General features: G+C 44.9%; 4 protein-coding genes across 6 annotated transcripts in view; all 4 read right to left on the minus strand.

Moving 5' to 3' along the window:
- The window catches only part of LOC115479150 (histidine-rich glycoprotein-like), a 32,048-nt gene extending 31,139 nt beyond the window's left edge, over positions 1 to 909 (minus strand). The window contains exon 1 of one of the 2 annotated variants that reach the window (XM_030216929.1): positions 665 to 909. In XM_030216929.1, the coding sequence (XP_030072789.1) occupies positions 665 to 812 (148 nt within the window). In that variant the 5' untranslated portion in view covers positions 813 to 909. Of the gene's footprint in view, positions 1 to 614 lie in introns of both variants that reach the window. The other variant, XM_030216928.1, reaches the window with a different exon arrangement.
- An 11,831-nt stretch (positions 910 to 12,740) lies between these two features.
- LOC115478563 (fetuin-B-like) lies at positions 12,741 to 35,791 on the minus strand. The gene is made up of 7 exons (XM_030216005.1): positions 35,502 to 35,791; positions 31,073 to 31,183; positions 28,139 to 28,226; positions 24,272 to 24,438; positions 22,875 to 22,988; positions 14,812 to 14,895; positions 12,741 to 13,218 (listed from the first exon to the last, which is right to left on the minus strand). The coding sequence occupies exons 1-7, from the start codon at positions 35,712 to 35,714 to the stop codon at positions 12,823 to 12,825; spliced, it is 1,173 nt and encodes a 390-aa protein (XP_030071865.1). The 5' UTR covers positions 35,715 to 35,791; the 3' UTR covers positions 12,741 to 12,822.
- Positions 35,792 to 44,706: 8,915 nt separating this feature from the next.
- On the minus strand, positions 44,707 to 77,680 carry LOC115478776 (alpha-2-HS-glycoprotein-like). Its single transcript, XM_030216375.1, has 7 exons — positions 77,393 to 77,680; positions 70,714 to 70,824; positions 67,082 to 67,166; positions 63,302 to 63,456; positions 62,215 to 62,328; positions 56,489 to 56,578; positions 44,707 to 45,238 (listed from the first exon to the last, which is right to left on the minus strand). The coding sequence occupies exons 1-7, from the start codon at positions 77,606 to 77,608 to the stop codon at positions 44,966 to 44,968; spliced, it is 1,044 nt and encodes a 347-aa protein (XP_030072235.1). The 5' UTR covers positions 77,609 to 77,680; the 3' UTR covers positions 44,707 to 44,965.
- Positions 77,681 to 90,881: 13,201 nt separating this feature from the next.
- On the minus strand, positions 90,882 to 117,431 carry LOC115479222 (fetuin-B-like). 2 transcript variants are annotated; one of them, XM_030217052.1, is made up of 7 exons: positions 117,173 to 117,431; positions 111,316 to 111,426; positions 106,115 to 106,211; positions 101,414 to 101,580; positions 96,184 to 96,294; positions 93,621 to 93,696; positions 90,882 to 91,769 (listed from the first exon to the last, which is right to left on the minus strand). In XM_030217052.1, the coding sequence occupies exons 1-7, from the start codon at positions 117,371 to 117,373 to the stop codon at positions 91,273 to 91,275; spliced, it is 1,260 nt and encodes a 419-aa protein (XP_030072912.1). In that variant the 5' UTR covers positions 117,374 to 117,431; the 3' UTR covers positions 90,882 to 91,272. The 2 variants fall into 2 exon arrangements, with proteins under 2 accessions (XP_030072912.1, XP_030072911.1); XM_030217051.1 differs by having other exon boundaries at positions 90,882 to 91,764; positions 93,616 to 93,696.
- Positions 117,432 to 144,179: the final 26,748 nt, after the last annotated feature.

Raw genomic sequence — 144,179 nt, forward strand, 5'->3', positions numbered from 1 at the left:
TTAAGTGAATAAATATAAAACAGTTGGTATCCTCATCCATTCTCCTCACTTTTTTGTTTCATCTTCACGGTCCCCAAACCCCACCAGCTGAAGACTTCGTCCTGCGCTGGTCTGTGGCGGCACTGCCGCACTGCCTGCCCTGCCCCTCATGTCAGGCACGCTCCTTTTAGTGAAACTGAGCATGCTCAGTTTCACTAACAGGAGCGTGCTGGACATGAGGGGAAGAGAGAGCAGGGCAGGCAATGCGGTAGCACCAGAGACCAGCGCTGGATGGCGTCTTCAGTTGGCGGGGGTTGGGGACCCCCGCCAGCCAAGGAATTTGCGGCGGCAGTGCTTCAGCTGGTGGGTTTGGGGACCCCCGCCAGCCAAGATGTTACAGCGGCGGCAGTGGGCGGCGGCGAAGTGCAGAGGGGGCAGCGGCATGCCGGCGACCAAAATGTGCCCCCCCAAACCTTGGGCTCTGGCCCCCTCCCTCCTCAAGTTCTGGCTACGCCCCTGATCTGAGGCATGAAAACTCCAGCCTTACAATGTTCTGCTCGTGGTTGTCATGGGGTTTTTCTCTATGTAAAACTAATGCCGCTAACGTACATCAATCAGAAACCACGTTTACTTACCACCTGTTGCTCATGCGCATCGGCAATGCGGAAGAGACTTAAAATGTAGCCTTCTTCTTGGACTTTATTGATCCAGTCCAGCGCCTTCACTGCTGCAGGAAATACAGCACTGCAGTTTGCGGGCAATACGGATTCCGGGGTCAGAGCACTGGACAAGGAGAAGAACATGGAAGTCAGCAGTGCCGTGAACAGCTTCATTTTTGATTAATGTTTTGGTAGCTGAACCAATGCTGCTTAAGAACTAGTCCCCCGGCTCAACTATTCACCACATGTCCCTGGAAGTTTATACTGCTCTTGTATCATTTGGCAGTCAAGTTGCATCTGACCGAACAAAAGGTAAATAATTAGACAGCGGTATCGGGCAACAGGGTCATCGTCTGCCCTGTCAGTTTGTTTAAAAATGGTCACCTCAGAAATCAGGCTTTAATAAAATGGATCCGTTGATAGCTGCAGCGGCCAGCAGCATGCTGGTTCATGGTAGAGATTTTTTAAAATGCAATTTTGGATTCCACCATCTTCAAAAAATGATTTTGTATTCCAAAAATCTGAAAGGACTATAATATGTTACACCATATAAGGACATGGGAGCTTTGAGTAAAAAAATACAGAAAAGGGGGGGGGGGGGGGGGGAGAAAGAAGGCCATGATTAACCTTTCATAGCCCTGCAGTACCAATCATATATGTTAGTAAGACTTCTAAATTATCCTCAATTTCAAAAGGGATCCACTAGTATTAGAATTTAGGACAATTTTCAAATTACCACCGATTTATCATGAAGAACCACCTCCAAACTTACCCTCTTTAAAGTTTACAAGGAAATGTAATTAATTAGAGGAAAGCTTTCCTTTTTAATTGAGTAGACCACACCACATCAAAGAAGATGTGTATTGGCTGAGCACGAAGGGAAATTTAATATTTTTAAAGTACCCTCTAAGCACTAGGTTCTTTTCAGATTGCAGTTCAAAGGTGACCAATGGAATGGCCCATGTAGATCTCATCTTGAGAACTTTCCTACGCCTGGAATAAACTTCCTGAGCCCCTACGTCTTGCCCCATCCTTGACCATCTTTAAATCTAGATTGAAAGCCCACCTCTTCAACATTGCTTTTGACTCGTAACCACTTGTAACGTCTCGCTTCTACCTACCCTCCTCTCCTCTTTCCTCTACACATTAATTGATTTGATTTATTATTTTTGTCTATTAGATTGTAAGCTCTTTGAGCAGGGACTGTCTTTCTTCTATGTTTGTGCAGCCCTGCGTATGCTTTGTAGCGCTACATAAATGCTAAATAGTAGTAGTAGTAGTAATGCTGACAAGCCTGGGTTATCAGGAGATGTGGTGGTATCCAGTCACCCCCTCATCAATATTAATGTCTAGTTAGAGGAGATGTCTAGTGGTTCGAGCGGCAGACAGAGAACCTGAAAGCCAGGGCTGAAATCCTATTTCTCCCAACAACATTCTTTGTGACCTTGGGCAAGCCATTTCGCTCTCCTTTGTATGTGATACAAAATTTAGATTGTAAGTCCTCTTAAGCAGGGAACTATCTACCGTATCTACTACTACTACTATTTAGCATTTCTATAGCGCTACAAAGCATACGCAGCGCTGCACAAACATAGAAGAAAGACAGTCCCTGCTCAAAGAGCTTACAATCTAATAGACAAAAAATAAATAAAGTAAGCAAATCAATCAATTAATGTGAACGGGAAGGAAGAGAGGAGGGTAGGTGGAGGCGAGTGGTTACGAGTCAAAAGCAATGTTAAAGAGGTGGGCTTTCAGTCTAGATTTAAAGGTGGCCAAGGATGGGGCAAGACGTAGGGGCTCAGGAAGTTTATTCCAGGCGTAGGGTGCAGCGAGATAAAAGGCGCGAAGTCTGGAGTTGGCAGTAGTGGAGAAGGGAACAGATAAGAAGGATTTATCCATGGAGCGGAGTGCACGGGAAGGGGTGTAGGGATGGACGAGTGTGGAGAGATACTGGGGAGCAGCAGAGTGAGTACATTTATAGGTTAGTAGAAGAAGTTTGAACAGGATGCGAAAACGGATAGGGAGCCAGTGAAGGTTCTTGAGGAGAGGGGTAGTATGAGTAAAGCGACCCTGGTGGAAGATGAGACGGGCAGCAGAGTTTTGAACCGACTGGAGAGGGGAGAGGTGACTAAGTGGAAGGCCAGCAAGAAGCAGATTGCAGTAGTCTAAACGAGAGGTGACAAGGGTGTGGATGAGGGTTTTGGTAGAGTGCTCGGAAAGAAAGGGGCGGATTTTACAGATGTTGTAAAGAAAGAAACGACAGGTCTTGGCAATCTGCTGGATATGAGCAGAGAAGGAGAGAGAAGAGTCAAAGATGACCCCAAGGTTTCGAGCTGAGGAGACAGGGAGAATGAGAGAGCGATCAACAGAAATAGAAAACGGGGGGAGCGGGGAGATGGGTTTGGGGGGGAAAATGAGAAGCTCGGTTTTGGTCATATTTAATTTCAGGTGGCGTTGAGACATCCAGACAGCAATGTCAGACAAGCACGCTGAAACTTTGGTTTGGATGCAAGGTGAGATATCAGGGGTCATCAGCATAGAGATGGTAGGAAAAGCCATGGGATGAGATTAATGAACCAAGGGAAGAAGTGTAGATAGAAAAGAGGAGGGGACCAAGAACAGAACCCTGAGGTACGCCGACAGGCAGAGGGATAGAAGTAGAAGAGGATCCACCAGAGTGAACACTAAAGGTGCGGAGGGAGAGGTAGGAAGAGAACCAGGAAAGGACAGAGCCCTGGAATCCAAGTGAGGACAGGGTATCGAGAAGTATGCTGTGATCGACAGTGTCAAAAGCAGCGGAAAGATCAAGAAGAATGAGGATGGAATATTGACCTCTGGATTTAGCCAGTAATAGGTCATTGGAGACTTTAGTAAGCGCAGTTTCGATTGAGTGGAGAGGGCGAAAACCAGATTGTAGTGGGTCAAGAATAGCATGTGAGGAAAGAAAATCAAGGCAGCGGCGGTGAACAGCACGCTCAAGTAATTTGGAGAGAAAAGGAAGGAGGGAGATGGATCGGTAATTAGAGGGACAAGTAGGGTCGAGTGAAGGCTTCTTAAGGAGAGGTGTGACCACAGCATGTTTAAAGGCAGCAGGGACAGTCGCAGTGGAAAGTGAGAGGTTGAGAATGTGACAGATAAAAGGAATAAGAGCAGGAGAGATGGCATTAAGAAGGTGGGTGGGAATGGGATCAGAGGAACATAGCTTGCCTTGACCTCTCCACGAAAGCCCATCACACGCTCCCTTCCTTTGGAGTGTCTTTCCTTTAGACAGGATAGATTTGGAAAAGTGGGTAATCAAATCCAAATGCCAGATGGCACATAAAAATTATTTGATAACCCAGATGTTGGCTACTTAGAAGTTTTCAACACCTGCTTCAATATTTCCTGAAATGTTTTCTGAGGAGCTGAAAACCTTTATTTAAGAAAGTTAATAGAACAGAGATTTCTTACTCTGGATTGATTCTCCAGAATCTTCCTTTTTATTGTTTGGGGCCAAATTACACTTAATCAAGGTCAAACTGGATGTTGTAACCCAGAAACCTGGCTTCCAATAGTGTTTACTGATCTTTCCAGTTTACCCAGTTTCTGATCCTACTCCAAGAATTTAGCAGCTGCTTCATCTGTAAACAGAATTAAAGGTAAGGATCCTTTCAGAACCTCAATGGTCCAGCAAGCGCCTTGTTTCAGGATCATACCATCTTAGTGTAGAGAGGAGGTGTATACTGTTCTGCAGTGTTGGGGACAGTTTCCTCAAATGGGTTAGCTTTGTGAATACCATGACAGGTATCCAATGTGAAGCCTCCCTTGCATTTTAAGTTAATGGATTAGTGTGAAGTGCTTGTGAAAGTCAGAGGTTTTCCCACCCCTTTTTCTGACTGATGAACTGAACTGGGGAACTGGAGTCACAAACCTCAAAGACAGAGGAAGAAACACCACCAGGAGCTTAACATCAGGAGAAGGTATTGTGGGGAGAAGATTCCCATGTGGAAAGAGTCCCTGTGGAAGGGGATCCCAGAAAGAAGGAAATAGCTCTGCGTTCAGTAAGAAGGGAAGAATTTTTTTCCAGTACTGAGGAAACCCCTAACCTCAAACAGATTGGCAATCTTGGAGACTTTAACATACACGCTGATGACCCATCCGACTCCTAAGCTTCTCAGTTCCACACTCTGACATCTTCCTTCAACCTCCAGCTGAGCTCCACCACCCCTACTCACCAAACTGGCTATTGTCTTGACCTCATCCTCTCCTCTACCTGCTCACCCTCCAATTTCTGCGCCTCTGCTCTTCCTCTCTCAGATCATCACCTGATCACCTTCACACTTCATCACCCTCCCCCTCAGTCCCGCCCAACACTAACCACTACTTTCAGGAATCTCCAGGCTGTTGACCCTCCCACCTTATCCTCTTGTATCTCTAATCTCCTCCCTTCCATCGTGTCCTCCGAGTCTGTCGACAAGGCTGTCTCTGCTTACAATGCCACTCTCTCCACTGCTCTGGACACACTTGCACCATCCATCTCCCGTCCCACAAGGCGTACTAATCCCTAGCCCTGGCTGACCCCTTGCATCCGATACCTTCGCTCCTGCGCCCAATCTGCCGAACGCCTCTTGAGGAAATCTCACACCCATACCGACTTCATTCATTACAAATTCATGCTATCCTCCTTCCAGTCCTCCCTATTCCTTGCCAAACAGGACTATTACACCCAATTGACTAATTCTCTCAGCTCCAACCCTCGTTGTCTCTTCGCCACCCTTAACTCCCTCCTCAAAGTGCCTCCCCATCACTCTCTCCTCAATCACTAGCTGACTACTTCCATGACAAGGTGCAGAAGATCAACCTCGAATTCACTACCAAGCCACCTCCTCCTCTTCACCCTTTAACCCACTCCCTCAACCAACCAACCCAGGCCTCCTTCTCCTCTTTTCCTGATATCACCGAAGAGGAAACCGCCCACCTTCTTTCCTCCTCGAAATGCACCACCTGTTCCTCTGTTCCCCACCAACTTACTAAACACCATCTCTCCTACTGTCACCCCCCCCCCCCATCTGTCATATCCTCAACCTCTCTCTTTCCACTGCAACTGTCCCTGACACCTTCAAGCATGCTGTAGTCACACCACTTCTCAAAAAACCATCACTAGACCCTACCTGTCCTTCCAACTACCGCCCCATCTCCCTCCTACCCTTCCTCTCCAAGATACTTGAACACGCCGTTCACAGCCGCTGCCTTGATTTTCTCTCCTCTCATGCCATCCTTGATCCGCTTCAATCCGGTTTTCGCCCTCTATACTCGACAGAAACGGCACTCACTAAAGTCTGTAATGACCTGTTCCTTGCCAGATCCAAAGGTCACTACTCTATCCTCATCCTCCTCGACCTATCCACCGCTTTTGACACTGTTAATCATAAGTTACTTCCTGCTGCACTATCCTCATTTGGGTTCCAGGGCTCTGTCCTCTCCTGGTTCTCCTCTTATCTCTCCCACCGTACCTTCAGAGTACATTCTCATGGATCTTCTTCCACCCCCATCCCCCTCTCTGTTGCAGTTCCTCAGGGATCTGTCCTTGGACCCCTTCTTTTTTCAATCTACACCTCTTCCCTGGGCTCACTGATCTCATCTCATGGTTTCCAATACCATCTTTATGCTGACGACACCCAGCTTTACCTCTCCACACCAGACATCACTGCGGAAACCCAGGCCAAAGTATCAGCCTGCTTATCCGACATTGACTATTTGACTGACTATACTTTTGTCCTTTAGATTGTAAGCTCCTTTGAGCAGGGACTGTCCTTCTATGTTAAATTGTACAGCGCTGCGTAACCCTAGTAGCGCTTTAGAAATGTCAAGTAGTAGTAGTAGTAGTAGTAGTTATCCGACATTGCTGCCTGGATGTCCAACCGCCACCTGAAACTGAACATGACAAGACCGAGCTTATTGTCTTTCCACCCAAACCCACTTCTCCTCTCCCTCCACTCTCTATTTCAGTCGACAACACCCTCATCCTCCCAGTCTCATCTGCCCGCAACCTCGGAGTCATCTTCGACTCCTCCCTCTCCTTCTCTGCGCATATCCAGCAGACAGCCAAGACCTGTCGCTTCTTTCTCTATAACATCAGCAAAATTCGCCCCTTCCTCTCCGAGCACACCACTCGAACTCTCATCCACTCTCTCATCACCTCTCACCTTGACTACTGCAACCACTGGCCTCCCACTTAACCATCTATCCCCCCTTCAATCCGTTCAGAACTCTGCTGCCCGTCTTATCTTCCGCCAAGACCGATATGCTCATATCACCCCTCTCCTCAAGTCACTTCACTGGCTTCCGATCAGGCACCGCATACAGTTCAAGCTTCTCCTACTAACCTACAAATGCACTCAATCTGCAGCCCCTCATTACCTCTCTACCCTCATCTCCCTTTACGCTCCTATCCGTAACCTCCGCTCACAGGACAAATCCCTCCTCTCAGTACCCTTCTCCACCACCGCCAACTCCAGGCTCCGCCCTTTCTGCCTCGCCTCACCCTATGATTGGAATAAACTCCCTGAGCCCATATGCCAAACCCCCTCCCTGCCCATCTTCAAATCCTTGCTCAAAGCCCACTTCTTCAATGTCGCTTTCGGCACCTAACCATTGTACCTCTATCCGGGAAATCTAGACTGCCCCTAATTTGATTGACTGCACTTTTTTGTCCTTTAGATTGTAAGCTCCTTTGAGCAGGGACTGTCCTTCTTTGTTAGATTGTACAGCGCTGCGTAACCCTGGTAGCGCTTTAGAAATGTTAAATAATAGTAGTAGTAGTAGTAGTAGAATAATGAACAATGTAACACTGGGTACAGTTTTTGGAACTATTACCCCTGGGCAGACCAGGTAGGTTCCTCATAACCGCTCCCACAAAAAGATTTTGAATAAAACAGCGCCTATGCAGATCAATCCTTCAGCTTCACACTGATCCCCTGACATCAAAACCCGCTTAGCTTCTGATTGAGAGGGCATAGGAGGAATATGAAAGTAGTAACCTGAGGAAATATTTCTTCAAGGAAAGGGTTGGTGAAATTGTGGAACGGCCTCCCAGTGGAGGAGCTGGAGATGAAAACTGTATATGACAAGTATCTAGATCTCTAAGGGATGGAAAAGGAGAGTAGATGGCATGGATGGGCAGACTGGATAGGCCATATGCAGGTGAATGTTCGAAAGAGAAGGGCGCCATCTTCCGACACAAATCGGGAGATGGGCGTCCTTCTCTCAGGATAGGCCAAATCGGCATAATCAAAAGCCGATTTTGGGCGTCCTCAACTGCTTTCCATCGCGGGGATGACCAAAGTTCATGGGGGCGTGTCGGCACTGTACCGATGGTGGGACTGGGGCATGATTAAGAGATGGGCGTCCTCGGTCGATAATGGCAAAAGAAGAGCGTCCCTGATGAGTACTTGGGCGACTTCACTTGGTCCATTTTTTCTTACGACCAAGCCTCAAAAAGGTGCCTGAACTGACCAGGTGACCACAGAAGGGAATCGGGGATGACCTCCCCTTACTCCCCAGTGGTCACTAACCCCCTCCCACCCTAAAAAAAACTTTTTAAATATTTTTTGCCAGCCTCAAATGTCATACCCAGCTCCCTGACAGCACTATGCAGGTCCTTGGAGCAGTTTTAGTTGGTGCAGTGCACTTCAGGCAGGAGGACCCAGGCCCCCCCCCCCCCCCACTTGCTCCACTTGTGGTGGTAAATGAGAGCCCTCTAAAACCACCCAAAACCCACTGTACCCACATGTAGGTGCCCCCCTTCACTCCTTAGGGCTATGGTAATGGTGTACTGTTGTGGAGAGTGGGTTTTTGGGGGGGCTCAGCACCCAAGATAAGGGAGCTATGCACCTGGGAGCAATTTGTGAAGTCCACTGCAGTGCCCCCCAGGGTGCTCGGTTGGTGTCCTGGCATGTGAGGGGGATCAGTGCACTACGAATGCTGGCTCCTCCCACGACCAAATGGCTTGCATTTGGTCATTTCTGAGATGGGCGTCCTCGGTTTCCATTATCAGTGAAAATCGGGGACAACCATCTCTAAGGACGCCCATCTCTAATGTCGACCTAAATTTCATGATTTGGACGTCCCCGACTGTATTATCAAAACGAAACATGGACGCCCATCTTGTTTCGATAATACAGGTTTCCCCGCCCCTTCACGGGGACGCGAGGACGTCCTCAGGAAAACCTGGGTGCCCCTTTCGATTATGCCCCTCATGGTCTTCATCTGCCTACATTTTTCTGCGTTTCAATGTTACTGCAGTTCAGTTTTGCATATTTTCTGCTTGTTTTTTTTTATAGTATTTCAGTTTTTTATTTCCATACCTCACTTATATACCCCTTTGACTTTTCAGTATATTTGGGCTATGGTGTCAAGAGCTCACATTCCCTCCTTGACCACCCTTTTTCTTCCTCTCATGTTGGTTACCTAACACAGAAATGGGTCTGTTGCTGAGTCACAGTCTGTGGAAGCCTGCACTTGAGAAGACATCACACAGCAAATCAGAGTGTGTGTGTATGTGGTGGTGGGGGTGGGGGTTGCTGTTCCATGATTATTGAGTCCAGTGTTGCCAGGTGGGCGGTTTTACCGCCCAATTGGGCGGTTTTCTGCGACCCACCGCGGGAAATTTTTGCCCGCGGCGGGTTGCGGTTTTTTGGCCTTGTTTTGTGTCTTTTGGGCGGTTTTTTAGGCGGTTTTTTTGGCCGCGGGGGCGGGGTTAGTGACATTTTGGGCGGGGTTAGTGATGTTCTGGGCGGGGCCGATGATGGGGGAGGCGGGGCCGATGACAGCGGGGGGCGGGGTTGATGACACGGGGGTGGGGTGTCAGGGGCGGGGTTTGAGTTTGGGCGGGTTTTGGGCTGGATTTGGGCTCGTTTGGGTGGGAAAAAAATTTTCCACCTGGCAACCCTGATTGAGTCACCTTCACCCACAATAGCTGCTGTGTAATCCCAAGCCATGCCAGTAGCACACGGCACTTTCATTGAGCAGTCAAATGGGCTTCATCACATCTGCTGGAGAGACAACGATTTCAGGGGTGGAGATGTAGATCTGAGAATCGTCTCCATAAAGATGGTATTGAAAGCCGTGGGATGAAATCAGGGTACCAAGGGAAGAGGTATAGATGGAGAAGAGGAGGGTTCCAAGGACAGAACTCTGAGGCACACCAACTGAAAGCGGGATGGAAGTTGAAGAGGAACCGCCAGAATGAACCAAGAAAGAACAGGACCCTAGAATCCAATCGAGGATAGCGTATCTAGGAGTATGGTGTGGTCAACAGTGTCGAAAGCAGCAGATAGGTCAAGAAGGATAAGGATAGAATAGAGACCTCTGGATTTAGCCAGAAGCAGATGGTAAGTGCACTTTGGTAAGTGCAGTTTCAGTAGAGTGAAGAGGGCGGAAACCAGATTGGAGTGGGTCAAGAATAGGTTGAGAAGAAAGAAAGTCAAGACAAGAAGATGTCAGGAAGTATTTTTTCACGGAGAGGGTGGTGGATGCTTGGAATGCTCTCCCACGGGAGGTGGTGGAGATGAAAATGGTAACGGAATTCAAACATGCGTGGGATACGCATAAAGGAATCCTGTGCAGCAGGAATGGATCCTCAGAAGCTTAGCTGAAATTGGGTGGCGGAGCAGGTGGGGGGAAGAGGGGTTGGTGGTTGGGAGGCTAGGATAGGGGAGGGCAGACTTATACGGTCTGTACCAGAGCCGGTGATGGGAGACGGGACTGGTGGTTGGGAGGCGGGAAATACTGCTGGGCAGACTTATACGGTCTGTGCCCTGAAAAAGACAGGTACAAATTCAAGATATGAGTTTATCTTGGGCAGACTAGATGGACCATACAGGTCTTTTTCTGCCGTCATCTACTATGTTACTATGTTACAACGGATATTGTTGGATTAATAAAGAACTGTTTAAATTTTTCATAGAGGTTTTTTCTTTTGGAGGGTTTTCTTTTTTTACAAAGTACATAATAAGGATACCATTTGGGGGTTTATTAATTTTAAAGGTAATAAACAGAAATAAATTAAAATATAGAAAAGAAAATAAGATGTGCAGGACGTCAGACTCACAGAAACAGAAGCCTGCGCGGCCACATTGAGTGGCCTAGTGGTTAGAGTGGTGGACCTTGGTCCTGGGGAACTGAGTTCTATTCCCACTTCAGGCACAGGCAGCTCCTTGTGACTCTGGGCAAGTCACTTAACCCTCCATTGCCCCATGTAAGCCGCATTGAGCCTGCCATGAGTGGGAAAGCGAAGGGTACAAATGTAACAAAAATAAAATAGATACTATTGGAGATTCTACATGGAATGTTGCTATTCCACTAGCAACATTCCATGTAGAAGGCTGCGCAGGCTTCAGTTTCTGTGAGTCTGACGTCCTGCGAGGCCACATTGGTGATCTGCAAGGGCCGACTTCTACATGGAATGTTGCTAGTGGAATAGCAACATTCCATGTAGAATCTCAAATAGTAGCAACAGTGGAGGAGTGGCCTAGTGGTTAGGGTGGTGGACTTTGGTCCTGGGGAACTGAGGAACTGAGTTTGATTCCCACTTCAGGCACAGGCAGCTCCTTGTGACTCTTGGCAAGTCACTTAACCCTCCATTGCCCCAGGTACAAATAAGTACCTGTATATAATATGTAAACCGCATTGAGCCTGCCATGAGTGGGAAAGCACAGGGTACAAATGTAACACAAAAAAAAAAGGCAGTCCAATGGCAGTCTCACAGGAAGAGAGTTGGGTGGGTTAGATGAGAAACAAGGAGAGCTGGGTGGGTGAGAGCCAGGGAGAGAGGGATGTCTGATAATAGAGTGACAAAGCAGTAGAATTTTATGGTTTATAGTGGGATAGAAAGCCCAGATCTTTGTTAAGTCCGGCCTGGTGGATGTCAAAATATTTCATCATTTTGACTTCAAAGCAGGGGCGTATCTGGACTTCGCCGGTAGGGGGGTCCAGAGCCGAGGTGAGGGGGCACATTTTAGCCCCCCCCCCGGTGACCTCCCCCCGGCGTCGCCCCGCCATCCCCCGCTGCCATTGCCGCCACCCGCCGCCAGAACCACCTCCGTGGCCCGCCCGATGACCGTCTCGATCGCTGCCGCCGACCCTCTGCCCACTGTTGCCTACCTTTGCTGGCGGGGGACCCCAACCCCCGCCAACCATAAGACGGCTTCGGCTGGCGGGGGTTGGGGTCCCCCGCCAGCAAAGGTAGGCGACGGCGGGAGGGGGGTTTGCGAGGGTCATCGGTAGGGGGGTCCAGGGCTAAATCTACGGGGGCCCTGGCCCCCGTGGCCCCATAGGAGATATGCCCCTGCTTCAAAGGTCTTACATTTGTGTTAAAATTTCCTTTTAGTATTCTCACCATAAAATCATTGATGCAGTGTTCTGGTTTTGTGAAGTGCAGTCCCACAGAGGTTGGACATCCTGGTTGGCACTGGAATGTTTAATAAGATGTCTATGCAAATTGAGTCTCATTTTTTGCTTGTTTCTCCAATATAGCACCCTTCTTCTCACTTTTTGCATTGAATGATCTATACCACATTTGAAGATGAGCAGGTGAAGGACTCGCTCCTTAGTCTGAATGTTTTTCCCACGTGAGTGACTGTGGGATCCTGTGAGATGTGTTGGCACAGTTTGCAGCTAGGTATGTTGCAGGGATGTGTGCCACTCTTTTCTTTTTGAGTTTCTATCGAAAGCTTGCTTCTCACTAGTCTGTGTTTTAAGTTGGGTGGCTGTTGGAAGGCCAGCACTGGTGGGGCTGGGAATATCTCTTTCAGTAAGTCATCCTCCTAGAGTTGTGGCTGTAGATCTTTTATGATTCTTCTCAATTTTTCTAGCTCTGGATTGTATGTCACTACACGGGGGATTCTCTCTGTGGCTCTCTTCTCTTTGTACTGCTATAGGGTTTCTCTAGGTATTTTAAGGGAAGAAGCAATATTTGGTTGTAGCCTTTCTGGTTGAAGGATTCAGTCAGGACTTTGAGGTGTTTATCTCTGTCCCTTTGATCAGAGCAGATGAGATGGTATTGTGTGGCTTGGCTGTGTATAATGGATGTTTTTTTAATGGCATATTAGTATTCCAGACAAATACTTTTAAATGATTTTATTGCATTTTCATTTACAGAGTTTTCTGCATAATTATAAACTGTTCAGTGATGGCTTATTCTCTGTCAAAGTAAGGGCTCACGAACTACGTATTCTCCTGGGCATTGGTCAGCTTCAGAATGCTTTTCTGGGAAAGGGAGAATTGTTGGCTCTACAAGGAAGGGGGGGAAAAAAGGTAAAGGCATAGGCTTCACTACATCTGCTGTTCCAGGGGAAACGGATTCTGAAGGGGGGCTACTGATAAATATGTCTATCTTGGAGCTCCCAGTTGGATCTACCAGTTGTGCATGGGGGTCATTAGTAGGGTTAGGGTGTTTATGGTTATGGCTACGGCCTTGGTGTTTTCCATGATGATGATGGTGGTGGTGTCCATGTCTTTTATCTCCCTTCTTGTCATGATGATGCTTGTGGTCATCGTCGTCCTCTTTCTGTTGTTGGTTGTCTCCAGGCTCCTGATGCTTCTGTCATCCCATTTCACCGAGAAAAGAAACAAGATGAGAAATTTGTCAGTTCCATTCTCCTGTGCTCATTACTCCATAGCAGAGACTGACCTCATGGACTGCTAACTATTTTATTTTTTATCTTTCTTACATTTGTACCCTGCGCTTTCCTACTCAGAGCTCTGCTGCACGTCTTATATTCCGACTAGACCGATATGCTCATATCACCCCTCTCCTCAAGTCACTTCACTGGCTTCCGATCAGGTACCGCATACAGTTCAAGCTTCTCCTGCTAACCTACAAATGCACTCAAACTGCAGCCCCTCCTTACCTCTCTACCCTCATCTCCCCTTACGTTCCTACCCGTAACCTCCGCTCTCAAGACAAATCGCTCCTTTCAGTACCCTTCTCCATCACCGCCAACTCCAGGCTCCGCCCTTTCTGCCTCGCCTCACCCTATGCGGGGAATAAACTCTCTGAGCCCATACGCCAAGCCCCCTCCCTACCCATCTTCAAATCCTTGCTCAAAGCCCACCTCTTCAATGTCGCTTTCGGCACCTAACCATTGTACCTCTATCCAGGAAATCTAGACTGCCCCCAATTTGCTTGACTGCACTTTTTTGTTTAGATTGTAAGCTCCTTAGAGCAGGGACTGTCCTTCTTTTTTAGATTGTACAGCGCTGCGTAACCCTGGTAGCGCTTTAGAAATGTTAAATAGTAGTACTAGTAGTAGTAGTCATAGCAGGTTCAATGCGGCTTACATATTATATACAGGTACTTATTTGTACCTGGGGCAATGGAGGGTTAAGTGACTTGCCCAGAGTCACAAGGAGCTGCCTGTGCCTAAAGTGGGAATCGAACTCAGTTCCCCAGGACCAAAGTCCACCACTCTAACCACTAGGCTACTCAATGTGGCCGCGCAGGCTTCTGTTTCTGTGAGTCTGACGTCCTGCACGTATGTGCAGGACGTCAGACTCACAGAAACAGAAGCCTGCGCGGCCGCGTTGCTGATCTGCAAGGGCAGGCATCTACATGGAATGTTGCTAGTGGAATAGCAACATTAACACTCCATGTAGAATCTCAAATAGTAGCAACAGAATCTCAATAGTAGCAACATTCCATCTAGAATCTCCAATAGTGGCAACATTCCATATTGTTGTTACATTTGTACCCCGTGCTTTCCCACTCATGGCAGGCTCAATGCGGCTTACATGGGGCAATGGAGGGTTAAGTGACTTGCCCAGAGTCACAAGGAGCTGCCTGTGCCTGCAGTGGGAATCGAACCCAGTTCCCCAGGACCAAAGTCCACCACTCTAACCACTAGGCCACTCCTCCACTCCACTATTAAACAACTGAGAGTCATTTTCAGACTACGGCAAGTTCTGTTACCCATTAACATTTTTCTGACTGAGTTAGTTAAAAACAATTACTCAAAACACTTTTATATAAGTCGTCCGTTAAAGAAAATAGACTACCTTCCCCACGGCTCTTCATTCCAAATCTGTTTTAACTTTCCACTGGCATCCGACTCCCTCCCCCCTGCGTGAGGCTATATAAGATGGTCTCAGTAGAGATTTTGCTCATTGTCTACGTGCAAATGAATGAGAATAATACCTCTGGTTCATAGATTTCACAGGATACAGAGGTGTGTTCCATGATGTCTGACTTCATAACAGACCCTTGGCACAAACCCAAACGCTGCAAGATTTTAAAAAAGCCTCAGATTACAACCTTTTCTGTAAAGTAACATAACATGACAATATCTTATAGTTAACCTCACAGTTCTATGCAGATTATTTGTTTAATCATTTTTATTAATTTTTAAATAACAAAAAGAAAGGAAATTAAGTACCAGAGACTTAATAATAGTTTAACAAGTTTGATTATGTACACTGACTTGTAGAAGAATTATAGACAGTGTTTACATCAACTCTAGGATCCCTGATTCTGTTTCATTACAGGTATTGTATATCTATAGGAATAAGCATATTACTAAATGTTAGCGGTGGAGATAAGAAATTATATATACATATGTAATTAGTACCCATTTATATTTGCATAGATTATAATAATTAATATTAACTGGATGAGTAATCGAGTATAGAAGACCAGGTTTTATTGAATGCTAAAAGGGAGCCGCATTTCTCAGCGGCAGCTTTTTCATATTTAGCGTAAAGACATACTGTATTCCACCACATATCATAAGATAACTTGGTAAAGTCCTTCCAATTTTGACATATCAGTTTTAAAGCAACTTGAATCAATATACGTAATAATTTGGCTATTTGAGGTTGTATTACCGTTTCTAAACCAAATTCTCCCGTGATTATGATTTTGTATGTTAGAGAGATCTTAAAATCTAGAATATGGGAAATAGTGTCCTCTATACGAGACCAATACTCATCCAGTATACGACAATGGTAAATTAAGTGGTCTAAAGTACCTACATGGTTGTTACAAGACCAGCATCTATTTGAGACTTCTTTAGATATATGCAGATTATTACATCAACAGAAATTGGACATTACCAGGAAAATACAGAATCGGAATAAAAACAAATTCTTGAAGAATATACAAATGCCATTTTATGGAGGGAAAATCTGGGTATTCCCAGACGTTACTAAACTAATTCAAACTAGGAGGAAGGATTTCTTAGCACTTCGACCAGAAATTTTGGTCTTTAGGAGCCTCATTCCACTTGAATTATCCGTGTAAATGCAACATAAAATATTTGGGGACGAACTATGTTTTCTTTAATCCTGAACATTTAAAATTATTATAGTACTTGTTGACTTTAAACCGTCTTGTTTGGCTTCAAGATTTAAATAAAGGGCAACATGATATGATTTGGGGGGGTTATAATAATCTGCTAACGCTTTATTGCATCTTGAAATGTGTTTTACTGAATATACTTTCTCCTAAGTTAACGGCTCTTAGCCCCCAGTTGGTGGTCTAATGCAAGTTTTGTAATGGTTTCCTGGATTTTTGTTAATTTGAAGATTTTCTAACTGTTTTTCTTATTCAAGTAGTAATGCTTGTAATAATGTGAAAATGAGAAATAAATAAATAAATAAAAAAAGAATAAAAACAAATAATACAGTCATATTAATCTCATAAATATTATTCCTCTCTAAAATTTAAAACATATTTCTGAAATAGGCATGTCTTAATTTGACCTCTAACGTTCACTTTTATGAGTACTCAGAAGGATCAGGGCTGTACAGCTGTCTAGACCAGGGGCGTATCTGCGTGGGGCCACAGGGGCCTGGGCCCCCGCAGATTTCGCCCTGGCCCCCCTCCCCGCCGTCAACCCTCCCCCGCTGCTTACTTTTGCTGGCGGGGGGCCCCAACCCCCGCCAGCCGAGGTCCGACCCGCAATCTCCATATTTCGTCTTCCGAAGTTCCTCCGTGGCCATGTGCTTCAAGGAAGTAACGCTGCAGTGCTGATTGGTTGAATCCAGATACGCCCCTGGTCTAGACGCAAGGCTTTCAAAAGCTACAGCTATTCTAACCTTCGCCTAAATGTAAGGTACTAAGCAAATCTCTGTTTGGACCTCTGGGGCATCTACACTGGCAAAATTCCAGCCCACAGTTCATTATCCGCCTGACAATCGAAAGTGATGGGCGCCCATATTTCGACCCAAATCGGGAGATGGGCGCCCATCTCGCAAAAGCGCCCAAATCAGTATAATCGAAAGCCGATTTTGGGCGCCTTCAACTGCACTCTGTCGCGGAAACGGCCAAAGTTGACGGGGGCGTGTCAGAGGCATGGTGAAGGCGGGACTGGGGCGTGGTTATCAGCCGAACAGAAATGGGCGGCTTTCACCGTTAATCAAAAAAAAAAAAAATAGGCATTTTTAGCGAGAATTTAGGGCACTTTTTTGGACCCTTTTTTTTCACGAACAAGTCCCAAAAAAGTGCCCTAAATGAACAGATGACCACCGGAGGGAATCGGGGATGACCTCCCCTGACTTCCCCAGTGGTCACTAACCCCCTCCCACCATAAAAAAAGAACTTTCAAAATGTTTGTTTTCCAGCCTCTATGCCAGCCTCAAATGTCAGACCCAGCTCCCTGACAGCAGTATGCAGGTCCCTGGAGCAGTATTTAGTGGGGGCAGGTGGACCAAGGCCCATCCCCCCCCCCACCTGTTACACTTGTGGTGCTTAATGCTGAGCCCTCCAAAATCCCCCAAAACCCACTGTACCCACAAGTAGGTGCCCCCCTTCACCCCTTAGGGCTATGGTAATGGTGTAGACTTGTGGGCAGTGGGTTTTGGGGGGCTCAGCACACAAGGGAAGGGTGCTATGCACCTGGGAGCTCTTTTAAGGTTTTTTTTAATTTGTAAAAGTGCCCCCTAGGGTGCCCAGTTGGTGTCCTGGCATGTGAGGGGAACCAGTGCACTACGAATCCTGGCCCCTCCCATGACCCAATGCCTTGAATTTATTCGTTTTTGAGCTGGGCGCCTTCGGTTTCCATTATCACTGAAAACTGATAGCGCCCAGCGGAAAAATGCCCAAATCCTAGGCATTTGCCCCGCACAACCTGTATTATCGAAAAAAAGATGGGCGCCCATCTTTTTTCGAAAATGTGGTTTGTCCCGCCCACGGAAATAGGCGCCCATGGAAATAGGCGTTCACGTTCGATTATGCCCCTCCACGGGTCCTTGGTTGTGGAACAGGTTATGTTGTGAGCTGCATAGCATTGATAACTTTGCTCATAAAACCTTTAAAAACACAGCTGTTTAGTGATAGCTAAGGCATGTGAAGATAATTTGGCCTATTTAGTCCAAGTTATGAGGGCAATTCTATAAAGGGGCACCTAGAAGCCTATTCTATAAATGAAAGGTGTCTGCTTTCCTTTATAGAATACTAATGGGTGGCAGAGCTGGTGGTTGGGAGGCGGGGCTAGTGCTGGGCAGACTTATACGGTCTGTGCCGGGGCTGGTGGTTGGGCGGCAGGGATAGTGCTGGGCAGACTTATACGGTCTGTGCCGGGGCTGGTGGTTGGGCGGCGGGGATAGTGCTGGGCAGACTTATACGGTCTGTGCCAGAGCTGGTGGTGGGAGGCGGGACTGGTAGTTGGGAGGCGGGGATAGTGCTGGGCAGACTTATAGGGTCTGTGCCAGAGCCAGTGGTGGGAGGCAGGGATAGTGCTGGGCAGACTTATACGGTCTGTGCCGGGGCTGGTGTTTGGGCGGCGGGGATAGTGCCGGGCAGACTTATACGGTCTGTGCCAGAGCCGGTGGTGGGAGGCAGGGATAGTGCTGGGCAGACTTATACGGTCTGTGCCAGAGCCGGTGGTGGGAGGCAGGGATAGTGCTGGGCAGACATATACGGTCTGTGCCAGAGCTGGTGGTTGGGAGGCGGGGGTAGGCTGGCCAGACTTATACGGTCTGTGCCCTGAAGAGGACAGTACAAATAAAAAAGTAGCACATATGAATTTATCTTCTTGGGCAGACTGGATGGACCGTGCAGGTCTTTTTCAGCCGTCATCTACTATATTTTCTATGTTTAACGTAACCAGGTATATATGTTGTCAGGAGGAGGCAAGTAATGAGAAAGCATTTATCCCTGGGAACAGGGGGAAAGGTAGAAATTACCAGTCCCAGCGGCCCTTTGGGGAAAGACACACTAAAAGCCGGGACTACGATTCCCAGCAGCCACTGCAGAAGTTCTATCACAGAGTCCAGGACTCACATACCCAACAGCCCCCAGAGGAGGTTAAGGAGAAGTTCAGGGAGGGTAGTTTGAAATACCCGGCACGGAAGGTCGGGGAATGGAAGGAGAGTGGGAGTAACTCTAATCAGGAGGATGAAGTACAGGTGGGTAAAGGGTGGGGTGAAGAGCCCATGGAATGGAAAGGGGCAGAGGAGGGAGGAGGAGAAAGAGGTGGCGAGCCCATGGATATCGTGGGGCTGGCTAAAGCCAAGAGAAAGGAAATGGGCCACCAAGTAATAGCATGGTGTGAGGGCTGGGCTCGGAGGGGGAGGAGGTGGCTGCTCCAAAGAAGGAGGTGGGGGAGGGAGAGTAAGGGCTGGCTACCACAGGGTCGAAGCGGGCGGTTGTCAGGAGCTATGGCTGATAGGGGAGGGGACCCTGCTACTTCCCCCTGCCTCTTGGAGGAGCTGGATGGGAGAAGTAAGGTGGTGGAGGCCTTGTCTTGAACTGCAATGTTTGAGCTACAGTGATTTAAACTGCAAGTGTTTGAACTGCAAGGTTTTGCGTTGCACTATTTGAGCGGGAGGTTTGACTTCCTAAATTTCATTTGAACTGTTTTTGGCGCTGGTGAAACGGCAGTGCTTTTGAACTGCTGTCTTGTGAGAGAAAGGGGGGTTGGGGTTGAGCTGTGGGTTTGTTTGTTTTTTTTCTTTCCAGGCTCATTGTTTGGGGAGCTAAGAAGTGAGAACTGTTGCTGTTATTAACTGCTTTGTTCTGGCAACCTTCCGAAATGGGAGGGGAACTGCATGAAAGTAAAAAAAAAAAACCTTGGCTTACACAGAGAATTACCATATGTCTGTTTTCTTTTGCTTCTCTTTGTGTGGTCCTTTTTCTCACTCCAGGGGGAGGAGGTCAAATGGGGTATATGCTCCCCGAAGAGGGGGCTGGTGGCCTTACTGGAAGCGGGCTGAAATTCTGGACCAACGCTTACGGGTCCGGAGGGGCCAGAGGCCAGGAAAGCCTCTAACAATGTGCGGGTAAGTGCACGCACTTGTGCCAGCCATACAGCTAAAAGCCGGAAATATGTATTCTGTAAGTTACTTGCACAAGTGGGAGTCCAGCTCATACTCCGCCCAGCCTTTGCCCATGTGAATGTCCACCTATCAAGTGCACGCTATGCAAGATGTGCATATTTACAGGGAAGCACTTTTTTGGCATTTACATGTGTATGTGAACACAAATATGTATTACAAGCATTCTAATCATTTACATGTGCATATGCACGCACACCTATCACCAGTATTCCAATCATTTACATATGTATGTGTTCACAGACATGTATCATCAGAATTCTAATCATTGACATGCATATGTGCTCAGACACGTACGCCAGTACTGTATTCATTTACATGTGTGTGTATGTGTCTGCACACACACACAAGTATCATAAGTATTTTAATCATTTACAAGCATATTTGGCACATAAATGCTGGTGACATTTTAAAGAATTATCCCCAGGTGGTCAATTGACTGTTTTAAATCTGTGTTTTAGTGTAAATTGGATGCTGTTAGATTGATGGGTTTTATTGTTTGTATAGTTTTATTTGATGTATTTTTGTTATTTTTAATTTAAATGACTTAGAGGGGCATAATCGAACGACAATGTCTATCTCCATGGGCGTTTATCTCCGAGAACGGGTCCGTGAAGGGGCGGACTGAACCGTAGTTTCGGAAAAAATAGACGTCCATGTTTTATTCGACAATTTGTGAGCTGGGCGTTTTTGTTTTTCAGTGATAATGGAAAAAAAAGCGCCCAGCTCAAAAACGAATAAATCCAAGGCATTTGTTCGTGGGAGGGGCCAGGATTCGTAGTGCACTGGTCCCCCTCACATGCCAGGACACCAACCGGGCACCCTAGGGGGCACTTTTACAAAAAAAAAAAAAAAAAGGTAAAAGAGCTCCCAGGTGCATAGCACCCTTCCCTTGTGTGTTGAGCCCCCAAAATCCCCCTCAAAACCCATTGCCCACAAGTCTACACCATTACTATAGCCCTAAGGGGTGAAGGGGGGCACCTACATGTGGGTACAGTGGGTTTGGGGGGCGGTGTGGAGGGCTCCCATTTACCAGCACAAGTGTAACAGGTGGGGGGGGGGGATGGGCCTGGGTCTACCTGCCTGACGTCCACTGCACCCCCTAATAACTGCTCCAGTGACCTGCTTACTGCTGCCAGGGAGGTGGGTATGACATTTGAGGGTGAACATAAAAAGTTGTGAAACGGCATATGTTTGTGGTGGGAGGGGGTTTGTGACCACTGGGGGAGTCAGGGGAGGTCATCCCTGACTCCCTCCAGTGGTCATCTTTTCATTTAGGGGACTTTTTGGGGCCCTATTTGTGGAAAAACAGGGTCCAGGAAAAGTGCCCTAAATTCTCGCTAAAAACACATATTTTTTTTCCATTATCGGCGAAAGGCGCCTATCTCTGATCGGCCGATAACCACGCCCCAGTTCCGCCTTCACCACGCCTTCGACATGCCCCCATCAACTTTGTCCGCATCCGCGACGGAGTGCAGTTGAAAACGTCCAAATTTGGCTTTCGATTATACCGCTTTATTCGTTTTTGTGAGATAAACGTCTATCTCCCGATTTGGGTCGTAATATAGGCGTTTTTCTTTTTCAATTATAAGCTGGTTAATATTTTAAGGTAAACCATGCAATGCTATAAAATGAATAAATCAAATCAATCAAATCAAATTCTAACTAGTTCTGAGAATCCTAATTTTCCACCTAACATTCCCTCTATGGGAGTCCGCTGCCCACTGTCCATGTTCTTCCCATTGGGGGTAGCACAGGAATATGGTGATTTCAGTTGCCCAGGGCAGGCAGGCTCTGCAGGACTCCCAAGTAACTTGCCTGCCCTGCCTGATTGAGGCCAGGATGTTCCTGCAGGCAACTCCCAGACAAAGGAATATGAAGATGACGGACTCAAGTGTATGTCGCCTTCTGTTATCAGAAAACATCTACCATAGACTATTTATTCTTTATTAATGATTATACCTGTTTCACTATACATTAACTCATCTTATAATTAATGGCTTTGATTGATTTTTAGTAATGTTTTTAGTGTTTTATATTCATAGATTTTTATGGCATAATGTTGTTGTTTTTGCCATGTAGCCTACTTGGGAAAGATGATCTGTAAATGTGATAAATACATATATTTCATCTTTATAGAATATTATAGTTCTAGTGTACACCAAGTATAATTAATAATATTACCATAACGTATCTGTTTCCAGTATCTTCATTTAACAATTTATACAATACTAGTGAAACATGCCCGTTTCTTGCGCAAATGAAACGGGCGCTAGCATGGTTTCCTTCCGAACCTCCCCCCCCTCCCTACTCACCCCTTTCAGCGTTCTGATGGCACTGGCCGCCATTGTTGCGGACCTCGGCACGCCACCTTCAATCTGCTGCGTCGTTGGTTGTGAAGCCACTGACGCCATTGCTCCGCCCTCTACGTCATCACGTTTGACGCGAGGGCGGGGCCCCAACACTGTGTTTTCAGTGGCTTCACCACCATGAAGGCTTCGAACCGGAAGGAAGTGCCCGGAGGACCTGACAGTGACGTCAGTGTCCTCAGAACGTTGAGGGTGAGTTTTATTATATAGGATATTGTATGAAGGTAGGAAAATTCATTAACTGATTTGTTCACTTGGCTTTCTTAATTCATTTGCTGCTGCTATTCTAATGGTTTTCCTGCAGACAGGATCGATAGAAGACTTTCGCCATGATAGGGTGGCATGTTGCTAACTTAGTGATATTCACTGGCTATCAAAGAGAGCACAGGGTCAGGGATGCCCACCTCCAGCTTCCCTGAGAATTCAAGGATCACACCCAACGCCACCATCCTATTTAACAATGACCTTAAATGCAACTCTGCTACCAAGATTTTTGTCATAGGCATGAAATAGGAGCAATCCTTTCAAAACCAGTCTTTACCTTTAAACAATTACTTACTGCAAATTGTCTTTCCACGCGTTCACACAAATACATTTTTACCACCAGGTGGACCCTGATGCATATAGTTTCGTAAATTGTGTATTCTACAAAGTGTGACGGGCCAACGACCCACTGCCATTTTGATTCAGAGAGAAGAAAAAGAAAGAACGTTAGGTGATAATGTTAAATCCTACAGGAAATGTCAGCACAGTGTACGATTTAGTTAATATTCCAAAGTACGCCCTACTACTGGCTAAGGCTTATAATCTGAATGATGATTGGACAAAGAGCATATGGGGGTCCTTTTACCAAGCTGCAGCCAAAAGAGCCCTGCGCTAGCGGTGGGGGGGGGGGGGGGGGTCGGTTTTGCTGTGCGCTACGGCCCTTTTCACTTCAGCAGGTGAAAAGGCCAAAAAAAACGGCATGGCCATGCAATCAAATAAAAGGGTCATACCTTACCCATGTCTCCCAATATCCTTATACCCCTGTCTTCCCTTCTCCATCTGCCCCACACCATACCCCTCCCATTCTCTTTCCTTTTGCCTATTATACCTTTTTTTTGGTTACATTTGTACCCTGCGCTTTCCCACTCATGGCAGGCTCAATGCGGCTTACATGGGGCAATGGAGGGTTAAGTGACTTGCCCAGAGTCACAAGGAGCTGCCTGTGCCTGAAGTGGGAATCGAACTCAGTTCCCCAGGACCAAAGTCCACCACCCTAACCACTAGGCCACTCCTCCACTCCTTATTTACCTTTCCATGTTCAATTCACATTCTTAAACCTTATCGCAATTTATAATATTCTCCAAACAATACTTTGTATTTCTATTTTCTATCTAAGCCGCATTGAACCCTGCTATGTGTGGGAAAGTGCGGGGTACAAATGTAATAATAATAATAAGATCTCACTTACCGTGGGGCCATGTGGGGGGGGGGGGGAGCACTTAACGTCACCATGGTATTAAGGGCTCCCATGCTAACCTGGTGGTAACCGGATAGCATGCGGCGCTACCCGATTACCACCGGGCTAGAGCTACGCTGGAAAATAGCTAGCTTTTTCCCCTAGTGTGGCGCATGGCGCACACCAGGGCTGGAACTACCGCCGGCATCAGGCCTTGTGCTGGCAACAGTTCCAGATTAGCGTGTGGTAAGCCCGTGCTGGGCTTACCGCCGCCGTGTAAAAGGGTCCCATGGTGCGTAACTAGTTGCAAGAAGCAGCCAGAAGCTGGTAATCCGTCAGATCATACCCTCCCTACTCTGGAACAGAGCAGAGGTTCGCTGCTTTGAGACCGACAATACCCCCCAGATTTGTTGGAGATCAGCACAGCCACACAATTCTTAAACGTCTGAACTATCTTCTCACTTTCTACACCCCCCCCCCCCCCCCCCCCCCCATCGATCTGTTTTCAGCCATACCTGCATTGAGGCTTTTGTGACGTTCAGGATGGTAAAATAATGTGTCTCGTTGCTTTCCTGGTTAAATTTTTGTAAAGTCTTTTCAGCAGTCTCCAAAAATATAGGTGTATCGGGGGAGGACGCGATTGGACAGTCAGGGCACATCATGTTGATCTTCTCTCTTGAAACTGGATAGCAAAGATATAAATAAACAAAAATCTGGTCAAAGATTTTCAGCATTTGACTCCTAAATGATTATTACAATTTCTCTTGTGCATGATGCCAGAGCCGGTGGTGGGAGGCAGGACTGGTGGTTTGGAGGCGGGGATAGTGCTGGGCAGACTTATACAGTCTGTGCCAGAGCCGGTGGTGGGAGGCGGGACTGGTGGTTGGGAGGCGGGGACAGTGCTGGGCAGACTTATACGGTCTGTGCCAGAGCCGGTGGTTGGGAGGAGGGGCTGGTGGTTGGGAGGCGGGGATAGTGCTGGGCAGACTTATACGGTCTGTGCCAGAGCCGGTGGTGGGAGGCGGGACTGGTGGTTGGGAGGCGGGGACGGCGCTGGGCAGACTTATACAGTCTGTGCCAGAGCCGGTGGTGGGAGGCGGGACTGGTGGTTGGGAGGCGGGGACAGTGCTGGGCAGACTTATACGGTCTGTGCCAGAGCTGGTGGTGGGAGGCGGGGCTGGTGGTTGGGAGGCGGGGATAGTGCTGGGCAGACTTATACGGTCTGTGCCAGAGCCGGTGGTGGGAGGCGGGTCTGGTGGTTGGGAGGCGGGGACAGTGCTGGGCAGACTTATACGGTCTGTGCCAGAGCCGGTGGTGGGAGGCAGGACTGGTGGTTGGGAGGCGGGGAGAGTGCTGGGCAGACTTATACGGTCTGTGCCAGAGCCGGTGGTGGGAGGCGGGACTGGTGGTTGGGAGGCGGGGACAGTGCTGGGCAGACTTATACGGTCTGTGCCAGAGCTGGTGGTGGGAGGCGGGGCTGGTGGTTGGGAGGCGGGGATAGTGCTGGGCAGACTTATACGGTCTGTGCCAGAGCCGGTGGTGGGAGGCGGGTCTGGTGGTTGGGAGGCGGGGACAGTGCTGGGCAGACTTATACGGTCTGTGCCAGAGCCGGTGGTGGGAGGCGGGACTGGTGGTTGGGAGGCGGGGACAGTGCTGGGCAGACTTCTATGGTCTGTGCCCTGAAAATGACAGATACAAATCAAGGTAAGGTATACACAAAAAGTAGCACATATGAGTTTATCTTGTTGGGCAGACTGGATGGACCATGCAGGTCTTTTTCTGCCGTCATCTACTATGTATATGTGTTTGGGTTTTGTTTGCAAAAGGGAGTTAAAGAAATGCTCAAGCAATTAGCTAATTTTGGGGCAGAATTTCAAAATTTTACAGAGGTGCCAAGTTGCCCAGTTCCAGGCTGGAAAACTTTTGGCCAGTCCTGGTTTTGAACTTACATCCCAAAGCAGTGTGGGATTTGAAGTGCCTGATCCTGCCCAGTGAAACCAGTGTTGCAAGTCCCATATGGCATCTGGACAGGGTGGTCAAAAATCTAGGACTGCTCAAAATCTCCAGCCTGGAACTGGGTAACTTGGCATCTCTGGTGCCAGCAAGCAAGAACTCCCTGCCAGGATGTACACAGGGGTTAGAAATAAACTTCCCACACAAGGTGGCCCTGGCACCAGGCTTGGTCCCTGCACCACTCCTTTGCCCTGCAGGGAAATGTTTGCACATTGCAGACACTGTATGCACTTTTTTTCCCTTGCTGAGTGATACTGGGGAGAAGAGGGAGGGAAAGATTTGGAAAGAGCTTTCTCTGTAGATAAACACCCATTTATCTCAAGTGAATTTGCTTTGAGGAAAGGCTAAAGCGGCTAGGGCTCTTCAGTTTGGAGAAAAGGCGACCGAGGGGAGATATCATATCGATAGAGGTCTATAAAATAATGAGTGGAGTGGAATGAATAGATGTGAATCGCTTGTCTACTCTTTCCAGAAAATACTAGGACTAGGGGGCATGCGATGAAGCTACAATGTAGTAAATTTAAAACGAATCGGAGAAAATGTTTCTTCACTCAACGTGTAATTAAACTCTGGAATTCGTTGCCAAAGAATGTGGTAAAGGCGGTTAGCTTAGCGGAGTTTTAAAAAGGTTTGGACGGCTTCCTAAAGGAAAAGTCCATAGACCGTTATTAAATGGACTGGGGGAAAATCCACTATTTCTGGGATAAGCAGTATGGAATGTTTTGTACTTTTTTGAGATCTTGCCAGGTATTTGTGACCTGGATTGGCCACTGTTGGAAACAGGATGCTGGGCTCGATGGACCTTTGGTCTTTCCCAGTATGGCAATACTTATGTACTTACTAGTAAAAAAAAGGCCCGTTTCTGTGAGCAATGAAATGGGCGCTAGCAAGGTTTACCTGCGGCAGCGTGGGGAGGGTGCAGGATGGCAGCGTGGGGAGGGTGCAGGTGGGTAGTTTTTTTTTGGAGGGCGGCAGCTTCGGGGTGCTGGCGGATCAGGTGTTCGGACGGCACTCCTCCCCCTGCGTAGCTCGGTGTTTGTCGCTGTGCGTGGGGGGGGGATAGAGGCGCTGCATAGGGCGCTGTTTCTCTGTGTGTGTCGGGGGGGGAGCGTCGGAGGGCGGTGGAACTGGCGATTGGCTGAGTGTCATAGCCCCGCCCTCCACGTTATCACGTTGTGACGCGAGGGCGGGGCAGACACTCATGGGATCTTGCAACTACAAATTTACATTTAGAATGTTGGGGTTGTGAATTATGTGTGGATGGGGCGTGGCTGAGGGCGGGTCTATGAGTGAGAGTGAGAATGAGTGGTGCTGACAGCCTAGAAGACTACAGGGCTTCAGTGTTTCCCTGCCACACAGTGAGGTTCTGAACGTTGGAGGTGAGAATTATTTATATAGATATGTACTTATGCTTTGACAATCGCCTTCTTAAAAATGAAACTCACCATTGAAAAGTGTGATGTTCAGGTTGCTTGCAAATAGCCAGTTTGAAGTTCAGCTCATGTCTATACAACTTATGAGTAGTTTAATATTTCTGTCACTGCACAGAGAGAATGCCACCTGATGTTCAGGATGTGTTCTTTCTGGCAGCAATCTCGTGAAATGCTGGGTTAGTTACTGTCTAGTGATGTCATCAATTTACCTAATGACTGCTAGAAAGAAATTACATCCTCACCGTCATTACCAGGTGATAAAGGGATTTTAACCAATACATTGAGCAGATATGAAAACAGTCTTTTACTCAAAACAGCCTCCGTGAACAGTACCCTACTATTTATCATTTCTGCAGTGCTGAACACATTATCTGTAGGTACTTTTCTCTTTGCCTAATGGACTCACAGTCTAAGTTTTGTACCTGAGGCAATGGAGGGCTACGCAATTTGCCCAGGGTCACAAGGAGCTGTAGTGGGAATTGAACCCATGATCCAGTGGCGTTCCTAGGGTGGCTGACACCCGGGGCGGATAGCCGATGCGCCCCCGCCCCCCCCCCCCCCGGGTGCAGTAACCCCCACCCCCGGTGAAAGGCCCCCCCCCCCCCCCCCCCCCCCCCCGCGGAAAGGACACACCCCCCCCCCACGGCGAAAGGACACCCCCCGGGTGCATTTTTACCTGCTGGGGGGGGTGCCGTGCGCCTGTCTGCTTCGTTCATTCTATGCTCCCTCTGCCCCGGAACAACTTGTTCCGGGGCAGAGGGAGCATGGAACCAACGGAGCAGACAGGCACGCGGCACCCCCCCCCAGCGGCGTGCACCCGGGGCGGACCGCACCCACCGCCCCCCCCTAGGAACGCCACTGCCATGATCTCAGTCCACTGCACTAACCATTAGGCTACTTCTCCATTCAGATCAGTCAGTTTAAAGGATTTCCTACCTGGATGGAAAGCACAATCATAGCTATACAGACGAGCAATTCTTCCCGGTCTGTTGAGATAATAGGTTGCGTTGCAATGCCCATAGACCTGTAGCAGTGTGAACACAATAATGAATTCATGAACCGTCATCTACATATCTCTAAAGCCGCACATCTTGTGTGGTAGCCATCCCTTCTCATTAGGAAACATCCATAGTCGCTGTTACCATGGAATAAATAAAAATAAAACAAAACAGAGAAATAAGATGATACCTTTTTTATTGGACTAACTTAATATATATATATCTACTATAATAAAACTCACCCTCAACGTTCTGAGGACACTGACGTCAGTGAAGCCAAGCCCTGACTTCCTTCAAAAAGGTTCGAAGGTTCGTGGTGGTGAAGCCACCAAAATCGCTCCGGGCCCCGCCCTCGAGGGCGGATCAATGGCAGAACAACGAAGGGGTTGGCAGGGAGGGAGGCAGGGAGGCGGGGGGGGGGGGGGAAATCGCTCTGTGCCCCGCCCTCGCGTCAAACGTCATGACGTTGGGGGCGGAGCAATGGTAGAACAACGAAGGGGTTGGCCAGGGAGGGAGGGGTGTTGGCGACGAAAACCTTGCTAGTGCCCGTTTCATTTGCTCTGAAACGGGCCTCTTTTATTGGTATATATATATTTTATTACTTTTCTAAGGTAACTCTTCTTCTGCAGATCAGAAATGATCAGAAGGGTTACCTTCGAAAACTAATCAAAAAATGTATTGTTAGTCCAATAAGAAAGGTATTTTCTTTTCTATGTTTTGTTTTATTTCTATTTTATTACCTTTAAAAGTGAACTAACCTGACTACCACATCACTCTACTTACTATGGGGGAGGAGTGGCCTAGTGGTTAGGGTGGTGGACTTTGGTCCTGGGGAATTGAGGAACTGAGTTCGATTCCCACTTCAGGCACAGGCAGCTCCTTGTGACTCTGGGCAAGTCACTTAACCCTCCATTGCCCCATGTAAGCTGCATTGAGCCTGCCGTGAGTGGGAAAGCGCAGGGTACAAATGTAACAAAAATAAAATAGATACTATTGGAGATTCTACATGGAATGTTGCTACTATTTGGAGATTCTACATGGAATGTTGCTATTCCACCAGCAACATTCCATGTAGAAGTCTGCCCTTGCAGATCACCAATGTGGCCGCGCAGGCTTCTGCTTCTGTGAGTCTGATGTCCTGCACGTGCAGGACGTCAGACTCACAGAAGCAGAAGCCTGCGCGGCCACATTGGTGATCTGCAAGGGCAGACTTCTACATGGAATGTTGCTGGTGGAATAGCAACATTCCATGTAGAATCTCAAATAGTAGCAACAGTGGAGGAGTGACCTAGTGGTTAGGGTGGTGGACTTTTGTCCTGGGGAACTGAGGAACTGAATTCAATTCCCACTTCAGGCACAGGCAGCTCCTTGTGACTCTGGGTAAGTCACTTAACCCTCCATTGCCCACCGCATTGAGCCTGCCATGAGTGGGAAAGCACAGGGTACAAATGTAACAAAAAAAAAATTTCATCAGTGTATAGAAATCCATTGACACCATTTAACTAAGTTATAAGAATCATGAGGCCTAGGAAAGAAATGTCACCCTTTAGTAGGTGTCGTGACTTCACGTGTCTTTAAAATAGAGATTAAGGACTTGGCTTCCAGTATCAATTGGACTAGTGTTTAAAACTTTGACATTTTACTGTGGTTTACCCGCTATTCCTTTACAGATCTCTTATTCCTTATTCTCCTATCCAGACGCTTCGATCCTCACAACAAAACTTAATGGTTGTCTCTACTCCCCTTAAGATAGGACTGACTTTAATGCAGTCTTATTTATACGGTGATCTTGACCGGTTCAGTGCTGAAGATCAGCAGGTGTAAATCCAAATTTGGGCGCTGAAATCAGCACCCAATGCTATTCTATAACGGGTGTTCATCATTTCTTGTGCAGCGCCGATTTTTGAGTGTCACTTACTGAATCTAGCCCTTCTAGAAATGGTGCTCAAAAATGGATGCCAGAAAAGATTGGCCTTAAGCGCGATTCTATAAAGGGTCCGTGCTTACCCACAATTCCTGTGCCCTAGCTTTGGGTACCACACTTACGCCTGCTGAAACCCAAGTTGGGCATGCTGATTCATTCTTCAGTAACTGCGTGCAACTTTTTGGAACGCCCATACTCCTCTCATGGCTGCAACCTCTTTCATGGTATGTTCTATGGGATGTAGGCACCCAGATGTATCGAACAGTGTGCAGCCAGATGCTGTGTGCAAATCTCAACTGGTGTCAATTAACATCAATAATTGGTTGTTAGAATCCAGTTATTGATGGTTAAAAGCTCATTAGCCAAGTAAGTTGCTCGCACATCTCAGGAGCGTGCCATATATAAAATCTTGAGGATAGTACACTATTATCGGCAAATTACTTTCATTTCAAACGACAGCCCATCCCTATTCTCCACAAGATGTTGAAATTAGATAGAGGTATATAAAATAATGAGTGGGTTGGAACAGGTGGATGTGAAGCGTCTGTTCACGCTTTCCAAAAATACTAGGACTAGGGGGCATGCGGTGAAACTACAGTGTAGTAAATTTGAAACAAATTGGAGAAAATTTTTCTTCACCCAATGTGTAATTAAACTCTGGAATTCGTTGCCGGAGAAAGTGGTGAAGGCGGTTAGCTTAGCAGAGTTTAAAAAGGGGTTGGACGGTTTCCTAAAGGACAAGTCCATAAACCACTACTAAACGGTCTTGGAAAAATCCACAATTCCAGGAATAACATGTATAGAATGTTTGTACATTTGGGAAGCTTGCCAGGTGCCCTTGGCCTGGATTGGCTGCTGTCGTGAACAGGATGCTAGGCTCGATGGACCCTTGGTCTTTTCCCAGTGTGGCTTATGTACTTATGTAGCTGTCATTTCTTCTATACTTACCGATTGATGCAAAGGTCTGTTTTCACAGTCCTTAGCACGTCGCTTGCTCAGCACATGGCATTTAGTTTCTACCAGATCCAGCTGGAGGTAGAAGACTGTGCCTGTGGTCCCCTAAAAAGCAGATGCAGAGACTCAGGTCACAGGGTCATGGAGCACAAAGCAGATTGGTAATCAACGAGTTCCATACGTGAAGCCCATCACTCCCTCGCATCTCACTTATTCTGAAAACGCTGATTACAAAAGTTTAAATTTGGATTGAAGACATTCTTATTTCAGGATGCCTTCTCTTAAAATGGAAAATTATAGTAAGTTTGATAGAGTAAGAAAACAAGAAGGCAACCAGTCTATTACATCCTATGTGAAAACAGAAAAGGAAAGAGGGAACGACCACAAGGTGTGGAGGAACACTCCATCCCTCGTCGATCATGTAAATCTAGGAGCAGGGTAGGCTGGCTCTTCCAAAAACAACAAGGGAGGCGCTAGTTCAGTGTTTGAAATTTTATTGGGAAACACCAAACAACTCGACACAGCTGCCGTGATTCGGCGCAAGTGCATCTGCATAAGGAGTCTTATGATTTGATAGTAAAGTGAGTGATGTTTCCAAAATGATTTGTATATGAAGACAAAATTCAGTCTCAAAAGGAGATTCATCCAACAACCTTTTAACTTTTGGAGACTGAGTTTTGTTTCCAAAATGATTTGTATATGAAGACATCACTCACTTTACTATCAAATCATAACAGTCCTGACGCAGGTGCACTGGCGCCAAAACATGGCAGCTGTTTTGTGTTGCTTGGTGTTTTCCAATAAATTTTCAAACATTGAACTAGTTTCTCCCTTGTTCTCTTCAGAGGATCCAGCCTACCCTACTTCTAGATTTACACGAAACAGAAAAGGAAGCAGACCTTTTGAAGAAAAATTGTCTTTTATTGGTTGTTCAAAGCTCCCAGGACTCAGAAACAAGTGCCTGACATGGTCATGTGTCGGCAGACGTACGGGCTGTGTCAGAGGCAATGAGAAAAGTACAAACGTCACCAACGCTGATTACAGATGTGTCTCTCCTGGGTCCGTAATCAGCGTTGGGTGAAGTTTGTAGTTTTACGCCAACTGGTTGGCATTGTGGAGCAGGCCATGCCATCATTGAATGTAGCAGGGAAACTGCAGAAAGGCTCATGCAGCAGGTCCAAGTAGGTGCCCCTGCTCAGGACCACCTCAGTAAACTTTGCAGTATGGCATAATGACTGATGAGATGCCACTGTGTGAGGAGTTTATGTTTGGATTAGGAATCTCACACCAGGGCTCCTCCCGACCCACCTTAGCATAAAATATGCCTTCAGTTCGGCATTGTGAGGAGCTAGTGAAGAATAAGCTTCAGGCTGAGCTGGGACTGGGCCACATTGCAGTCTCATTTGCAGAATGCCCGGGTGTCCCACTTAGCTGTAGTTCTTAAGAAGGGGCAAGGGAAAGTTCTGGCAGATTTACAATCTCTCTTACCCAGCAGAGGAGTTGGTCAATGACTATCTGCCACCAGAGTTCTGTTCAGTCAAGTATGTCTTGACAGTGCCGTCACTCTGGCAAGGAACTGTGAAGTGGAGGGCCTGGATATACGTCCAGATTTCCCTGTGCATTTCCTCCTTTTCAGGGGACTATCAGGGGCCTGGACAGTTTTTTCCCCCAGCCAGCCCACTTGTCCGGGTTTCTGGGTTGGTGGGTGGGCAGACGGACAGTCTTGCCTTCTGCCCCTCCCCCCCCAGCTTACCTTATCACATCCTGGTGGTCTAGTGGCCTCTTTGGGGAAGGAAATAACCCCACTCTTTCCCGCCCGCTGATGCTGACCTCCCCACTACCGCTGCTTCTTGAAAATGGCTGCCGAGACTTGAAGCGGAGGCCTTGTGAGACTTTGCGGAAGTCTTGCGAGGTCATCGCTTGAAGTCTCGGAAAACAGTTTCACGAAGTGGCAGCAGCGGGGAGATCAGCGGCAGCGGGCAGGAAAGAGTGGGATTATTTCCTTCCCCAAACAGGCCGCTAGACCACCAGGGCTGCAAGGTAGGCCAGGAGGGGAAGGAAGGGGAGGGAGAGAAGTGGGCAAGCTGCTCATGGATGGGAGGGAAGGGAGAGGAGAGGAGGGTCATGCTGTACATGGAGAGAAGGGAAGGGAAAAGGGGAAAAGGGGAAAATGCAGCACGGATAGAAGGGGATGGAGAGCAGAGGGGGACATGCTGCTCATGGATGGCAGGGAAAGGAAATGGGGACAAGCTGCTCGTGGATTATTACTTGTTTGGAAAAGTACATCTTTTCTAATTTTGTATTTAAAAGACTACAGAAGAAAACGCATTTCTATTACTTTAACCAGTATTTTCTTTACTTATAGACTCTGGCTTTCTTGGGGGATCGTGGAGGAGTGGCCTAGTGGTTAGGGTGATGGACTTTGGTCCTGAGGAACTGAGTTCAATTCCAGGCACAGGCAGCTCCTTGTGACTCTGGGCAAGTCACTTAACCCTCCATTGCCCCATGTAAGCTGCAATGAGCCTGCCATGAGTGGGAAAGCGCAGGGTACAAATGTAACAAAAATAAAATAGATACTATTGGAGATTCTACATGGAATGTTGCTACTATTGGAGGTTCTACATGGAATGTTGCTATTACACTAGCAACATTCCATGTAGAAGGCTGCGCAGGCTTCTGTTTCTGTGAGTCTGACGTCCTGCACGTACGACTCACAGAAGCAGAAGCCTGCGCGGCCACATTGGTGATCTGCAAGGGCCGACTTCTACATGGAATGTTGCTAGTGGAATAGCAACATTCCATGTAGAACCTCCAATAGTAGCAACAGTGGAGGAGTGGCCTAGTGGTTAGGGTGGTGGACTTTGGTCCTGGGGAACTGAGGAACTGAGTTTGATTCCCGGCACAGGCAGCTCCTTGTGACTCTGGGCAAGTCACTTAACCCTCCATTGCCCGCTGCATTGAGCCTGCCATGAGTGGGAAAGTGCGGGGTACAAATGTAACAAAAATAAAATAAAAAACTGTGCGGCCAGGGTGGGGCAGGGCAGCATTTTACTTTTTGTGTCCTCTTTTTTGTCTCCACAAGGTAGCCCTAGGTGCATCCAGACAATTACCAGGTTTTATGTTTCAGATACAATACTATTTCAAGAGATGCATGCCGATCTGCTGCTCCATGTCACGTTCAACGCTTTGAAACCTTCAGCTCCTTTGTGCTCTGGGAGAGAACAACTGAAAGGTTGAGTAACCAGAACATCATTCACAAACCTAGAATGATTTCCTATACATGCATCAGAATGTGCTGATCTGCTAAAGGAATTTCAGAGAGTGACAGATGACTTTGGTGAGGGACGAGACAAACGATCCTATCGTGATTCTCATATTCTTAAGCTTAGAGTTCGACACCAATGAAATAGTGTTGCACTTATCAGAAGCCAAGCTGGTGTAGGTGTGAGGCTCATCAAAACAGTCTACCACACAGATGGCCAGACCTACTAAGAAAACGAAATACCAAATTTTGTAAAGTTCCTATCTATTAAAATTGACCTTTAAACTGATGCGTAGATCTACTGTGTGTGTTACAATGCCTATCCCGATGCAACCGGGCAGAGATCATTCTCCGCTGTGACCTATGGTATTATCTCAGTGGAAAATTTCTCCCATTAGGAGATAAGTAAGTTTGACGATAAGAGGTTCTCCTTCCAAAGAGACGAGAACAGGGCAGTTTTTAGGAGAGAGGTGATTTGAAAGTAAAAGAATTGTTTGACTATTTTAAGCAATTTCCATGAATACTGACTGAGTGAGTGTGGGTCTGCGTGGATAATAAATGGGTGTGTGGGGTGTGTGGGTCTGCATGACTGACTGGGTGTGTGAGTATGAGTCTGCATGAATACTTACTGGGTGGGGATGTTAGTGCTGGGGGAGTGTGGTGTGTGTTGGGAAAGAATGGGGGGGGGGGGTATAAGTTAACTGTGTGTGCGTGCAAAGAAGTGTCCCAGACTGAGAGGAGCAGGAAGAAAAGGAGGAGGGAGGAGAAGAGACAGAATGGAAGGGAGGTGAGAGAAGGAAGGGGCAGAAGGGAAGGGGAGAGGAGTAATTTGAGAGGAAAGAGAAGGAAAACGGAGTGAGGAAGTAGCTGATTCACACCCCACACCTCACAGTACTCACACCTGAAACCCCCGTGCACTCACACAGACCTACCCCCACTCTCACACCCCACACCCCTCCATCCTCCTGCACTCACACACAGCCTACTTATAGAGGGCTTAAATGACGAACGAGTCATGGCTGAGTGGATATATTCGGTCTCATGTCCTATGCTAAGAAGCCTACACTGGCAACTTTTACAACTGCAAACTTTGGAGTGCTAGCATATCCTGTAATACAGCTTTAAAAGATGCCCATAAAAGCTGTCAAAAGTTATATTTACCACACGTTGTGTATGTGCATCAGCGATGCGGTTAAGGTTGAACACATAGCCCTCTGTTCGCTTGGAATTGATCTCATCAAGAGCGAGACCTGCAGCCACCTTTACCAAAGTATCATTACAGGAGGCGTCCTGCAGGACGGGCTCAGGCAGTTCTGTGGAAGGAGGAACAGAGCGGCACAGCTGTATACAGGCAAGAAGTAGAAGCAGCTTCATCCTTTGGGGAAGGAAAGATGACAATGTCAGCTGGCGTTGTTATGACAAACCAATGAGTCCAGCCTGATCTGCAAGGATTTCAGCTTCTGCCTCTGTATATATAGAGCAGCACTTGTGAAATTTCACCTGACACACCCTGCACGGTTGTCCATCACCTTTTGACCTTCAAACAGATCAGCAAATACAAAGTAAATCATTAGGAGGCAATGTCATATGTTACTAGCGAATAGAGCTCTGGTCTGTACCTAGTTTTCAAGCAGGGACCACTCTGGATCCAATGGGGCTGGAGCTCAGCCCACACGGGTCCCTGAGCCAATGACGCTGCTAACCAACACAGGCCAGTGACATCCTGCCCCACCAGTATCTCTCTATCTCTCAAATCCACCTTCATAGGCACCAACATTACAGAGAGATTGGAGTGCCAAACACAAAACAAATTACCCCTCCCTGGACTCAGTGAAGGAACTTGCTCAATATTAGGGGCACTTATGATGCACTGGCACCCACAGAGCTGACTCTTATGCCTAAAGCCACTAAACTTTCTCAAACACCCAAATTCTATTTTCACTCTCTAATCCTCTCCCTGATCCAATCAGACCCTCCTGCTCTCTCTCATCAAAAGAGGACATGTCCGGGTAAATCTGGACATATGGAGGCATATTTTCAAAGCACTTTGGGAGGCTAAGTGCTTTGAAAATGAGCTTGATGGTAACCCTATGTTTACCCTATGGTAACCCTATGCTCTCAGGACAAATCCCTCCTTTCAGTACCCTTCTCCACCACTGCCAACTCCAGGCTCCACTCATTCTGCCTTGCCTCACCCTATGCCTGGAACAATCTTCCTCAACCCGTACGCCAAGCCCCCTCCCTACCCATCTTCAAATCTCTGCTTAAAACTCACCTCTTCAATGCTGCTTTCGGCACCTAACCTTCCGAGAAATATAGTATGCCCTATCAGATCGACTCTACACTTGTCTTTTAGATTGTACACTTGTCTTTAGATTGTACACCTGTCTTTTAGATTGTACACCTGTCTTTTAGATTGTAAACTCCTTGAGCAGGGACTGTCCTTCCATGTTAAATTGTACAGCGCTGCGTTACCCTAGTAGCGCTTTAGAAATGTTAAGTAGTAGTAGTATGTGCAGTTGATTTGTTTTCTGACATCCTCGATTATGTTACGGTGGGGAAAATATTCAACCAATGGTGAAGGAGAAGATGGCACACTCATGAGGTCTCCCTAAATTCCGAAGGACTGTCAGATTAAAAAAAGAAAATACATGGCTGACAATGGTTTTATCATTAAAATGAGTGGGAGAAATATAACTCAAAAAGTAGATGAGAGAGGAAATGCCCTATATTAATAATTGGTGCTAGATGGGACATGAATAGTTTTAGAAATACCAATCCATTCATCAAAATCAATATTTTTAGCTTCACCAGATGATTAAAAACATTTTTTTTTAAGAGATACTGAACCATGGTTGAAAGGTGGGCAAAATACGGAAGCATTTTCAGTCTTCTTTCTGCTATGGGCACATGTGATAATGTGGTGTTGGAGCATGAGGGCAGTTGAGGGAACAGCCCTTCAAGAAGCCAGGAATAAAACCCCCACATTGCAAAGCAGTGTTTCTTCCCTTCCAGAAAGCAAAGTTTGGAGGGGGAGGGGAGATTAAGGAAATGCATTTTGCGGGTAAGAGAGGAAATCCCCACTAGACATGTAAGAAACAGAGGGGAACTATATTCCTGTTTACTCTGGGAAGGAGGAGGTGTCACAAGGCAGAGGACCCCTACATCGGCAAGAGGCAGTGCTCCCTTGTTTGATCCAGAAGTTGGCACTGCCTTTGTCCATGTAAACAGGGATTGTCCGGGCAACTCTGGGAGTTCTGGAAACCCAAAAGGAGTCTTGCCCTTTAAGAGGTGTGGGACAGTAGCGTAGCCAGAGTTTAATTTTTAGATGGGCCTGGAGGTGGACTGGGTGGGCACAGGCCTTGCATTTCCTCTCCACCCGCTACCCCCCTCCCGCGACAGCCCCCTGTACATGATCAGTTCTGGTCATTTTTACTGACCTGAAGTGCCGTTCTCCCTCCAGCACCGGCGATTCCCATAGCCAGCCTTCTGCCAGCGTGCGTCGTCGGAACCTCTTCTCAGGCGCATCCAGCCTACTCTGCAACTTCCTGTTTTCCGCAAAGGTGGGACGCAGGAAGTTACAGAGTAGGCGGGACGTGCCTGAGAAGAGGCCCCGACAACGCACGCTGGCAGAAGGCTGGCTAGGGGAATCGCCGGTGCTGGAGGGAGAACGGCGCTTCAGGGCAGTAAAAGTGAGCAGACCACGTGGACGGGGAGAGCGGGCAGAAGAGGCTGGGCGGGTCTGGAGCAAAAGTGGCTGGGCCTGGGCCCGTCCAGGCCCACCTGTGGCTACACCCCTGGTGTGGGAGGGGAGCACACTAGCAGGATCATAAAACTTTAGGAAAGGAAGTTCATTACGCTGCCCACTGACTGCCAGAGACAAGAAAACGTACTCCATTCTGGCACCTAGGCAGCGTAGTAAAATGGCCCCTCAATGAAGGTCAGCTCCTCACTAACCCTTTGCTTAGTTCATAAACAACAGTTGAATTCTTTAAAATGTACTTTACTTCATTGTATGAAATTTGATGTCTTGCTTCACCGGACAGTTCAAAGTGAATTACAATAAAATAATCTACGTACATAATAACCCAATCTCCCAACTTTCCAATTAACCAGTATAATTATTTCATCTATTAATGAAAAACCTCCTGATAGAACCATGTTTATTAAACAGTTCTTAAATCTGAAGATAGGTTCAACTTCTCTTCTATCAAAAGGGATAGAATTCCGTAATGTTGTGGTTATCACGAGAAAACCAAAGAGTAGAGTGAAAAGGTGGAGCTTCTAAAAACACGAGGGAGACTAGATGACCCTTTTTCTCCTGTTTTTTTAAAGGAGTTGTTTCCCACTTCTGTTTTTGCAGTTCACTATATCCTGCTTATTTTCGAAGGAGAAGGGCGGCCATCTTCCGACACAAATCGGGAGATGGCCGGCCTTTTCCTAAGGCCGGCCAAATCGGTATAATCAAAAGCTGATTTTAGCCGGCTTCAACTGCTTTCCATCACAGAGCCGGCCAAAGTTCAAGGGGGCATGTCAGCAGTGTACCAAAGGCGGGACGGGGGTGTGGTTAAGAGATGGCTGGCCTCGGCTGATAATGGAAAAAAGAAGGCTGGCCCTGACGAGCATTTGGCCGACTTTACTTGGTCCCTTTTTGTTCATGACCAAGCGTCGAAAAGGTGCCCGAACTGACCAGATGACCACTGGAGGGAATCGGGGATCACCTCCCCTTACTCCCCCAGTGGTCACCAACCCCCTCCCACCCAAAAAAAAATATTAAAACACATTTCTTTGCCTGCCTCTATCCCAGCCTCAAATGTCATACCCAGCTCCATCACAGCACTATGCAGGTCCCTGGAGCAGTTTTTAGTTTGTTTTTGTTACATTTGTACCCCGCGCTTTCCCACTCATGGCAGGACGTCAGACTCACAGAAACAGAAGCCTGCGCAGCCTTCTACATGGAATGTTGCTAGTGGAATAGCAACATTCCATGTAGAATCTCCAATAGTAGCAACATTCCATGTAGAACCTCCAGTAGTATCTATTTTATTTTTGTTACATTTGTACCCTGCACTTTCCCACTCATGGCAGGCTCAATGCGGCTTACATGGGGCAATGGAGGGTTAAGTGACTTGCCCAGAGTCACAAGGAGCTGCCTGTGCCTGAAGTGGGAATTGAACTCAGTTCCTCAGTTCCACAGGACCAAAGTCCACCACCCTAACCACTAGGCCACTCCTCCACTCCAGTGGGTACTGCACTTCAGGCAGGCAGACCCAGGCCCATCCCCCCCTACCTGTTACACTTGTAGTGGTAAATGGGAGCCCTCCAAAACGCACCCGAAACCCACTGTACCCACATCTAGGTGCCCCCCGTTACCCTTTAAGGGCTATGATACTGTTGTACAGTTGTGGGTAGTGGGTTTTGGGGGGGCTCAGCACCCAAGGTAAGGGAGCCATGCACCTGGGATCAATTTGTGAAGTCCACTGCAGTGCCCCTAGGGTGCCCGGTTGGTGTCCTGGCATATGAGGGGGACCAGTGCACTACAAATGCTGGCTCCTCCCATGACCAAATTGCTTGGATTTGGCCGGGTTTGAGATGGCCGCCAGCAGTAGTTCCCACCCCCCAGCACGTGACACTTCTATTTTTATTTTTGTAGCGCCGGCGTTAACCCGGCGGTAATTAGGCAGCACCATATGCTCGTGTGCTGCCGGGTTAGCGTGGGAGCCCTTACCACCATTTCAATGGGTGACGGTAAGTGTTCCCCCCGAAATAGCCGCACAGCAAGCGGTTCACTTGTCGCACGGCCATTTCTTCATCAAAAAAAGACAGCCTTTTACCCGCTGTGGTAAAAGGGGGCCTCAGCGGGCATCAAAAACAAGTGCTGATACCACTGCAGGCCCCCTTTTACCGCAGCCTGGTAAAAGGACCCCTTAATTTTTAGAGCAGAAGATTGAGAATAGTTTACTGTGTTGTAATTCTGCTCTTCCAATAGTGAGTTCGCTGATCCTTATCTTGTACAGCTCCTGGAGCTGTAATGCACTCTATCCTCCCTGGGGCCATTCCTAGATGGGGGGGGGGGGGTGGTAAGAGTTAGATTCTAGGGCATGTTATGGGATCCAGTCTACCAAGTCCTATCTAGCCACATCAGACAAAATCCACGCAATATGCAATAGGCCTTTACCGATGAAAATAGTGGGAAGAAACAATTTAGCCAATAATGAACCCCTTGATATCTTAACAGCCTGGACAGCTGGACAGCATACTGGACTGGCCAGTTGATTTTTTTTCTACTGTCAATTGTTATGTTACTGTGTGTAAGTTTATCTGTATTATGATGTATTGCAATTCAAATCAATACAATCGAGATCATGTCGGTTTACAACAGTGGCGTAGCCACAGGTGGGCTTGGGTGGGCCAGGGCCCACCCATTTATGGCTCAGGCCCACCCAACAGTAGCACATGTTTAGTGGTAACTGGTGGGAATCCCAAGCTCTGCCAGCTGAAGATTTCCTCCTGATGGTAACGAACATGCTACTCTCCACAACACCGGTACCTGTGCATGCTCAGTTTTCAGTGCATTCTTGCTGCCAAGGTGGAAAGAAGCGTTTTCCCACCAGCTGAGATAAAAAATTTTTGGAGGGGGGGGGGGAACACTTGGTGCCGACCCAATTCTTGCCCAGGCCCACCCAAAATCTGTTGTCTGGCTACGCCCCTGGTTTACAATATTGTCATGCAAGAAGATAACATTTCACAAAACTAGGCAAGCATAACTTGGGGAGGGAATATAACAGGGAGGAAGATGAATAGGAAGACATCATTACCAAAAACATATACCAGAGACAAATACGGGATGGAGAAGGCAAATGCCCTAAATGACTTTCCCAGTATCAGAAGCAGAGATGGCAACACCCTGGTTTGATGAGCAATGGATACCACAAAGATGTGTGTTGTCAAGATGTAGCTGCATACAATCAGTGTGAACTGGCTCCATGTTTTATCAGAAATGTATTTCATCTACTAAATGTAGAGAGGTGTGGTAGCCATGTTAGTCCACTCTTAAAGGTTATCAGTAGAAATCAAACAAAATAAAACATGGAAAAGAAAATAAGATGATACCTTTTTTATTGGACATAACTTAATACATTTCTTGATTAGCTTTCAAAGGTTGCCCTTCTTCCTCAGATCGGAAATAAGCAAATGTGGTAGCAGATAGTATATATGAGAGAAACATCAAAGCATTACTTTGACAGTCTGACAGAGTGGGAGGGTGGGGGTATGCATGGGGACATCAAAGCATTTCATTGATATTCTAACAGAATGGGTGTTGGTAGGTGAGAGGAGGGTAATAAACAGAGAAATAAACAGAGAAATACAGCTTTATGGCTTATAATGGGTTAGAAAACCCAGATCCTTATTAAGTCCTGTTTGTTGGGTGTCAAAATATTCAATCATTCTTATTTCAAAGGTCTTACGTTCCTGTATTGTTTTAAAATTACCTTTCAGTATTCTTACTGTGAAATCACTGGTGCAGTGTTCTGGTCTTGTGAAGGGTTGGCCCACAGGGGTGGGGGCCTGACTGGAACCGGCTATTTTCATGTGATGTCTCTGCAGATTGAACCTTGTCTTAAGCATCTGGCCTGTTTCTCCAATATAGCATCCTTCGTTACATTTTTTACACTGAATGATATATACCACATTGGACTGTCAAAGTAATGCTTTGATGTTTCTCTCATATATACTATCTGCTACCACATTTGCTTATTTCCGATCTGAGGAAGAAGGGCAACCTTCGAAAGCTAATCAAGAAATGTATTAAGTTATGTCCAATAAAAAAGGTATCATCTTATTTTCTTTCCCATGTTTTATTTTGTTTGATTTCTATTGATAATCTACTATATGGAAACTACTGTTTATTTGTTTCTTCTAACTTCATAGTAAAAAAAAAAAGAGAGAGAGAGAGACACACGCACACGTTTAAATTTAACATCCATTTTATTAAGTACAAGAGGAAGGACTTAGCATTTCATGACCACAGCATTTAAATAATCATAGTGATAGATCAATTTCTGCCACATAAAGATAAGCAGATGATTTATCTAGTGGCCATATCTGTATAGGTTTGGAAGCTCTTTGTGTGGAACTAGAAGACGGATAGAAGTATCCAGATAACATTTGACCCCCGACCTCTCATTTTATCATTTTTATTTATTTTATTTATTTATTGCATTTGTATCCCACATTATCCCACCTCTTTGCAGGCTCAATGTGGCTTACAATTCATCATGGATACTGGCAGTAGAAGAGAATATACATTTGGTTCACAGAGGGTTAAGTGTTACATGGTGGTGAAATACATAATACTGTTAAAGCAGCAGACATTGAAAGACAATTCTGGAAGTTTTAAAGATAGTACAGTTACACATGTTGATCTTTGTGATATATCTTGTTGAAGAGATAGGTTTTCAGTAGTTTTCGGAAATTGGTCATATTGGCTGAATATCAAATTGAATTTTTGAATAAAAGTAAACATGGTTAACATAAGCCACTTTTCAATGTCAGCCCCAATGTTGTCTTTTGCAATATTGGGGCTGATCAGATATAGTATTCAGGAGCAGGCAAATGCATTTAATTAATTAATTTATTTATTTATATCCCGCTCTGGTGCAAGGTATGCAAAAACTGAGATTTATCAATGAGATCTTCTTAGGATTTGCAATGGGAAGAATTCAGAGGGAGGGGTAAAACAAGAGCAAAGCTTTGTTAATTCTATCCCACAATCTTGATCATAGATGTAAGACCTCAATGGGTCAACCATTCAACCACTGTCCAGAGATGCTTTTCAGAGGGAATGGAAGAAATCCTTTTGAAAAGAGATTGGCAAAGTCAACCTTTTTCCTGATATGTCAGTGAATAAACTGCTTGTGCAATGATTCTTTCCCTATCTCTAAGTTTGAATTTTCTTAAAGCACACTCAAACACAATCTATGAGTCAATCTGGAGCTCGCTGAAAGTATGAATTTTATAATACAATATACGGCATGAATTGCTTGACCCTTCCCATCCTATGCACACGGAGAGGGCTGTGTATGAGCCTATGGTAATCCTTCTCTCTGCTTACACCCAGAGGGAAGATGATCAGGGACTGCTCTCATTGTACGAAACATCAGCCCACCAGACTAAAGAGAGCTGCCATGAAATTCAGTTCCAGGAGAGAGAGACTTTTGACCAGTTTATGAACCAGGCCCTCTCCTAACAGGTTCTGCTATTTGTAATCTTGCCTCTTGTGTCTGAGATCAGCACTACAGGCATCAAAATGTTGGAGGGCTGGTTGACCAAAAAGAAGTCACATTGGCCAGAAATCTCATCCAGAAACTGGTTCATATAACAGCTTAAAGCTACCGATTAGGTCACTATAGTTTCTGTGGTATTTCAAATCAGGATCAAATCCAGATTCCATTAATCTGATTTCCTGAGGTTCGAAGAGTGTCGGATTAATCCGAAAAAAAAGTTATACCCACCTGTATTTATATAGCATCACCACATCAAAGAGGTTACACAATGATTCATGTGCTCAACACTCACCTTCTCCACTTGGAAGGTGTGAAGGCAGAATCAATGATGCTGGAGTCAACTGCAGGTTTACACACAAAATCCCTCAAATTCTATAAAAATTGCTAAAAAATCACACATCCATATTTGGGCAGGTGCTCAATTTACGCGTGCAATTTAACCGAGTGCTTCTTTTACAAAAGCCGCACTAGCGATTCCCGCGTGGCAAAGGAGAGGAAGCTCATAGGAATTGAATGGGCTTCTTCTCATTTGCCGCACTGGGAATCGGTAGCGCAGCTTTGAAAAAGAAAACCCTGACTATCTAGCCAATTAGCACCAATAATTGAGAACTTAACAAGCAATTATTGGTGCTAATTAGAATTAATTAAAATAAACACCTGTAAATTTTACGCGCGGGTCCGAAAAGGGTGCACGGCCATGGGAAGGGTCATGGCATCCCTTTAATTTGTACGCATTGTTATAGATTAAAGGCGATCTGCGGCTAATTTAGTTGCAGTGGTTTCCACCAAGGTTTCATTGGTGTAAATGGTCCCTCCTAAATGTAGTCATGGCTCCCAGCGCGAAACGCTATTCTATAAACCGTGCCTAACTTTTAGCACCCTTTATAGAATACCACTTATTGCTATTTTATTGGCGCTGATTTTTTAGGCACCGTTTATAGACATTAGTCCAGTATGTGTCAGTGTGACCTTGAACTGTCCTTCAAAATTAATAAGAAATCCCCTGGATAGGACATCATTTGCATGTAATTCCCTTTCGATGCTTTTATTAGATTGTACACCGCTCAGTTCTGCAAATCCAGTATAAGCGGTATGGTAAATTTTATTAAACTACAAACTGTAACTATAGAGGCATTTGGGTGAACTGATCATTTTAATTTGCAGTGACACTGTATTGCGCCTGCTGATTTTAGAATTTATAAGGGTTTTTTTTTTTTTGTCACAGCCTTGTACTTAATAAGTCATTGATTGATTAGTGTTACAGTGTTTCATTGTTTGCAGGATGCCGCCGATTACCTAGGGTACACCATCTCCTGCAAAGAATCCCAGAAGCATCATCTAAAAGAAATACTTTTTCCCGGGACACAGAGGGAGTATATGAGGGAGAGCAGGGTCAACAGCAACAGCCACAGATCTTTTGGCAATGGGATTGATTGCAATTGGTCCAGCTGGAAGAACGACGGGAATTTCAGCCGAGGCAGATTCTGATGACAGTGGGCCCACACCGAGGTCCGAATGCCGAAGATTGTGGTGAGGACCACCCAGCTGGTTGTGGGGTATCGGTGCTCCTGATGGATCCTTATGTGCGGTGTGGGCAAAGCTGGATCCAGGCTGGAGAAAAAAAACAAACAAACAAGATGTCATTGTTTTTTTTTGGTGGGGACGATTTGTTTTTGTTGTTGGATTATTTGTAGTAAATAATTAGCAGATTGTTATACACACAGCTTCAGCTTTAGAAATGTTAATTTCTTTTCTTCATCTCTCTCACATACACCCCAGAATAATTCACTGCTGAGTCACTTTAAAGTTGAAGTAACAAAACATCTGTTTACTCACAGTTTTAGTTAGATTGATATTCAGCAGTCTTATATAACATAATATAATACATTTGGATTATCAGCTCTTTCCATGTGCTTAGATGGTAATGGATGCTCACACCATAGATCCTCAGCTTAGGAGAAACCATTAGAGCTCCATGTGCTGTGCTTAACCCCCACAGGAAGTTGCATGGGTGTGACCTCTCTAGGTAATTCACATCAGAGGTCACAGAGTAATCACAGAGAAAAAAAAAACATTGCTGACAGACAATGCATGTAAAACACAATACATTATTCCAACATTTGTAACGCCATACTGAACACATTATTCAAGAATGACCCCTTAAGTAAGTCTTCTTAGTACAGTTACGATCAGGCCTTGAGTCAGTGGACTCCAGTACATATTTTTATTTTATTGATCTGGTAGTTTTCTCCTTTCTCTTCTAGGGCTCGGATCCTGGTGGCATAAGCCTTCATTCATACCTATCCAGGGATTCCCCCCCCCCCCTCCCATTTTAAAGATCCTCTCCAACCGCCTTCACTGTTTCAAGTCTGTTCATTGGAGCAATAGTCTTGCGGCCCTTCCTGAACCCTTTATCGTAGGGGTCTGAGGGGGAAATTCTATGAGTGGACAGCTCTGTTAAGACGCCCTGATGCTGCATGGTTTAAGTCTGGTCTATAATGGTGTCTGAGCACCTGGATTCTGTTATAGAATACAGTCGTAGCCTGGCATCAGTGCGCCTACATGTATACAGTTGCAATTACAACTGCTGTAACTGTGGCCGCATTAATGTGTCAGGGACGTGCATAAATCTCCGCCTGTGTGAATGCCCCCTTGCACGGATACGCTTTGCCACTTAGATACTGTGTTAAAGAATAACACTTAGTCTCGCTACTGGCAGTAAGTGTACGCTCACTCACGAAAGTGGTAGTTTTCTGTACATTTACTACTACTGCTTATCATTTCTATAGCGCTACTAGACGTACGCAGCGCTGTACACTTGAACATGAAAAGACAGTCCCTGCTCGACAGAGCTTACAATCTAATTAGGACAGACAAACAGGACAAATAAGGTATACGGACAAAAAGTAGCAAGATTCCGGAATCCCAAAGAGTAGCAAGATTCTGGAATCCCAAAGAGTAGCAAAGATTCTGGAATCCCAAAGACTACTACTACTACTACTTATCATTTCTATAGCGCTACTAGACGTACACAGCGCTGTGCACTGGACTTAAAGAGACAGTCCCTGCTCAACAGATCTTACAATCTAATTAGGACAGACAAACAGGACAAACAAGAGATAAGGGAATATTAAAGTGAGGATGATAAAATAAGGGTTCTGATCAAGTGAATAAGGGTTAGGAGTTAAAAGCAGCATCAAAAAGGCGGGCTTTTAGCTTAGATTTGAAGACGGCCAGAGATGGAGCTTGACATACCGGCTCAGGAAGTCTATTCCAGGCATATGGTGCAGCAAGATAAAAGGAACGGAGTCTGGAGTTAGTGGTGGAGGAGAAGGGTGCAGATAAGAGAGATTTACCCAGTGAACGGAGTTCCCGGGGAGGAATGTAGGGAGAGATGAGAGTGGAGAGGTACTGAGGAGCTGCAGAGTGAATGCACTTATAGGTCAAACGGATAGTAAGCCAGTGAGGTGACTTGAGGAGAGGTTCTAATATGAGCATAACGACACTGGCGGAATATTAGTCGTGCAGCAGAATTTTGAACAGATTGAAGAGGAGAGAGATGGCTAAGTGGGAGATCTGTGAGAAGCAAGTTGCATTTACGTGTCAAGTGGAGTGTAAATGCAGGTGCCCAGTTACAGAATCACCCCTTGAACCTGGCTATCAAGTTAATGAGCAAGACCTCCTCCCTCAGGACTGGCAATGTTGGCTCCACCACATCCTCAGCCAGCCTTGGTCATGGAAGGTCTGATCTGGTAACTGAATTGGCAGCATGCAGCATTGTCACTAGACTGGGCTGGATAAATTAACCTTAGGACAGTGCTGGTGCTGGTGCTCTGAGTATTTTTAAACTGTATGATGAACTGGCTTCAGGGCTCTTTTGATACTCAGGATTGCACAGCTGGCCAGCAAGCTTTGAAAACACTGATACTGTGGGCATGATGAAGGCAGGAGGAATGAATAGCAGAAGGGGGAACAGAGAGGATTCCACCTCATCACCCCTGCAAATCAAATGAAATGACAGGAACAAGGTTGGTTCTGTGTGAACTGCAAAGGCAAACCTCCCATCCACCTTCCCCCAAGTAGGATTTTTTTCTGGGACATAATTTATTTGTTTAGATTTTGCTCACACCTTTTTCAGTAGTAGCTGAGGGTGAGTTACATTCAGGTACTCTGGATATTTCTCTGTCCCAGGAGGGCTCACAATCTAAAGTTGTACCTGAGGCAATGGAGGGTTAAGTGACTTAGTCAAGATCACAAGGAGCAGCAGTGGGATTTGAACTGGCCACCTCTGGATTGCGAGACCGGTGCTCTAACCAATAGGCCACTCCTCCACTCCACAGCCATTTCTGTGAGGGGCCTCTTTTATTAAGTGGCAGTAAGCCCACCGTGGGTTTACTGCAAGCCAAACAGGAACTACCAAAATTCTCCCCCCCCCCCCTAGTATGTACCATTTCCGACGCTAGAAAAAAATTTCTATTTTTGTAGTGCTAGTGCTTACCCAACGGTAATCAAGCAGTGCTGCTCGCTGCCTGGTTACCGCTGGGTCAGCGCAGAAGCCCTTACTGCCACCTCGATGGGTGGCAGTAAGTGCCCCCCCTGAAATGGCCGCGCGGTAAGTGGTTCACTCATCACGCGGCCATTTCTTTTCAAGAAAAAGAGACAGACTTTTACCCGCTGCGGTGAAAGGGGGCCTCAGTGCGCATCAAAAACACGAGCTGATGCTTTTTACTACAGCTTAGTAAAGGTGCCCCTGAGTTTACAAATGTAAACATCCAAGGCTCTCTCTCCACAGTCTAAACAAGAAAATCAGTAAGATTAAGCTGCTAAGAACTGTTTCTTAAAACAGCATCTTCCCTCTTTACAAGCCCTCCTACATCCTGTTTTGACCTTATTCCCATGTCTCCCTTCTAGTTTGTACCCAATCATACTTCCTGTATTATATTTTTATACTGTTTTGGAATAAGGAATGAACATGGTTTATTGCGCATTCTTGACTCCTTCCCCACTGCTCTCTGCTGAACATTTCTCTGGGTGGCAATGACAAGATCATAAGAGTAGCCATACTGGGTCAGACCAATGGTCCATCTAGCCAGTATCCTGTTTTCCAAACAGTGGCCAAACCAGGTCACAAGTACCTGGTAGAAACCCAAATCGTGGCAACATTCCATTTAGAACCCCAAAGAATAGCAAGATTCTGGAATCTTAAAGAGTGACAAGATTCCATGCAGAATCTCATAAAGTAGCAACATTCCATGTAGAACCCCAAAGAATATCAAGATTCCATTCAGAATCTCAGAGTAGCAACATGCAATACTACAAATCCCAGGGCAAGCAGTTGCTTCCCATGTCTGTCTCAATAGCAGACTATGGACTTTTCCTCCAGGAATTTGTCCAAACCTTTTTTAAACCCAGATATGCTAACCGCTGTTACCACATCCTCTGGCAAAGAGTTCCAGAACTTAACTATTCGTTGAGTGAAAACTATTTCCTCCTGTTTCTTTTAAAAGTATTTCCATGTAACTTCCTCAAGTGTCCCCTAGTCTTTGTACTTTTGGAACAAGTAAAAAATCGATTTACTTCTACTCGTTCTACACCACTCAGGATTTTGTAGACCTCAATCATATCTCCCCTCGGCCGTCTCTTTTCCAAGCTGAAGAGCCCTAACCTCTTTAGCTTTTCCTCATACGAGAGGAGCTCCATCCCCTTTACCATTTTGGTCGCTCTTCTTTGAACCTTTTCTAATTCCGCTATATCTTTTTTTGAGATATGGCGACCAGAACGGAATGCAATACTCAAGGTGTGGATGCACCATGGAGCGATACAAAGGCATTATAGTATTTTCGGTCTTATTCGCCATCCCTTTCCTAATAATTCCTAGCATCCTGTTTGCTTTTTTTATTATCTACGACACCCAGATCTTTTTCTTGAGCGTTGACCCCCAAGGTGGACCCTAGCATCAGGTAACTATGATTCAGAGGGTGAGCACAGATGTGCCCTGATATATATGGATTCAGAAGGGCAGAAACTTAAAAGCTTCAAGCAGTGATCTTTACTAAGGAGCTGATGCAAACTAGAGAAAACGAAGGATCAGAATACCTATGTGCTTCATTTTGCTGCACAACTGGAATACCTCAGAACCCTTTTGGACTAGTATTATTGTTTGAAGGTAACCAGTAGAGGGCAGTGCAGGCTCCCTGATCTCTGCTCTCACTGAGGATAGATGATAAACATAGGCAATGCATCCTTCGTTCTGGTTCCTTACCTACAGTAACAATCTACATAAGTATATAAGTAATGCCACACTGGGAAAAGACCAAGGGTCCACTGAGCCCAGCATCCTGTCCACGACAGCGGCCAATCCAGGCCAAGGGCACCTGGCGAGCTTCCCAAACGTACAAACATTCTATACATGTTATTCCAGGAATTGTGGATTTTTCCCAAGTCCATTTAGTAGCGGTTTATGGACTTGTCCTTTAGGAAACCGTCTAACCCCCTTTTAAACTCTGCCAAGCTAACCGCCTTCACCACGTTCCTGCAGCGCTTGTGGGGTATTTATTCAGGGCCAAAGAAACTCACAGCCCGGGGTTTCATCAAGTTAGTACATAAGTATTGCCACACTGGGACAGACCAAAGGTCCATCGAGCCCAGCATCCTGTTTCCAACAGTGGCCAATCCAGGTCACAAATACCTGGCAAGATCCCGAAAAAAGTTCAATACATTTTATGCTGCTTATCCCAAGTCATCTCATAAATCTCTCCCTCTCTCTCTTCATATTATGAGGGCCACAATGTTTGCTAGTGATTCTATATTCTATAGTCACAGTTCTGTTTGGCTCCGAAGAAAGAATTGTTAACTTTCAAAAGTGAGTCATTAAGCCCCCGGATTCTGTAAACTTGTGCACAGAAATTTACACTTAGTGCAGAACGTTGAGCATGCAAGATACAGAATATTATCAGTTATTTATGTTAGCAACCAATAATTGCCTTTAATTAGTATTAGCTGGTGCTAATTAGCACTAATTAGCAGTTAAACTGCCATTTGCCAGTATCCTATAAAACATGCATGCAAATTCCATGACAAGCAAATGAAAGGGGTATGGACCTGGGAGGGGGTCAGGGGCCATTCCTAGCACTTACATGCACCTACAATTAGGTGTGAGCATTTACACCGTCACCAGCCATTGAGCTAGCGAACGTGCTAACGCCTAAAGTTAGGCGTGTAAATGCAGGCTTATGCTACTATTCTGACCCCGTTTACATGGAGGAGGTTGTTTGTGGTTTTGTATCTATTAAGCATTGTCTGTAACAGATTACAGTGCCTGTATCTTTAAAATGAATAAAACTATAAAACACTGGTCCCTCTAAGCTGAACTGGAGACGTCCAACTGCATTGCTGCCAGTGGGAGGCGCTGCTTCAATATTGTGTTTTCAATGGCTAGAGACAGGCAGGTTCCCTGGACTCCTGCAGAGCTTGCCTGTCACTCACTTTTGAAATCGGGTAGTTCCCTGTGATAGGCTCTTTCAGAGCACATGTCCCAGATTCCTGTGTCTTAGTAGACTCTTTCTATTGGCTTGCCTGATTCTCTAAGCATGCTGGGCTAGTAGCTCCCTTCTTCCATCTCCAGCAGATCTGTTAATCTGTCTGCAGTATACTACTACTACTACTACTTAACATTTCTAAAGCGCTACCAGGGTTACGCAGCGCTGTACAATTTCACAAAGAGAGACAGTCCCTGCTCAAAGAGCTTACAATCTAATAGACACGTGAATGGTATGCCCCTTTCTATGATCTGTTAATTTGTGTCTGTTCTGTTGCTTGAGCCCTACAAGCAGTGGCGTAGCTAGGTGGTGGCGCCAGAGGAGCGACCGCTCCCCCAAACTAAGTTTGGTCGGCGCCGGTGCCTATTTTACAGCCGGTCCATCACATTTATGCTGTGCGTGCATGCCTACGCAGTGCATGTGCATGCCTACGCAGTGCATGTGCATGCCTCTCCACTCCCCCTGGGGTCACAACCTGGCTACGCTTCTGCCTACAAGCCTTCGTAACTCGTTTAAGTTTTTCACCGCAGTGTAAAAAGTATATACAGTGGGGGAAATAAGTATTTGATCCCTTGCTGATTTTGTAAGTTTGCCCACTGACAAAGACATGAGCAGCCCATAATTGAAGGGTAGGTTATTGGTAACAGTGAGAGATAGCACATCACAAATTAAATCCGGAAAATCACATTGTGGAAAGTATATGAATTTATTTGCATTCTGCAGAGGGAAATAAGTATTTGATCCCCCACCAACCAGTAAGAGATCTGGCCCCTACAGACCAGGTAGATGCTCCAAATCAACTCGTTACCTGCATGACAGACAGCTGTCGGCAATGGTCACCTGTATGAAAGACACCTGTCCACAGACTCAGTGAATCAGTCAGACTCTAACCTCTACAAAATGGCCAAGAGCAAGGAGCTGTCTAAGGATGTCAGGGACAAGATCATACACCTGCACAAGGCTGGAATGGGCTACAAAACCATCAGTAAGACGCTGGGCGAGAAGGAGACAACTGTTGGTGCCATAGTAAGAAAATGGAAGAAGTACAAAATGACTGTCAATCGACAAAGATCTGGGGCTCCACGCAAAATCTCACCTCGTGGGGTATCCTTGATCATGAGGAAGGTTAGAAATCAGCCTACAACTACAAGGGGGGAACTTGTCAATGATCTCAAGGCAGCTGGGACCACTGTCACCACGAAAACCATTGGTAACACATTACGACATAACGGATTGCAATCCTGCAGTGCCCGCAAGGTCCCCCTGCTCCGGAAGGCACATGTGACGGCCCGTCTGAAGTTTGCCAGTGAACACCTGGATGATGCCGAGAGTGATTGGGAGAAGGTGCTGTGGTCAGATGAGACAAAAATTGAGCTCTTTGGCATGAACTCAACTCGCCGTGTTTGGAGGAAGAGAAATGCTGCCTATGACCCAAAGAACACCGTCCCCACTGTCAAGCATGGAGGTGGAAATGTTATGTTTTGGGGGTGTTTCTCTGCTAAGGGCACAGGACTACTTCACCGCATCAATGGGAGAATGGATGGGGCCATGTACCGTACAATTCTGAGTGACAACCTCCTTCCCTCCGCCAGGGCCTTAAAAATGGGTCGTGGCTGGGTCTTCCAGCACGACAATGACCCAAAACATACAGCCAAGGCAACAAAGGAGTGGCTCAGGAAGAAGCACATTAGGGTCATGGAGTGGCCTAGCCAGTCACCAGACCTTAATCCCATTGAAAACTTATGGAGGGAGCTGAAGCTGCGAGTTGCCAAGCGACAGCCCAGAACTCTTAATGATTTAGAGATGATCTGCAAAGAGGAGTGGACCAAAATTCCTCCTGACATGTGTGCAAACCTCATCATCAACTACAGAAGACGTCTGACCGCTGTGCTTGCCAACAAGGGTTTTGCCACCAAGTATTAGGTCTTGTTTGCCAGAGGGATTAAATACTTATTTCCCTCTGCAGAATGCAAATAAATTCATATACTTTCCACAATGTGATTTTCCGGATTTAATTTGTGATGTGCTATCTCTCACTGTTACCAATAACCTACCCTTCAATTATGGGCTGCTCATGTCTTTGTCAGTGGGCAAACTTACAAAATCAGCAAGGGATCAAATACTTATTTCCCCCACTGTACAACATCTCTCTCATCTTGTGGTTGAATTATTCCCAGCTTCTCTCTTGCATGGAGAGAGGGAGCTGGTTGAAAACAGACTGCAGTCTGCAAGGCAAGACTCTTGTCCAGCACATCTGAATTGTAAGTTCCCTTTCTTTGTTTGGTTTCTGCATTAAAGAAGGTTTTGGTTCAAGAGTTCTGAGTCTTATCATAGTGATGTTCTGTACCCTGGTTTAGCTGCACGCCAATCACAGCCAATGAGAGGGCAGAACAGCTACTGAATGCGCAATTGTCGATATAGAATTCATGCGTAGCACACAGCATCCCAGTACCTAACATTAGGTGATTTATAGAGAATTACCCCCCTAAGAAGTTTATAGAATTAAGGGGTAAATGTGTTGTACTTGTCCAATTCTTGTTATTACTATTATTTGCTTCTTAACCTTTATTTCCATGAAGATTGGAAATCAATCTAGGCTTCCGCTGAACCATGGGTCATAGAGCCTGAAGTGGAGTTCCTTGGCAGAAACCCATGTTCTGTGCCCTATCTGGCCAGTGTGTAGTGTCCACTTGGCTTCACTTTCTTATTGCTAATGCTGTGCAATCAGAAGCGGAGCCAGGTTGACAGCGCGGGGGGAGCGAGAGCGGCGCAAGAGCAGACTTCCACCGGCGTTGGCGCACATTTTCTTTTTTTTTATAACTTTATTTATACATTTCACATATACAGTACCAAGAATACCTCTTGTACAATCAAGGAGAACTGTAAGAACATTTTTACACTAAAAAAAAAAAAATCTCCATCAACATACTCTCCCGCCTCCCCTGTTAGTCCACAACTGAGGCCAGGGACCAAGCCACTATTCTGGGAAAAGTAAAACCAAAATTAATCCACTCAAAAGAAAAAGGCACTGTAGGGAGTCATGGAAGGCCATTATAGCTGAGGTGGAGATGTTACCACCGCCCCAGGTGCCGGAGAAGGAGTCCCCCTGCCCCCCCGGGAATCCAGGAATGCCTTTAATTGAACCGGTTCAAAAAACACATATTTTACAGCATTCAGCTTCACCACACATTTACAGGGATAATTGAGCCAAAAAAGGCCCCCCAACTGAAACACAGTGGGGCGCAACTTAAGAAAAGCCTGTCGCCTCCTCTGCGTTACCTTGGTCACATCAGGATACATCCGTACTTGTACATTCAAAAACTTTTCTTTCCGATATTTAAAGAATAACTTCAAAATCCTATCTCTCTCAATCTGTGTAACAAAAGTCACTATAAGGGTAGCTCGCTCCCCTTGCCCCTCTTCCCCCTCCAACTCCCGAATAAAGTCCAAGGTGTCAAACCGCCCAGCAGACTCCTCGCTAGCAGCCCGCTCTCCTTGAACCCCTCTCTTAAAAGGCTGTAAGTAATAAATCTGCGAGATAGGCGGGCATGCCGTCTCAGACACCTTCAACACCTCAAAGAGGTATTTTTTAAAAGTCATTATCGGTGCAATCAACTGTTGTTTGGGAAAATTGATCACTCGCAGAGTATTAGCCCTCTGCCGATTTTCAAGCGCCTCAATCTTCCTGTGCAACCATTTATTATCAGTAATCATAGTAGTCTGTACAGCCTGAACCGATTTAATAGCCAAATCATGGGCCTCCGCTCTTTCTCCCACAGTCTTTATTTGCAAGCCCAATTGAGTAACAGTCTCGGTTGGAAGCTGAGAGGCCTGTGACAATAATAACATTTTCTGGGACAATGAAGTTTCCAAAGTAAGCAATGCATCCCAAATAGTTTCCAGTGTAAAGTTTGGAGGTTTTGGCAAAAGTGAAGACTTACTCAAAACTTCAGCGCTCCTCTGGGATCCCATAGAGAAGCCGGCCTCCTCCTCCGTCTGTTGCCCCCCTGGAGCGCCGCCTCCCTGCACGCTGGAAATCTCCCCTTCCGGGGCCTTCTGTGCTCTCCTGCCGAGAGCAGGTCCTGACTCTGAGCCATCCGCCCCCTCCTCGGAGGCCAGGAAGCCCCGTCCGCTCTCGGCTCTCATCGTCGCCGGCATGGGAGGCGGTTCCCTCACCTCCTGGCTGAGCTCCGTCTCAGGCAGCAGGGACGCTTCGCCTCTCTCCGCCCCTCCCGGCAGCAAGACGCCCGAGTTCAGCTGGCTGCCTCCCACCACCACGAAGCGATCCATCGTGCCTGAAGCGGGTCCCGCGGGCGCCCCAGGACCAGGCACCCGCTTACCCTTCCGCTTCGGCATTCTCCAGGTAAAACGCTATTGCGGGAAAACTCCACGAGCTACTTCGCCGCGCTCCCTTCAGGCCGCCATCTTGGTCCCCCCCGGCGCACATTTTCAATGCAACACATTGAGAGAAAAATAGGCGCCGGAGCTGGCAGAACTCTGTTTGGGAGAGCGGCCGCTCCCCTGGCACCCCCCCCCCCCCCCTGGCTACGCCACTGTGTGCAAGTGTGACATTGATTAGAAGGATGTACAAAAGAGGTTCGTCAACCTACTTTGACAAACTTGCAATTCGGTCTCACAGTTTATTTCAAGTTTAAAATACGGAGCAGTTACTGGAAATATTAATATGCAGGTTCACTCAAAAGCTATTGATTTCTGCAGATCCATAGTCAACAAAAAGATTTCATTTGTATGGCTCATAGACAATCCAAGTTTTTTGTGAAAATGAACCAGGTTGAAATGTACCTACTTTGATTTTACTTTAACCAAGTTTATACACATTTACATTTTTTTAAATGTATTGCCTGGCAGTTTCCCCCTGTTCATTTGAGCTGTCACTTCAACTGGAAACAGCCTCTGTTTGGCTACAGTGTAGTAAGCCCTCACTCACAATCAGTTGGGATTGTTCCCCTCCTCCCCTATTGATATGTCCTCCCATCATAGTTCATGCTGTGGAGCTTAATTTGATGCTCATTTTGGCCATTAGGTGTCACCCTTGAGTGATGCCTCCCTCTAAAACAGTGACAATGAACACTGCCTTGGTGAGCCTCCTCTATACTTGGCCAGGGCATAGAACCCAAGTTCCTCACACAATGGTGCACAGCACTTACCATTGAGTTCACCCCATACAGCTATAATGTTGATGTCACTCACATTTACATCTGCTGGCCAATGAGTGCTTTGGCCTTGGGAAGAGTGGAATTGGATTGATAATAAATTCTGCACAGTAACATGTTAATACATCTAAAAACCAAGCAGATAATACCTGAGTGTCATAGACTGTACAGTTCACATCCACGTGCACTTGTTGATCTACGGCATCATTTATAACTGTTCCTGCACAGAAACCGTACTCCTGTGAAAATGAAAAAAAAAACATATTAAAAAAAAAATCAAAGATACAAAATTAATATGTTTTTACATTTTATACCCTGGATAATGATGTACAATTTTAATTCACATTTGAAACAACTGAATTCTGTTACTTCCGATCAGGTACCGCATACAGTTCAAGCTTCTCCTACTAACCTACAAATGCACTCAATCTGCAGCCCCTCAGTACCTCTCTACCCTCATTTCCCCTTATGCTCCTACCCGTAACCTCTGCTCACAGGACAAATCCCTCCTCTCAGTACCCTTCTCCACCACCGCCAACTCCAGACTCCGCCCTTTCTGCCTCGCCTCACCCTATGCTTGGAATAAACTCCCTGAGCCCATACGCCAAGCCCCCTACCTACCCATCTTCAAATCTTTGCTCAAAGCCAGTGGTGTGCTGGAGCCGGCTCGCACCGGCTCTGCAGAGCCGGTTGTTACTTTTTCAAGAATTTAGCAAGCCGGTTGTTCAGCTGTCAGCTCTCTCCCCATCTCTCCAGTCTCCGAGTCAACGTCACGACACCTACCTCCTCCCAGTGGCTCCTCTCGCTCTCTCTCCGCCTCTCCTGTGTCTCCCAGTCCTGCCCAGCAGCCCATCTGTCGACGTCAGGACGCCGTCCTCCTCCCAGCGGCTCCTCGCGCTCTCTCTCCGCCTCTCTGAGTCCCGCCCTGTCAACGTCATGATGCCCCTGCAGCACCCTGCCCGCCAGTGAGTGCGCGCCCTTCCTGCTTCAGCTCCTGCCTTGTAGCACTATAGAAATGTTAAATAGTAGTAGTAGTGGTAGTAGGTGTTAGTTTGGTTCCTGTCTGTCCCAGGCAGCTCGCATCTGACCGCACTCTTCATTGGCCACGAGGTAGTAGCGCCTTCTGCTGCACTTCCACACACCCCTGCCGCCGGCCACCAGTCCATCGTCGTCCTCCTCGTCAGTAGAAGAATCTTGGATTGGATCACCACTCCATTCCAGCCAGGTAGGCCCCACGGCGCAATCTAATATTTATTTATTAAATTGACATTTTTCATTGCATTTTCTGCTGCTGCTAGTGCGTGAGGATATCCAGTTTCCTGATGGGTTCATGTCTTAACTGTTGTTGTTGTTGTAATCTACCATGGGAAGCCTGGTGTTATAAAGTTTGATGGAATATATTGAAATTAAATGGAAGTAGAATTAAACTCTCCTTTCATTGGGGCACACATGGAATCAGATCTTCATCTGTTTTGTAGACATTTACCTTTTAGATATGCAAATGGATTATTCTGTTTTGAACATGTTTCAGGGGGAAGTGGTTTTACTAGTCAAAATAAATATTTTGTTTGCAGATTTCTTTTGTTTATATAAATGGGCTATATAAGCCCCTAATGCAGCCCATATTGGTTTTCTTATATTTTGTTCTTGTGATAACTTATACTGTGCCAAAACTGAAAACTCTTATCTCTGTCTGGTTGGTAATAAAAGGAGCTCATACCCTAAAAGATTGTTTTGTGGCTTCTATGAAGAATTGTGATATTGAATAAATAAGCATGTGTGTGTGTGTGTGTGTGTCCCTTAAGTATATGTGTGTGTGTGTGTGTGTGTGTCCCTAGTCATGATGCATCCTAAGTTTATATAATCCTTTCAAGAAATCCACCCCTGGGTCTCCCCCACCATCCAAATTGCAGGGCAGGCTATGCCCGCAGAGAGAGCCTGTTGTTAATACTTTACCAGCTAACTCTCTCCCTGGGAATAGCCAACTCTGCAATTTGGGGGGGCGCAGGATGGGGGGCGCAGAGGTGGATGGGGGAGAGAGCCTGTTGTTAAAAATTTACCAGCACACCACTGCTCAAAGCCCACCTCATCAATGTCGCTTTCGGCACCTAACCATGGTACCTCTATCCAGGAAATCTAGACTGCCTCAATCTTGATTGACTGCACTTTTTGTCCTTTAGATTGTAAGCTCCTTTGAGCAGGGACTGTCCTTCTTTGTTAATTGTACAGCGCTGCGCAACCCTGGTAGCGCTTTAGAAATGTTAAATAGTAGTAGTAGTAATACCATCTATTGAAATCCAAGGTAGTCAGTCTTTGTCAAAGAGTTTAGTGCAGCTCCTGAATGCACAAGTATATTATAAACAGACTGAATGTTGGTTTCATTTCATGTTGATTGTGAATACAGTGTATTAAATTGCTCCACTTGCGATATTCATAGCTCTTCATTGCTTTTAACGTCTGCAGCTTAGCCCTGATGCATTTGGCAGACACTAACCATTATTATATAAGTACATAAGTGTTGCCGTACTGGGACAGACCGAAGGTCCATCAAGCCCAGCATTCTGTTTCCAACAGTGGCCAATCCAAGTTACAAGTACCTGGCAAGATCCCAAAACAGTACAATAGATTTTATGCTGCTTATTCTAGAAATAAGCAGTGGATTCTCCCCAAGTCCATTTTAATAATGGTCTATGAACTTTTCCTTTAGGGAAAGGGCAGGGAAATGGGACTTGATATACCACCTTTCTGAGGTTTTTGCAACTACATTATCAATAGAAATCAAACAAAATAAAACATGGAAAAGATGATACCTTTTTTATTGGACATAACTTAATACATTTCTTGATTAGCTTTCGAAGGTTGCCCTTCTTCGTCAGATCGGAAATAAGCAAACGTGCTAGCTGACAGTGTATATAAGTGAAAACATTCAAGCATTACTATGACAGTCTGACAGGGTGGGAGGATGGGGGTGGGTAGGAGGTATGCATGGAGACATCAAAGCATATCATTGATATTCTAACAGGATGGATGTGGATAGGTGAGGGGTGGGGTGATCAACAGAGACATACTACATTTAAAGCGGTTTACATATATTCAGGTACTTGTTTTTGTAGGAAGCCATCCAAACCTTTTTTTATAGCTTGCTAAGTTTACTGTTTATAGTACACTCTCTGGCAATGAATTCCAGAGTTTAATTACACGTTGAGCGAAGAAATCTTTTCTCCGATTCGTTTTAAATTTACTACTTTGTAGATTCATTGCGTACCCCCTAATCCTAGTATTTTTGGATAGAGTAAAACAAGTGAGTCACATCTACCCGTTCAACTCCACTCATTATTTTATAGACCTCTATCATATCTCCCCTCAGCCGTCTTTTCTCCAAGCTGAAGAGCCCTGGTCACTTTAGCCTTTCCTCATAGGGAAGCCGTCCCATCCCCTTTATCATTTTCGTCGCCCTTCTCTGTACCTTTTCTAATTCCACTATATCTTTTTTGAGATGCAGTGATCAGAATTGAACACAATATTCGAGGTACAGTCACATCGTGGAGCGATACAAAGGCATTATAACATTTTCATTTTTGTCTTCCATTCTTTTCCTAAAAATACCTAACTTTCTATTTGCTTTCGTAGCCAACACTGCACACTGAGCAGAGGGTTTCAACGTATCATCAACGACGATGCCTAGAACTCTTTCCCGGTTGATGACTCCTAATGTGGAACCTTGCATCACGTAGCTATAATTTGGATTCCTCTTTCCCACATGCATCACTTTGTACTTGCTCACATTAAACATCATCTGCTTTTTAGATGTCCAGTCTCCTAGTCTTATAAGGCCCACTTGTAATTTTTCACAATCCACTTGTGATTTAACAACTTTGAATAACTTTGTGTCGGCAGCAAATTTAATTGCCTCACTAGTTACTCCCATCTCTAGATCATTTATAAATATGTGAAAAAGCAGTGGTCCCAGCACAGACCGCTGGGGAACCTCACTATGTACCCTTCTCCATTGAGAATACTGACCATTTAACCCTACTCTCTGTTTTCTCTCTTTTAACCAGTTTTTAATCTACAGTAGGACAATACCTGCTATCCCGTGACTTTCAAGTTTCTTCTGGAGTCTTTCATGAGGTACTTTGTCAAATGCCTTTTATACAAAATATTGGCTGACTCATCTTTATCTACATGTTTGTTCACCCATTCAAAGAAATGTAATAGATTGGTGAGGCAAGATTTCCCTTCACTAAATCCATGTCAGCTTTGTCTCATTAATCCATGCTTTTGAATATGCTCTGTAATTTTGTTCTTTATAATAGTCTCTACCATTTTGCTCGACACTGACGTCAGGCTCACCGGTCTATAATTTCCCGGATCTTCTCTGGAAACTTTTTTTTTTTTAAATCGACATTACATTGACCACCCTCCAATCTTCCGGTACCATGCTTGATTTTAAAGATAAATTACATATTACTAACAATAGGGGTGATGAACATGACAGCCAGACAGGCAGCAGGCAAGAGAGTGATCCAGGTACAGGCAGAGTCAGTAGGCAGGCAGCAGGTCAAGAGAGTAATCCAGGTACAGGCAGAGTCAGTAGGCAGGCAGCAGACATAAGAGTAATCCAGGTACAGGCAAGGTCAGGAGGCAGGCAGCAGACACGAGAGTAATCCAGGTACAGGCAGAGTCAGGAGGCAGGCAGCAGACCCGAGAGTAATCCAGGTACATGCAAGGTCAGTTGGCAGGCAGCAGACACAAGAGCAATCCAGGTACAGGCAGAGTCAGTAATGAAGAACAAAGTAGAGGAGAAGCACACTACTGAGCAAGTAACACCTACCAAAGTAGAAGCCAGAAGCCAAAGCAAGGAGTCTAAGGAGAGCTCAGCTGATAAAGTGCTGGCGTCTGACAACAGCAGGGAGAAGGGGCACAGCCATTGGACAGGGGAAGGAGGAACCAGAAGACCAATAGAAGAGAAGCAAGAGAAGCCAGGCAGAGGAAGAGCAAACCCAGGTGAGTGGAAGCAAAGCAATCAAGGAGCCTGGAAGCCAGGCAGAGAGAGAGAGAGAGAGAGAGAGAGAGAGCAGAGCCAGGTACATGGAAGCAAAGCAATCAAGGAGCCTGCAGCCAGAGAAGAAACACACACACATGGCCCAGGTCTGTGCCAGTCAAGTGTGCGTGTCGACGGGACCCTGTGCAGCCCGAGGACGCCACTTGTGTTGAGGTAGGGGACATGACAGGATTGATATACTGCCTTTCTGTAGTACAATCAAAGCACAAGGAAACCAGTGACTGGTAGTGGAAAAGATTGCTGAGGCAAGGAATTGATGGCATATTCAGTCTGCAAAACCTGAAAGAAGAGCAGGACTTTTACCTGCTTCAGAAAAGCCAGACTTTCACCTTCTTCCTGAAACGAAAGTGGAGCCTAGCTGTACCAGGAAAGGGTTTCAGAGAACAGGGAATGTTCCTGTAAAAGCCCACAGCTGAGTTTTAGACCTGCATCCGGTGAACCCAGGATGCAGGTGTTAAATGCAATGTCATGGGTCTGATGAGTCAGAAAACAGAATTTTCCAAGTCTGCCTCTTTCAGCAAAGTATGTGGATGACATCGCCAACGGGTCAATGTCTCCGAATAGGTTCGCTTTGTACGCACCATGACAGAAATGAACCTCACTTCTAGCCAGGGGAGGACTGGTATGACCCCCAGGCTCTCAAATTTACTGCGACTGCTCTTTGTAATACCTGTTCGGTGCCAAGAAAAGCTCGGCGTTGGACGTCTCCAACTGTATAACTTTAAGGGCATTTGCTTCAGATGAAACAGGTCCAAAACGTTTCTAAATTTCAATGAAGATCACAGCTACATTCCTATGCCGTATACTTACAGCTGCATCGTCCATCAAAAGAACACAGCTGTCCAATGCAGTCTTAGCTTCCTGTGTAGAGCAATTGGTGGCTGCAATTGCATATTCGATATGCACAGCTGTACCTCGAACCACCTGGAAAAGACAGGGCTCTGTCATTTGTATGTTTTAAAAGGGCAAAAACAGGCACGTGCAGATTATTAATTTGAGCAAGGTTAACGTAGGGTAACAGGGAAAGACTTTTTAAAAATTCTATACTTGATGATCTTCGGGTAAAGCAAAGGTGGATATGGCAAAGAGGCAAATTAAAAAAGGCTGATGGTGAGGGTGAAGATGTCACACTCATGAGGTCTTCCTAAGGACAGTCAGATTTGAAAAAGAAATGACATGATTGACACTGGTTTTATCATTGACATGAATAGTTTCAGAAATACCAATCCATTCATCAAAATCAACTTTTTATTTTCACCAAATGATTTTAAAGGGAAAGGGAAAAGGGACTTGATATACCGCCTTTCTGAGGTTTTTGCAACTACATTCAAAGCGGTTTACATATATTCAGGTACTTATTTTGTACCAGGGGCAATGGAGGGTTAAGTGACTTGCCCAGAGTCACAAGGAGCTGCAGTGGGAATCAAACCCAGTCCCCCAGGATCAAAGTCCACTGCACTAACCACTAGGCTACTCCTCCACTGAACCATAGTTGAAAGGAGGGCAAAACATGAGAAATTTTTACAGTCTTTTTTTCTGCTATGTAGCATATTAACAATGGAAGATGAAGCATACAATCAAGGAATTGACTTGCTTTCTCCTAACTAGTTTTCTCCATCTTATTTATAAAATCTTAAATATCATGTCCCTGACCCATGACCCTTCTGTACAATCACAATTTCAGTGTATTCATTCAACTAACAGTGTTGTACTGCAGCAACAGATTTATTAAAAACTATCAAATCTGTTGACAGGACACTTAAATGTACCTGGCTGGTGTGCTGAGATTTTGTTTGGCTTAAAAACTGTACAGTGACCTTTGTTTTCTTTCCTGGCTAGAATGGTGGCATCCTACCATTTTCCTACCCTTGAAGGAAGGCATCCGTTTGGTACTTACTTGAGTCTGAGCACGGCCAACCTCAAGAAGCTGATAATATTTTTGGTTCTCGGGGCTGTTAAACTGCGAGAGCGAAACTTCAACAGCCTGTAACACTTGAGTATTATTCAGAGGTGCCAATTTTGGACAGCCTACGCAAGCATCTTCAGCTGAATCTAAAACCCAAAGGAAACTTTGTTATAGGGTATCTCAAACAGTAGATCCATTCCTTGTTACTCACTGGCAGGGATACATGCTGATTACCCAGAATGCATGATATTTAATCAGTAGTGTGATCAATTAAACATGCATTCAGGTGTCTTGGATCCATTGTAAGGTGTTTCTTGGGTGTAGTAGCACCTTTGGACCAACAATAAAACGTGCTTTCATTTAATTTAGACCGCTTGCATTAAAAGGCTGCGTTCTGACCCTCTTAAAGCAGTAGCGAGCATGAGCAGTTAAGCATTGTATCGGGTAATGTTTGGCTGAGTCTCCAGAAGAAGCCGTTGCCAAACGGGTCCCCGTCGGGACCTCATACGTCTCAAGACTAAGAGTTTCATGCTATATAGCTAACGGGAAGTAATGACTTTCGTGCTACACAGCAAATGAAATGTAATTCCATTAATTGAAGATTGGACATTTATACCTTGGCTCCATTAGAGCTACTGCTATGCTTCTAAAGCTAAATATTTGGTTTTCCTACACATATATTGATGAACAGCTGAACAGTTAAAAGAATTTTTTATACATACGTTTGATTGTTCAGTAGATGATACAGTGATTATTAAAGTTTTGTTTATTTTTTGGATCTACACTGCATGATTTTTCCTGGGAGGTTTTTCTTGACCCATGATTACTTTTTGACCAATCACATTCAAAACTGGCTATTATCCAAAAAGAGCCTAAATATTGTCAATTCTGGTGGTTATGAGGTCTTTTCCTCCCAATTTTTGAAACCTCATTTTTGAATAATCATTTATGGTCCTGAAAAATCATTCATGGTCCTGTATTTCCACACTGTATGTTATTACATATATACCATTGTTTGGTTTAGATAACTCTATTTTTAAATGGTATTTTGATTCTTTTTTTTTTTTTTTGGGGGGGGGGGGGTTGAGAACCTCTTAAAGCATACACATGCTATAATATCCAGGCAGTATAAGCTTAGCACATCAGCACACACACAGGAAGTCTGTGCTCTTTTCTGAAATTTACTTTATTGACTAAATATGGCTAATTTACTTACAGTTTGTAGATTCTCAGAAGCTTGTTGCACTTAAGGCAAGAGACTTTGTAGTTCTGAATGCTGCAGCAGTAGGTGGAGGTGTAATTTTGAAGAGAAAATGACACCTGGAAATGGTAGACTTGCCAGGTAGATGAAGGTAGTTTCAGAGGTGTGAGGTGCTGAGTTGTGCAGTATTGGTAAGAAGGCAAGTTTACTCCAGGGGAGCAGAGAAGCATGTGATTCTGAGGCAAGATGGAAGCGTCTGAGCTCGCAGAGACAGACGGACCAAGAAGAACATCCACAAGGCCAGAGGGCGAGGTAAAGGGACCAATAGGGACATAGCCTGAGACCCTGACAGAGGAGGTCATAGAGGGTAGTCGTTGATTGGAGAGATAGATCATACCCTTGCTGACCCATCAGAGCAAAGATAGTAGAGATAATCTGATGCACGCCACTACCTTCTCTTACACGAGCACGCAGTTATGGAATGCATTACCTACAGACTTGAAAGCAATCAACGAAACAACTATCTTTCGAAAATCTCTGAAGACATTCTTCTTCAACAAGGCCTACAATGAGAACCTACAGCCTCACTAAGTCACCTCACCAACCCACTCAATTATGAACGCCCACCTTCTATAACTACCCTAACCACTTCTTCAACAAGGCCTACAATGAGAACCTATAGCTTCACTAAGTCACCTCACCAATCCACTCAATCATGAACGCCCACCTTCTATAACTACTCTAACCACTTCTTCAACAAGGCCTACAATGAGAACCTACAGCCTCACTAAGTCACCTCACCAACCCACTCAATTATGAACGCCCACCTTCTATAACTACCCTAACAACTCTCCTCCTTTTTCCCTCTTCCCTTCCTTAATCGCTACACATTACTAACTGTATCTGATATCCTATAATGACAATGTTAACAAAACTATGTAAGCCACATTGAGCCTGCAAATAGGTGGGGGAATGTGGAAATGCAATAAAATAAAAAATGAAAAAAAAATAGTGGCAGGTAGACAAAGGACTCAAGCTCAGTTGAGAGAAAGAGGAGAACTTTGCAGGAGAAAAGACCACTAGTAGTAAAGTTTGTACAGATAAGCAGGAGTGACTGCAGTATGTACGAGACTACTTTACACCAGTGGCATACCAAGGGGGGGGGGGGGCGGTGGGGGCAGTAACCTGTTCCGGGGCAGAGGGAGCATGGAAACCAATGACGCTGACTGGTGCGCGGCACCCCCCCAGCGGCGTGCACCTGGGGGGGGTTCTTTCGCCGGGGTGGGGGGTGTCCCTTCGCCGGGGGGGGGGGGTCACGCTGCATGGGAGGGGGTCACGCTGCACGGGAGGGGGCAGGGCGCATCAGCGATCCGCCCCGGGTGTCAGCGCCCCTCGGAACGCCCACTGCTTTATACACAATGCATTGCTCACATACCATGGCAGCACTAAAAACTAAAGCACTAAACATCTTAAAAAGTGAGAATAGCATTAAAGCATTTAACAACTGTTAATATGTGTTACAGCTAGACCCCTCCACTGGAATAGTGGTGGGCAGAGCCATAGAGCCTAGGCTGCTAAGAAGCACTGACCAGGCCAGAAAATCTGATAATGACTTGCAACTAGGTACTTGCTGAAGCAGGGCCTAGCTGACAAGCCTAATCAGGATCTGGTGTAATTTCCAAATACAGTTTTAAAGTTTAGATGAAGGATTACATGACTTGAATAGCTAAAAGTTAGGTCAAGTAACCGAATTAGAATGGAGTCCTTTTCACAAGATGGATTCATGTCTTAGCATTTGAGGATAGAAAAAGTAAAGTTGTTTATTACAAAGGATGTAGCAAGAGTTGGGAAATAGGTAGAAGGGGGAGATTTGGGCTTCCGATCTAGCTTGTGGTCAGTAAGTGAAGAAAAATAAGATTTGCATACTAAAATATACAGTATTAATGAGTGAAAAGGGTATTTAAGAAGTGTGGATCTGGGAGGAGTTTGGAGAATTCCCCAACTCTACCCAGAGGGCAGAACTACGGTCGGTTAACCTGAGACGTTGATTGATGAGCGTGTCAGATTGATTGAAGTTGCAATTGGGTAAGAATAAAATCAATATTAACACCTATCTCCCTTGTCTGTATCTATTTCTTGGCTACATACTTATTTCTCCTAATACACCTACACAGATAAATTATCCTCTATAATATCCACATAAGCAAGTAAACTCCTACTCATTAACACGTTATGTGGGAGAGCAGATGCTCTTAGATGTCAGGAGTCAGAAGGCAGAGGTCATATTAAAGAGACTTATTTTGAGCCTTCTGGAACCCTCTCTTCACCCCCGTGGACAAGGGTCCAGCGGGGGTCTAGAGAGGGGTAAGTAAAACACAACTAATCACATTTTAGAGCAATACTATAAAGACCAGTAGAAGGCTGCCGGGGACAGACCAAGCAGATCTCCCAAATATGAGAGTGCCTTTGCTTCACTGGGTATTATTTGAGAATAGTGTTGGATTCAGGACACCCCAGCTGATTAGCATAACATGCTAATCACCTTTATTCAAGAGAACAGTTAGCATTACCTGGCTTTGATTTGCAATTCACATTCAGAACACTGAAGTTACCATTAGTCTTTAGCAGTTTTACATCGCAGTCACCTTCGACAGCCTGCAAGCAAAACCACAAAGTGGATTTTATGGTTTGTTAAGGTAAGAAACAGTGAGTGTCATAACAGAATGATCATGAAAGAGCAGATCTTTGAGTGATGTGGTGGTGTAACAGCGTGTTTCATTCTTGTGTTGTATTCTGGGAGTTCTCAACTCAAGGACCACAAACAGGTCTGATTTTCAGGGTACTCAAGCTATGAAAATTAGCCTTGTTTTTATCACCTCTGTATACAGATAAGGGGCTAACAGAGCTTCTAAAATTGGGCATTTGGCAGGGGCATGTTAGGAGCCTATTCTATAAAGGAACATGGATACCAACATTTCTTATAGAATACTTGCACCTAATGCCAGTCATGGAGCTGGTCTAAGTGCGTTCACCTAAGTGCAGGGCTTTTTTTGAAGGGGTACTTGGGGGTACTGAGTACCAGCACCTTTTCCATTGACCCATGGTCAACAAGTTTTAATGAAAGAGCTCAAGCTCTACACACCAATTCTGCCTTGTCATAGATTCTGTGACTGGTTGCAGGGGGCCTGGCTATTGTGGGGTGGGTCCCTCCGTGATCACCCCACCCCTGAAGGGTGGCCTTGCATTTGAGTACCGGCACCTTTTCCATCGTCTGCTAAAATCGACCCACGGTCCCCAAGTTTTAATGAAAGAGCTCAGGCTCTACACACCAATTCTGCCTTGTCATAGATTCTGTGACTGGTTGTAGGGGGCCTGGCTATTATGGGGCGGGTCCCTCAGTGATCACCCCACCCCTGAAGGGTGGCCTAGCATTTGAGTACTGGCACCTTTTCCATCGTCTGCTAAAATCGACCCACGGTCCCCAAGTTTTAATGAAAGAGCTCAGGCTCTACACACCAATTCTGCCTTGTCATAGATTCTGTGACTGGTTGCAGGGGGCCTGGCTATTGTGGGGTGGGTCCCTCCATGATCACCCCACCCTTGAAGGGTGGCCTCGCATTTGAGTACCAGCACCTTTTCCATTGTCTGCTAAAATCGACCCATGGTCCCCAAGTTTTAATGAAAGAGCTCAGGCTCTACACACCAATTCTGCCTTGTCATAGATTCTGTGACTGGTTGCAGGGGGCCTGGCTATTGTGGGGTGGGTCCCTCAGTGATCACCCCACCCCTGAAGGTTGGCCTCGCATTTGAGTACCGGCACCTTTTCCATCATCTGCTAAAATCGACCCACAGTCCCCAAGTTTTAATGAAAGAGCTCAGGCTCTACACACCAATTCTGCCTTGTCATAGATTCTGTGACTGGCTGCAGGGGACCTGGCTATTGTGGGGCTATTTGCTCTAGTTCATCCCTCAAACAAGTGTCTTTTCCTCTGAAATCTTTTATAAGACTTCCTTAAGCAACATCACTTCCAGTTTGTTAACTGGCTGTGCCTCTCTATGCAGAGAGGTCTCCCTCTGCCCTCCTTTCCCCCCTAAAACAGAATAGTAGAGAGCAATTTAATATTCAGAAATTGGGCTGCAGAGGATTCGTATTTATACAAAGTAGCAGTGAGGGTTTATGACATTTGGGCTCTAGAGGCATGTGACAAAAGTGTAGAAAACAGAATCTGGGATTATCATTTTAATGTTCTGGTTTTCAACTTCCAATTCTATCGTAACTGGCCTACTAGGGTTACGGCACCATGAGTCTTCTTCTGCAGTTATTCTTGGCTTTCTTCCCCCCCCTCCCCCCCCCCCTCCCCAGATGTCTTATATCGGCAGCTTCTGAGAGGAATATTGTGTACTTTGGATTCCGGTACAAGTTCATCCCTGATGGAGCCATTAAGGGGGGAATTTATCAAAGTGTGGTAAAAAGCGATCTTTTACCGCACTTTAATTTCTTGCAGGATTCAGCATCTTCTAGTATCTCAGTCCACAGGTTGCTGAATCTCATTTTATAAGAATAGCGTTGTTTGCGAGCCAGCTCACAAGCAGCAATCTTCCAGCAGCCTGATGCAACCGGGCCAGGAAAGCAGGGTCCCCCCTGGCTTATAGGCCCCCCACCTGAAGCCCATGCCCACCCTCCATTCTTCACCCCTCAAACGGTCCAAGCCCCCCCCCCCTACACACACACACTCCCTTTCCCCCACCCTCCACTTCCCAGATAGCCCTCAACCCCCTCAGTGGGTTACCTTTTCACCACTGGTGGTGTGGGTGACTTAAAGCCCTAACGCAGCTTGATAACTTTCTAATTAAGGGGCCTAGTTATCGATGTTGACTAGCCGTGTGATGCATTATTTTACTACCAACTTATGCTATTTTCGCACAGGTCCATTTTATGCAAAGAGACCTGGCTACTAATAATTGGGGTTAAAAGTACAATAATAACATGTTTTAATGATAGCCCATGTTGATAACTATGACCCGCTGTGCAATAGCAAGGCTCCCCTTCCCCCCCAAGGATAATGAATGCTGCTATCATGGTGTCCCTAGATTTGAACAGCCCAGGAAGCTGAATCCAGTTTCAGGAACTGAACTCAGGTGGTCCCTCACATGGCTTTACATAAGTACATAAGTATTGCCATACTGGGAAAGACCAAAGGTCCATCGAGACCAGCATCCTGTTTCCAACAGTGGCCAAGCTAGGTCACAAATACCCAGCAAGATCCCCAAAATGTACAAAAGATTCTATACTGCTTATCCCAGAAATAGTGGATTTTCCCCAAGTCCATTCAATAACGGTCTATGGACTTTTCCTTTAGGAAGCCTTCCAAACCTTTTTTAAACTCCGCTAAGCTAACCGCTTTTACCACATTCTCTGGCAACGAATTCCAGAGTTTAATTACACGTTGAGTGAAGAAACATTTTCTCCCATTCGTTTTAAATTTACTACATTGTAGCTTCATCGCATGCCCCCTAGTCCTAGTATTTTTGGAAAGTGTGAACAGACGCTTCACATCTACCCGTTCAACTCCACTCATTATTTTATAGACCTCTATCACATCTCCCCTCAGCCGCCTTTTCTCCAAGCTGAAGAGCCCTAGCCGCTTTAGCTTTTTCCTCATAGGGAAGTCGTCCCATCCCCTTTATCATTTTCGTCGCCCTTCTCTGCACCTTTTCTAATTCCACTGGCTTACCAAGCGATAGTACATGGAGGAAGACTTTAGACCAATTCTGTCCTGACGCATTCTGCTATCTGCAGCACTGATTTCAATGGGTAAAATCACATGGCTTTAGGACGCAAGGTCAAAACTAAATCTGACCAAAACATCTGACTCCTGGAATTGGATAACTTCATAGCTCTGAGTATATTTTTTTTTTAAAGAAAAATATAGCAATTGTTTCAAGAAAACACTACAGCAATTCTATAAACTGGTGCCTCAAGGGACATGCTTAGTGCCAGTTCTTGAATGGCTTCGGGGAAGGCCTAAGCCTTTATAGGATGCTAGTGCGAAACCACATTGGTGACATGCCCACGCTCCGCTCCCATGTACGCTCCCCGACAGCTACATTTTATCGGCTGTCCATTTTCCAGACTTCATGCGAGTACTGTGTGTCCGTCTGCTACTTTTGAAGAAGAACAGATAGGATTTCAAAAACTTACATGATCAATCTTTGATCTCACTGGGCAGGTTTCAACGGCTGCAGGACTGGTTACATGGCATTTGGTTTCCAGCAGCTCAAGTTCTAACTTATACACCTCTCCTAATGGGCTCTGAAAAGCAAAACCACAAAAAATTAACTTTTCAAAATACGATACTAACCTTCTGTTTGCGATCTGTACAAAGAAATGGCCTGATGTTCAAACTGATGTAACCGGACAGGAGGGTCTCCTGCCTGGTTCAATCCACAAGATAATACAACATAATACAAGATAATACACGGAGAATCTCCGAACTATATGATAAATCTGGTCGACCTTCCAGCAAGAAACATATCTGTATCCTCACGAAAGTGCCTCAATCTGCACTACCCCCAGCTGTAAAGGTCTCAAGTACAAAACTTATTATGGATCCAATTTCTCCTTCCTGGGCAGCCGTCTATGGAACGCTCTCCCTAGACCCATCCAAGCAATCCATGACCACCTACCATTCAGAAAAGCACTAAAAACCTATCTATTCAAGCAAGCCTACCCAAAAGACCCAGATTAATCTCTTGAACCCATCTACCTTACATATACAAGAGAAAATGACATTGACCCAGACTCTATCTCCCACCTTACCCTCCTCTCTCTATCACCTGTCTCTACCCACCTTACCCTCCTCTCTCTATCACCTGTCTCTACCTACCTACCCATCCATTTACTACCCATCCATCCTTCTATTATGTTATACTTAATTTCCTACTTTACATAACAAAATTCTGTGTTACCTATTACTATGTAAGCCGCATTGAGCCTGCTTTTAGTGGGAAAGTGCGGGATACAAATATAATAAATAAATAAATAAATTTCACTGAGCAGGTCAGGAGGAGATATTCAGAAGAACTTAACTACACGGTGCCACTGAACATTCCCTCTGAATGCCATGGCACTCTCTGGTCAGTACCAGGTGGTCTGGTGGCAGATTTGGGATGCAGTCCAAAGTCATGCCGGCATGCTGGGGTATAGCTATCTTTGAGCTGGCCTGGTAAATTGCTCAGGGCTGCCCAGTAGTATAGGCCAGCTGAAGTTGAACCCTCCACCCTGCAGATCTGGCATCCCTCCCTTCCTCTGCCCCCCCCCCTCGCATGAGTCCAGCATCTCTCCAGCCCCCTCTGTATCTGTACTCCAAACACACAGTGGGTCACTGGTAGAGGCAGCACTGAAAACAGGCTGCCTCCGGCCAGTCCCACCGGGACTTTTCTGCTGTGCCCGGCCTCTCTGAGGTAATTTTCTTTGGGAAGGACATGGCACAGGAAAGGCCCTGACAGGGCCAGCTGGAGACAGCTTATTTTCAGTGCTGCTTCTGCTGGTAATCTGCTGCACGTTTGGAGTACAGGAGCTGGGGGGGAGCTGGAGAGACGCTAGTGGAGAGAAGGCAGAGAGAGAGAGACTGGACCAATGAAGTAGTGGGGGTCAGGGAGATGCAGGAGGAGGAAGGGAAGAGAAGAGAAGCTGGGCATGTGGAGGGACAGGGAGACAGAGGACAGATGCTGGGCATGGAGGAAGCATAGGGACAGAGACACAGAAGGACAATGCTGGACACAAGGGGAGGGATAGGGACACAGAGGGGAGATGCTGAATATGGATGGAGGATAGAGACACTGAGGGGCCCTTTTTACCAATCTGTGGCAAAAGGGGGCCTGTGCTGGCGTCGGTGCATGTTTTTCACGTGCACCGAGGCTCCCTTTTAATACAGTGGGTAAAAGGGAAGTCTCTCTTTCCTGCAGGAAATAGCCGTGCGGCAAGTAAAGCACTTGCCGCATGGCCATTTCGGAAGGGAGCCCTTTCCGCCACCCATTGAGGTGCCGATATGGGCTCCCATGCTAACCTAGCCAGGCAGACTCTGATGCTATAAAAATTAATCTTTGTAGCGCTGGATATGATGGCGTGCTAGGGGTCTGCAGCGGTAGCCCGGCAGTACTTCCTGTTTAGCGAGCAATAAGCCGACATTGGGCTTACCGCCACTTAGTAAAAGGGGCCCTGAAAGAACAGGTGCTGAACATGGGGGGAACATAGAGACAGGGACACAGAGGGGAGATGCTGGACAGGATGGATAAGTCTCAGAGAAAAGATGAATAGTGGACATAGAAAGAGAAGAAATGTAAAAAGGACAGGAAACTCTGGAAAGAGAATTAAGAAAAAAAACAGAGACAAGCAGAAAAAAGACACTGAGATCAAAACAATGCTCAGACAACAAAGGTAGAATAAAGATTTTTTTTTTTCAAATCAGAGGTACACACTTCCCAAAACTGACATATTTTACATTTCATTTTCTATTTCTTGTACTATGACAGGTTTTCTATATAGGTCTGGAATGTGTTTGCTTCACCCTCCCCCCCCCTCCCCCCCGTCCCCACTGTCTGTGTTATAGGGGGCCTATCTTAATTTTTCCACCCAGGGCCCATTCAGTCCTCCTAGCTATGCCAGTGGCCCACATAACTAACCAGACAAGTAGGACCACCTAAACGGAAGTCCTAACGTCGCCTGGTTAGCTATCCATATACAGCACTGAATATTGGCAATACCTGCATAACTTCTGGGCACCGTCAAAGACGGACATTCAGTGTTGATGCCCACATAGGGTCCAGCAATGAGTATCTGAGTCCAATTTAGCTGGCAATAGTCAGTGTTAAAAAAAAAAAACAACCACTGACACACATGGGTCCTAATATGACCTTTTCAAAAATTCATATATATATATATTAGTAACATAGTAACATAGTAGATGACGGCAGAAAAAGACCTGCATGGTCCATCCAGTCTGCCCAACAAGATAAACTCATGTGCCACTTTTTGTGTATACCTTACCTTGATTTGTACCTGTCTTTTTCAGGGCACAGACTGTATAAGTCTGCCTAGCACTATCCCCGCCCCCCAACCACCAGCCATGCCTCCCACCACCGGCTCTGGCACAGACCATATAAGTCTGCCCAGCACTATCTCCGCCTCCCATTACCGGCTCTGCTACTCAATCTCGGCTAAGCTCCTGAGGATCCATTCCTTCTGAACAGGATTCCTTTATGTTTATCCCACGCATGTTTGAATTCCGTTACTGTTTTCGTTTCCACCACCTCCCGCGGGAGGGTATTCCAAGCATCCTCTACTCTTTCCGTGAAAAAATACTTCCTGACATTTTTCTTGAGTCTGCCCCCCTTCAATCTCATTTCACGTCCTCTCGTTCTACTGCCTTCGCATCTCCGGAAAAGGTTCGTTTGCGGATTAATACCTTTCAAATATTTGAACGTCTGTATCATATCACCCCTGTTTCTCCTTTCTTCCAGAGTATACATGTTCAGGTCAACAAGTCTCTCCTCATATATAATAGACATCAAAGCATTTTAGAAAAAGTTTGAATTACATCATGTTACCTGTTACATTATATTAGTACAACATGTGCCCTGATCGTGACTGAATTGATAGGGATGGGCTGGAGTGTAAATTTTAAGGGGCTTCGATGTTAGCTTCAGAACAGTGCTGGGTAGACTTCTATGGTCTGTGCCCTGAGAAAGGCAAGGGCAAGCCAAACTTGGGTATACATATAAAGTATCTTGTTGGGCAGACTGGATGGACCGTACAGGTCTTTATCTGCCGTCATTTACTATATTACTATGTTACTCTTTGGGGTTCTACATGGAATGTTGCTACTAATTGGGATTCCGGAATCTTGTAACTCTTTAGAATTCCAGAATCTTCAGAACTTTTAGTACAAGAACAGTGCTGGGCAGACTTCTACGGTCTGTGCCCTGAGAAAGGCAAGGACAAATCAAACTCGGGTATAAAGTATCACATACCATGTAAAATGAATTTATCTTGTTGGGCAGACTGGATGGACCGTTCAGGTCTTTATCTGCTGTCATTTACTATGTTTCTCTTTGGGGTTCTACATGGAATGTTGCTACTAATTGGGATTCCGGAATCTTGTAACTCTTTAGGATTCCAGAATCTTCAGAACTTTTAGTACAAGAAGAGTGCTGGGCAGACTTCTACGGTCTGTGCCCTGAGAAAGTCAAGGACAAATCAAACTCGGGTATAAAGTATCACATACCATGTAAAATGAATTTATCTTGTTGGGCAGACTGGATGGACCGTTCAGGTCTTTATCTGCCGTCATTTACTATGTTACTATGTTTTACTATGTTACATTTAAAAAAAATTAAAACAGTGCATAACTTACTTAGGGGTCCTTTGACTAAGGTGCACTAACCGATTTAACACATGCTAACACTTAGAATGCGTTAAATGCAACAAACCCCATTTTATCCCTATGGGCTTCTTAGCATTTAGCTCGGACTAATCGTTAGCCCTTGCTAAATTTGTTCCTGCACCTTAGTAAAAGGATTCCTTATTTTGGTAGAACGTTTTTGCCTACAAATTCTATTCACCTTGAAGCCATTCTGTCTTGCTGCACCCTACGCCTGGAATAAACTTCCTGAGCCCCTACGTCTTGCCCAGGGCCGTGCTAACCCGGTAAGCGGGGTAAGCACGGCAGGGGGGCGCCGCATGTTCAAGGGCGCCGCCGCCGCCGCCACCGCCTGCCGAGTCAGTGCTGTGTTTAATAAAATTAAAAAACACATTACAAACCTCTCTCGCGTTGGCGCCTATATGCGCATGCGCTGCTGGCTCGCTCTGGCTTCTGCCTTCCCGTGCGCTGCGTCGTTCATCTGTTTAGGCTGTTAGCACCGCCCCAGCGTGACGCACGGCGTGACGTCATCGCGCCTGGAGCCTCGCAGGCAGTCCGACTCCGAAGGACGACGACGACGACGACGCGTTGAGTGCACTGACTGCTGAGAGAGGAGAGCCGGCGCCACTGCTGGATTACTGGATGATTAGCTGCTGCCTGCTCCTGCAGCGCTCCGCAAGTCTGCCGCATCGGCATTCATTTTGTTTTGATAGTCTGCAGGGGGGGGGGCGCCAACTGATAGGCTGCAGGGGGGCGCCAGAGACCCTAGGCACGGCCCTGGTCTTGCCCCATCCTTGGCCACCTTTAAATCTAGACTGAAAGCCCACCTCTTTAACATTGCTTTTGACTCTTAACCACTTGTAACCACTCGCCTCCACCTACCCTCCTCTCTTCCTTCCCGTTCACATTAATTGATTTGATTTGCTTACTTTATTTATTTTTTGTCTATTAGATTGTAAGCTCTTTGAGCAGGGACTGTCTTTCTTCTATGTTTGTGCAGCGCTGCGTATGCCTTGTAGCGCTATAGAAATGCTAAATAGTAGTAGTAGTAGTAGTGTAACTATCCTGCTCATTAATGCCACGCAAAAAAATACATTGTGGTTTTCTTTGCAAGGTAAATGATTTTAGACTACTTTTTATTTCAGGGAAATCCATATAAAATCTTCATTGAATACCAAGAATCCAGTTTGCATAATGCATTCTGTGAAGTGTCTTTCTCATAAATTATCACCCAAAATTAAGAAATGTTTTTCATTACTCTTATCTATATGTTAACCATCTCCCTGACTTCATGTACAACTTTCTTGAAATTAGTTCCCTTATTCTCTTACTCTCTTACCTATCTATATATTCCATCTTTGCTTATACCTTACACTGTCAATTAAAATGTTCTATTACGTATTGTGTTGACATTGTAATTAGTCTACTGTGCCATACTTTGTATTGTTATTTAAATATTTTTACTGCTGTAATTGTCTATTGCTCATGTTTGATTTATTGTTACTGTACATCACCTTGACTGAATTCCTTCAAAAAGGCGGTAAATAAATCCTAATAAATCAATAAATTAATTAAAGAAGTATGACACACTTATGAGTATACTCCTAGGTGCGTACAGTTAATCATAAAAGGATACTTTATAAGAACCAGACTAACGGGGTATTTTACTAAAGTGCAAAAACGTTTTTAGCTGGCGCTAAACGCTGAGACACCCATTATATTCCTACTAGTAAAAAAGGCCCGTTTCTGACAGAAATGAAACGGGTGCTAGCAAGGTTTTCCTCGGCTCTCCTGCAGCCACCCTTGGCCAGCGACCTTCCTCTCCCCCTGCGTCCACTGCAGCCACCCATGTCCAGCGAACCTTCTCTCTCCCCTGCTCCCTCTCCTGCCACCCATGTCCAGCGGCCCCCTGCCCCCCCTGCAGCCACCCATGTCCAGCGACCCTCCTCTCTCCCCTGCCCCCCATCCAGCCACCCATGTCCCTCCTCTGGAGATGGATCAGCTGTGAGGCATGTTTTTTTTCCCCCGGGTTCTGAAGTTGACCTCATAATGGCTACGGTGATGTCAGCCTGATCTATGGAGCCTAGCAGACCAACTCGGAATGAGCCACGGTCCCAGGCAGCAAGTCAGAACGTTGGAGGTGAGAATTATTATATAGGATGGGCATCTCAGCATTTAGTGCCATCTTGATTTTTAATGCAAGCTAAAAACGCTAGTGCACCTTAGTCAAAGACCCCCCTAAGGAAGGGGGAGTTATCAAATTGGTCTACCGTTAAGATGGACTATTTTACCACGTCGTGCTATTTTAGTACAGGGTACCATCATATGCAATGAGACCCTGTGCTAAAATTGCACCGGTTAGTGGTAAAATAACCTTGTCTTAATGGTAGCCCACATTGATAACTTCTCCCCTAAGCTTGTACTCTCAATGTTCATGACATGATATTAAGTAGGACTTACCTGGGTGGTTTTGGCATCTTCAATTTGATTTAAGGCAAATTTGTATCCGTGGCTATGCTTTCCGTTGATATAGTTCAGGGCTTGGTTAGCTGCTTCTTCAACTTCTGGAGCACTGCAGTCCAGTGGCTGGTAGAGTGTCTTCTGGCTAGTTGGCAAAGCTTTGCAGCTTAAGAGTTGTACAAAAAGCAGCCAAATTGGAACAATAAAAGACTTCATGGCACCCCAGGTTCAGTAATCACCTCCAGAAGCGTCTGAGGGTCAGCTGTAGAAAGGCAGGCTGCAAAAATCTACAAGAAGCAGTGTTTTTTATACACAGAATTCTGCAAAAAGGCAGAAAAAGACTATTTGTTCTGCCCCCATGTATCTGCGAACAGTGAACCACAAAAGTAAATAGTTAAGAAATCGATGTGCATTTTTCTTTCTGCCAAGGTAAATTTGATTATGCTGGACATTGCAATTTCTACTCACATAGGAAGAAACCAGCAATAAACCAGACAGAGAAATTCCACAAGAAAGCTAACCGGCTTATTTTCGAAAGAGAAAGACGCCCATATTTCGACCCAAATCGGGAGATGGGCGCCTTTCTCCTGTGGGCGCCCAAATCGGTATAATCGAAAGCCGATTTTGGGCGCCTCCAACTGCAGTCTGTCGCGGGAACCAACTAAGTTGACGGGGGGGTGTCAGAGGCGTGGTGAAGGCGGGACTGGGGCGTGTTTATCGGCCGAGGAGAGATGGGCGCGCTCGGACGATAATGGAAAGAAGAAGGGCGGCAGAAGCAAGAATTTGGATCACTTTTTTTGGACCCTTTTTTTTCACAAACAAGTCCCCAAAAAGTGCCCCAACTGTCCAGATGACCACTGGAGGGAATCGGGGATGACCTCCCCTGACTCCCCCAGTGGTTACTAACACCCCCCTCCCCCCCCCACACCAGAAAAAAAGAACTTTAAAAAACTTTTTTTTTCCAGCCTGTATGCCAGCCTCAAATGTCATACCCAGCTCCATCACAGCAGTATGCAGGTCCCTGGAGCAGTTGTTAGTAGGTGCAGTGCACTTCGGCAAGGTGGACCTAGGCCCATCCCCCCCAACCTGTTACACTTGTGCTGCTAAATGGGAGCACTACAAACCGCCCCCAAAACCACTGTACCCACATCTAGGTGCCCCCCTTCAGCCATAAGTGCTATGGTAATGGTGTAGAGTTGTGGGCAGTGGGTTTGGGGGGGATTTGGGGGGCTCAGCACCCAAGGGAAGGGAGCTATGGACTTGGGAGATATTTTAATTTTTTTTTTTGTTACAAGTGCCCCCTATGGTGCCCGATTGGTGTCCTGGCATGTGAGGGGGACCAGTGCACTACGCATCCTGGCCCCTCCCACGACCAAATGCCTTGGATTTGTTCATTTTTGAGCTGGGCGCCTTCGATTTCCATTATCACTGAAAACCGATACCGCCCAGCTCAAATCCACCCAAATGCAATGCATTTGCCCGGCACAAACCATATTATCGAAACAAAAGATGGACGCCCATCTTTTTTGAAAATATGGTCTGTCCCGCCCCTTCGCGTACCCGTCCTCGGAGATAGTCGCCCATGGAGATGGGCCGATTATGCCCCTCTAAGTATCTCAATTTCTAGCTGGGACAACCAGCTGAAGGTTTAAGTACACAAGGAAAGCTGATTTCACTTGAAGACATCACTCCACCCAGTTTATCTCTTTCAAATTACTCCAGTTGGGTAATTAGAGGCCCAATATTCAAAGGATTTGTGCTCCTAACTTTGAGAGATATGCTCCTAAATTGACCTCTATGAAAATTTACTAAGGCCGAGGGCCTAAATTGTACTCAAAATGTCACTAAGCTTCTGTGCTGTTTTCCATCTGCTGTGCCCGCGTCTATTATCATCTATCTGGACCACTCTGATGCCAGTTTCCAGCCTTACCTGACCCTGGACTATTGCTGGCTCCGCCCCTCGGGCGATGTCACTCGAGGTCGAGAGTTGAAGAAGGGCAGGCAAATGCTGGAGGGAACTTCTGTGCTCCAGTGCTGTTTCCCATCTGCTGTGCCAGCATCCATTACCACCTATCTGGACTTCTCCGGCGCCTGTTTCCAGCCTTACCTAACCTCAGGCTATCTCTGGCTCTGCCTCCTGTAATTTTAGGGTGTGGAAGGTATGGAGAACTGGTGCCTTCTAAATGGAACCGTCATTATTCTAGGTTAGTGAAAGAAATTGTGTTGCAGCCTAATGTTGTTAAGAGTAACTAGTTCCACCTTGAACATGATGTTAATCAATGCTAGCTAGGTCTGTGAGGAACAAAATTATGTTAATTCATGATTTGCTAGAAGGGTCACCAAAAGGGAGGGTAAAATTCCCCGGGCCCGGCCTCCAATGAGGGCCCGGCGCAGGGTCTGTCTCTTTCCTGCTCCTGTGTGTCGGGACCCGGGTGATTGCGTTAATGTAATAACCCAGGTCCTGGCACATAGGAGCAGGAGAGTGACAGACTGAGGGAGGAGCAAACACAGGAAGGTAAGGAGGCGGCGGCTGCCCGAGTGTGGGGGTGGGGGGTGGCCCGAATGGGGAGGTAGATTGAGGGGGGCAGCAGTCTGAGTGAGGGGGGCAGCGGCCCTGCGTCGGGCCTGGCTCTATCTCTTGGCGGCCCTGTTTGTTAGTAGATGTTCCTCAGGTATGGTTTGTATTACTGAAACTTGGCTGATGCAGGAAGATGTGGCTATATTGAATTAACTACACCCTCCATCATATTCAGTTGTCTCTCAATCTAGGTTATGCAAAGCGGGTGGTAGGGTTATTATTTTGTTTACATATAATTTTACTTTTGTAAAAACATCTTTGCCAGTGATTGATGGACTTGATTTGTTAACTGCTTATGTATTGTACAATTAGCATTTAACTGTGTTACTGTGCGCCTGGACATTTGAAGTCGTATAACTCTCCGTTTATTGAATTATTAGATTTCAATATATCTGTTACTAATACTATTATTTTCGGTGATTTTAATTTACAGGTTGACAACATTTCTCATGATGACGTTGCATTTAATTTTGTCAGTATTCTATATTCTTTAGGTTGGTCTCAATATATAGAAGGGGCAAACTCATATTGGTGGTCATTTATCGGACCTTATTTTTCTGGACAAAATGTTATTCTCCTGACTCTTTTATTATAAATGATGATATGAGGGGTTTTTTTCCATAGTCGGATCATGCCTTTATGTTTGTGCAAACTTCAAACAGCCTTCCCGACACAGAGAGCAGAGAAGGATGATATCAGTTCATATGAATTATCTGCATAGGCGCCCGGTATAAGAGGCTTGGGGAGGCAGGATGGATCAGCTGTTTCTATAGAAATGCTAAATAGTAGTAGTAGTAGTTCTCCTGTGAGTCCAATCTTAAATAGCAGCGGCTGCAGTGAAAGTCGTCTGTAGCCTTTTGTAACCAGTTGTAATTTGATTACCTGCTGGGAGAGCAGAGCAGGGGGGGTTGGCTGGACTTGTCCTGGGTTGCCATGGAGATATTTAACTAGGCTGAATTCCTGCACATGAGCACTTCATACCAAAGAGAGTTGCACTGACCCCTGAAATTTTAAAAGTGCTAAAAGTACGTTTTAAAAATATTTGAAAGATCATTTTATTTTCATTATAGTGTTGGAATATGTCCACTTTGAGAATCAGGTGCTCAACATTAAAAGTTTATATTTATTACTTACTAGTAAACCAAAGGCCCGTTTTTGAGAGCAATGAAATGGGCATGGCTGCATGGCTTGTTGCGGTTTTACCTGGTTCGTGGCGTGCACCGCTGTTGTTTCCATTGTAGCTCTGTATGGGTGGCGGTTTTTGTGCCCCGCCCTCGACGTCATCGTGTTTTGACATGAGGGCGGAGCAGCGCTACAGTGTGGAAATCCGGAGTTTGTGGCCTGAGTAGATCGTTGGAGGTGAGAATCTGCTCCGCCCTCAACGTCATAACGTTTGACGCGAGGGCAGGGCCCAGAGACTGTGATTTTCATGACTTCAGAGCTTCGAACATACGAACCTTGTCTTCAGTGACGTCAGCAGACAATAGAACGTTGAGGGTGAGTTTTATATATATAGATTTGTGGCATTTTATCGCACATTAAACATGAATTAGGGTGTTTTGTGGCTCTACATGAGAATTGTGATATTATGATCCCTTGTTTCATATTGTTGACGGTCTGCATTTTCCGTATGGGTGGTATATTGGTGTATTAGGTCTGTCCAGTGTAATATTTATGGTACAGTAAGGTTCTGAGTGTGTTTTTGCACAAAGTTGTGCATAGTGTTTTGCAGTTGAGCGATTGTGCTTAGAATATGCTTTGAGCAACCACTTTATTCTTTGACATATGATACATATCTAATATCTAAATTTAATAAAGGTATTAATTGTGACTTTTATTTTTATTTCTTTATTTTTTCTGTGTGTTATCAGACAATTATGGATTTAAGCTCCAATCTGGCCCCACCCCTAACCCCACCCCCTTTAGCCTCCCCAAACAGTTGAGCCACCGACCGCCTATGATTATCTGATTTCAGTAAGGTTCTTAGAGCTAAATTACCTACTACCGATGAAACTGTCGTAGATCTGGTCACCCTAATAGAAAATTGGAATGTTAGTTTAGTTGCATCATTGGATTAAATAGCTCCAGTACAGTCTCGAAAAATCTCGCGTTTAAAATATGTGCCTTGGTTTACAAATGAACTAAAAATTAGCACAAACAGGCTGAGAGGGCATGGAGGAGTTGTCCCTGTAGACCCACTTTAGAACATTATAATTTGCAATTGCAACTTTATCAAACTGCAAGAGTTGAGGCGCAAAAATCTTATTTTAATAAAAGAATAGAAGAAGCTCCTTCAGTAAAGGAACTGTTTGCTGCATAGTTTGGAAACTTGTGGTAAGGAATAACACGCAGAAGCATGACATATCTGCTGTTACGCTCTGCTACACTTCTCCAGGATGGGTTGGTTTCTGTTTCCTAACCTAGCAGCCGTCATCCGGGTTGGATCATGGACAGCAGCCATCTTGGCTAGCTCAGGAGGGGGCAGCCATCTTGGAGTAACGAGGTCAGGAAGGAAGCCCATATTTGGATGTAGGCACCTCTGCTGATGGGGGCAGCCATCTTGGAACAGCAGCTCATGGTTGAGCCTAATTCCTGCTATATTTAAAGCCCTGTTTCCAGTCCTTCCATGCTTCGGCTTCTATTCGCTTAGAGGTTGTGGTCTTCATCTGTTCCAGTGTTTTCCTGTGTTCCTGACCTTGGATTGTTTACTGACCATTCGTTGTGTTGCTGCCTGCCCAGACTTTCGGATTGTTGTTTTGCTGCTTCACTGACTCTTTGCTCCTGGACTGTGTCTGCCTGCCTGCCAGCCTGGTCAGCGGTTGTGCAACCCCACCGGTTCCAGAAGTCCTGGTGGCCGCCTGCACCTGGGGGCTCAACTCCCAGGGAACGGTGGTCGCTCCCCAGGTGAAGCTAGGGGTTGTCTGGCTGCCTGATCGAGTGCGGTGCCACTTCATCTTCGCCGTGCTCAGTCGGGGCACAAGGGCTCACATTCACCAGGTCATAACATCTGCAGAGGAATTTGAAAATGTTTTTTGTCTTACAGTACATAATTTAGCTTCATTATTTGATACTAAACCTTTACCCATGGAAACTACATAAACCTTTGAGTGAACTAGATCACTGGTCCGAATTTTCAGTTGTTTTGCCATTTTATGTTTAGCTGGTAAATGAATCACTCAAGGAAGGGGTTATGCCCCATAGCCTAAAAAAGCAACTGTCAGTTAGACCCTTGATAAAGAATGTTAAATTAGGTCATACGGTAGTCGATAATTACCGTCCGATTTCTTTGTTGCCTTTTTTCGCAAAAATGATTGAATGAGTTGTGCTAGGATAACTAGATGACCAACTTCACAAATACGAACTACTGGATCAACATCAATTTGGCTTTCGAAAGGAGCATGACACAGAATTATTCCTAATCTCTCTTCTTGACGATGTCAAAGCCAGTTTTGACCAAGGGAAAAAACATTCTGTTGGTTACTTTAGACATTTCTGCGGCTTTTGACACAATCAACCAAGAGATCTTGATAAATCAGCTACAAGCGATTGGATTGACTGATACTGTGTTATGATGGTTCTTCTCTTTCTTAACTGAAAGGAGCTTCTGTGTATTTGGTGATCCTGATAAATCTAGTGTAGTATCTAGTAAAACGGAGTCCCTCAAAGATCATGCCTCTCTACAGTCCTTTTTAATCTCTTTCTTATAACACTCTGCTCACTGCTTGGGGTGCAGTATAAACTTTTTGCTGATGACATACAATTTCTGATTCCAGTTGAGTTCTCCTTTAATTACAGTTTTGCAAAGTTACAATTATATCTTGCAAGTATTACTCAGTGGATTGAGGAGAATCATTTAAAGCTAAACCTTTCAAAAACTCAAATTCTTTTACTTTCAGGTTCTATTGATGTGGAGGTTCCTAATGCAGTTAAAATTGATTCAGTAGAAATCCCAGTTTTAAAAGAGATTAGGGATTGGGAAATTTGATTCTGTGCTTACAATGAAGAAGCAGGTTCAGAACGTGATACATAAAGTTTTTTTACACGCTTAGAATAATTAGACATATGAAGCAGTGTGTTACAGGTTAAACTTTTGAAAGATAATTCAAACTGTAGTCTGTCCATTAATGGACTATTGTAACGGTCTTCTTATTGGCATCACAAAAAGTTCATTGAAGACACTTCAAGTGACTCAAAATTCTATAGCTAGGGTAATTACAGGTACATCACGCTTTGATCACATCTCTCCTCTTCTTAAAATCCTTGAATTGTCCTTCCATGAAATATCGCGTTGAGGGCCCCTTTTACTAAGCAGTGGTAAACATGGGCTTACTGCTCGCTAAACAGGAAATATTGTTGGGCTACCGCAGCAGGTCAGCGGTACTTTCCACTCCGAGTGCACCATCATATCTGGCACTACAAAAATATATTTATTTTTGTAGCACTGGAGTGTACCCGGTGGTAATCGGGCAGTGCTGTGAACTGCCCAGTTACCAGGGGGTTAGCGTGGGAGCCCTTACCGGTACCTCAATGGGTGGCGGTAAGGGCTCCCCCCCTCCGAAATGGCCACGCGGCAAGTGCTGCAGTAAAAGGGGGCCTGGGCCACAGCTTGGTAAAAAGGGGCCCTGAATTTACAATTTAGTTACTAGTTTTTTAAGTTTTAAATAATTGTGTTTCTCCATTGTTATGCTCTGTTTTGAGACTTTACCAGCCATCACGTTCCCTGCGATTTTCTCAAAAGAATGTGCTTGATGTTTCATCCTTTTGGCAAGTGTATATGGAAGAATACAGATCCTCTATTTTTTACATAATTGGTCCCAAATTTTGGAATGCTCTACCTGCCGGGCTTCTCTCCATACAGAACATTACTCAATTTAAGAAAGAACCGAATCCTCATTTCTTTACTTTGGTATATGGATTACTGGAACAATGAGGATGCTTTTGTTATGTCTTAAGAATTTTTTTCAGTTTATTTTGTTATTTGTTTACACTGCTGTTTGTTTTGATGACATGTTTCATGGTGTATTGCTTGTAATGTATTATTTCAATATATATTTAATTTTGTTCCTTGCTTACAATTATATTACTTGAGATATGTTATAAAACTTACATTGTATTATGTAATATGCAAAATTTATAAATAAAAAGGTTTTTTAAAGAATTTTATAATAATTCAGATTATAAATATATTTTATTATTATTATTATTAAATTTAAGACCATAAAAGGTGGCTAGCAACAGTGGTATATGGGACAGAGAAAAGAAGGTTACGAGCTTAGCACTGATTCTCAGCACTAGGCTCATAAGTGTCAGGGTTAAATTCATAAGTGTAGGCTTCAAAGGGTTAGATATTGGAAGAGTACCATGAGATTGCTGTTAGGAGGCATGATGGTCATTTTGAGGCCGGACCCGTAATGGGCAGAAGCAAGTGGGCATCGCTCTGGACTATACGACCTCCGCTAGACCACCAGGGACATTTGAGGTAGGTGTGGGAGCTTTACAGAGTTGAGGGGGGGGGTTCAGGCTGGTGCTTCAGCTTTCTTTAGGGGGTGAGAGGGAGGGGGGTATTGGGTCCAGGAGTGGAATCTCAGACCAGGGCTTCAGCTTTCTTTGGGGGTAGGAGGGAGGGGAGATCATGACTGGGGGTAGGAGCTTAGACAGGGACTTCAGCTTTTTCAGGGTTGGACAGGTGTAATGGAAGTGAATTTTAAAGATTGTTTTTCAACCCTGTCTGGACCGACCAGTGCACTCGGGATCTGTATTGTTGATTAGAAGTAATTCTGTTTAAAAATGGTTGTTTAACCTTAATTGTGTGAAAACAAGTTGGAATGCAGAAGATAAGACACAGCTCTAATTAATTTGGTATGTGAAGGGGAGAATGGCTTGTTTTTGGAAGTTCAGCTTGGCCACCTGAGCTTGGAAAGCATGTGATCACATTCCCACAGTCCTAAACAGAGAAGCATTCTGTAATTTTCCTTAGAAGCATTCTGTAACTTTCCATAGCTCTGAACATGAGCTCAGAGCCTAATAAAAAGGGAGGGCTTGTCACAGCAGAGTGGGGGCTCATCTGGGAGTAGACGTATTGCGCAGAGGATCTGTTCCTGGTCCAAGAAGCTCCTGGCTCTCACTGTGAACCGGGCCCCCCCAGCTGATGTTAAAAGCCTGGATGATGTAAGGACCAGTGATGTATGTATTATTGCTTCCTTTCCTGGTCTAAGAACTCTTGGCATTGCTTAGATGTTGAGACCAGTGATGTAATGATTGTTTAGCTAATCATTGTGTGTATAGAGCTAATCATTGTATATGTGGTGACCATTGTATATACCTTAATCATTGTAGAATTTATCTCCTCTAATAAAGGTCTCATTTACTCAATACGAATCCAAAAGAATCCACAGAAATTATTGAGTAGTCTGTGTCAGTGAGACAGGTTGTAAATTCATAGCAGTTCAACAGGGACTTCAGCTTTTTCAGGGGGTGGAAGGGAGGTGATCGGGATCAGGGGAGGGAGGGGGGAATTCGAACACTGGCATCTACTTATGCGGGTCCCGGCCAATGTTCAACCAGGGCTGCACAAGTGTCTTATGTGGATCACTGCTGAATGTCGGCCGGGACCCGCATAAGCTCCGGTGACCATGACATGTAGAATTAGCTCTGGATATTCAGTACCAATGCCCGGATGTGGCCCAGCATTGGAAATATGGGTCTAATTCTGCCCCCAGTGGTCAGTGTTTTAAAAAACCCACCGAGGGACCCTTTTACTGAGGGACGTAGGCGCCTTGGCGCATACAATGTGCGTCAAATTAAAACTACCACCGGGCTGGTGCAGTAATTCTAATTCTAATTTTGACATGATCCAAAACGCACGGCAGAAAATAAGTTTCTACTTTCAACTGCGTGGCGCTAACTGGGCAGTAATCAGCAGTGTATGCGTGCTGACGATTACCACCCGGTTAACGTGTGAGACCTTACCGCTTAGTCCATGGGTGGCGGTAAGGTCTCAGGCCCAAAATGGATGCGCGCCAATTTTTATTTTGCCACATTGTCCATTTTCAGACAAAAAAAAAGAGGCCTTTTTTGCAGGCGCGATGAAAAATGGACCTGCGCACGTCCATATACACGCACCTACACCAGCGCAGGCCATTTTTCAGCGTGCCTTAGTAAAAGAGTGCAGCCGGCTGGATATTGACCAGGCAATGTTTCTGTTGTGTTTTAAGGCCACTGAGGGCTTTTCTTCCAACCATATAACCACCAATGTGCCGTTGGTGCTATATTTCTTGACCTAATTTTGGATTTCTTATAAAATTACCCCATGTGTAACAAGCATGTGATATGTCTAGTAGGTGTGTACTTGTACACAACCCAGATGTAGGCGTGTTCTGGGAAAGGAGTCTGGGCCGAGTGCAGGCAGAATCAGGAAGTAGTCACGTGCACCTATATGTATATTTCGGCTGCTCTCAAGCTGGTGTAAATATATATGGCAATGCAGATTTTGCCAAGTTTTATGTTATAAAGATGCATAAATGCATAGCATAGGTTTATAAAATAGCCACAAATAGGCATCTACTTGGCTTCACCACCTAAGCAACCTGTTCTAAATTACACTCTCAGAGGGCAATTCTGCAGCGGGTGCCTCCATTTAGAGGCCCTGAGGATGCGCAGTGGAAGCTTATTCTATAATGGAATCTGGGCATTCAGGTTCCTTTATAGAACATTAGCATATCCTGGTATCAGCGTGCCTAATATTTACACCACCATAGACCTGGTATTACTGTGGGCATGTCAGTGTGACATGGATGTACATAACTTACATTATTCTGTAAGGTATGTGTGGAAGTGGGAGCCCTACCCCTGTATGTGCCCCTTGCGTTTATGCGCTAAGTAAGTTAGGCACCCCGCTGCCAACTCCCACCTTCTCACCTCTTCATCCCTTCTCTCCACAGCACCCTCATCCTTTTCCACTGCCTCTCACCTTCTCTCCGGCTCTCCAGGTGATTCATACCACCTCTCAAGTCCTTCTCACCTTTTTGCCCTCTTCTCTTACCATGGCATAATCTTGTTCTTAGCCTCATCCCACCTAACACACTCCTTCTCATACCCACCCAATTGCCAAGTCCCAGTTGTCGTCCCAAATCCCTGCTCAGCTTCCATATCCCCATGGTCCCCCTTCCCCGAGTCCCTGCTCTGCCCCCCTCCCCCACGTCCCCAAGTTATCAGTGATCCCCAGTCCCAGAGTTCTGGCTGGGGCAGTAGTAACATCCACTGTTTGAATGACAGGCATTTTGTATACATGGAGCCCTGCAAGGTTCAAACCTCAGCTGTTGCATTGCATTGTGCAGAGTGCAGACTCCAACAGCTGATGCCCGACCCATGCAAGGCTGTCAATGAAAGCAGACGTTGGGCTGGGAGTAATAACTGAGCCCTATGTGAAAGCACCACTTGAACAGCCATTTTGTAAGGTGCTGGATGTTTCCATTTCACAAGCCACAGAAGGGAAGAGAGGGAGGAAGCAGCAGAAGCAACAGTTAGGTCATTTAGATGTCATGTCAAAGCCCAAGGAAGGAAGAGGAAGTGGAGAAATTGAGAGGGGTGGGGTAGAGAGAGAGAGAGAGAGAGAGAGAGAGGACTTGGAGGTGTTAAGGAAGGTGGAAATCCTGAAGAGCAAAGGCTCAGGTTGGTGGAAGTGAAGGAGGAGAAGAAGGAGAGAAGGGAAAGAATGGAACTCAGGGTTTAGGGATTGGGAGCTGGTGGAGAACAGAGACTTGGAGATTAGGGAAATGATTGAGTACCATACCCAAGGGGACTTATTTAACAAGTCCAGCCCTTCTCCACTGGACCACCAAGAGCTGAGAACATTTAGAAAACTCGGTAGTTTTGGGCTGCGTTCACTGAACATGGTTGTGAAGGACTTCTATTGTACAGCCACTCTCTGGGCTTTTTAATGATGGTGTGAAGGGTCCATTTCAGGTGCCACCTCCAGATGTCTTCTACTAATAGCAATTTTCTGTCATCAGGCCATGTGGTGGCCAAGCCTGATCTGTAGGAAGAATGGGAAGGAACCACTAAGAGCTAGAAGTGGTTCAAGTGACAGTGGGACTTAAATGGAACACACAAAACTAAGAACCATATTTCCAAAGGAGATTTGCCACACAGAAGCAGGGGCATTTTTCAAAAATAGGTCAGTTCAATAGAAAGAAGAAAAGCAAAGAGGTCATCAGAAGGAATGGATCCTCAGGAGCTTAACCGTGATTGGATAGCAGAGCCGGTAGTGGGAGGCGGGGCTGGAGGTTGGGAGGCGGGGATAGTGCGGGGCAGACTTATACAGTCTTTGCCAGAGCCGGTGGTGGGAGGCGGGGATAGTGCGGGGCAGACTTATACGGTCTGTGCCAGAGCCAGTGGTGGGAGGCGGGACTGGAGGTTGGGAGGCAGGGATAGTGCTGGGCAGACTTATACGGTCTGTGCCAGAGCCGGTGGTTGGGAGGCGGGGCTGGTGGTTGGGAGGCGGGGATAGTGCTGGGCAGACTTATACGGTCTGTGCCCTGAAGAGCATAGGTACAAATCAAAGTAAGGTATACACAAAAAGTAGCACACATGAGTTGTCTTCTTGGGCAGACTGGATGGACCGTGCAGGTCTTTTTCTGCCGTCATCTACTATGTTACTATAAATAATAAATCAGCATCCATAAAATACATTTTATTTCTTTATTATTTTTCCTTTTAACAATAAATATATTTTTCCAACACATCAAAGTAACACTCGTAAGCAAAGATGACTAATTATCAAGGGTTTCTTCCTAAATAGTTGAGGGGGAGGAAGAGAATGTATTATATTGACTCTTGAGAGATTTTGTTGACAATCTCTAGTAGAATTTATAGGAATCAAAACTGCTTTGAAAGGATTTATTTTCTGAATCAGTAAATGACTGCTTTCTATCAAAATTAATCAACTTAACATATATCTTTTTTTTTTTTTAAATTAATTGTGCATTATAAAACAAAATCAAGTTGACGTAGCATAAGGTCATTTTCTATACCAATGCATTGGTAAGTTATTTACTGCGCACAACCTACACATTTTTCTTACATTTCGAAACTTGTTTAACAATTACTATGCAATATCAAAAGTTATAATCAGTAACTTGAGTGATTACCTCTATAAGCAAGTACTCAATATTCTGTTGCCAACGACCAATGCTGGATGAGACTGGTTTGTCTTTCCTCCCGCTAATGCTACAGTTATTCATAAATGTAAAACAGTACATGTCCTCGCAGGAGGTAGAAATCTGGACTCGTGGTTTGGTTTGGGGAATCAAAATAAGAAGCATGCTAGATGGGAAGACCTGAATGAGGTTTGCACATCTTGGAAGTGCATTTTGAATGATGTGTAAGCATAAGACACTGTCCCATATGAAAGAGGAAAAGGGAAAGGAGTGGGATTTGAGGCTAAGGAGGCCAGGGCTTTTCAGCTTGGAGAAGAGACGGCTGAGGGGAGACATGATAGAGGTATATAAAATAATGAGTGGAGTGGAACAGGTGGATGTGAAGCGTCTGTTCACACTTTCCAAAAATACTAGGACTAGGGGACATGCGATGAAACTACAGTGTAGTACATTTAAAACAAATCGGAGAAAATGTTTCTTCACTCAATGCGTAATTAAACTCTGGAATTCGTTGCCGGAGAACGTGGTGAAGGCGGTTAGCTTAGCAGAGTTTAAAAAGGGGTTAGACGGTTTCCTAAAGGACAAGTCCATAAACCACTACTAAATGGACTTGGGAAAAATCCACAATTCTAGGAATAACGTGTATAGAATGTTTGTACGTTTGGGAAGCTTGCCAGGTGCCCTTGGCCTGGATTGGCTGCTGTCGTGGACAGGATGCTGGGCTCGATGGACCTTTGGTCTTTTCCCAGTGTGGCATTACTTATGTACTTATGTACCCCCTTTCTGTGGTTCAATCAAAGTGGTTTACATATTATATACAGGTGCTATTTTTGTACAACATAGAACTGCAATACCTAATCAGTTGTGACTTTCTCCAAGAATACTGTAATAGTAGTTTATGAACATTTTCTCCAGGAACTTACCCAATTTTTTTTTAAACCCAACTGTACTATTTCCTTTTACCACATCTTATGCTAACGAATTCCAAGCTTAACTATGCATTGAGTGAAAAAAAATATTTTCTACAGTTTCTTTCAAGTGCTCTACTTACTGTAGTAACTTCATGGCATATCCCCTACTTTGTACTTTTTGAAAGAGTCAACATGTTTACCCATTCCCCTCATCTCTTGATTCTATTTTATCCCTTATAAAATTAAATGAATGGCTTCACCTGGGCAGGTTTGAACATGAGGAGGCAGATCAGGAAAGGTCTCAAAAAAGACAGGAGTCAGTCCTTCTGCTGGTGGAACGTCCTTGGATTGGGGCGGTTTCTCTGATGGGAGTATGTCTGTTCCTGGAGAAAGGTCCTCTGGTAGGGGCAACTCCTTTGATGGGGGTAAGTCCATTGTTGGGGGAAGGTCCCTTGAAGACTGCATAGTAGGTGGTATAGAAGATAAAGTTGAGAACACTGTTGAATGCTTCTTGGTGCTGGTAACAGCTCTCCCTCTTTCCTCTGAAGAGTTTGATTCAGAGGAATCGTCCTTTTTTCTGTACCTGGGTCGAAGAAATTTCTTCACATTATGGTCACCAGATCTCTTTTTACTCATTCTTTTCCCTCTAATGAGAGCCTTTGAATGTTTTGGAGTTCCATCATGAACGTCAAGACCCAACTCATGTTTCTGAGGTTCTTTTGCCTCCTGTAAAGGTATTTTGCTGTTTAGTTTAACTTTCTGAAATGAACATCCTGTTTGTATGGCTTAGGATTACTTCAGCTTAATTGTTTTCATTTTATGGAGATATCAGCTTGGACGTCATCACTACCACATGCAGTGTAATATGTAAAATATGCACTTTACAAATCTGTTACAGCCCAAGGTACTTATTATCCAAATAACACTGGCAGGAATGTTCCACATAAATACTACATTGATTCATTATACAAAACATTTACTAAGCTTCGGTAGGGAGCGTGGATTGCATGCACCAAATCGACACTATTGCAGGCACCTGGAGGTAATTCTGAAGTTGTTGTGCCCTGTTTCCCACAGTAGAAAATAATTTTCTACCATAGGGGGCATTTCCAGTGGCAATTGGCAGCACAGCCACATTGGCGCTTGCTGCCTGATTACCACACGAGTAGCGCATGAGCCCTTACCGCTAAGTAAATAGGTGGCAGTAAGGGCTCAAGCAGTAAAAAGCCACGTGCAACTTTTAATATTAGCGCATGGCCATTTACTGCCCCAATTTAAAAAAGACCCACCATGGTAAAAAATGGCCCAACGCATGTCAATTTTACATGCCCACACTAGCACAGGCCACTTTTGACCTCAACTTAGTAAAAGGGCCCCCGAACATAGCTCAGCCAAGCTATTTAATGAGTGATGGTTGGAAGACGTACCCACTGCATGAAAGTAAAATGCCAGCTGGGTTTATTAAGTGGAACCCACCAAACCCAGAGGTGTGGCCAAAATGAGGGGCATTTTCGAAAGGGACGTCCAAGTTGCAATTTGGACGTCCTTGCAAAACAGTGAAATCCAGGGGCGAGGAAACCCGTATTTTCGAAACAAGATGGACGTCCATCTTTCATTTCGAAAATACCGTCAGAGACGTCCAAATCCTTAAATTTGGATGTTTCTGACTTTTGGCGATTTTCGAAACCAAAGACGTCCATGTCAAAAACAGCCAAATGCAAGCCATGTGGTCGTGGGAGGAGCCAGCATTTGTAGTGCACTGGTCCCCCTGACATGCCAGGACAGCAACCGAGCACCCTAGGGGCACTGTAGTGGACTTCATGAATTGCTCCCAGGAACATAGCTCCCTTACCTTGTGTGCTGAGCCCCCCCAATCCCCCCCAAACCCACTACCCACAACTGTACACCACTACCATAGCCCTTACGGGTGAAGGGGGGCCCCTATATATGGGTACAGTGGGTTTGTGGTGGGTTTTGGAAAGCTTGCTGTTCCCTCCACAAATGTAACAGGTGGGGGGGGGGGGGGCTATGGGCCTGGGTCCGCCTATCTGAAGTGCACTGCAGTACCCACTAAAACTGCTCCAGGGACCTGCATGCACTGTCATTGACCTGAGTATGACATCTGAGGCTGGCACGACATATTTTGAAAGATGTTTTTTGAGGGTGGGAGGGGGTTAGTGACCACTGGGGGAGTAATGGGAGGTCATCCCCGATTCCCTCCGGTGGTCATCTGGTCATTTCGGGCACCTTTTTGTGCCTTAGTCGTAAGAAAAACAGGTCCGGGTGAAAACGTCCAAGTGTTCGTCAGGGACATCCTTGTTTTTTTCGATTATGGGTCAAAGACGTCCAAGTGTTAGGCATGCCCAAGTCCTGCCTTCGCTATGCCTCCGACACGCCCCCTTGAACTTTGGCCGTCCTTATGACGGAGTGCAGTTGGAGACGTCCTAAATCAGGTTTTGATTATACCAATTTGGACGTCCATCTTCCGATTTATGTCGAAAGATGGACGTCTCTTTCAAAAATTAGTCCAATAATCAGCTACAATAAAAATATTAGTGATTGTTATGAATCTGTTACCTGTGGATCATAGAAGTCGCAGTACATTTCAATAGTAATGCTTATCCCTACGTAAATGCCGGAGACACAGAAACCAGTTTGCTACAAAGGAAAATTATGACGTTAAAAGCAGCCTTCTTCCCTTTAAGCACCTTCTTTGATTACAATTGATACATAATAATCATGATCATATTCAAGGCTTTTAGGACTGGCCTGCCACTTTATCTCTCCTCCCTCACCATTCCGTACTCCCCTTGTTGAAACCTTAATTTACTGAACAACCATTGACTTGTCCTTCCGGGCCCTAAACACACCACTCTAGAATCTACCAGACATCGATGCCTGGAATAGACTTCCTGAGCCAGTACATCAAGCTCCATCTCTGGCCGTCTTCAAATCTAGGCTAAAAGCCCACCTTTTTGATGCTGCTTTTAACTCCTAACCCTTACTCATTTGTTCCGTACCCTTATTTTATCATCCCCACCTTAGTAAATCCCTCATCTATTATTTGTCCTGTTTGTCTGTCCTAATTAGATTGTAAGCTCTGTCAAGTAGGGACTGTCTCTTCATGTTCAGTGTAAAGCACTGTGCATGTCTAGTAGTGCTATAGAAATGATAAGTAGTAGTAGTACTCTTTTGCAGCCCCAGTTCTGTGGAACTCTTCGCCCCTCTCTATTCATTCTGAACTATCCCTCAAAAAATTCAAGACTTTGGTTAAAGCATGGTTCTTCCAACAATTCTTTCCTTCTCCATCAGATTAGGGGCCCTGTTTACTAAGGTGCGTTAGTGTTCGCCTACACTTAGCATGTGTTGTAACCAAGTAGGCGCCTATAGGGATATTGTAGGCACATACATGGTTAATGCGCGTACATGGTTAATGAGTGTTAAAAATGTTAACGCGCCTATAACGCTGCTTAGTAAACAGGACCCCAGGTGTGGTATCATTCTTCGCAGTTTGATTAGCCCTACCCCTTTCTTTTTTCCCTCCCCCTCCACCTACTGTCATTGTAATGCTGGTTCCTATTAGTAATGTGTGTGTGGTCTCTCTTGCTCTTTCCTGTCCATCATTGTAGTTCCTTTCCTTACTTTGATTACTGTGTTTTTATGTGTATTGTACATCGCTTTGAATTGCTCATTATCAGAAGCAGTAGAGCAAGTATAAATAAAGTTCTCTTTATTTAAAAACTTACAAAAATCTAAACAGTTCATGTTGTTATACAGTAACTCTGAAATTCTATAAATGGTGCTTAAAATTGTTTGTACAAATATCACCACAGGAAGTCTTCTGCTGGCGTGGCTTGTGGACCCCTGTCTGCCCAGGTATGTCGGGTGGCGGCAGAGGCGGAAAGCAGCGGAGCGGCAGGGCAAAATGGACCCCCCCCCCCTCATACACACACAATTGAGGTCTGGCTACGCTTCTGATCATAACATTGCAATAAACTAGACATGCTGTAATCGTGGAATAATTTCTAAGCACTGTACAAAAAGCTCAAATGAAAATAATCAAAATGTGGCAGTGCCAGGCAGTGGCGTAGCGAGGGGGGCTGCCACCCGGGGTGGGGCGGTTCGCTGTTGCACCCCTCGGGTGCAGCACGATGACATACCCCTCCTCGGCGCATCGACACCCCCCCTACCCAGTGCCCACCCTCTTCCGTCCAACCATCTCTCTACCTTTAAAAAAATATCGGAATCCGAAGCGAGGCGCAGTGCCTCGCGCCTGCATGTAAAAGAAATGTGCACCATCTCATCGGGCCTTCCCTCACTCTGTCTGTCCCGGCCTCCACTGACGCAACTTCCTATTTCCGCAAGGGCGGGACAGACAGAGTGAGAGAAGGCCCGATGAGACGCTGCACATTTCTTTTACGTGCAGGCACGAGGCGCTGCGCCTTGTTTCGGATTCCGATATTTTTTTAAAGGTAGGGGGAGCTGGTTGGACGGAGGAGGGTGGGCACTGGGGGGGGGGGTGTCGATGCGCCGAGGGGGGGAGCTGGCAGGGAGCACCCCCCAACCGAGCTGACACCCGGGGCGGACCACCCCTCCCGCCCCCCCCCTTGCTACGCCACTGGTGCCAGGGTGTCTTAATATTTAGAAAAATGCAAGGTTCAGGGGTCCTTTTACTAAGGTGCGCTGAAAAATGGCCTGCGGGAGTGTAGGTGCAGGTCTTGGATGCGCGCAGATCCATTTTTCAGCGCGCCTGTAAAAAAATGCCTTTTTCAAAAATTTTTGCCAGAAATGGGCGCGCAGCTAAATAAAAATTGGTGCGCGTCCCTTTTGGGTCTGAGACCTTACCACCAGCCATTGACTTAGCAGTAAGTTCTCACGTATTAACCGGGCGGTAATGACCTACGCATGTAAAATGCCACTTGACACGCATGGCTGACACACGTCAGAAACTAAAAATAATTTTGTGGACACGCGTAGTGGATGTGCGTCAAAAATGAAATTACCACACGGGGCCACACGGTAGCTGGGTGGTAACTCCAAATTGGCGTGCTTAGGTGCCTACACGGCATAGTTATTCTCAGCAAAAGAACCATTTTTAATATTCAGAACTTCCTTACACTTGTGATCGTGGCTTGACATACTCACTGCTGGAGACTTGAATGTGCAGTTCAAAGCCATCGTATCATTTCTTTTGACACAGTCAGTCTCTTTGATGACAAACTCTATGTGATATTCTTGTCCCTTTTGATTTGAATCCTGAAATCCAAGAAATTAATGTCAATGAAATGGCCTTTATTGTCCTGCTGGCTTCAATGGATCAACAGAATGTAAGGTGGGTTTGGACGGAAATAGAATTATGTTTACTAAATACAATATTCCTTGTCATCAAGCAGATGAAGCCATTACGTATAGGAGGATGAGACACAGCCTCGGGCTACGTGTTTCTTCCCGAGCAAAGACGGTGCAAGCTTCAGAATCAGGTCCGTCTGCTCCTGAGGATGCCCCGCCCGCGAGCTTGGGACATTGTCCAGCTGTTGGGATTGATGACGGCCACCTTGGAAGTGGTGCCATGGGCGAGAGCGCACCTGAGACCTCTACAGTATTCTCTACGTCAACGATGGTCTCCAGTATCTCAGGATTATCAGTGCAGACTTTCTTGGCTCCCTGCGGCCCGCCAGTGCACTGGATGAAAAAGAAATATGCCATAAGCCTTGTACAGATATTGTTGCTGCCTGGGATGACAAATTGCCATAAATATACCCCTGAAGCCCTCTGGTTATGTTCTTCAGTCTTTCCTAGTGCTAAAAAAATAAGGATCAGCAGATCATAAAAAGCCAAAATTAGAGAAAGACCATTCCGAATTCAAATTCAGGCCAGAATGTGGCACAGAATTAATTTGAAAGATCCAATATTGCTCTGACTGGGACAGTAGTAACTCCCTACTGCCACTTCTTCTGGTATACACGTGTATTAATAGCAAGGCAAGGTGATAGTTAATGATATTTTGATGTGTTTTATTATGTTGCATTACCATACATTTTGTTTGATAGTCTTCTCTGTATTTTATATGCTATGCAATACAATTTGGGTGGGCGTGTCCTTCTCGTCTGCTGTGTGATATGTAACTTGCCACTTCCCTCATAAAAGAGATAGGGCTGTGTTACACATGCTTTTATTCACCATTGTAAATGATGTATTATTGTTCTTAGGATTAATACCATTTCGGGTAATGGAATAATGCTCAAAACTCGAGGGGAGGATAAATCAGTTTCATTCCAGCTATGTTAGTACATAAGTACATAAGTAATGCCACACTGGGAAAAGACCAAGGGTCCATCGAGCCCAGCATCCTGTCCATGACAGCGGCCAATCCAGGCCAAGGGCACCTGGCAAGCTTCCCAAACACACAAACATTCTATACAATCAAGCCATTGTGACATCACTAATGAGGTTGGCTCTTATTGGTAGAATGAGCCACTATGACATCACAATAGGTTAAATCACTGCTCTATGTAATAAAAGTGAGCCAAGTAGAGGACATAAGTACATAAGTAATGCCACACTGAGAAAAGACCAAGGGTCCATAGAGCCCAGCATCTTGTCCACGACAGCGGCCAATCCAGGCCAAGGGCACCTGGCAAGCTTCCCAAACGTACAAACATTCTATACAATCAAGCCATTGTGACATCACTAATGAGGTTGGCTCTTATTGGTGGAATGAGCCACTATGACATCACAATAGGTTAAATCACTGCTCTATGTAATAAAAGTGAGCCAAGTAGAGGACATAAGTACATAAGTAATGCCATACTGGGAAAAGACCAAGGGTGTCCATCGAGCCCAGCATCCTGTCCACGACAGCGGCCAATCCAGGCCAAGGGCACCTGGCAAGCTTCCCAAACACACAAACATTCTATACATGTTATTCCTGGAATTGTGGATTTTTCCCAAGTCCATTTAGTAGCGGTTTATGGACTTGTCCTTTAGGAAACCGTCTAACCCCTTTTTAAACTCTGCTAAGCTAACCGCCTTCACCATGTTCTCTGGCAACGAATTCCAGAGTTTAATTATGCGTTGGGTGAAGAAAACTTTTCTCCGATTTTGTTTTAAATTTACTACACTGTAGTTTCATCGCGTGCCCCCTAGTCCTAGTATTTTTGGAAAGCGCGAACAGACGCTTCACATCCACCTGTTCCACTCCACTCGTTATTTTATATACCTCTATCATGTCTCCCCTCAGCCGTCTCTTCTCCAAGCTGAAAAGCCCTAGCCTCCTTAGTCTTTCTTCATAGGGAAGTCGTCCCATCCCCGCTATCATTTTAGTCGCCCTTCACTGCACCTTTTCCAATTCTACTATATCTTTCTTGAGATGCGGCGACCAGAATTGAACACAATTCTCAAGGTGCGGTCGCACCATGGAGCGATACAACGGCATTATAACATCCTCACACCTGTTTTCCATACCTTTCCTAATAATGCCCAACATTCTATTCGCTTTCCTAGCCACAGCAGCACACTGAGCAGAAGGTTTCAGTGTATTATCGACGCCGACGCCCAGATCCCTTTCTTGGTCCGTAACTCCTAACGTGGAACCTTGCATGACGTAGCTATAATTCAGGTTCTTTTTTCCCACATGCATCACCTTGCACTTGCTCACATTAAACGTCTTCTGCCATTTAGCCGCCCAGTCTCCCAGTCTCGTAAGGTCCTCTTGTAATTTTTCACAATCCTGTCGCGAGTTAACGACTTTGAATAACTTTGTGTCATCAGCAAATTTAATTACCTCGCTAGTTACTCCCATCTCTAAATCATTTATAAATATATTAAAAAGCAGCGGTCCTAGCACGGACCCCTGAGGAACCCCACTAGCTACCCTTCTCCATTGTGAATACTGACCATTTAACCCCACTCTCTGTTTCCCATCCTTCAACCAGTTTTTAATCCACAATAGGACATTTCCTCCTATCCCATGACCCTCCAATTTCCTCTGTAACCTTTCATGAGGTACCTTGTCAAACGCCTTTTGAAAATCCAGATACACAATATAGTATAGATTCTGTGTTATTCATGCGATGCATCTCCATACCCGACAACATCGATAAAAGGTAGAAAATGTTTCCGATTAAAAAGCCCACCATAGTCTTTAAAACATAGATATCTCAATTAAAAGTAAGAGAAGAGTGTCCCAAAGACCTTTACGTTAAAGAGACTCTTCAAATACTTGACTCAGAACTGGGCACTGAAATGTTTCACATTGGTGTATTCACAAAATATAACCCAGCTCTCAAATTACTTCAATATAGTTCAACCACACTTATATAAGAGGATATAATTCCACTTATTTAGGATCCTTCAGACTTCCTATCACCATCATACAGGCTAATAACGTGAGCCAGGCACTTTCATGATGGGAATAAGTGGAATTATATCCTCTTATATAAGTGTGGTTGAACTATATTGAAGTAATTTGAGAGCTGGGTTATATTTTGTGAATATTAATAAATACCCCCTCTATTAAGTTTGGACTAATAAGGATACCTTTAGAAAGTGTCACATTGGTGTGTAGCATTAAAAGCAGTGAAAATGTAGTAGCATTATTCCTAAGACAAATTTTAATAGTATGGCGGTTTCTCCACCATTGCTAACACTCGAAATTAAAACATTGCTCTACTTACACTATATAAAAAGTTAGAAATGGTTACTGAAGGTCCTTTTTATAAAGGCGCAGGAGGACTAACGCATGGGTAGCGTCAGCCAAATCAGCACTACCATCGGGGTAGAGCGTGTACCTGGTGGTAATTCCAAGTTTGGCGCAGGCTGAATCCCACGGTAGAAAATATTTTTCTATTTTCTACCACGGGGGAGGGGGGCGGGTGTTCTTGGCGGTAACCGGCAGTGCAGCCACATTGGCACTCGCTGCATGGTTACTGCCCGGGTAGCGCGTGAGCCCTTACTGCTAAGTCAATGGCTGGCGGTAAGGGTTCAGGCCGTAAATAGGTGCACACTAGTTTTAATTTTTGCGCGCACTCATTTCCCGGCCCATTTAAAAAAATGACCTTTTTCCCAGCCGCAGTAAAAAGTGGCCCAGCACGCGCCCAAAAGACGCACCCAACACTACCGCAGGCCACTTTGGCTTTGTTGGGGACGTCCAAAATTGGCTTTTGATTATACCGATTTTGACGACCCTGGGAGAAGGACACCCAACTTCCGATTTGTGTCAAAAGATGGGCGTCTTTCTCTTTTGAAAATGAGCCTGCTAGAGATGGGAGTAACTAGTTAGGTAATTAAATTTGCTGATGACACAAAGTTATTCAAAGTCGTTAAATCACAGGAGCATTGTGAAAAATTACGAGACTGGGAGACTGTGCGTCTAAATGGCAGATGACATTTAATGTGAGCAAATGCAAAGTGATGCATGTGGGAAAGAGGAACCCGAATTATAGCTATGTCATCAAGGTTTCACGTCACTTAACCCTCCATTGCCCCAGGTTGAAATAAGTACCTGTATATGTAAGCCGCATTGAGCCTGCCATGAGTGGGAAAGCGCGGGGTACAAATGTAACAAAAATAAAAATAAAATAAAAGGACCCCTGAGGCAATATTATTATTATTATTTATTACATTTGTACTCCGCGCTTTCCCACATACAGCAGGTTCAATGTAGCTTACATAGTAAATAGAATTACAAAGCATTGTAAGGAGAATATTACAAACTGTAATAAACATAGTAATAATAAGGTTTTAAGAATATGTGAATTGAACATGGAAAAGTAAACAAGGTATGATAGGCAAAAGGAAAGAGATGGAGGGGTATGGTATAGGGAAGATGGAGAAGAGAAGACTGGGAGATGAGTATAAGGAGTTTGGGAGACATGGTTTAAGGTATAATCATCTTCAGAGCAGAAGTTGTGTGGGTGGGCTTATAAGGTTAATATGGATTGTGAGGATGATCAAGTAAATATTAATTACATCAAAGGAGTTAATAAGACAAGGGTGAAGGGGTCAATTTCCAAAAACTTCTCAGTACCTACATTATTTCAACGTTGAGCACCAAAATTTAGGCAGATTTTCAACTGAATATAGGATCCTATGTTTTCAGCTGAAAATCCTCCATACTGTAGGAACCTAATAACTAGATTTCTTAATTTTGACTTGTAATTCATTTGCCAAAATGTATAAGGTCATTGTATAACAGCCACACATGTAAACAGTGACAGTTACACTTGTAAATGGCATACATGCATAATGTATAAAATCGATCCCTTAAGCCTTGTAGGGCAATCATGCTGTGCAGTGCAGGGTCATAAATCTTTGCTTCTTGCCTTACTGGTTTTTCTATTTCCCTACTGGTTTTAAAGAAATGGTCATCATATACCAGGCTCGCAGCTCTGAGGACTTGTGCTGGGGCAAAGTAATTGGATTTATTGCTCATCGCATTGAATTCCAACATGGACAATCCAAGAGCATGCGTTGCATCTGAACTGTTCACATCAATAAGTACCAGGCAATCTGGACATATGCTAGTGACGTCTTCCTTTGTATCTGAAACAAAAAAAAAAAAAGCACATATCCAAGAAACACTGGGTAACTATCATCAATACAGCATGTTATTTGACCTGGAGCAGCAAAACATAACATTCAAATAAACAGGATTTTTTTTTATCCTATCTGTGGTTCAGTGTTATGCGTTGCCATGTAGGGCACTTCCAATTCAGATCCCAAGTTGAGTCTTCTTTCCCTGGTTGTTGGGGCAGAGGAATGCATTGCAGGCAGCATTCGGAACCCTGAGGAGGGAGGGGGTTGTGCTTATCACATAAGAGTGACACCTGTCGGCCAAGTAAAGGGCCTATGGCTGCAAGATTCTAGAAGGAAACCTGGTACATGACCATCATTGCAAGGACAACACTAACTCCATGGATGGGGAAGTCATAGAAAATAGGGCGGGGGGGGGGAGGGGAATCCCTGAGTAATTGCAAGTGAAGGCTCCTGGCACCTGGATCCCAGCCCTGGTTCTCACTAAACCAGAGGCCCAAAGGAACAGGAAGAAACTGCCAGGTCATTAAAATGGTACAATGCTCAGCTGCTAATCAATATGTTAGACTTTCGATTTTCCTGCTGCTAGTTTGGTAATAATAAGCTGCTACAGTCCATCTGAAGAATGCACTAGGGGCCTCTTCTACTAAGCCATGCTAGCGATTCCCAGCACGGCAAATGAGAGGAAGCCCATTCAATTCCTATGGCTTCCTCTCATTTGCCATGCAGGAATCTCTAGCATAGCTTTAGTAAAAGAAGCCCAACATTTTTATTTAGGAACTCAATGGCTAAAATCTCCTGAAAATAAAACCCTCAAGATTTTTAGCACCAATGAATGAGCAAACATTTTATGCAATAGCCCCTTTATGCTTAGAGCTATTAAGCAGAAGCAACTAGTTATACTTGTCTGTTGTCTATGAGATGCAAAAGGATTCAGTCAAATGCATGTTCATCAGTTTTAGACATTCATAACCTGGTTTTGTAAAATCAGGATTTGGACGTCTATGCAACATGGATGTCTAAGTGCCAGTTTATAAACATCTAAAACATGAATAGTACCACTGGCCAGGGCCGTGCCAACCCAGTAAGCGGGGTAAGCACTGCAGGGGGGCGCCTGCCTTCAAGGGCGCCGCTGCCGGTCGAGTTCTATTTCAAAATTTAAAAAATAAACCATACCGTACCGCGTTAGCACGTCGGCGCCTATGCGCATGCGCTGCTGCCTTCCTGTGCGCAGCGCTCGGGCTCGGCTCTCCTCCCTCCCTCCCTCCCCATCAGCGCCTAGACATGTCCGCCTGCGAGCTCTACACCCGGGTAAGTGAAGCAGGGAATCTATCTCTTCAGCTGCTCAGCGAGCGGTGGGGTTAGGGGCGCGTTGAGAGAAAGAAGATGCCACACGGGGGGGGGGGGGGGGCACCAACTGATAATCTGCAGGGAGGCGCCAATGACCCTAGGCACGGCCCTGCCACTGGCGCCTATGTGTATTTATAAAAAAGGTACCTTCCCCACCTCCAAACCTAGGTAACCTATGAAATCACCCTCTGTATGATAGACTGCTCTGTAGAGGATAATTCTGAGCTGTCAGGGCCTCCTCTTCTAGGAGGAATAAAATGGCACCTAAACATTCAAAAAAGTAGGCCTATGCTTTTTGTGAATGGATTGTTCCTCCCAGGAGCGTATCTGCGAGGGGCCACAGAGGCCTGGGCCCCCGCACATTTTGGCCTGGACCCCCCTACCGATGACCCTCTCCACCCCCCCCTCCCGCCGCCAACCCGTCGCCGATCTTTGCTGGCGGGAGACCCGTGCAGGACGTCAGACTCAGAAGAACAGGAAGCTTTGCAACTTGCAGCCTGCAACGGAACAGAGGACCTCGGCTGGCGGGGGGGTTGGGGTCCCCCACCAGCAAAGGTAAGCGACGGCAGCGGAGGAGGGTTGGCGGCGGGAGGGAGGTGGAGAGAGTCGTTGGTGGCGGGGGGGGGGTCTGGCAATGGCGGGGGGGATCGGTGGTGGTGGCGGGGGGGGGGCTAAAATGTGCCCCCTCCCTCTGGCTCTGCCCCCCCCCCTACCGCCCGAGTCCAGATACGCCTCTGGTTCCTCCTCACTGTGTATTGCTGCTGATAAAATAACGAGAGCAAGGCGCAAGTGTGTTTAGAAGATTCAGTTATTCTTATTGTTTGCGTGTGTGTGTGGGGGGGGGGGGGTTAGATGTACGCAAGTCTTTCCCGAGGAGGTCTTTTACAAAGCCCAACATGGGCTTACCGCTTACTACAACGGAAGTACCGCCGGGCTAACGCAGAAGCCCAGCAGTACTTCCCATCCCCAGTTCACACCATTTCTGGCGCTACCAAAAATTGTTTATTTTTGTAGTGCTGCTGGTAACTGGGCAGGGCCGCATGCAGTGGCGTAGCAAGGGAGGGGGCGGGAGGGGCGGTCCGGCCCCGGTGTCAGCTCGGGAGGGGGTGCTCCCTGCCAGCTCCTCCCCCCTCAGCGAATCGACCCCCCCCCCTCACCTTTAAAAAGAATACCGGGAGTCGCGCCTGCCCTGCACGTACAAGAAATGTGGACCGTCGGCTCTTCCCTCGCTCTGTCCCGCCCTCCACTGACGCAACTTCCTATTTCCGCAAGGGTGGGACAGAGCGAGAGAAGAGCCGACGGTCCACATTTCTTGTACGTGCAGGGCAGGCGCGACTCCCGGTATTCTTTTTAAAGGTAGGGTGCAGGAGCTGGTCGTCGGGGGGGGGGTCATCGTGCTACACCCGGGGGGGGTGCAACGGCGAACCACCCCGCCCCGGGTGGCAGCCCCCCCCTGCTACGCCACTGGCCGCATGCTGACACCTACAGAAGATGATCTCTCCACAGGAGAAACGAAAGCGAAATGCACGAACAGCGGATGCAAAAATCCTCTCTCAAATGGTGTTTCCTAAACAAGGTCTTTATTCAAATCAATAAAGACAACCCGACATGATTCGTGTTTCGGCCGTAAAGGCCTGCTTCAGTGGTCTATTGATTTTTGATGCAAAGAAACAGGCAAAACAGATGACTCACAGTCAATTGTCTATTAACAGAGATATCGCATGCGATTTCCCACTGCACAAAACTCCATGTCAAACGTGGTATACCGAATGGAATGAAAAAGCACGCTGCCCGGTTACCGCCAGGTTAGCGCAGGCGCTCTTACCGCCACCTCGATGAGTGGCGGTAAGTGCTCCTCCCCAAAAATGGGCGCATTTCAAGCGCTTCACTCGCCACACGGCCATTTCTTTAAAAAAGAAAGACCCGGGTTTTACCTGCTGCAGAAAAAGGAGCCCTAAATCTTCAAGAGCACTCTCCAACTTCTCTCTGCTAATGATAGTGGCTTTTATGTTTTGTTTTTCCGCTTCCTATGGTGTTGGGGTACTTAAGAATTTTTTTGAATACATTTAAATAAGGTAGCTTGGTAAACAAAGCAGGCAAAACATTTTTGGCTGGTCTCATAGTGAGAGCATGTTCAAGGGGGCTTCTTCAACCCTTTTTCAGCTAATAGTAATATCAAACATATGGGGCAGTGGCATAGCCACAAGTGGGTCTACTTAGGGCTCAAGCCCACCCAACAGTAACACATGTTTAGCAGTAGCTGTGGGGATCCCAAGCTCTGCCAGCTGAAGACTCCCCCCTGATGGTAATGAAAATACTGCTCTCCACGATACTGGCACCTGCACATGCTCAGTTTTCAGCGCATGCCTGCTGCAGACTACCAAGGTGGAGAGAAGCATTTTCCTACCAGCTGAGATATTTTTTTGGTGTGGGGGGGGAGAACATTTGGTGCCCACCTGCTTCTTGCCTAGGCCCACCCAAAATCTGCTGTCTGGCTACGCCCCTGGGGGTTGTGTGATATGTGGGCTTTCAGTACTAAGCATGGTTTTTATCATAGGCCTATATAGAAATGTGTGTTCATCAATTATAGATCCACAACCAATATTCTTCATTTGATCACAGTATCAAGTTATTCTTTTATTATCAATAAAACCCCAATTAAAGTTGATCCATAATTTCTCTCTCTTACCTTGAGAATACTAATTGGTTATCATTAAATAACAGAGGGGCCCTTTTACAAAGGCACACTGAAAAATGGCCTGCGGTAGTGTAGACGCATGTTTTGGGTGCGCGCAAAATCATTTTTCAGTGCACCTGTGAAAAGCGCCTTTTTAAAATTTTTGCCGAAAATGGACATGCGGCAACATGAAAATTGCCGTGCGTCCATTTTGGGTCTGAGACCTTACCACCAGCCATTGACCTAGCGGTAAGGTCTCACGTGGTAACTGGGCGGTACTGATCTAGGCGCATAAAATGCCGATTACCACCCACACACCAGGAAATAAAATATTTTCTGGCGCACGTAGCGGACGCTTGTCAAAAATGAAATTACTGCAAGGGCCACGCGGTAGCTGGGCGGTAACTCGAAAATTTAACGCATGTTGGGTGCACGTAGGCACCTACGCAGCTTAGGAAAAGGGCCCCATAATTCTTATGTAATAACGCATAAAAAGTAAGGGAAGTTATTACTTACCTGGAATTAAGAGGCAGGTATAGCTGTGCAGGTATAGCTGTGCAGCGGGAGCCCATGGCTTCTCGTATAGTGCAACACTGCAAGTCCCTGAAACTTTCTAACAAGAAATATAACACATTTTGTATAGCACATATTCCATTCTATGATATAAATTTAAGGGAGGTGTAGTTCCTTACTGCCTATTGGAATAGATGGCAAAGGGTGCTGAGAATGTTAAGGTTTTGTTGTTGAAAGAGGTCACATATTCAGGATCTGATTTAAGATACTTGTCTCCTACTTTGTACCAGAAGGAAAATGCTTTTGAAAAGAGGATCCACTGTGATCGTTTAATTCAGACGTATAGCCATGGGTGGGCCTGGATGGGCTGTGGCCCCAGCACTTTGGAGTCGAGGCCCACCCAGTCGGTGGCTCTGACATTGGCCAATGAGGTCAGAACTGGAACAGGTGTCAACATCTGCACTGCCTACTGCCCACTCAAGCTAACCTCTGGTCCCACCCCCAAAAAACCCAGTCCTGGCTACACCACTGCTTTCCAGTCTCACTATAGAATAAAATTAAGACAGTAATTTCAAATTACGGCATTTTCTTCTACTATCCAAGATGGGATAGACGTTCTTGGCTTCATCTCAGGTTCTCACTGAGTGCTGTAGTAAATTATTATAAGCTGAGAACCTTTATACTAGAGTGTGCTAATCATTCTAGAACCATGATTCTCATTTAATTTATAATGCGGTAAGATTTATTTATTTATTTAATACATTCATACCCCACATTTTCCCCGCTAGTTGCAGGCTCAATGTGGCTTACACAAATCTGTAGGAAAGGCTACAGAACAGAAAAGTACAATTAAACAGTGTAAAAGTAAGATAGGAAACATCATTTAAACAACAATATGTAGAAGATAATTAGTGTCCATGAATCTTGTTGAACTGGGAGTTAATCAGAATTACGTTGAACCTGGAGAATAAGCCTTCTTGAACAGGACGGACTTCAATAATTTTCTGAAATTTAAGTAGTGCTGGGTAGATTTAACTGATTTGGGTAGAGCATTCCACATTTGTGTGCCTATGAATGTAAAGTATTCAGGTACTTATTTTGTACCAGGGGCAGTGGAGGGTTAAGTGACTTGCCCAGCGTCACAAGGAGCTGCAGTGGGAATTGAACTCGGTTCCCCAGGATCAAAGTCCACTGCACTAACCACTAGGCTACTCCTCCGCTAGCAACATTCCACCTAGTAGCCTGCCCTTGCAGATCAGCAATGCCGCCGTGCAGGCTTCTGTTTCTGTGAGTCTGACGTCCTGCACATACGTGCAGGACGTCAGACTCACAGAAACAGAAGCCTGCGCGGCGGCATTGCTGATCTGCAAGGGCAGGTTTCTACATGGAATATTGCTAGTGGAATAGCAACATTCCATGTAGAATCTCAAATAGTAGCAACATTCCATGTAGAATCTACAAATAGTTTCAACATTCCATGCAGAATCTGAAATAGGGAAAGGGAAATGGGACTTGATATACCGCCTTTCTGTGGTATTTTGCAACTACATTCAAAGCAGTTTACATATATTCAGGTACTTATTTTGTACCAGGGGCAATGGAGGGTTAAGTGACTTGCCCAGAGTCACAAGGAGCTGCAGTGGGAATCGAAAGCAGTTCCCCAGGATCAAAGTCCACGGCACTACCCACTAGGCTATTCCTCCACTAAGAAACATTGTACTAAGAATGTGCTAACACTATAGCAGTGTCCTAATAAAATCTGCAGACCTTTGCTGGGAAGGAAAACTGGGAAGACTGGTTGGGCTAGCTGGTCTTATTCCTACATTATCTACTATGTTGGTCAAGAAAAGCTTTGCCCTGTGTTTGTAAGGGCACATCATTATTTCATCGGTTTACAAGAGTGAAAAATTGTTCTAGTCTACTCAGGCAGTGGATTTTGCACCTGTTAGACAATCAAAGAAAATGTTTACCTAAAACATGCATTTCTTCAGCATAATTTATGGGGTCAGTGGGACAGGATGACCTTGAAAAAGGACTTTCTATCAGAACAGGTACAAATAGTAATGCTAAGCCAGCAAGACCCCATTGGCAGCATTTCAGGTATCAAAAATTTAGATCAGAACAGCTGCCATCAGTGGCGTACCAAGGGGGGGGCGGTGGGGGCGGTCCGCCCCGGGTGCACGCCGCTGGGGGGTGCCGCGGCGCGCGCCTGCTGCGAGAGTTCGCTAACTTCTCTCGTTCACTGCAGCTCCCTCTGCCCCGGAACAGGTTACTTCCTGTTCCGGGGCAGAGGGAGCTGCAGCACACGAGCAAAGTTAGTAAACTCACAGCAGGCGCGCACTGCGGCACCCCTCCCCCCAGCGGCATGCACCCGGGGGGGCTCTTTCGCGGGGGGGGTCTTTTGCCGGGGGAAGTCCGCGCTGCCTCGGGGGGGGGGCGCTGCACCCGGGGGGGTGGGGCGCCGTCCCGGGTGTCCGCCCCCCTAGGAACGCCACTGGCTGCCATGATTCAAACTGAAAAAAAGGGGTCTTGGAACTAAAGCCTCTTTGTTCCTCTATGTCCTCATGAGGCTTCTCTATAGAGGCCCCTCCCACTCAAGATACAGAAGGCGTAGCCAGACAACAGATTTTGGGTGGGCCTAGGCAAGAAGTAGGTGGGCACGAAGTGTTCTCCCTCCCCCCATCCCCCCAACACCACCACCAAAAAAATATCCCAGCTGGCAGGAAAATGCTTTCCACCTTGGCAGTCTGCAGTATCATGGAGCACACCATTTTCGTTACCATCGGGGGAAAGTCTTCAGCTGGTGGAGCTTGGGATCCCCACCAGCTACCACTAAACGTGTGCTACTGTTGGGGGGGGGGGGCTGAGCCCTAAGTGGGTGGGCCCGGCCCACCTGTGGCTACGTCACTGATGCCAGAAACAGTCTTCCAGGAAATACAAAATACACTGTACACAATAATACATTTGTAATCAATCTACATTATATGATTGTATAATCTTCCCCCCAAAATGCAGAATATCCAAAGTCTATTAAAACTAACTTAATCCATCAAATACAATAAAACTATTCAATTGTTCTAAAAAGAACCTATTTCTTAAATAAAGTGGTCTTGATCGGAAACATTAACACTACTCGAGTTGACAACTTTTGATGCTAAAGCATTGCATAGTTTTGCTGCTTGATAATAAAATTGCATAGAAAAAGCATTTCACACCCTGATATATGGAAAAAAAGTGAGGAAATTGTATGAGGATACCAAATATGTTTATTCACATAAAAATGACGAAATTTTCATAAAAAATGACCCGACACGGCCGTGTTTCGGCCTAAAAGGCCTGCCTCAGGGGTCTTTAAAACCTGATTAAAACAATGAGACAAATAGAACAATTTGTTACAAATATATCCTGGACGCTTTGGATAATACATCTAGTAACAAACAGTAGCATAATGTACATAATTAATAAACAAACAAGGAAAAATTAGCGACAATGAAATCTGAACGCATGGATTATGAATTAAGTAATACATGAATTAAAATTTACTTAATTCATAATCCATGCGTTACAATAATTTACATTTGATAAAATATTCAAAAAAAATGTTTCTTAAACATTTCTCACATATAATTCAACATCCATGTTTTCAGATTTCGTTGTCGCTAATTTTTCCTTGTTTGTTTATTAATTATGTACATTATGCTACTGTTTGTTACTAGATGTATTATCCAAAGCGTCCAGGATATATTTGTAACAAATTGTTCTATTTGTCTCATTGTTTTAATCAGGTTTTAAAGACCCCTGAGGCAGGCCTTTTAGGCCGAAACACGGCCGTGTCGGGTCATTTTTTATGAAAATTTCGTCATTTTTATGTGAATAAACATATTTGGTATCCTCATACAATTTCCTCACTTTTTTTCCATATCTCACGTTTTTGTGAAGGTTTTTTACCTCCTGTTTGTTTTATCTTGCATTTCACACCCTTACATGTTGGGAATGCCAATTTTAATTTATTCCAAGTCCCATATCTTGAGAATAAAAACGTTATTAAATTAAACATGTAGGGTGGAGCAATACCTTGGATTCTTTAAAATATCAAGCAGTATAATTTTAAAATAAATTCTAGCTTCCACAGGTAACCAGTGGAAATGAATTTACCCTTTCAAATCTGTGTAATGAACAAATCGACCAAACAGCAGTATTCTGTGTGGTCTTAAGTAGAGAGGTGTGGTAGCCGTGTTAGTCCACTCTTAAAGGTTATCAATAGAAATCAAACAAAATAAAACATGGAAAAGAAAATAAGATGATACCTTTTTTATTGGACATAACTTAATACATTTCTTGATTAGCTTTCGAAGGTTGCCCTTCTTCATCAGATCGGATTTTCCGATCTGACGAAGAAGGGCAACCTTCGAAAGCTAATCAAGAAATGTATTATGTCCAATAAAAAAGGTATCATCTTATTTTCTGTGTGGTCTGTAACTTTCTTAATAATTGTTTAGAGCAACCCAAACAGTCAACATTGCAGTGGTCCAACTTGGACAGCAATAATCCTTGCACAATCACTCAGCTTGACCTGATGAAAGTACTTCCGAATTTCCCACGTATATATCACATGGAGGTCAAAATAAAGACTATCCTCAGTTCTACGTGGGTCAAGATGAGGTGACCGAGCCATTGATAGAAATGCCCTTTAATGCAATTTTGGCTGGCCTTGAATTTGGTCTCAGAAAGGACCACTGCCATGGCAGGCTATCATTTTTGTGGGTTTATACAGACTTCTAAGTATTGATATCATGGCAGAGAATGAGGCACCTGTCAGGGTCACTGCACTGTTTACAGGAGTGCAGTTCAGGGACAAGTCTATTCAATATCTAATTCACATGAGCTGAAGCAGGTTATTGGAGCTGGCATCATCTGTGTCCTTCTCAGCCTGATATTTTATGCACCATTCAAGGCATAAAAATTAACAGCGGTGTATGAATAAGATTAGAGCACTGGGCAGGACTTTAAAATGGGCTGTGATTAAGCTGTCAGACGGGATAGGGTGGCTGAACTGTTATTGTCTTCCACCAGATCAAAAGTTGAGGGTGTCAGGTGCACTGTGCTTTCCACCGTTTCCTCACAGGACATTGAATTCTCTACCTAAGGCACTAAATCAGTGGCTGAAGGAAGTCCCTGAGCAGTGTGACCATAGCACATCTTACCGTTTCAACAAAAGGTCTGATTTCACAGTCTTCCCACGGCATAACACTTCTGGCATAACATTTCGTCTCTAGCACGTCCAGATCCATGTAGGTTACTGTGCCTGCAGGGCCCTGAAAGGACAGTGATCCTTAGCGCTTGGCCTAAAAAGCTCTGGAATCCAAGCCAAGTTAAACTGTGGCCTTATTCCGAACTCAAGTATTTGCACAAGAGAATGAAAACAAACAATACGTACAGGTGTTTCTAGAATTCAATCAACCGTCAACTTGCAACACATTAAAAATCTATGTCTATAGGGCATGATGAGCAAAACTGCCCATGTTGGGGCAGCCATGCACGAACCAATATCCGTAGGGTTTGTACTAATAATCCAAGCCAAAGTCTACGATTATCATTCCCAGAGTAATTACCCATTGAGCAAATGATGCTGGAAAATCAGCACCAAACTCTATTCTATAAAGGATTTTTATTGAATATTATATAGCACCAATCCCTGCCCCAAAACTTTGGGTGCTAGCATTTATGCCAGCTGAAACCTGGTGTACATGTTGGCGCCCCAACTCATGGGCACTTGGATGTGTGAATGGCGCTATTCTGTAACTCTGTCCCCAAATTTTTAGAATGCCCCTGATCACCCGCCTCTCCGGTGGCCACATCCTTTTTTTGGGTTGCACGCTATGGGATTTAGGTGCCCCAGGGTTATAGAATCCAACCTATGAAATAAAGTGGGGGCAAATACAGGTCAGCCACCCTTATAAATAATGTGCGAGGAACGATTTTCAGTGAAGACCCACCAAGGTCCAGGAGCAATTGATATGAAACAGCACCGAATAAAAGGGCTATATATAAATGCTGTTTTCACATCACATAACCAGCCCTTTTGATGGATTTTGAATGTTTTATCATTTACAGGCATCTTTGAAAAATTCAAAAATGTGTGGGATAAACATAAAGGAATCCTGTTGAGAAGGAATGGATCCTCAGAAGCTTAGCGGAGATTGGGTGGCAGAGCCGGTGGTAAGGGGTGGGGCTAGTGCTGGGCAGACTTCTGCGGTCTGTGCCATGAAAATGGCAGATACTAATCAAGGTCAGGTATACACAAAAAGTAGCACATATGAGTTTATCTTGTTGGGCAGACTGGATGGACCATGCAGGTCTTTCTCTGCTGTCATCATCTACTATTTGTTGCTAGACTAAAGTGAGGTAGTATATGCGACTAAAATTTGCACAGTATAATTTGTTTGGACATTATAAGGAAGGATACGTGAAGAAAAACGAGCATTTATGTGGTGTTTCGTATCAATTGCTCCTGGACCTTGGTGGGCCCTTACTGAAAATCCTTCCTTACTTACACATAGGGGTGGCTAACCTGTATTTCTCCCCACTTTATTTCATAGGGTGGGTTTATACTGTACATGTATATTGTTTGTCTCCTTGAGGTTTGGGGGATTTATTATTCCAGGGTTATAGAATTGCATACTGGCAGATGCGTGCACAAATCCAAATTAGTGCCAATTAATGTCAGTAATTGATTGTTATCATCTATTTATTGACTGTAATTGGCTTGTTAACCTTGGCTGGCGGGGGTTGGGGTCCCTTGCCAGTAACGGCAAGCAACGGCGGGAGGGGGGGTCAAGAGGGTCATTGGCAGGGGGGTCCAGGGCCAAATCTACGGGGGCCCAGGCCCCACGTAGTTACGCCACTAATGCGCATATGATGTAATTAGGGCTTCTTTTACAAAGCCGCACTACCGATTCTCGGTGTGGCAAATGAGAGGAAGCCCATTCAATTCCTATGGGCTTCCTCTCATTTGCCGCACTGAGAATCGCTAGCATGGCTTTGTAAAAGAAGCCCTAATTACGTCATGTGCACATCAGTGGCGTAGCTACGTGGGGCCAGAGGGGCTTGGGCCCCCGTAGATTTGGCCCTGGACCCCCCTGCCGATGACCCTCTTGACCCCCCTCCTGCCGTCGCCTGCCTTTGCTGGCAGGGGACCCCAACCCCCGCCAGCCGAGGTCCTCTTCTTCCTGCAAAAGGATTCCTTCTGTTTCAGCTGATCTGCAAGGCTTCGTTCTGTGAGTCTGACGTCCTGCACTTACAACGTGCAGGACGTCAGAAACAGAAGGAAGCCTTTTGCGAGAAGAAGAGGACCTCGGCTGGCGGGGCTTGGGGTCCCCCGCCAGCAAAGGTAGGCGACGGCGGGTTGGTGGCAGGAGGGGGGGTTGAGAGTGTCGTTGGCAAGGGGGGGGCAAAGTTGGTAGTGGCGGCGGCAGGGTCGGCAATGGCGGGGGGGGCTAAAATGTGCCCCCTCACCTCAGGCTCTAGACCCCCCTCCCGCCGAAGTCTGGCTATGCCCCTGGTCCATACACAATTATTGGCCAGATAGACTCAGGAAAGCCACACTGCTCATCCCTGGATATGAGCTATGAGAAATAGATCTACTTTTTGGCATCTGCTGGGCACTTGTAACCAGGACTGATCACTTTTGGAGACTCAGTATGGTTTTTCTTATATTCTTTTCAGGGCTAATTTCATAAGTACCTTTTACCTGCAAGCTTTGTACCAAATTTCCAGGCAAAAGACTGTATGAAGTACATGTGAATCTCCCTTGTCCGAGAACACATTTTGCAGGCAAAATATGTGCAAAAACTTGAAAAATGACAGCTACACGTGTACATTTCTTCCCCAGACCTAAACACGCCCCCTGGGAAAGCCTCCTGCCAATATGGCTACAAATACATGTTGTACAATGTGCATAATTTTATCTACATGAAGGATGGGCAATTTTCAGACAGTTAATGGATAAAATGTTTTTCACTCACATAATCATTTTGAAAATTGTTCTTTCTAAAACTATAAATCCCTGCAGCTGCCTGTGTAATACAGACACTGATTAAGGCAGATACACTGTGGTAAGAAGCTGGGTTATTGGATACATTTTCAATGGTATTCCTACTTGTAAAGATACACATGTATATACTGTATATTGAATGTCAGGTTATCATGAGATGGCTACAAATTACACAGCGACACTTGCACGTTTCAAGAAAGATAGAGCACATTTACCATGTCAGCAGCATGTGCACATCTGGAGGTGTATTTTCAAAGAATTTAGACTTACAAAGTTCCATAGGTTACTATCCAGCTTATTTTCGAAGGAGAAGGGCGGCCATCTTCCGACACAAATCGGGAGATGGGCAGCCAAATTGGTATAATCGAAAGCCGATTTTGGCCGGCTTCAACTGCTTTCCATCACGGGGACGGCCAAAGTTCAAGGGGGCATGTTGGTAGTGTACCGGGGGCGTGGTTAAGAGATGGCCATCCTCAGCCGATAATGGAAACAAGAAGGGCGGCCCTGACGAGCATTTGGCCAACTTTACTTGGTCCCTTTTTGTTCACGACCAAGCCTTGAAAAGGTGCCTGAACTGACCAGATGACCACCGGAGGGAATCGGGGATCACCTTCCCTTACTCCTCCAGTGGTCACCAACCCACTCCCACCCAAAAAAAAAAAAATTATAAAACATTTTTTTGCCAGCCTCTATGCCAGCCTCAAATGTCATACCCAGCTCCATCACAGCGCTATGCAGGTCCCTGGAGCAGTTTTAGTGGGTGCAGTGCACTTCAGGCAGGCGGGCCCAGGCCAATCCCCCCCTACCTGTTACACTTGTGGTGGTAAATGGGAGCCCTCCAAAACCCACCCAAAACCCACTGTACCCACATGTAGGTGCCCCCCTTCACCCATAAGGGCTATGGTAGTGGTGTAGAGTTGTGGGGAGTGGGTTTTGGGGAGGGGGATTTGGGGGGCTTAGCACCCAAGGGAAGGGAGCTATATACCTGGGAGCAATTAATGAAGTCCACTGCAGTGCCCCCTAGGGTGCCCAGTTGGTGTCCTGGCACGTGAGGGGGACCAGTGCACTACAAATGCTGGCTCCTCCCATGACCAAATGGCTTGGATTTGACCGGTTTTGAGGTGGCCACTCTCCATTATTGGCAAAAACCAATGTCGGCCATCTCTAAGGGCGGCGATCTTTAATGGCGGCCCAAATGTTGAGATTTGGCCGTCCCCGACCGTATTATCAAAACGAAAGATGGCCGCCCATCTTGTTTGGATAATACGGTTGGGTACGCTTCTTTACGGGGCCATCCCTAGAGATGGGTGCCCTTATAGATGGGTGCCCCCGTTCGATTATGCCCCTCTGTGGAACTTTGTCAGTCTAAGTGCTTTGAAAATGAGCCCCCTGGTCATCTAGGTCAGAAACTAGATGCTCAGGTTGATGCATTGCATAAAAACTCTAGTATTTTAGACTAGGGTTGGTGACTTTTCTCAAATGTGGATTAGCAGTGCTACAGAAGCACATATATAGTTGGTGTCCTGCACAGTAGGGAAGCCTTTTATTTTTTCCAGAAAAGAACATATTTTTAAAAAAAGGGCTGCATCAGGTAGGGCTTTATCAAGGCCGGCTTAAGAGGACAGTCAGTGAAGCAAGAGCTGGGCCTAATGCCAGCAAAAGCCTGCCTCACTGGCTCTGCCCTTCCCAGTGGCAGGAATTCCCCCCTTCTCTCCCACCGCTGTATTTTTCCTTGGCCTGCCCCTTGGATCTTGCTGATGGCACCATGTGCAGATTTTAAAAGCAAGAAACAGGCACTTCCTGTATGCTTTGAACAGAACCTATAAATGCATCAGACTTCAGCAACAAAACTTCCGCCAGAGAAACATTTCTTTTCAGAATATCTTTTCCAAGTTAGCTGTGCCACGTGCTGCCCTGTGGTAGATATGAGCTTGGTTCCCAGGCCCAGCTGCCATTGCTCAAGTGGGCCAGTAGTGGGGATATTGCAGAGCTGTGAATCAGGGATCATGAGGAGCCATTCCCATCATTGTACAATAGTGCCAACTAGTGGCCAGAATCAGGATGCGCATGTAGAGCTTGGTTAATCAGTAGGAAAACAGCTAATAATGGGGGAGGGGGGGGGACGCAGGTAGTGGCAATTGAAGGCACCATAGCCTCATCTGAAGCTAGCTACATTTACACACTACCCAATTGAGGAGCTGAAGACTGCCAGGCTTCCAAAATACAAGAACATCTTTTCCAAGTACTAATGTACCGTTCGCCAAGAACCCCCCTTCCCCCACCCCACCACACACACACATGCACACCTTCTCATTTTCCATCTTTTCCAGTACAACAATAACCGAAACTGCTCTATACTCTGATTTGTCTTCTCATGTGTCATCATCATTTGACTAATTAGGATTGATGACTGGCTACATGAAGAGGGTTCTTCTACTTTTGCATTCCTTGGGAAAACACAATCCCGGTATATAAACAGCTCCAGGCCCGAGAACCCCTGGCAGACCTGATTTCCAGGAAACCCTTCAGATTTACTTCCATACGTTTAGTTTAAGGACTGTTGTACATTTTGGATATTCTGGAAATCAGACCCCATTTGCAGCTCTTGAGGACCAGATATGCTTTTCCCCAGCCTACTACAATTGTCCCAGTTAGTGTAATTTGAATTTTTTTCAAGCCTGGGCAAAAAAAGTTTCATTCAAAGGTAGACAAGTAAAGCTCGGAGCTTCTTTGCTACATTTGTTCCTGTATCCTCAAAGAACCAACAGAGCTCTAAATATTCCCATATTACCAAAGGACCTCTCAGCTCTTAGATTGTAAGCTCTTTGAGCAGGGACCGTCCCTCTATGTTAAACTGTACAGCGCTGCGTAACTCTAGTAGCACTTTAGAAATGTTAAGTAGTAGTAGTAGTAATAGTAGCAGTTGTATAAGAAACCTCTTATTCTAATATCGTTGCTTCTCACGCCTGTGATGCTCGCAACGCCCGGGAATAAACAGTAAAACCAACCTGATCATGGACCACTGCTTTATTGATTCGGTTTAGGCTGAGCTTGTAGCCTTCCCTTCGGTCTTCATTAACGGCAGTGATAGCAAGACGAGCTGCCTTATCTATGCTCTGTGCATCGCAGGGAGCTGAATACAGGGCTGGTGCCTGAGCCCAAGAGCTTCCCAGCAGCACGCTCAGCAGCGTTACTATCAGCATCATCATTAGGAAGTATATTATTTTTATGAGCGGCAAAAAAGGCAGGAAGGACTCTGAAATTTTTGTGAAACCAGGGTGAGTGTCACATCTGCCACAGTTCCTAGGTTAAAATAAACTTAACTTTTCTACTCAAGGCAAATAGAAAGTGAATGATTAAATTCACTTTATGCAAGTTTGTGGCCAGGAAAATCCTGACGTAGGAGTTCAAATTTTATATACACATAAAAACTAAAATGACTATCATTTCTGCATTATCAAAAGGACACATCTGATAGAAGCAGATATTGGTCTCAGGAGGCATCACAATAGATACCTTAATTTGGAATTATGTGACCCTAACTAGCTTATTTTCGAAAGAGATTGCCGGCCATCTTCCGACACAAATCGGGAGATGGCCTGCGATCTCCTGATCCTGGCCAAATCGGTATAATCGAAAGCTGATTTTGGCCAGCCCCAACTGCTTTTCGTCACGGAGCCGGCCAACCTTCAAGGGAGGGTACAGAAGGCGGGGTGGGACGGGGGCGTGGTTACAAGATAGCCGGCTTCACCCCATAATGGAAAAAAGATGGCCGGCTCAGACGAGCATTTCGCCGGCTGCACTTGGTCCATTTATTTTTAGGTCCAAGTCACAAAAAAGTGCCCCAATTGACCAGATGACCACCAGACGGAAACGTGGATGACCTCCCCTTACTCCCTCAGTGGTCACCAACCCCCTCCCACCCCAAAAAAAATTTTTTTTTAATTTTTTGCCAGCCTCTATGCCAGCCTGAAATGTCATACCCAGCTCCCTGACAGCAGTATGCAGGTCCCTGGAGCAGTATTTAGTGGGTGCAGTGCACTTCAGGCAGATGGACCCAGGCCCACCCCCCCCCCCCACCTTTTCCACTTGTAGTGGTTAATGTTGAGCCCTCCAAAAACCCCAAAACCCACTGTACTCACATGTAGGTGCCCCCTTCACCCCTTAGGGCTATGGTAATGGTGTAGAGTTGTGGGGAGTGGGTTTTGGGGGGGATTTGGGGGGCTCAGTACCCAAGGCAAGGGAGCTATGCACCTGGGAGCTATTTTTTTTTTTTAATTTTTAGAAGTGCCCCCTAGGATGCCTGGTTGGTGTCCTGGCATGTGAGGGGGGCCAGTGCACTACAAATGCTGGCTCCTCCCACGACCAGATGCCTTCCATTTCGCCGGGTTTGAGATGGCTGGGCCCGGTTTCCATTATGGCTGAAAAACTAAGCCGGCCATCTCCTCTAACCCCGGCGATCGATTTAGCCGGCTCCAACCGTATTTCAAAAATTCGGTATCCCTGAAGATGGCCGGCCATCTATTTGGCCGGCTACATTTGATTATGCCCCTCCACGCTTTCTAAAGAACTTTCCAATGTAATACATAAACAGAAGGTTTACAGTCATATCATCTTGTAGCCGATTTTCTGTGCAAAAAAAAGCCTTTTAAGGTGGGGGGGGAGAGAGGAACCATGTTATTCTTATTATAATTTAAATCCATTTAAGAAGCCAAGGTCTATGGAAAGAGCAGGTTTCAAGTTTACATTTCTGAAGTTCTTCAGACTTCTAGTTCAGTGTTTGTCTTCACTCTACAGGGTTGCACAGGGACAGAAATTTCGCCCTTCCCCGCTGGAATCTCCTCCACCCCCTGTGCTAAAATAAGCTAACTTGGGCAACTGTTGAGTTATTTTATCACAAGTTGATAACTTCCCCTCTCAGTGCTTATAGGGATTTCAATTCTATCAACCATATCTATTAATTTCTTTTAAGTGCTATTATAATTGCCGTGGCACAAGAAAAAGATAGGTAGGCTGGCCTGGCCCTACACAGGGCTGTGCCTAGGGTCTCCCCCCCCCCCCCCCCCCCGAAAACGATCGCTACACTACCCGCCCTCTTCTCCCCAGATCCTTTTCCTTTTTTTTTTTTGTTTAAATTTACCTCTGTCCGGCGGCAGCGTAGCGTTAGTGAGAAGGAGGCGGTGCTCCCCCGCCCCGACGTGTCAGTCTTCCCGTCACTCAGTGTCCCGCCTTCTTCTGATGTCATTTCTGATGTCAGAAGAAGGCGGAGCTGAGCGAAGGGAAGACTGACACATCGGGGCGGGGGAGCGCCGCCTCCTCACTAACGCTACGCTGCTGCTGGACAGAGGTAAATTTAAACAAAAAAAAAAAAAAAGGAAAAGGATCTGGGGAGAAGAGGGCGAGGTAAGCATGGTGCAGCGGGGTGCCCCCCAGAGGATGGCGCCCTCCTGCCATGCTTACCTCCCTTACCGAGTTGGCACGGCCCTGGCCCTATGCTACTGTGGGAACCCTGCAGGACCTGCACCCATCCCCACAGGATCCCCTGCAGGACCTGCTTCCATCTCCAGGAACCTTGGGATTCCCACTAACTCCATTCCTGTGCAGCTCTCTACTTCACTCCCAGTCCTTGAGGGTCACCAATGGGTCAGGTTTTCAGGTTATTCCTAATTAATGATTTGCATGCATAATATTGCCCTTGTATGCAAATCTTTCTCATGCATATTAATTAGGGCAGAGGTTTTCAGGATATGCCCCATTGGAGCACCCTGAAACCCCTGACCGTCTGGGTATGTTCTGAGGACTAGGTTAAAAACCTCTGAATTTGAGATATCCTGAAAACCTGCCCTCTCACCACCACCCCCCCCCCCCTCCCTCCCGAGGACTGGGAGTGAAAATCACTGCTATAAGCAGGTATCTCAGAACTTCCCCCCCCCCCCCCTCCCCGTACCATCATTTTCCCATTTACAGTGTGATGTAAATGGGAAAATGTACCATTGTGTTAGCGGGATGATAAAAAGATGCCTTCCAGAGTAAAAGTTCATTTATTTGCATTTAACTCATCTCTTTGAACTGGTAGATAAAGATGAATTATATCTGTATATAGTACAGATCATCTTGTCCCCTGAGTACTTACAACCTACTTGTCTACCTCAGACAATGGAAAACATAAAGTCCACACCTACTATTCATGAATGCATCACACATTCACCTCGGAACTCTCATTCCCGTAATATCACATCATTCATACCTTCAATCACAGAAAGATATATATCATATGTCTATATGCCTTCTTATCGCCCTCTAAGCTCCCATTGTTTCCTCCCAATGTTTCAATGTTTGTGCTCCACTGTTACACTCCCGACACTCCAATTGTTTCGCGTAATTATGCAAAATGTAATCCATAACCAATCTGTAACAAATTGTATTTCCAATATTTAACTCATATTGTAAGCCACACTGAACCCGCAAAAAGGTGGGAAAATGTGGGATACAAACAGACTTGCCAAAAATCACAAGAAAATTGAAGCCTGGATTTCTGGTATATCAGCCTGCTGTTCTAACCACTAGGCTACTCCTCCAAGTAAAACACCCCTAAGAAATGAGCTAGGGACCTTGGTTCCTTCTAGGTCTTACTCAATTTAAGCAGTGGGGGGAAATGCCCATGTTGACCGTAGGGAAGGAAAAGACTGCAGGACAGAAAAAAACGTTCAACTCATTTCAAATGCATGCCTGCTAGAGCCAGTGCATATTTCCTAGCAAAAAAGGTGCCGGTACTCAAATGCTAGGCCAGCCTTCAGGAGTGGGGTGATAACCGAGGGACCCACCCCATAATAGCCAGGTCCCCTGCAACTAGTCCCAAAATCTATGACAAGATTAAATCGATGTGTAAAGCCTGAGCTCTTTCATTAAAACTTGGGGTCCGTCCATGGGTCAATTTTAGCAGACAATGGAAAAGGTGCCGGTGCTCAGTACCCCCTCAAAAAAAAGCCCTGGCTAGAGCCTCCCACAATTACAGGAAGGGCCCAAAATTCACCTTCACCCCACACTTAGGGGAATGGAATGGGTTTTTCTCACACCTTTTTTTTTTAGTTGTCGTCAAAGGCATTACCGTCAGGTACAATTGATATTTTCTGATTCCCAGAGGGCTCAGAATCTATAAATCTGTGCCTGAAATGAGATTGAAGGGGGGCAGACTCAAGAAAAATGTCAGGAAGTATTTTTTTCACGGAGAGAGTAGTGGATGCTTGGAATGCCCTCCCGCGGGAGGTGGTGGAAATGAAAACGGTAACAGAATTCAAACACGCGTGGGATAAACATAAAGGAATCCTGTTCAGAAGGAATGGATCCTAAGGAGCTTAGCCGAGATTGGGTGGCAGAGCCAGTGGCAGGAGGCAGGGACAGTGCTGGGCAGACTTATACGGTCAGTGCCAGAGCCGGTGGTGGGAGGCGGGGCTGAAAAGGACAGGTACAAATCAAGGTAAGGTATACACAAAAAGTAGCACATATGAGTTTATCTTGTTGGGCAGACTGGATGGACCATGCAGGTCTTTTTCTGCCGTCATTTACTATGTTACTATGAGGCAATGGAGATTTAAGTGATTTGCCCATGATCACAAGGAATCACAGGGGGATTTGAACCCTGGCTTCCCAAGTTCATAGTCTACCGCTCTCATCATTAGGCTATTCTTCCACAGAAGGCTGAGTTAAGCATCTTTATCTGCACTGGCTGCCGATCTGGATCTGTTAATTACTACTACTACTACTACTATTTAGCATTTCTATAGCGCTACAAGGCATACGCAGCGCTGCACAAACATAGAAGAAAGACAGTCCCTGCTCAAAGAGCTTACAATCTAATAGACAAAAAAATAAATAAAGTAAGCAAATCAAATCAATTAATGTGAACGGGAAGGAAGAGAGGAGGGTAGGTGGAGGCGAGTGGTTACGAGTCAAAAGCAATGTTAAAGAGGTGGGCTTTCAGTCTAGATTTAAAGGTGGCCAAGGATGGGGCAAGACGTAGGGGCTCAGGAAGTTTATTCCAGGCGTAGGGTGCAGCGAGACAGAAGGCGCAAAGTCTGGAGACGGCAGTAGTGGAGAAGGGAACAGATAAGAAGGATTTATCCATGGAGCGGAGTGCACTCCAAGTCTGGGTGAGAGATCATCTCGCTGCTTCTGACGCATGAGCCAACCAATTGAAAAGCCGGTTGACCAGGCGAGTGCATTATTATTAGCATTTGTATAGCGCTACCAGACACACGCAGCGCTGAACACCTGACACAAAGAGACAGTCCCTGCTCAAAAGAGCTTACAATCTAAGTAATACAGACAAACAAGACAGTTACGGGTGAGGGAAGTAATGGGTGAGAAGGGAGGAAGGGACAAGGGGAGGGCAATTGTGGCTAGGAGCTAAAAGCAGCAGTGAAAAGGTGGGTTTTCAGCATGGATTTGAAAACAGGTAGAGATGGAGCTAGACGTATAGGTCCAGGAAGTCTATTCCAAGCATAAGGTGCTGCGAAAGAAAAGGAGCGAAGCCTGGAGTTAGCAGTGGAGGAGGAGGAGGACGACAAGAGAGATTTGTCAAGCGAGCGGAGTTCACAGGGAGGAATGTAGGAAGAGATGAGAGCGGAGAGGTAATGGGGAGCTGCAGAGTGGATGCATTTAAAGGTCAGTACGAGAAGTTTAAACTGAATGCGGAAGCATGTCAGCAAACTGTTGGACAGGACTGCTGATCATAGCAAAACAGGAAGTTTCAACAAAGAGTCTGTAGAGCAGCAGGTTGGACAGCCCTGGGGAGCTGTGTCAGGGGAATGCAGCTATTAGGGAAAAGCAGAACCTTTATTTATTAGGATTTATTTACTGCCTTTTTGAACCTTGATCCATGGTGGCAACTCAATTGGTACTTGTACAGTGGTAGAACTCTCTGTGGATATCACTCTCCTATTGCCCTCAATTACATCTGGACACTTCTAGTCTCTTTGGATAACTCAGTTGCAGCTTTAGGAATTGTTTCTAATAAAACTGAGAAGAATATCTAGTCACAGGCAGAGGTCTTGAGCTTTGCTTCTCAAGCTTTTTATTTCAGGGTACACTTTCAAGCTAACTTGATCCACATGGCCCACAAAACCAAATTTCACAAAGTTGTCATTTGTTAGTCATTGGCCACTAGCCATTTGACTGTGAAATGCCAGATATTTAGACGGATACAGTGGCGTACCAAGGGGGGGTGGTCCACCCCGGGTGCCGCGCGCCCGTCCGCTCCACCCGCCCCGCGCTCCCCCCGCCCCGGAACAGGTTACTTCCCGCTCCGGGGCAGAGGGAGCAGGGAACGAGGGAAGCAGACAGGATTTAAATATAGCAGCAAAGGCACTTTGGGCCACTTCCCCTGCAACCTGGGCTTGAAATCATGTGCTTTGAAATTTCAGCTGCAAGGGACAGAGAAGATGCTGCTATTTTAAGTTACCACACTGTGAACGGCGGTTGGTGGGGAGGGGGAGAGGTGCACTGGCCACAGAACTGACTGAAGATTGAAAGGGGAGGAAAGGAGCTGCAGCAGGAATAGACAGGCAATATGGGAGGCAAATCACCAGCCAGGAAGTATTTTATTTGGAGTCTGAATGTGAATAGGGGGGATCAGGGCTGGGGAGGGGGTATGATTAAAGGAACTGCAGAAGATGTGGAGATTATATATGAGTGAGGGAATTGGAGGGGTGTTAGTGAGGAGATTGGAGGAAATGCGAATGAGATATGTGTTAGGTATATATAGCCTTGAGTAAGTTATATTCGGGATATGGAATGTGGTTTATGGGGTTTTTTTCCCCCTTTCCAAAATACACCAAAACAGTTTACAATCAAAAAACTCTTCATAGAAAGGGCTTCCATTATGTATGTTTTGTTGTACGCTGCTTAGAAGTTTGAGATATTGCAGGATATAAATTGTTTAACTAAATAAGTAAAATAAAATACAGGAAACAGAAAAGAGTTCAATGAGAAATAAAACAATAAACATTTTTTAAAAAATACATAATAAACTTAATAAAAACTCATAAAATCTCAATAGTAGTAAAAATAACCATGCATAGCATGCCCAATGTGACCCCCTAGCCACCTCCACCGCAGCTTACACACCAACTACCAACACAGGAAAGGCCAGGGCGAACAAATGTCTCTTCAACTGGGCCCAAAATGCCCTGTATGACAGCTCGGACCAAAGACTGCAGGACCACAAGGAAGAAGGCAATCTGCCTAGTAAATTCCAATCTGGCATGAGAAGAAGCTGGAAGAACCAAAGAGAAGTCATCAAGTAAACAGAGAATTCGAACAGGGATGTGCGAAATAGATTGCCAACAAAGGAGAACATTAAACTGTGTTGTATATTGCACCGGTAGCCAATGAAGCTGAAGAAACAAGGGAGTTATATTTGTACGTGTGCGTGAATGAGAGGATTGGAGATGAGGTGGATATGTGTGATTGAGAGGATTTGGGGGGAGCATGAGGAGATCAGAAGGAGAAATATACCCTCTTACTTGACTTTTAGGAAAGTTTTTGAAGACTTACCCATTTGATCAGTAAATTGGAATTTGCTGGTTTTTGTCCGTTAGTCTTCTACTTTAAATTACATTGCTACTTCTCTCTATTGTAGAGTTTTTTTGATGTGTAAACTGCCGTGAATCCTTTTTGGAAAATAGACGGTACATAAGACTCCAGTAGAATAGAATTGAATTGAGAGGATTTGGGGAAGTATGAGGAGATCATGAGGAGGCAGGGAAGTAAGAAGGAATTGATGAGGGTGCTAGGGGAGTGGGTGGAGGCTGTGGAGGTTGGGATGTGTGTATTAAGTGAAAGGATTGGCGTTAGTAGGATGGATTTGAAAAAGAGGCTCCATCTTCCTTTGCCCGATCCTGGATTTTATAACACCGCCCCCCCCCCCGCCTTCTTCTTTTACGTATCTTCCCCATCCCCTTCAGCTCCTCCGTCTCCTATTCCTCTGATCCTCCTCTTTGAAATCTTTTCATCTTCCTTCTTTAACAGCTCCTCATCTATTTCCAGCACCAATTAATAAGACAGAGCATCACTGACAGAGAAAATGCAAGTAAAAAAAAAAAAAAAAAAAAGGAGCCAAGACATGATTGCATTATAAATGGAAATCAAACAAAATAAAACATGGAAAAGAAAATAAGATGATACCTTTTTTATTGGACATAACTTAATACATTTCTTGATTAGCTTTCGAAGGTTGCCCTTCTTCGTCAGATCGGAAATAAGCTGACAGTGTATATAAGTGAAAACATTCAAGCATTACTATGACAGTAAAATAGATACTATTGGAGATTCTACATGGAATGTTGCTAGTGTCCAACATTCCATGTAGAAGGCTGCGCAGGCTTCTGTTTGTCTGACGTCCTGCACGTACGTGCAGGACGTCAGACTCACAGAAGCAGAAGCCTGCGCGGCCACATTGGTGATCTACAAGGGCCGACTTCTACATGGAATGTTGCTAGTGGAATAGTGACATTCCATGTAGAATCTATAGAAATCAAACAAAATTAAACATGGAAAAGAAAATAAGATGATACCTTTTTTATTGGACATAACTTAATACATTTCTTGATTAGCTTTCGAAGGTTGCCCTTCTTCCTCAGATCGGAAATAAGCAAATGTGGTAGCAGATAGTATATATGAGAGAAACATCAAAGCATTGCTTTGACAGTCTGACAGAGTGGGAGGGTGGGGGTATGCATGGGGACATCAAAGCATTTCATTGATATTCTAACAGGATGGGTGTTGGTAGGTGAGAGGAGGGTAATAAACAGAGAAATAAACAGAGAAATACAGCTTTATGGTTTATAATGAGTTAGAAAACCCAGATCCTTATTAAGTCCTGTTTGTTGGGTGTCAAAATATTCAATCATTCTTATTTCAAAGGTCTTACGTTCCTGAATTGTTTTAAAATTACCTTTCAGTATTCTTACTGTGAACTCACTGGTGCAGTGTTCTGGTCTTGTAAAGTGTTGGCCCACAGGGTTGGGGGCTTGACTGGCACCGGTTATTTTCTCACCTACCAACACCCATCCTGTTAGAATATCAATGAAATGCTTTGATGTCCCCATGCATTCCCCCACCCTCCCGCTCTGTCAGACTGTCAAAGTAATGCTTTAATGTTTCTCTTATATATACTACCTGCCACCACATTTGCTTATTTCCAATCTGACGAAGAAGGACAACATTCAAAAGCTAATCAAGAAATGTATTAAGTTATGTCCAATGAAAAAGGTATCATCTTATTTTCTTTTCCATGTTTTATTTTGTTTGATTTCTATTGATAACCTTTAAGAGTGGACTAACACGGCTACCACACCTCTCTACATGTAGAACCCCAAAGAATAGCAAGATTCCGGAATGCTAAAGAGTGACAAGATTCCACAGCAGAATCTCAAAGAGTAGCAATGTTCCATGTAGAACCCGATCTGAGGAAGAAGGGCAACCTTCCAAAGCTAATCAAGAAATGTATTATGTCCAATAAGAAAGGTATCATCTTATTTTCTTTTCCATGTTTTATTTTGTTTGATTTCTATTGATAACCTTTAAGAGTGGACTAACACGGCTACCACACTCCTCTATTATAAATGGATAAATTCTGGCCCATAAACAGCGTAGAGTTAAGCCTGTCTTAAAGACTTGGGCTCGCTTAGACTTATTCTGTCAGGAACCTCATAGCATTAATTGACCTTATACATCCATGCTATTTGTTTAAAGGTATTGTCATGGAACGATGATAATGTTGTTCTGAACTTTTATTTGCGCTTATTTCCTGTGGATTGTTGATACTGTTTGACTTTGTGTTTACTTTTATGTTATATGTTTTGAAAAAACCTTTAATAAAAATATGGAAAAATAATAATAAATGGATTTGTGTTGTTGTGGGGCATCTTATAACGGGGTTCCACTGTATCACTGGAACTTGAGTGTGACCATTTGCACTAGTTTTATGCCCGCCATACATGCTCACTTCTATGTGCAAGTGCACACCTGCATATATTCCCCATTAAGCTAAGCGGGCATCTACTTTTCCTTATGGAATATGTGCCAATCAGGTACCCTCTGGTCACCCATACAGAGGCGAAGCATTGTAGAATCACCCCTCGCCTGCTTTGCAGATAACATGGGTGCACTTAACACACCTACCGCGTTAAGGGCCCCTTTTACCAAGCTGCGGTAAAGGGGGCCGGCGCTGGCAGTGTGTTTTACATGTGCGCCGAGGCCCCCTTTTACCGCAGTTGGTAAAAGAGAAGTCTCATTTTCCTACAGGAAATGGCCGTGAGGCCATTTGTGGGGGGGGGGGGGGACCTCCTGCGTTAACCCAGCAGTAACTGGGCAGTGATTACTGCCGGGTACACTCCAGTGCTACAAAAATAAATAAGGCGGTCTTTTACTAAGGCGCGCTATCGTTTTTAGCGAACACTAATATTTAGGACGCGCTAAATGTTAGAGACATCCATATATTCCTATGGGCGTCTAACATTTAGCGCACCCTAAATATTAATGAGCCAAAAATGCTTGCACACCTTCAGCAAAAGATGCCCTAAATTTTCATAGCGCTGGGAATGACGGCACACTAGGGGTGGGAAGTACCACCGGGCTGCTGCGGTAGCCCAGCGGTACTTCCTGTATAGCAAGCGGTAAACCTGTGTTGGGCTTACTGCCGCTTAGTAAAAGGAGACCTAAGAGTTAACGGCACACCACATGTTAAGTGAATGCCCGTTAATTAGTGAATGCCCAGACATGAATTAGCACATTCTAAGCTGCTTCATTAAATGTTAGTGCAGGTGTCCATTAACTGCTTAAAAGCACTTTTACTAAAAGAGGAGTTTTACTTTTATAAAGCAAAATACAAAGTAGCAGTAGTTAATACATTCATTGATGCAAGTTAACACCACAAAGTTGCAACAGAACTTGCAAACTCTTGCTGCAGAACCTTGAATAATCTGCCACAGGGGACCAGGGGCTGTACATCTAGTTATATAACCTAGAAAGATGGGTTTTCAGAGATCTAGTATCTTAGATGAGCTGAGCAGTCAAAAAAGAGGATCATGGAAAGAATTGGAGTACACAGGTATCACCAAGTAAATGATTCCTCTTATGGGAAAATGTCCAAAATCAACAGTGTGTGGGTAGAGTTGCTTGCTGACAGATACAAGTTCATGGTCGGGGTATTCTGATGAAAAGAGAAGGCAATTATTCATTAACTCTTGATTTATTTAATGAGAAAGTGCAGTTGAACAGAAAACCCAGTATAAATGCGGACTTTGGTTATTACAGCAGAAAAAGAACCTGAAGGAACCTAGCGCAAACAGAAACAGAAGCTTTAAATATTGGACAAGATAATTGCAAATGCATTCACAATGTTCAAAAGAGAATTGCGATTTTTAAAACTATAACGTTACAGAGGGGCCGATGTAACAAGTTCTACATTAAAACTACTACTACTACTACTATTTAACATTTCTATAGCGCTACAAGGCATACGCAGCGCTGTACACCATACATGAAATGACGATCCCTGCTCAAAGAGCTCACAATCTAAATATGGAATGTTGCTAGTGGAATAGCAACATTCCATGTAGAATCTCAAATAGTAGCAACAGAATCTCCAATAGTAGCAACATTCCATCTAGAATCTCGAGTAATAGTGTAATGGTATCAGTTTATTACTGAAATATGTAGCATGATATTTTGCTGGATTATATATACACCAATATATTTGTGCAGCTTTTATATATTTGACACTGCAGCAGAACTGGCTTTCATTCCAAAAGCCCTCTTCCCTCTCCCTTTGGGGAATATTTAAAAGACATTTAAAAGACAAAGGTACTACTGACCTCACCTTGCCTTTTCTCATTCCTTAAACAAAAGACTTAAGACTGCTTTAAAGTTTTAAATTGACTCTATTCCTCTGATCAACACAACAAAGATTGGACCTAACCAGAGGAGGCAAGGAGACAGGCAGGGAAAGGTGTGAAATCCAACTTAAAGACAAAGGGCACCTGCTGGCTGCCCCAGACAAATCTTATCTAACACAGAGAATCAAGCAGGAAGCCCTGTACATCAAAAGACCATTTGCCAGCAAAATCCAGACAGCAAGTCTCGTGATGTCATAAGACATGAGACCAAGACTCAGGGGTCGTGTGCAAACATGAGACCAGGACTCAGGGGTCATGTGCAAAAAACCAGGAAGCCAGCAACCAGATGCACATGGCCTGCTTCCCTGCAAAATAAGAGTATAAAAGGGCAAGCTGTTCCCCCAAGAAGCAGACTCTCTCTTCTCTCTTCAAGACTCTCCCTCCAGGAGATTCTATCTTCAGCACCAATCCAGATGCCTTGCTCCTGATCTGCAGTCCACCTGCCTCATGGCTCTTCAATGGACCACAAAATGCTTTGCAACAGACTGCTTTGTAAGTTATAACTTTTGATCTAGACCTGCTACTCTACTTTGCCTTACTTAAGCACAGATTATCTGTAAAGATCTCTTAAAACCTACCTCTCGTGTGCAATTGTATATTAAATCAACCTTTTTGAAGCTAAAAATACGGTCTCTTTGTGTTCTGAGTATATGGTATCTAATATATATACTTAATTTATTTAATTTATTGCAATTATCACCTTTGGTGATTGGTGGAGAAATTAATATCCTAAAACTTATAAATACAGCACCTGCTCTTAAATTATAAACAGTAGCGAGTGCTCTAGATCTCTTTCCCCAAAATAAATAATTTCTTGTAACAATAGCAACATTCCAGAATCTCAAATAGTGACAACATCCCATGTTCCACTGCACTAACCACTAGGCTACTCCTCCACTAGCAACATTCCATGTAGAAGCCTGCCCTAGCAGATGAGCAACGCGGCCGTGCAGGCTTCTGTTTCTGTGAGTCTGACGTCCTGCAGACTCACAGAAACAGAAGCCTGCGCGGCCGCGTTGCTCATCTGCAAGGGCAGGCTTCTACATTACTTCTACTACTACTACTTATCACTTCTATAGCGCTACATGGCATACGCAGCGCTGTACACCATACATGAAAAGACAGTCACTGCTCACAATCTAGATAAAACTGCATTGAAACATTCACTGTTTAGCATACATGTTTACAAATTGTAATTCCCAATGCAGTAAATCAATGGCATGCAAGATGGAACAGGTAGACATGAATTGCTTGATTACTCTCTCCAAAAATAAAATAACTAGGGGGCACACAATGAAGTTGCTAGGTATTACTGCTATGTTATGTTTTACGAGCTTATTGTCCGCAAATACCAGTATATAATTCATTGTAAAAAATGTTCTTATCTTTGTGGAAGCTTAAACGTATCAAACAACTCCTGCCAAGAGACATCTTTCGAACCCTGATACATTCAATGGTCCTCAGCCACATCGATTACTGCAGTGGAATATTAGCTGGCTGTACAGGCTATATTCTGAAGAAGCTCCAGACGGTCCAAAACACCGCGGCCAGACTAATCTTTGGAAAATCTCGCTTCCCATTAAAGACCGCATTGAATTCAAAATCTGTGCTTTAACACATAAGATCATTTACGGAGAAGCGCCGGTCTACATGTGCGATTTGATTGATTTACCTCCCAGAAATTCATTGGTGTCCTCTCGTACTTATCTTATTCTGCACTATCCTTCCTGCAGGAATCTAAAATATAAGTCAATCTACGCTTCTTCCTTTTCGTTCATCAGCCCGCAATCCTAGAATGCTTTGCCAAGACTACTGAAAGAGACATCGGATCACCAAAATTTAAGAAATTACTAAAAACTTATCTGTTTAGTAAGGCGTATCCCAAAGACCACAATACTCTTTAATCCCCTATTTTCCATTTTGTTTAATTACCCGCATTTGGCCTTATGTCTGTTTCCTTCTTGTTGCTCTTGTATTCCCATCCGTATTCTTTTATTAAGCTGCTTACGCTATTGTCTTTGTTAATTTTTATATAATTATTTTCTCCTGCTGTACTATGTAATTTCTTGTAACTTTGTTAGCCACATTGAGCCCGCACAAGCTTGGAAAATGTGGGATACAAGCAGTGACGTACCAAGGGGGGGGCGGTGGGGACGGTCCGCCCCGGGTGCACGCCGCTAAGGGGGGGTGCCGCGCGCCTGTCTGCTCTGCTTGTTCCGTGCTCCCTCTGCCCCGGAACAGGGCAGAGGGAGCATGGTTCACATGGTTCACATGTTGAGAAAATGTTAATAAACTATCTCAACTCCTAATGCACTAGAACAAAAATCAAAAGAAAATACATTTGTTCCAATAGAAAATTGCATGGGAAACTGAGTAGAGTTAAACAAACCCAACCAAAGAAATTTAGATTTTTTTCTGGGTTCAGTTCAAACTATGATTGGAAATCCAATCCTCTATAACCTGTACACAAATTTCCAATTTTTTCAGTGTGCCACTCTTTTCACCATCTACCGTTAACAACAAAGTGATTTCATTGGCATAATTAAAGAATGGAATATTTAACATAGTAACATAGTAGATGACGGCAGAAAAAGACCTGCACGGTCCATCTAGTCTGCCCATGATAAACTCATATGTGTATACCTTACCTTGATTTGTACCTGTCTTTTTCAGGGCACAGACCGTATAAGTCTGTCCAGCAGTATTTCCCGCCTCCCAACCACCAGTCCCGCCTCCCATCACCGGCTCCGGCACAGACCCCGTATAAGTCTGCCCCTCCCCCAACCTAGCCTCTCAACCACCAACCCCTCTTCCCCCCGCCACCCAATTTCAGCTAAGCTTCTGTGGATCCATTCCTTCTGCACAGGATTCCTTTATGCCTGTCCCACGCATGTTTGAATTCCGTTACCGTTTTAACTTTTCTAACTGTAAACCTAGGGGTTGGAGCAGGGACCCCACAATCGGGGATCCAATCCCTAGAAAGAATGCCAGCTTTTTACACTTTATAACAACGAGTTGTTAAAAACCCTCTGAACCAACTCAAAACCTTCTCACCTATCCCTATGTCGCTCAACCTGGACAGCAGAATATCATGGTCGACCAGATCAAACGCAGCCAAGAAGTCAAATTGAACTAGAATACTGCTACTACTAATCATTTCTATAGCAATACTAGATGAACACATTACATGCAGGTACTTTTTCTGTCCCTAGAGGGCAAGTTTTTGTACCTGGGGAAAGGAGGGTTAAGTGACTTGCCTGAGGTCACAAGGAGCTGCAGTGGGAATCGAACCCAGGTTGCCAGGATGAAGGCCTGCTGCACTAACCATTAGGCTACTCCTCCACCACCATGACTAAGCAACATCTTACTCTGGGAAATGATAGACGTAATCACTGTTTCAGTACTATAATTTTTTCCAAAGCCAGAATAAACCGGATGCAAAATATTCTTATCATCTAAATAACCCACCCTGTTAAAATGTCCAGGGGTACAAAATACAACCCATTCTGTATGCCCTAGCAGGGGAGAAATATGCCCTATGAAGCACTGTTATGATTTTTTAAATCTGTGGATGATTAAGAAGTCATCAACAATCTCAGGATTCAGTCTAGCTCTCCTGTCTTTCACATTCCTTCCTGCAATAGATGTTTTCTTAGAAGATGTGCTGCTAGCAGGAACGTACAAGGATTCCCCCCCCCCCCCCCCCATGCAAATTTTGCTAGTTGTGACCAGCATGTTTTTCCAAAAAATCTAAATATCATGGTCTGCATCACTCAAACATAAATAACAGTCCAGTTCATTAACAGGCTTCAAAGTAGAAAATGACACGGGGACAAAGTCTGTCCCAGTCCCCATGGGTTCTGTCCTCATCAGATCTGTCCCCTGTCCCCACCCCATCCCCTCTGGCTGTGACCTTGCCCCCCCCCCCCGTGTCATTCTCTAGTTTAATGGTTAGTGCACTGGACTGAGAACCGGGGGGGGGGGGGTGGGGGGGAGGAAGCCAGCTCAAATCCTGTTGCTGCTTGTTGTGATCTTGGACCAAGTCGTGTAACCCTCCATTGCCTGAGGTACAAACTTAGGAGCCCTTTTACTAAAGGGTGTTAAGCATGGGCCTGATTCTATATAAGGTGCAGCGAGTAGCGTGCATTAAATTGTGAGTGCAGCCAATTTATACACACTACACGCTACTCAATTGAGTGACAAGCCAATTAGTGATACAGTCAATGGTACTAAGCCACGCAGACTACTGCAATGGAATCTATGCGGGATGCAAAGAACAAATTATAAAGAAACTTCAGACCGCCCAAAACACAGCAGCTAGGCTTATATTTGGAAAAACGCGTTTTGACAGCGCCAAACCACTCCGAGAAAAACTGCGCTAGCTTCCAATTAAGGAACGTATCGCTTTCAAAATCTGCACGACAGTTCACAGAATTATTTATAGCGAAGCACTGGGGTACATTACAGACCTCATTGACCTACCTCCCAGAAACACCATAAAATCAGCACGATCATACCTAAACCTCCACTACCCAAGCAGCAAAGGACCCAAATACAAATCCACCTATGCGTCCAGCTTTTCCTACTTAAGCACACAACTATGGAACGCTCTGCCAAAACTAGTAAAAACTACGCTCGACCACCCAAATTTCCGGAAAGTACTAAAGACAGACCTGTTCAGAAAAGCATACCCCACCGACCCAACATAAAAAACCTGGCTACCTGCGACACAACGTAACCAAAGACCGTAATGGACATATCCTAACTCTTCCTCTCCCTCTCTAACGTTCCCCCAATTGTATTTACCACACATGTACCTCTTTCTACCACAATTTCACCTTGTATTGTTCATACCTGTATTTGTTCAAACCGGAATCGGCTAACGCTATTTACGGTACTATGTAAGCCACATTGAGCCTGCAAATAGGTGGGAAAACGTGGGATACAAATGTAACAAATAAATAAATAAATTGGCTGATAACCAATTATCATCACTAATTGGCAATAATTGGAATTTACATGTGCTTTTTTTTAGACGTATTCTGAAAAGAGGCACACGTAAATTCCAATATGCATAGCTGAAAAGGGGGTGCAGCTCTAAGAGGAGTGTAGACATGTCAGGGGCATCGATCAAATTTACACGCGTTGTTATAGAATTCAGGGGAACATGTGTACATTTAGGTGAGGGTATTTATACCAGGTTTCAGTGGCGTAAATAGCTGAGCTTACATGTATGCACGTTCCCCTGGCCTATGCACTATTCTATAAACCATGTCTTACTGTGGACACGGTTTATAGAATAGCGCAATGTGCATTATTCCGACACGCCTACATTTTATGACACCATAAACGAAATCCAGCCCTTAGCGCATGAAAAACAGGTTACCACAAAACACATGAAAGCATTTTGTGGTATTTTGCCTGTGTGCGCTAACGTGCATGTTGTCTATTTTTTATACATATTTTTGGAGGGTGGAGATTGAGCATGAAAGTATTAAGCACCTAGAACATTCGCACTAGTGCTTCCTAAATTGGAGGCGGCAAGTGCTCCCATGATAATTTTTTTTACAGGTAATCTGTGCTAATGCAAAGGCACACAACCTGAAAAAAAAAATTATTCACAATTGCTATTAATTGTTCCGCGTTGAATCTGGGCTTAGTGCATGGGAAAATCCTGCATTAAGACATGCTAAGCCCAGATTGTAAGCCCTCCAGGAACAGGGAAATACCTGTATGTAACTGAAAAAGGTGTAAACTCAAGCCAAAATCCCTTCCCCTTATGTATAATTTCTTTCCAACATTTGTTAAATTGGAAAGCATAAAACCCCAAAACGTGAATCTTCATCCTGCCTGCAATACCAAGTGTTCAACAGAAGAGGGCGTTAATGCAATACTGCATGTTGCAAAAGTTTTCATTTTCTACTATCCTAGTTAAATGATAGTTATTTAATAGCCATACAAAACATATCATTACTTTTAGTTTCTGAGATCCAGTTGGAGTCACCCTGGGGTTATGACAACCCTGGCCTCCAGGTTTGAGCAGTCGTATTGTCAAGAGAAAGTTTTCATAAACACAGAATACAAGAGATATTTTTCAATCAATCCCTAATCTATCACATTCTATCTGTTTGCACTTAGAAGTAATTACATATGCGTCTTTGGCATCATAGATGGCGTTGAGTGAATTGAACTGAAGTTTTTTGGCTGCATTTATAGCTTCTGAAGAAGTGACAGGCAACGAGGCACCTCACAGAGCTGGAAACGATGTTATTTGCCACAGCTAAATGACTGATTATTACAGATATTTCACAAATTGATATGTGATTTTACTTTTTTGGATGCTTATTTTGGGGCACATTTTGAAACATAGTATTTCCTTTGTGGACACAAACACTGCATATTTGGAGAGTTATGTTTACAAGTGGAATTACAGGGATATGTGAACACAGTTGCCACTCTTATCACCATCTACCGTTAACAACAAAGTGATTTCATTGGCATAATTAAAGAATGGAATATTTAACTTTTCTAACTGTAAACCTAGGGGTTGGAGCAGGGACCCCACAATCGGGGATCCAATCCCTAGAAAGAATGCCAGCTTTTTACACTTTATAACAACGAGTTGTTAAAAACCCTCTGAACCAACTCAAAACCTTCTCACCTATCCCTATGTCGCTCAACCTGGACAGCAGAATATCATGGTCGACCAGATCAAACGCAGCCAAGAAGTCAAATTGAACTAGAATACTGCTACTACTAATCATTTCTATAGCAATACTAGATGTACACATTACATGCAGGTACTTTTCCTGTCCCTAGAGGGCACGTTTTTGTACCTGGGGAAAGGAGGGTTAAGTGACTTGCCTGAGGTCACAAGGAGCTGCAGTGGGAATCGAACCCAGGTTGCCAGGATGAAGGCCTGCTGCACTAACCATTAGGCTACTCCTCTACCGCCATGACTAAGCAACATCTTACTCTGGGAAATGATAGACGTAATCACTGTTTCAGTACTATAATTTTTTTTCCAAAGCCAGAATAAACCGGATGCAAAATATTCTTACCATCTAAATAATCCACCCTGTTAAAATGTCCAGGGGTACAAAATACAACCCATACTGTATGCCCTAGCAGGGGAGAAATGTGCCCTATAAAGCACTGTGGATGAATAAGAAGTCATCAACCATCTCAGGATTCAGTCTAGCTCTCCTGTCTTTCACATTCCTTCCTGCAATAGATGTTTTCTTAGAAGATGTGCTGCTAACAGGAACGTACAAGGATTCCCCCCCCCCCCCCCATGCAAATTTTGCTAGTTGTGACCAGCATGTTTTTCCAAAAAAATCTAAATATCATGATCTGCATCACTCAAACATAAATAACAGTCCAGTTCATTAACAGGCTTCAAAGTAGAAAATGACACGGGGACAAAGTTTGTCCCAGTCCCCATGGGTTCTGTCCTCATCAGATCTGTCCCCTGTCCCCACCCCATCCCCTCAGGCTGTGACCTTGCCCCCCCCCCCATGTCATTCTCTAGTTTAATGGTTAGTGCACTGGACTGAGAACCGGGGGGGGGGGGGGGGGGGGGGGAGGAAGCCAGCTCAAATCCTGTTGCTGCTTGTTGTGATCTTGGACCAAGTCGTGTAACCCTCCATTGCCTGAGGTACAAACTTAGGAGCCCTTTTACTAAAGGGTGTTAAGCATGGGCCTGATTCTATATAAGGTGCAGCGAGTAGCGTGCATTAAATTGTGAGTGCAGCCAATTTATACACACTACACGCTACTCAATTGAATGACAAGCCAATTAGTGATACAGTCAATGGTACTAAGCCACGCAGACTACTGCAATGGAATCTATGCGGGATGCAAAGAACAAATTATAAAGAAACTTCAGACCGCCCAAAACACAGCAGCTAGGCTTATATTTGGAAAAACGCGTTTTGACAGCGCCAAACCACTCCGAGAAAAACTGCGCTAGCTTCCAATTAAGGAACGTATCGCTTTCAAAATCTGCACGACAGTTCACAGAATTATTTATGGCGAAGCACCGGGGTACATGACAGACCTCATCGACCTGCCAACCAGAAACACCATTAAATCAGCACGATCACACCTAAACCTCCACTACCCAAGCATCCAAGGACTCAAATACAAATCCACTTATGCGTCCAGCTTTTCCTACTTAAGCGCACAACTATGGAACGCACTGCCAAAAGCAGTAAAAACTATGCTCGACCACCTAAATTTCCGGAAAGTACTAAAGACAGACCTGTTCAGAAAAGCATACCCCACCGACCCAACATAACAAACCTGGATACCTGCGACACAACGTAACCAAAGACCGTAATGGACATACCCCAACTCTTCCTGTCCCTCTCTAAGTTCCTCCAATTGTATTTACCATACATGTAACCCATTCTACCACAATTTCACGATGTATTGTTCATACCTGTATTTGTTCAAACTGGAATCGGCTAACGCCGTTTACGGTACTACGTAAGCCACATTGAGCCTGCAAAAAGGTGGGGAAACGTGGGATACAAATGTAACAAATAAATAAATAAATAAATTGGCTGATAACCAATTATCATCACTAATTGGCAATAATTGGAATTTACATGTGATTTTTTTAGACACATTCTGAAAAGAGGCACACGTAAATTCCAATATGCATAGCTGTAAAGGGGGTGCAGCCCTGAGAGGAGTGTAGACATGTCAGGGGCATCGATCAAATTTACACGCGTTGTTATAGAATTCAGGGGAACATGTGTACATTTAGGTGAGGGTATTTATACCATGTTTCAGTGGCGTAAATACCTGAGCTTACATGTATGCACGTTCCCCTGGCCTATGCACTATTCTATAAACCATGTCTTACTGTGGACACGGTTTATAGAATAGCGCGATGTGCATTATTCCGACACGCCTACATTTTATGACACCATAAACGAAATCCAGCCCTTACCGCATGAAAAACAGGTTACCACAAAACACATCGAAAAGAAAATAAGATGATACCTTTTTTATTAGACATAACTTAATACATTTCTTGATTAGCTTTCGAAGGCTCCAGCACAAAAGTAACAAGCAGAGTCAACCTCTGAGTAATTATCTCCAATGAACTTTCAAGGAAAGAAGTAAGATCCATTCCTTCCCCTGCTATCGGGGGATTTTCTTCCACCACTCCTGATGTAATAAGCCCGAGTAAGGGGAGGCAGTGAGTCCTTATCCATTCCAAGAATATCAATCATATATTTTTTAACCATGTCCAAAGGGGAAATTAAAGGCGATTTGGGAAAATTAAGAAACCTGAGGTTTAATCTTCTAGTCTGGTTTTCTAGGTACTCCAATCGAAAGCTAATCAAGAAATGTATTAAGTTATGTCCAATAAAAAAGGTATCATCTTATTTTCTTTTCCATGTTTTATTTTGTTTGATTTCTATAGATTCTACATGGAATGTTGCTATTCCACTAGCAACATTCCATGTAGAAGTCGGCCCTTGTAGATCACCAATGTGGCCGCGCAGGCTTCTGCTTCTGTGAGCCTGACACGTACGTGCAGGACGTCAGACTCACAGAAACAGAAGCCTGCGCAGCCTTCTACATGGAATGTTGCTAGTGGAATAGCAACATTCCATGTAGAATCTCCAATAGTAGCAACATTCCAGGTAGAATCTCCAATGGTATCTATTTTACTTTCATAGTAATGCTTGAATGTTTTCACTTATATACACTGTCAGCTAGCACATTTGCTTATTTCCGATCTGAGGAAGAAGGGCAACCTTCGAAAGCTAAATCAAGAAATGTATTAAGTTATGTCCAATAAAAAAGGTATCATCTTATTTTCTTTTCCATGTTTTATTTTGTTTGATTTCTATAGATTCTACATGGAATGTTGCTATTCCACTAGCAACATTCCATGTAGAAGTCGGCCCTTGTAGATCACCAATGTGGCTGCGCAGGCTTCTGCTTCTGTGAGTCTGACGTCCTGCATGTACGTGCAGGACGTCAGACTCACAGAAACAGAAGCCTGCGCAGCCTTCCACATGGAATGTTGCTAGTGGAATAGCAACATTCCATGTAGAATCTCCAATAGTAGCAACATTCCATGTAGAATCTCAAAGAGTAGCAACATTCCATGTAGAATCTCCAATGGTATCTATTTTACTGTCATAGTAATGCTTGAATGTTTTCACTTATATACACTGTCAGCTAGCACATTTGCTTATTTCCGATCTGAGGAAGAAGGGCAACCTTCGAAAGCTAATCAAGAAATGTATTAAGTTATGTCCAATAAAAAAAGGTATCATCTTATTTTCTTTTCCATGTTTTATTTTGTTTGATTTCTATTGATAACCTTAAGAGTGGACTAACACGGCTACCACACTCCTCTACACAAAACACATGAAAGCATTTTGTGGTATTTTGCCTGTTAGTGTGTTCTAATGTGCATGTTGTCTATTTATTTATTTATTTATAATATTTCAATTTACAAGGGTCACTTGCAAACAGTAATACAGAGATGACTGTAGTCTAGTAAAATACATAAAAAGAAAAAAAAATAAAAGACCACAATAAGAAGAAAAGCAGAGGGGGGACGCTTTATAAATGAGGAGATATTTATATAGTAATACCAATTTAAGGAAAATGGCCTGGTAAGTTCACATACTTTTAATCTTAATCAGAGATCTTATTCTCTAAACCTCTTGATTATCTGGAATCTTTTTTACTATCTAAGAAAACTTGAAGCTGATCCGGTTCAAAAAAAGACGTATTTTATCCCCAAGAACTTTATCGGACATTTACATGGATATACTAAAGAAAATGTTGCCCCCAGATTTTTTTGTTTCTTCTCTCAGAGCCAAAAATCTCTTTCTTCTATCCTGTGTTGATTTCGTGACGTCATGGAAGAGCCAAATCCTCTGTCCACAAAAATTATTTTTTTTTCTCTCTTTTTTTTTTTATTATTTATTTATTTAGTTTAACAATTTACAAGAATATGCATATTTTACAGGAAAAACAGAGGTAGTAAAATTCAAATAAAGAATTCTCTTCCATAAACCAATCATAGTAACATAGTAACATAGTAGATGACGGCAGAAAAAGACCTGCATGGTCCATCCAGTCTGCCCAAGACAAACTCATATGTGTATACATTACCTTGAATTTCTACCTGTCCTTTTCAGGGCACAGACCATATAAGTCTGCCCAGCAGTATTACCCGCCTCCCAACCACCAGTCCCGCCTCCCATCACCGGCTCTGGTACAGACTGTATAAGTCTGCCCTCCCCTATCCTCGCCTCCCAACCACCCCCCTCTTCCCCCCAACTGCTCCACCACCCAATTTCAGCTAAGCTTCTGAGGATCCATTCCTTCTGCACAGGATTCCTCTATGCATATCCCACGCATGTTTGAACTCCGTTACCGTTTTCATCTCCACCACCTCCCGTGGGAGGGCATTCCAAGCGTCCACCACCCTCTCCGTGAAAAAATACTTCCTGACATCTTTCCTGAGTCTGCCCCCCTTCAATCTCATTTCATGTCCTCTCGTTCTACCGCCTTCCCATCTCCGGAAAAGATTCGTTTGCGGATTAATACCTTTCAAATATTTGAATGTCTGTATCATATCACCCCTGTTCCTCCTTTCCTCCAGGGTGTACATGTTCAGGTCGGCAAGCCTCTCTTCATAAGTCTTGGAACGTAAATCCCATACCATCCTCGTAGCTTTCCTTTGCACCGCTTCCATTTTTTTAACATCCTTCGCAAGATACGGCCTCCAAAACTGAACACAATACTCCAGGTGGGGCCTCACCAACGTCTTATACAGGGGCATTAAAACCTCCTTTCTTCTGCTGATCACTCCTCTCTCTATACAGCCTAGCAATCTTCTAGCTACCGCCACCGCCTTGTCGCACTGTTTCATCGCCTTCAGGTCCTCAGATACTATCACCCCAAGATCCCTCTCCCCGTCCGTGCCTATCAGACTCTCTCCGCCTAACACATACGTCTCCCTTGGATTTCTACTCCCTAAGTGCATCACTTTGCATTTCTTCGCATTGAATTTTAATTGCCAAACGTTAGACCATTCTTCTAGCTTCTTCAGATCTTTTTTCATGTTTTCCACACCCTCCGGGGTGTCCACTCTGTTGGAAATCTTGGTGTCATCCGCAAAAAGGCAAACTTTACCTTGTAACCCTTCGGCAATGTCACTCACAAATATATTGAACAGAATCGGCCCCAGCACCGATCCCTGAGGCACTCCACTACTCACCTTTCCCTCCTCTGAGCGAACTCCATTGACCACCACCCTCTGGCGTCTGTCTGTCAACCAGTTCCTAATCCAGTTCACCACTTCGGGTCCTATCTTCAGGCCGTCTAGTTTATTTAAGAGCCTCCTGTGGGGAACCGTGTCAAAAGCCTTGCTGAAATCTAAGTAGATGACGTCCATAGCACGTCCTTGATTTAATTCTCCCGTCACCCAGTCAAAGAATTCAATGAGATTCGTTTGGCACGATTTCCCTTTGGTGAAACCATGTTGTCTCGGATCTTGCAACTTATTGGCTTCCAGGAAATTCACTATCCTTTCCTTCAGCATGGTTTCCATTACTTTTCCAATAACCGAAGTGAGGCTTACCGGCCTGTAGTTTCCAGCTTCTTCCCTATCCCCACTTTTGTGAAGAGGGACCACCTCCGCCGTTCTCCAATCCCTCGGAACCTCTCCCGTCTCCAAGGATTTATTAAACAAATCTTTAAGAGGACTTGCCAGGACCTCTCTGAGCTCCCTCAATATTCTGGGGTGGATCCCGTCCGGTCCCATGGCTTTGTCCACCTTTAGCTTTCCAAGTTGTTGATACACACTCTCTTCCGTGAACGGTGCTATATCCATTCCATTCTCAGGTGTACTTTTGCCAGTCCCTCGTGGTCCTTCTCCAGGATTTTCTTCAGTGAAAACCGAACAAAAGTAGCTATTTAGTAAATTGGCAATCAATTATACGTCATAATTTCTACTCTTCCTTAGACCACTACATGTGGGGGGTTAGTCTTTTAAACCAGGAGAACATAAGATTTATATAATAAAGAAAAATGGCCTGACTCATATTCTACCCTCTTATCCCATGTTAACAGTATGTTCAAACTAAGGTGGATTCACATTGGAAAGCTTTTTCTGTTCAAGAAAAAACTTTAAGTGATCTGGTTCAAAAAAAACATATTTTACATTCAAATATTTGGTTAAACATTTACATGGGTACGCCAGCAAAAAAGTGGCTCCTAATGCCCTGGTTTCTTCCCTCAGTGATAGAAATAATTTTCTCTTATCCTGTGTAGTCTTTGTGACATCCGGAAATATCCAAAGCCTTGAGCCACAGAAACTCTTCTTAGAATTCTTAAAGTATAATTTTAATAATGAATTCTTATCTTGCTCGAAGACAAAAGAAATTAAAAGTGTTTGACGCTGAGATATTACTGACAAAGATTGTTCCAAGAATGCTGTTAAATCTTGTAAACTATTTCCAGCTTCACCTTGAGTTTCTTCCCTCAATTCCCCCTGACTTTTCTTTTGCAAGGAAATGTAAAAAATTTTGTTCAATGGAGGAATAAGTGAAGGGGAATATTGCAGAATCTCAATTAAATATTTTCGAAATAGTTCCGTTGGAGCAATACCATCTACCACTGGAAAATTCAAAATCCTTAGATTCAAACGTTTATTATAATTTTCAATTTGCTCTATTTTCTCATCATCAACGTTTTATCTTTTATTATATTCATATTAACTGCTTTCAGCGTTGTTAAATCTGTTTCAATTGACTCAAACTTTGTGGTATAGTCAATTTTTACTTTCTCCACTGTTTCTGTCAAGGTATTTACTTTACTCACTAGAAGTCTGGTCTCCTGGGCAGTATTCGTCACTATTTTTGTCAAGGCCTGAATAGCCTTCCAAATCGAATCCAACGTTACCACCGGTGGGGTTGATAACTCCAAAGATAATTCCTCTGCTCGTTCTGGGGTGGCGCCGTCATTTTCGGGCCTGTCTCTGTCACCTTCCGATGAGATCAGGTCCAACATCCCCCCTCTCTCGCGAGCAGGGCATGGCGGGGTGTTAAACTCCGGCGGTGAAAGAGATGTTTCAACAGCCTGGAATGGCGTCGCTCCTTCGGCATCATTCACAGCGGCTTGCACGCCGGTTCCTCTAGGGCAGCTCGCTACGAAACGATCCAACGTTGTCTGGAGAGGCGTAGAGGTAAGGAGCACCGACGGCGTGTTCCTCACCACGCCTTTTCTCTTAGTATGAGGCATTAGATTTCTCTCCGATTTAGTATTTCAAAGAAAGAGAATAACATCCAGCAACATCGGAGCGTTCAGCCTCGAGTGTGAGTCGCCATCTTGGACACGCCCCCCCCAAATGCTTCCCACAAAAATTTTTTAAAGAGTTTTTGAAGTATAATTTTATAATTGAATTCACATCTTGCTCAAATACTAAAGACACAATTAAAGGTCTTCACTGAGTAACATCAGAAAGAGAGTCTTCTAATAAAGCTGATATATTCAATGGTTCAGTTGGTATATTTTCCATTTTTGAAGATTCTGTTCCAGTTAGTGGCCGCAATGGCAAATAATATATTTTATTCACCGGAGGAATAGCTGAGTTTGGATAAGCTAACACATCTGTTAGGTATTTTCTAAATAGTTCCATTTGATTTATACCTTCCACCACAGGAAAATTGAGAATTCTTAAGTTTAAACGTCTATTAAAGCTCTCCAATTGTTCAATTTTTCTGTTAATGATAATTTTATCTTTTATCAGTACTTCCTCTGTGTTTTTAATTTCTTTTATATCTTGTTGAATTTGCATAATCTGGTTCTTAGATTCTTGCTTAGTATTTTCCAAAGATTGAGTTAAGAAATCAACTTTACTCACAATTGCTGGTGCATCTTGGGCTGTTTTTGTTACCATTTCAGTCAGATCTTGTCTATTTTTTACACATATTTTTGGAGGGCGGAGATTGAGCATAAAAGTGTTAAGCACCTAGAACATTCGCACTAGTGCTTCCTAAATTGGAGGCGG

This window comes from Microcaecilia unicolor, chromosome 10 (genome assembly GCF_901765095.1).
Source record: "Microcaecilia unicolor chromosome 10, aMicUni1.1, whole genome shotgun sequence".
NCBI lineage: Eukaryota > Metazoa > Chordata > Amphibia > Gymnophiona > Siphonopidae > Microcaecilia > Microcaecilia unicolor.

Bases quoted from the DNA above. Each gene is read 5' to 3' on its own strand.
- LOC115478563 (XM_030216005.1), bottom strand. From the start codon at position 35,714: ATGAAGCTGCTTCTACTTCTTGCCTGTATACAGCTGTGCCGCTCTGTT. The intron at 28,227-31,072 runs GTAAGTATAGAA...ACACTGCTACAG, and splicing joins ACAGACCTTTGCATCAATCG to GTCTATGGGCATTGCAACGC. The intron at 22,989-24,271 runs GTATGGCTGAAA...TCAAAATGGCAG, and splicing joins TCACAAAAGCCTCAATGCAG to TGGGTCGTTGGCCCGTCACA.
- LOC115479222 (XM_030217052.1), bottom strand. From the start codon at position 117,373: ATGATGATGCTGATAGTAACGCTGCTGAGCGTGCTGCTGGGAAGCTCT. The intron at 101,581-106,114 runs GTAAGTAATAAC...TTTTTGTTTCAG, and splicing joins TACCTGCCTCTTAATTCCAG to ATACAAAGGAAGACGTCACT. The intron at 96,295-101,413 runs GTATATGATGAC...CTTGGATTTCAG, and splicing joins TCCTCAGAGCTGCGAGCCTG to GATTCAAATCAAAAGGGACA.
- LOC115478776 (XM_030216375.1), bottom strand. From the start codon at position 77,608: ATGAAGTCTTTTATTGTTCCAATTTGGCTGCTTTTTGTACAACTCTTA. The intron at 70,825-77,392 runs GTAAGTCCTACT...TTTGCTTTTCAG, and splicing joins AAGATGCCAAAACCACCCAG to AGCCCATTAGGAGAGGTGTA. The intron at 62,329-63,301 runs GTAAGTACCAAA...TGTCTTTTCCAG, and splicing joins TTGGCCGTGCTCAGACTCAA to GTGGTTCGAGGTACAGCTGT.